Raw genomic sequence first — 144,179 nt, 5'->3', positions numbered from 1 at the left:
GTAAAGAGATAAAGGAGGGTCTTGGAGGAACTACAGAGAGGCGGGGACGCTTAGGGAGGGGATTCCGCAGCTTGGGGCCCCCGGGCGGGTGAAGGCCCGGCCGCCAATGGCGGAGCGCCGGGGAATCGGCGATTGCTCGAGAGTGCCGGAATCGAAGTGGGTGGGGGGGGGGGGGGGGGCAGAGATCTCGGAGGGTTGTGGGGCTGGAGGGAATTACAACAGGTAGGGAGGTGGACAGGGGGGAAGGGGGTGTTGCGAGGCCGTGGCGGGATTCGAGAGGTTTCAAATTGAGGCAGACCGGGAGCCAATGCAGATCAGCGGGTGCGTGGGGCGGGGGGGTGGGGGGGGGGGGGGGTGGTGGCGACAGGAGACAGGACCCTGCTGAAAGACCGACGCCAGCGGATCCAGTTGGATTAACTCGATGACAAGACGACCATCTTCATTTCTTTGTTCTTGTCTTCAGTTGTGGATTGCTCGATGCCGCCTTTGATTGACAATGGGGGCGTTGGATTCATTACTGAGGCGAATGTAACCACCTACAGATCGGAAATTCAGTACCAGTGCAATGAGCCCTATTACCAACTAGACTCGGACAAATACCGTGAGTAGATTATATGTAACAGAAGAATATGTGTCTTTGAAGAGGGAAGCAAATTTCTGAAAAACATTGGGTGCCATTGATATAATATTCACCCACGCTTAACGATTATAGTTTACTGTAGACGCACCGAATGGTTACAGTCCAGAGGGAGGCCATTCAACCCAGCTTGTCCATGTTGGCTCTATACAGGAACAACTCACTTCATCCCATCTACCACCTTTCCCTGCAAAGGACTGCAAACCTTCCCCCTTCAAACAATCATCCGATCCCCTTTTCCATAAGGGCCGGGCCCTCCATAACATCAGCTTCAGGGTCAAGCTCAAAATCTTCCCCAACGAGAGCTATCCCCGACAATGCTGCACGTCCGTGGGCCAGGCTGGGGCTGGTCCCTGTGGCGATGTGGTGGGTGAGCGGAGGTTTGATCACGTGGCGGTCACGATTGTGAGGGGCCTTCCGGCTTATCACCTTATGCGCACTGGAGAAGATCAGAACCATCCAGGACTCACCTCCTGACCCCCCCCGCCAAAGCCTGTCCACCATCTACACGGACACAAGTCAGGGGCAGCAGGGTAGCATGGTGGTTAGCATAAATGCTTCACAGCTCCAGGGTCCCAGGTTCGATTCCCGGCTGGGTCACTGTCTGTGTGGAGTCTGCACGTCCTCCCCGTGTGTGCGTGGGTTTCCTCCGGGTGCTCCGGTTTCCTCCCACAGTCCAAAGATATGCGGGTTAGGTGGATTGGCCATGCTAAATTGCCCGTAGTGTCCTAATTAAAGTAAGGTTAATGGGGGGGGTTGTTGGGTTACGGGTATAGGGTGGATACGTGGGTTTGAGTAGGGTGATCATGGCTCGGCGCAACATTGAGGGCCGAAGGGCCTGTTCTGTGCTGTACTGTTCTATGTTCTAGGAGTGTGATGGGGACTCTCCACTTGCCTGGATGAGCGCAGCTCCAACAACACTCAAGAAGCTCAACACCATCCAGGACAAAGCAGCCCCGCTTGATTGCTCCCCTTCCACAAACATTCACTCCCTCCCCCACCGACGCACAGTGGCAGCCGTGTGTACCGTCTACAAGATGCACCGCAGCAACTCACCAAGGCTCCTTAGGCAGCACCTTCCAAACCCACCACCTCTACCATCTAGAAAGACAAGGGCAGCAGATACCTGGGAACCCCACCCACCTGGAGGTTCCCCTCCCAGTCACTCACCGTCCCGACTGGGAAATGTATCGGCCGTTCCTTCACTGTCGCTGGGGGCAAAATCCTGCAACTCCCTCCCTAACAGCACAGTGGGAGTACCTACACCACATGGGACTGCAGCGGCTCAAGGAGGCGGCTCATCCACCACCTCCTCGAGGGGCAATTAGGGATGGGCAATAAATGCTGGGCCTCGCCAGCGATATCCACATCCTAAAAATAAATATAAAGAAAACAGACAGTTGGTATGAGAACTCCCAAATAACGCGTAAGATACATTGTGGAAATTAAACCAAAAATAGCAGATGTCTAGCAGAAGGTCACCATGAAGAGATCAGTCTTTGCGGGAGAGGCCATAGAATCCCTGCAGTGCAGAAGGAGGCCATTCAGCCCATTGAGTCTGCCCCCACCCTATCCCCAAGTGCATTGATTCTGGCCAATCCACCCTAACCTGCACGTCTTTGGGCTGTGGGAGGAAACCGGAGCACCCGGAGGAAACCCACGCACACACGGAGGAGAAGGTGCAGGCTCCACACGGGCAGTGAACCGAGGCCGGAATTCGGACCCCGGCTCCCTGGCGCCGTGAGGCAGCAGTGCTAACCCACTGTGCCGCCGCGACACCATCTCTGTTGGATTTTATACCGCAAATCCAACATTGGACTCACCAGTGCCAGTGCGGAGCTGGGAACGCTGCTTTGCTGCAACTGAGAGGCTGAGAAGTCTGTCATCAGCGAAACTGATGCGTCCGTGGGTGAGACTTCGCCTTGCCTTGGTGGGACATGCTCACATTTGTCTGCAGTGCCCTGCTGGCAACCTCCACCATCTGATTAGTAAGTTTGCAGACGACACAAAGGTTGGTGGAATTGCGGATAGCGATGAGGACTGCCAGAGGATGCAGCAGGATTTAGATCGTTTGGAGACTTGGGCGGAGAGATGGCAGATGGAGTTTAATCCGGACAAATATGAGGTGATGCATTTTGGAAGGTCTAATGCAGGTGGGGAATATACAGTGAATGGTAGAACCCTCAAGAGTATTGACAGCCAGAGAGATCTAGGCGTACAGGTCCACAGGTCACTGAAAGGGGCAACACAGGTGGAGAAGGTAGTCAAGAAGGCATTCGGCAAGCTTGCCTTCATCAGCCGGGGCATTGAGTGTAAGAATTGGCAAGTCATGTTGCAGCTGTATAGAACCTTAGTTAGGCCGCACTTGGAGTATAGTGTTCAATTCTGGTCGCCACACTACCAGAAGGATGTGGAGGCTTTAGAGAGGGTGCAGAGGAGATTTACCAGGATGTTGCCTGGTATGGAGGGCATTAGCTATGAGGAGCGGTTGAATAAACTCGGTTTGTTCTCACTGGAACGATGGAGGTTGAGGGGCGACCTGATAGAGGTCTACAAAATCATGAGGGGCATAGACAGAGTGGATAGTCAGAGGCTTTTCCCCAGGGTAGAGGGGTCAATTACTAGGGGGCATAGGTTTAAGGTGCGAGGGGCAAGGTTTAGAGGAGATGTACGAGGCAAGTTTGTTTACACAGAGGGTAGTGGGTGCCTGGAACTCGCTGCTGGAGGAGGGGGTGGGAGCGGGGACGATAGTGACATTTAAGGGGCATCTTGACAAATACATGAATAGGATGGGAATAGAGGGATACAGACCCCAGGAAGTGTAGAAGGGTTTAGGTTAACGGGCAGCATGGTCGGCACGGGCTTGGAGGGCCGAAGGGCCTGTTCCTGTGCTGTACTTTTCTTTGTTCTTTGTTCTTTTGGGCTGAGTTAACTGCTTGGGCCTGGGCAGTGCTATCGCTGTGCCACCTGGCCAACCTCATCAAGACCAAGGTTGTTACGAGTGCCAGGCAGGAGCCTGGAACACGGTCACTGGAATATTCCAAGAAAATGCAGAAGACGGAAGGCTCCACTGTGCGTGTTAAACTGAATCGGCGTCACGATTTATTGAATGTCTCGATTGACAAATGTGCTCTGTTCTCTTGGCAGGAAAACGTTCCTGCAGTGCTGATGGCGTGTGGGAGAGTTCTGGATCAGAACAAATTCTCCCAAAGTGCATTCCAGGTACGGGTTATTCAAAAGGCAGTCATTAATAATAACTGTGGCTTTGTGCACCAACCGTCGAATCTTGCTGAAAAGAGATGTGCTGTCGAAGCTTTTCGTCTCACACTCATCAGAGGCAAACAAAAGGGGCGACGTGCCATTGACTGGTGGCGGGATTCTCCGCTCCCGCCGCTTTGTCAACGGGATTCCCCACTGAAGCCACCCCACGCCGCCGGGAAATCCAGGAATTGTCCCGAATTTCACATCGGGACAAATGCAAGAGTACCAAATTTCAAATGCTCACGACAACTGGGACGGGGGGGGGGGGGGGGGGGGGGGGGGGGAACGAGGACGCTGATTAGTTGACTCTGACTGGCTGAGGTGTTGCCATGGGGAAACCGACGGGGGACCGATAGGCTCCCCAAGCTCCAGGGCGATTAAAAAAAAAACAGGCACTAGGCTTGAACATGTTGCTTTTGTTTGCAGAGAATGGGTTCCTGCTTACGAAAAGCTTTTGAAACATGACTTTTCCAGCAATTTTGATCAATGTCTTCCCTGGAACGTAGAAGGTGAGGGGATGATTTGATGAATGTTTCTGAGACAGCGGGAGAACGGATAGGCCAGATGGGGGAGTAGGATTTGATTTTGCTGGTTGGGGAATTCAGGAGTGGGAGTGATTGCCGAAAGATCGGAGTCAGACCTTTCAGGAATGGAATGAGGAAACACTTAGCCACATGGAAAGGACGAAAGTAGGATTGAAACTTCCTTCCGCAAAAAGGCAATTGATGCAAGATCAAATTTTGAAACTGAGGTAGTTAACCCACCTGCAGAGGCAGGTAAATGGAATTAGATCATAGGTCAGCCATGATCTTACTGGACGTGGGCAGAACAGGTTCGAGGGCCAAATGGTCTTCTCCTGCTCCTCTGCTTCTAGTTCAGGTGAGGTAACTTGTACAATCAGGTCAGCCAGGTTCTCATTGAATGACTGAGTAGGCTCGAGGGGCCGAGTGGCCTACTTATGTTCCCAATTCACAAGTTTGTCAGCATGATCTCTCGGTTGTGGCACAGTGCAGGGTCACTATTGTGGGGGGGGGGGGGGGGGAGAAATTTCTTTAAATACAAAACCTGGTTGGGTTGAATGACGGAACGGGCGCGATGGGCTGAATGGCCTCCCCTTGCCCTTCTGCTCCCTGTAGAAGGCACGTCGCTCCCCACTTGGGCATCAGGGACTTAACAGCTTGCTGGGGTTCCATTGAGCAGAGTTCTTACTGCACGCTCGCAGGCCATTCAGCCTTCGACTGAGTCTGCCAGCTCTCCGGGGGGGGGGGGGGGGAGCAAGTCGCCTCATGTCATCACCCCACCCCCCCCCCGCACCCGCCTAACCATCCCCTTCCCCCCCCCCCCCCCCCCCCCCGACTGAGCCTGCCCCCACCACCCTCTCGAGCAGCGCATTCCCGATCCTGAACCCTCCCGGGATGAGATCGTTACTCCTCCCCCCCCTCCAGCGCTTCTTGAGCCATAGAGTCATAGAGTCATAGACAATTAGATGTTTACAGCAGGGAAACAGGCCATTCGGCCCAGCTTGTCCATGCCGCCCAGATCTATCACTAAGCTAGCCCCAATTGCCCGCATTTGGCCCATATCCCTCTATACCCACCCTGCCCATGTAATTGTCTCACTGCTTTTTAAAGGACAAAATTGTACCCGACTCTACCACTGCCTCTGGCAGCTCGTTCCAGACGCTCACCACCCTCTGTGTGAAGAAATTTCCCCTCTGGTCTCTTTTGTATCTCTCCCCTCTCACCTTCAACCTTTGCCCTCTAGTTCTAGCTTCCTCTACCTTTGGGAAGAGATGTTGACTCTACCTTATCGATGCTCCTCATTATTTTATAGACCTCTATAAGATCACCCCTAAGCCTCCTACGCTCCAGGGAAAAAAGTCCCAGCCTATCCAGCCTTTCCTTATAACTCAGACCATCAAATCCTGGTAGCATCCTCGTAAATCTCTTCTGCACTCTTTCTAGTTTAACAATATCCTTTCTATAATAGGGTGACCAGATCTGAACACAGTATTCCATGTGTGGTCTGACCGATGTCTTGTACAACTTCAACAAGACGTCCCAACTCCTGTATTCAATATTCTGGCCGATAAAACCTCACCTTCTTCACCACCCTGTCCACCTGCCACTCCACCTTCAAGGAGTTATGAACCTGTACCCCGAGATCCCTTTGTTCTGTAACTCTGCCCAACTCCCTACCCATTAACTGAGCAGGTCCTGCCCTGATTTGATCGACCAAAATGCATCACCTCACATTTATCCAAATTAAACTCCATCTGCCATTGGCCCACTGGCCCAATTGGTCAAGATCCTGTTGCAATCTTAATAACCTTCAATGTCCACGATGCCTCCAATCATGCCTCCTACATTCTCATCCAAATCAGTAATATATATAACAAATAACAGTGACCCAGCACCGATCCCTGAGGCACGTCGCTGGTCACAAGCCTCCAGTTTGAAAAACCATCCTCCACAACCACCCTTTGGCTTCGGTCGCCAAGCCAATTCTGTGTCCAATTGGCTACCTCGCCCTGGATTCCATGAGCTTTAACCTTTTGCAACAACCTACCATGCGATACCTTGTCAAAGGCCTTGCTAAAGTCCATGTAGACAACATCGACCGCACTGCCCTCATCTACCTTCTTGGTTACCCCTTCAAAAAACTCAATCAAATTCGTGAGACATGACTTTCCCCTCACAAAGCCAGGCTGACTGTCCCTAATTAGCCCTTGCCTGTCTAAATGCCTGTAGATCCTGTCCCTCAGAATATCTTCTAACCACTTACATACTACAGAAGTAAGGCTCACTGGTCTGTAGTTCCCAGGCTTATCCCTACCGCTCTTCTTAAACACGGGCACAACATTTGCTACTCTCCAATCTTCAGGTACCTCTCCTGTGGCTGTCGATGATTCAAATATCTCAGCTAAGGGGCCAGCAATTTCCTCCCTCGCCTCCCACAGCGTCCTGGGATACATTTCATCCGGTCCTGGGGATTTATCTATCTCGATGCACTTTAATCCCTCCTTCTCTGTAATATGTACACACCTCAAGACATCACTTTTTATTTCCCCAATTTCCCTAAACATTCGAGGCCTTTCTCAACAGTAAGTACTGACGAGAAATATTCCTTTAGAACCTCTCCCATCCCTTGTGGGTCTGCACATAGATGACCCATAGGGCGCCCCCCCCCCCCCCCCCCCCCCACCCCCCCGGCCTCACCTCGACCCAATCTCTCCACCTTCCCTTCTCCAAGAAACATGGCCCCAGCTTTTCCAATCTATCCAATCCGCGTGCATTCGCCCAGGTTGGGGGTGGCGGGTGGTGGAGGTGGGGGGGTGGTGGGGAGAGATTTAATGGAGAGGATGTATCAGCAGCGGCTCTAACCTTTGCTCTCGTGTGTGTTACAGTGTGCGGGAAGCCGAGTAACCCCGTCACCTTCCAGGAGAGGATTCTCAAGGGCTCGGTGGCAGAGAGGGGCAACTTTCCCTGGCAGGTCCTCTTCCAGTTCCCGATCGGCGCGGGGGCACTTATTTCAGACCAGTGGGTCCTCACCGCCGCCCACGTCGTTCACGAGACATCCAGCTTGTCCATGTTGGCGGGCATCACGAATACCCGGCGCCTGGATCACGCGACGAGGCTGCTCCACAGCCAGGTGTTCATCCACCCCGGTTACAAGCAGCCCAATGCCGCAGGCGGTAGCTACGACAACGACATTGCCCTGGTCAGACTCCGATCCAAGGTCCGACTGGGCCCCGATCTCTCGCCCGTCTGCCTCCCCGCCGGGGGCCCCCAGCACGCGCTGCCCGTCAACAAGGTGGGACTGGTCTCCGGCTGGGGCATCACGGAGAACGACACGCTGCCCACCGACCTCCTGTTTGTGCGGCTGCCTGTGCGGGAGCTGGACGAGTGCCGCAACCGAAGCGCGGACCGCCGGATGCTCATCACCGACAATATGATCTGCGCCGGCGACGGGAGAGGGTCAGACAGCTGCCAGGGCGACAGCGGGGGGGCATTTGTGTTTGCCCTCCCCAGCCCCAGACAGAACGAGTTCTTTGTGGGCGGCATCGTCTCCTGGGGTATCAGATGCGGCACTTTTGGGTTCTACACAAAAGTGTCCAATTACCTGGACTGGATAGGAGACATCATGAGAAAGAATTAGCCTTTCAAACCGTGCATACCAACACACCCATTAAAAAGTGCCAAACGCCACCCAGTTTGAATGTCTGAATGTAAACGCGCGTTTTCCAGCTTGCGGGTTGTTGGGCCGGCGCGTTGCCGAAAGAAACGCACAGCCCGCCAAAGTTTTGCATCTCGCACTCAGCGGGGCAAATGCAAGAAAGCCAAATTTCAAGTGCTCACGGCAATTTGGGTAAAGGGTGCTGATTGGCTTGCAGGTCCATTCTAATTGGTCAAGGCGTTTCCATGGAGAATGTACCAGGGAACTAATGCCCCCCCCCCCCCCACCCCTCGCTTCATTCAAGAAAGGTTCAATGTCTGGACGTGTTCCTCTTTCTTGCAGATGGCAGGGTGTGTGTGTGTGTGTGTGTGTGTGGGGGGGGGGAGGGTCCCTCCTTATTTAAAAAAAAATCATATTTACCGGACGTGGCATCGTTAGTTTGCCCATCGCAGAGGGCCTTTCCGAGTCAACCATGTTGCCGGATCTGGAGTCACATGTGGGCCAGACCACAGAAGAATGGTAGATTTCCTTCCCAGAAGACACCAATGAACCAGATGGTTTTTTATGGCAATTGACAATCAGACTTTCAATTCCAGATTTTTTTTTTTTTTACTGAAAGCAAATTTCACTTCTGGCTATAGTGGGATTTGAACCCGGGTCCCCAGATCTTGCTCTGGGTCTCTGGAACAGTGATAATAGCCCCACAACACCAAACCCCCCGACATATCAATAGCATCCGACAGGCATAAATGAGCCGCTTGCGACTTAACTGCCTGTTTGTGTAATTCAGAGCGCACTTGGGATTGCTCAGGAGGTGCTGTCCAATTGCAGAATCGCATCTGACGTGAAGACTTTAGGTTCTGAGATTTGCAAACACCGGCCGGCGGGGCATGGGCGTCCTCTGGTGAACAACCAAGGGGATGTGTGGTTCGATATGGTCCACCAATCGCTGTGTCGTATGGCCCAAGTTCTGAGAAGCACGTTGGCACGGAGAAGCTTCAATAGTCTGTCTCGCTCTTCAGCAATAGCCCTCAAAATCATGAAAGTTAGCCAGGGCAAACGTTTTCAGTCAGAGAGCTCCGTTGTCCGACGTTTTTACAATTTATTGTCTTGCAAATGACAACGTCTCACACTCCCAACCCAAACTGTTGGCAATGCTCTCGCGCTACACCCCTCTACCGCACCAACCCACGTCTCGCTGGCTGATTCCCACATCAATAAAGGCTTTCTCTTCGATGGCCCCACTCCCGGACAGCCCAAAGGGCTCGACAGCCAATGAGGGTTTGTTTTTTTTTTGGCCGAGTGTGGTCGCTGTTCTAAGGTAAGGTAGGAGAAGAGATCGGCCATTTTGCCCACAGCAAAGCTCGCACAAACTGCAAAGATCCAACGCTCTAAAGAGTGTGAACCGTAATCCTCCGGGGGCGAGGGAGCGGGGTCAACGCGGTAGCGTGTGTGGGACGTGATTCAGCTACACGGCTGTGCCCGGCAAGGGGCCAGGCTCAACGGGTGAATCCCACGAGAGGCCCAAATGACGCTCCGCGCCAGGCCGATCGTGAGCAGCACGGCCGCACAGTGGTTAGCATAATTTCTTCACAGCTCCAGGTTCGATTCCCGGCTTGGGCCACTGTCTGTGCGGAGTCTGCACGTTCTCCCCTTGTGTGCGTGGGTTTCCTCCGGGTGCTCCGGTTTCCTCCCACAGTCCAAAGATGTGCGGGTTAGGTGGATTGGCCGTGATAAATTGTCCTTGGTGTCCAAAGTTGCCCTTAGTGTTGGGTGGGGTTACTGGGTTATGGGGATAGGGTGGAGGTGTTGACCTTGGGTGGGGTGCTCTTTCCAAGAGACGGTGCAGACTCGATGGGCCGAATGGCCTCCTTCTGCACTGTAAATTCGATGATGCACCTGTGGGGGCGAATTCCGCATTCTCACTCTCTCCGGACAAAGGTGTTCCTCCTGAATTCCGCAATTCAATCGCGAACAGCAGGATGGCACAGCGGTTAGCACGGCAACGGGCAGACCTGCTCCTTACTTTTGGGCTGGCGACCTCACAGGGCTTCTTGACGTTATGGATGAAAGGCGGGGCACCCTGCTTCGCTGAGGGGGGGGGGGGGGGGGGTCGGGGAACCAGCAGCGGGGTCAACAATGCCGCCTGGAAGTGGCTGGCAGTGCGGACAGAGTGACCAGGAGGACCGCCATCCACTGTAGGCAGGAGATCAACAACCTCCATCGAGCTGCAAGGGTACGTTACCACCTCTCTCTCCTGGCATCAGTCCTGCCTGGCACCCCTCAAATTCCAACCCCCCCCCCCCCCCCCTCCCCAATCCACTGGCTGCCACCTCGCACCCTCCCCACATTCCATCTTCCAACACGTTCCTCAGAACCCCCCTCACCCCAGCACCGGGCACCTTGGCATGCCGTCCGGGCACTCTGGCACTGCCAGTGGTCAGGCCCCGGGGGGGGGGGGGGTCTCGTCAATTAGAAGGGGTGGGGGAGTCAATAAAATAGGGGTGGGGGGGGGCTGAAAAGGGGGTTAGACGATTGGGTCTGCCAACCAAAATGCCGCCCTGTCCCGTGAGCAGCCATTCCCTCCGAGTGCGGTCCAGGCAGAGAGAAACCACCCCCCCCCCCCCCCCCCTCCCCCCCTCCCCGCCGAGACCAAAATAAATGGCGATGTGCCGTTAAATAGCCGGGGAGATGGTGAGGAATTTGTGATGTCGTGACTCGTGATCAAACATCCCTGGCCAGACTTAATCACACCTTTCCAAACGGATGAGCGGGTAAATCCTTGGAGAGCAAACTTTTGTGGGGGGGGGGGGGGGGGGGGGAGGAGTGGGGAGTGTGGCGCATTGGTCACCCCACCCCCGCCAGAGGGCTGGCCCGGGAACGGCTGGCCAAGTGGCCTCATTCATTTCAGTGATAGGCTGCCCCCAACAAGAGAGGGGCGAATAATCCTGGCATGCGACGGCGTTACCACGGCTGAATCCCCCCCCTCACCATTCGCACCCTGGGGGCTTCCATCGATCAGAAACTGAACTGGACCTAGCCATTTAAATACTGCCCCCCTGCCCCCCCACCCCCCAATAGCAAACTGGGGGCTGGGAATCCTGCGGCCAGTAACTCAACTTTGAACAAGCTTCCAACGTTCAATCAGGGTTTCTTTACAGATTGTTCCACAGTCTTTGGGGTTATGTTTGAGGTTCGGGTTAGGGGTCAGGGGTTAGGGTTCGGGGTCAGGGGTTAGGGTTCGGGGTCAGGGGTTAGGGTTCAGGGTCAGAGGTTAGGGTTAGATTGCACCCTCCCCCATGCCCCGTTCCTTCCTCACAACTGTGCAATTTCTCATCCTCCACTCAATCCTAAACCTCCCGAGCAAACTGACATTCAATCAATTTCCATTTACCTTTTTGGGTAAGGTGAGGGCAGTTGTTAGCACAATTGCTTCACAGCGCCGTAGTCCGTGGGTTCGATTCCCGGCTTGGGACACTGTCTGTCCGGAGATGTGCACGTCCTCCCCGTGTCTGCGTGGGTTTCCTCCGGGTGCTCCGGTTTCCTCCCGCAAGTCTAATGGGGCATTTATCATGGCCAATCCACCTAACCTGCACATCTTTGGACTGTGGGAGGAAACCGGAGCACCCGGAGGAAACCCACGCACACACGGGGAGGATGTGCAGACTCCGCACAGACAGTGACCCAAGCCGGGAATCGAACCTGGGACCCTGGAGCTGTGAAGCGATTGTGCTATCCACAGTGCTACCGTGCTACCCTAAACTTGTTTGTTGACTGAACGACGGGGAGGCTCCGAATCAACAGCCGTGCAATCCAAAAATATTTTGCCTGTTGATCTTAGTTGAAGATTAAACGCTGGCCCCTTGACCCCTGCAAACTGCTGTTTCCCGCTGATCGGCAGCTGAAACTGAAGACAAGCTCCCCTGTCGCCATGATCCTGAGATTGTTGCCGTGGTGGTGAGTGCGATGCGGGAACGCTGACCGTTCCCGGGAAGGTGGTGAAACCCTTCCCTTTAGAAGTGAGCGGGCCTACTTTGGGGATGAATCCTCGGTCCCCAGCAAGCCCCCTTGCTGGGGAAAAACGGCTCGTGCAATGATGCCGACACCAGCAAGATCAGAGGGCCTGACCATACTCTGTTGTGACTCAGCTGGGCTGGAGAGGCAATAATTAACCCGGGCGTCCCTGGGTCGTTAAAGCAACCGAGGTTATATTCTGTGGGTCTGCCCTGGTCGCTGCCCAGTCGTTTTGATGGAAAACCGTCCTGAACGGTATAAATTGAATTCCACGCCAAAGGGTGAAGTTCGAAACTAGGCCCCAAACCCTTTCTTGATTTGGCTGGCTCATTTACAGAATGCGGTGCGGCATTGTAACTAAAACAAAACATCAAAGGAAGCTTAACTAACTGAACCAAAATGTCAGCAGGTGTGGGGGAGGGGAGTTGTGTTGTCCACCTCAATTAATTAAATCTCTTTCTCTCTCCCCCCCCCCCCCCCCCCCCCCCCTCGTTCTACCCAGGGGTTTGCTCGTGTTGCGGGGTTTAATCGCCAGTGCAATGGCGGATTCAAACCACTCTGGTTTATTCGGTGAGATCTACCTGACTAATTACTACCACAAGGGAAGCTACACCTGGGACATCCACGTCCCACGAGGATTCGCTCTGAAACTCCATTTCCGGCATTTTGATTTGCTGCCGTCTTCGACGTGCAAACGGCACTATGTGGAGGTAGCGTAACATTCCATTATATTGAAATTCGTAGTTTAACGCCTCTGGACTGGTAACCTTGGAATGTCAACGCGTGAAGACCTGCCAACCACAAACCCACCCCCGCCTTCATCGAGACTACTGACGTCCCGCCTGCACCATATTGCCTCGGCCTCAGCTCTTCCACTGTGGAAGCCCTCATCCATCCTTTCGTGAGCTCCGTTTGGATTTTTCCAACCCCCCCGGGCTCCCCATCCATCCGCACGTCCAGGCCCTGAGCTTTTAACCCATCACCCGCCTGTGCACGACCCCTTCCCGGTCAAGCGGGATCTGGCTTTTAGAATCCTCCGCTTTCAAATCCCTCCACCACCCCCCCCAGCACCCCCACACCTCGCTGGCGCCATGGCCTTCTCTGGCCCCACAGCCCTCTGGGATTTTCGCGCTCCTCCCAACTCTGCGATCTTCATCATCCGCGATGTTAATCCCTTCATCATTGGTCGCTGGGTCTTCAGCAGCCCGAAGACGACCCCCCCTCTCCCCATCCCCCCCCCACCATTAAACGTAGAATTATTGATCATCGAGTGGTTGCAGCGCAAAGGCAAGCCATTCAGCCCATCATTTCCATGCAAGATTTTAGCTCCACTCTCTCGCCTTTACCACCTTGCCCGACAAATATTTTCTCCTCAAATAACTCCCTTTTCGAAAGCCCCAATTGAATCTTCCTCCACGGCAATCTCAGGCAGCGCATTCCGGGTCCTAACCACTCGCTACATAAAAAACGCGTTTCCTAATCCCCGCCCTGGTACTTTTCGCCCATCGCTTTAAATCTGTGTCCTCTGGTTGGTCATCCCCTGATCAAAGGGAGCCACTTCTCCCCGTCCACTCTGTACAGACCTCTCATGATATTGAACCATCTCAATCCAACCCCCTCCCAACCTTCTCCTCCCCCAGGTGAACAGTCCCAGCTTCTCTATCCACGGAACTGAAGTCTCCTCATCCCTGAAACCATTCACCTGAGTCTTTTCTGCACCCTCTTGGTGCCTTTGCTACGATCCCAGACCGTACCCCAACAGTGGCTCGGAGACTGGACAGAAACACCAATATTTTAGTTTAATTTTGTAAATCTTTGAGGAAAGGATTCCTTGCTCCAGGAGTGATCTCATCAAGTAATAGGGATATGGTTTATTCAAATAAACTTTATTAATAACACTCTATTACTAACTTTAACATCAGAAAGAGAGTAACTTATACTTTCCAGTGAAACAATGACTATGACAATGAAACACTTATTCTGAATTGGTATCTTTTATCGCCACTCAAGCAGAACCCATCTCTAGTCAAAAACCACTTTTAAATACAGTTAGCCAACCCAGGAATACTTGCCATAAACTTTATTACGAGCACAGTATTAACATATCTTTAGCATCACACAAGATAATAGCTGACAATTACCCCTTAAACAATCAATTGTTAAACAATAACCCTTTAAAAAATTTTTTAAAGTACCCAATTCAGCCTGACCAATCCACCCAACCCTACACATCTTTGAGTTGTGGGGGTGAGACCCAGGCACTCACAAGAGGAATGTGCAAACTCCATGTAGACAGTGACCCAGGGCCGGGATCGAACTCAGGTCCTCATGCCATGAGGCAGTAGTGCTAACCACTGTGCCACTGTGACATCCCTGATGTAATAACCCTTAACTACTATCTTTATTTCGACTCAGGGAACAGAACCATCTTAGAACTCAATCCACTTTTAAATACTGTTCGCACTCAGGAATACGTGCTGTGTAGAGTTGTCTTGAAACTTGACCTCGGTTCCCACCCCAATCTGAAACTGAAATGAAATGAAAATCGCTTATTGTCACGAGTAGGCTTCAATGAAGTTACTGTGAAAAGCCCCTAGTCGCCACATTCTGGCGCCTGTTCGGGGAGGCTGGTACGGGAATTGAACCATGCTGCTGGCCTGCCTTGGTCTGCTTTAAAAGCCAGCGATTTAGCCCAGTGTGCTAAATCAGCCGCTTAACCTCAACTGCTTCAGCCCTTGGCTCCTCCCATTTACTATGCCATCTTACTAACTGAACACAATGTCTCCAAGTAACGACTCCACGTGGAACCCTTTTAATATAAACAAAAATCCATTAGCCCAACCTTTTATGATGCTTTAATTGCGCCTCTAGCTCGGAAAAAGCCGAGCTGTCTTGCAAACCAGGATTTTTATAAACAATACCGCAGCGGTCAAACACGCAGAAAACCCGACTTTTAACCCTTACTGCACCAAATGGATATAATGCCCGATGGATAAATAACAGCTAAGTGCACATCTGACAGTTGGCGCATGTGACCAGGAAAAGTTGCAGGTCTTCATGTTGCTCAATTCAGGATGGTTTGCGTAGTGTTCACAAAGACCACACAATAGCTTGAACTTAAACAAAGCTATAAATTTATTAACACTACTAATTTGGATTTGACACACACTAAAGAATTCACAGTTGATTATTAACATTCAAACTACACTTATCTCCAGCCAATCTTAATACTGATGTAAACCATAGAACATAGAACAGTACAGCACAGAACAGGCCCTTCGGCCCTCGATGTTATGCTGAGTAATGATCACCCTACTCAAACCCACGTATCCACCCTATACCCGTAACCCAACAGCCCCCCCCCTTAACCTTACTCTTTAGGACACTACGGGCAATTTAGCATGGCCAATCCACCTAACCCGCACATCTTTGGACTGTGGGAGGAAACCGGAGCGCCCGGAGGAAACCCACGCACACACGGGGAGGACGTGCAGACTCCACACAGACAGTGACCCAGCTGGGAATCGAACCTGGGACCCTGGAGCTGTGAAGCATTTATGCTAACCACCATGCTACCGTGCTGCCCCATGATCTGCTCTATGATCTGCTCTCACTCACACTATTTGTCCTTCTGACTCCCTCTCGCTAACTCCTGCACACACTCTCCCACAAGGCTCAGCATCACTGCCTTATATAGTTGTAACTGTAGCTCCCTCTAGTGGCTACTCTAGGCACTTCATTAACCCTTGCGGTTCTTACAGTTATGATAACAGCACGATTGCGACTGCTTCCGATCCTCCCTTTTCTGTTCTTTTTCCATCTTTTTCTCATCAGGTCTTTGCTGACCGGCAACGACTGGGAACCTTGTGCGGGAACAGGACCTCGATCCGACTGCATCGGCCAAGCTCAAAGTTAACCGCGTCCGATGGGCACATTGTTAAACTGCGCGTCCGTTGCACTTCCGTGGGTCAGGACGGTCGACGGGGGTTTTCCCTGTATTATGAGGCTGTTGGTAAGGTGTATTCCATTGAGGTCAACGTTAACTTGGCTTTGAGGTGCGACTGAGTCAGGACTGTACCCCCTCCTGCTGAAGAGCGATGTGTGGGACCGCCTTCACCCCCATGGACCGCAGAGGTTCGGGATGTAACCAATCGGGTTGCATGGTGGCACAGTGGTGAGCACGGCTTCCTCACAGCGCCAGGGACCCGGGTTCGATTCCGACCTCGGGTGACTGTCTGTGCGGAGTCTGCACGTTCTCCCTGTGTCTGCGTGGGTTTCGGATGCTCCGGTTTCCTCCCACAGTCCAAAGATGCGCAGATTAGTGTGGATTGGCCGCGCAAAATTGCCCCTTAGTGTCCAAAGATGTGTAGGTTAACAGGGGTTACGGGGAAAGGATGGGGGAGTGGGTCCAGGTAGGGTGCTCTTTCGGAGGGTAGGTTGAGACTCGATGGGCCGGATGGCCTCCTTCTGCATTGTGGGGATTCCATGGAGCTCTCTGCGCTTCAGGGAAGACGTGAAATAATTGGGAGGGTGCAGGAAAGATATAGGAGAATAGGGGGTGAGGGACTTCAATTCTGGCGGTAGATTGGAGAATCTGGGGCTGCTCTGCTTGGAGGGGGGAGATTTGATCGAGGTATTCAAAATCGTGAGGGGTCTGAGGAGGGTCGAAATGCAGAACCCGTCCCCATTGGTGGAAGGATTGAGAAGGAGGGGGAACCAGATTTCAGGTGATTGGCTGAAGAGGCGAGAGAGACGTGAGGAGAAACCACCTCACCCAGCGAGGGGTTAGGGTCTGGATCGTTCTGCCTGAGGTGGAGGCAGCTTCAATCGAGGCTTTCCAGAGGAAATTAAGAGGCCTTGTGGCACAGTGGGTAGCGTCCATGAGCTCTGAGCCCGACGCAGCCGGTTCGAGTCCCACCCCAGGACTTGGTGGCCAAGGAAGGTGCACCCATAACGCGCCCAAGCCAGGTTGGGTGTGCCAACCTGCAAAATCCTTCCAAACTGGCCAATGACTGACGGTAAGAGCGGGAGAGATTCCTAATCAACCGCGCCCGATGTAAAATGGCACCACCCCGAGCTATAGACCAACAAACAGCTGCGGGAATTACCAGCGATGGAAAGAGGCGCACGTCCGCCTTCGTGCCCCAATAGGCCCGGGAAGCGAATTGGAATTGGGATTTCAAGAGGGAATCGGTTTGTAGTCTGATAAGGGGGCAGAATGGCGCTAGTGCCATTCGAGTCGCCAGCCTAGACGCGATGGGCCGAACGGCCTCCTTCTGTGCTCTGACCAGTGGGTGATTCTGGGAAATTGGATCAGTAACGGAGAAACGTGTCTCTCTCTCTTCTCCCCCTGACCAGACATCGACGAGTGTGGCCTGCGCTGGGACACGGAGACTGCATGCGGCCATTTTTGTCACAATTACATCGGAGGATATCAGTGCTACTGTCGCAAAGGCTACAGTGTCCAGAGAGACAACAGGACTTGCAAAGGTAACGTGGGCGCAGAGCAGAACCGCGCTCCCAGAGAGAGTGTCAAAGTAGGGCCTACTCGCCTCAGCAGAGATGTCTGTAAAGCAGGTTGGCAGAGTTTTAACGGAATCGGCTGAAGGCTTGGAGGAGGGATGGGTAGAAATCTTTCGCTCGAGGGGGGGCGTGAAGGGTCTGGGTCTCGATACCCCAAAAGGTGGGTGAGGCAGGAACGCCTAATTTTAAAAACAAAAAACAAGAGGTGCCGTAAACCACAGGGCTGCAGGCCAAGAGGCCAAGGCTAGGCCAGGTGGCTCCATTCCAGCCAGTATTTGCATCATGGGTTGAACGGCCCCCTTCTGCCCTGTCAATGTTTCTATTTTTCCAAGATATGTCAGCAATATGCTTAGCTGGTTTCAAATGAACTCATCAAGGACCAGCTCTAGCTGACTGAGGGTGAGATGCGGGACTATGAAGACTATGGCGTGGTATTGCCGGCTGGTTAGGCGAACCAGACTGAGGGCCATTTGTCAAATTTAGGTGCGATGAATTATGCTGACAGCCAATTTAAGATTGTCGCTCAGGCTCACAGTGTGACACATTTGCGTGTACTGGAAACTCCATATATTAGTGCACAGGGCCCTGATCTTTGCAGACAGAAAGGACATATACACACATTGCACCTGTTTCAGCTAAACAAAATAAGTGGACAGCCGTCCATGGGTTTGTTCCTCGGGGCAATACCTTGACCATTCAAGCTGCCCGGTTTATATTTCAAACAATACATGGTAGTCACCATCAATGGTTGTTTGTGGCAACGCCTCTACCAATTAGAGTCCACCTGGCAACCAGCCGGCGCACTCGTATCACACAGTGCAAATTGGCGTTCCCTTTACGTCTGCTGATCTTGTCCTGATGAGTGCAAGGTGAAAAACTTTGACCAAAGTGTCTCTTCCTGCGGCAACTTAAGGTTTGATGATTTTCCTTTGCAGTTACGGACTGCGGCACTCCCGAGGATCTTGAAAACGGCAGCTATGATTACGTCACCGCCCGCAACGTGACGCTACTCTCGTCGGTCATCGAATACAAGTGTGGCCCACCTTATTACGCCATGGCGGGGGATGGAGATGGTGAGCTTCGGGAAAACGTGAAGGAAATGGAGCGAGGGCAGCGGACAAGGCCCACATGAACACACTTCTCCTTCAGGCAGAGAGGGCTACAGGGGACATGATGTAGCATCGTTCATAACCCCCGGATGGTCCGTAGCCAATGGGGAGGGGGGGGGGGTACTTCTGAAGTGCTGTCGCAATTGTAGAAAAAGCAGAAGCCAATTTGCGCCCAGAAAGCTCCCACAGAGCGTGTTCATGCCCCAGACGCTGTTTGATGGGGAAAACGTTGGGCTGATCGGCAGGTGGAGGACTACCTGCTCTCCTTTGAGATGGGAATGTTTTCCCCTCCGCCCCAAAGGGCAGACGGAAGACCCGAACTGCGCCTCCGACAGCGCGGCACTCCCTCCGCACTGCGCTGGGAGTATCAGCCTGGACCCCGTGCTCGAGTCCCTGGGGTGGACGTCCGTACTCAGTCCTGGCTCCCACTCACCGCGCTATATTTTCTCGAAGAATCCTCCGTCCTAACGATCTCTCTTCATTCTCACCTTCACCTTCTTCAGGGCTGTTCACCTGCGGAGCCAGCGGCAAATGGACGAACACCAAAGTGGGGCAAATCCTCCCGTACTGCGAGCCAGGTGAGTGAATGTTATACCCCCCCCCCCCCCACCACCCCGTCTCTTTCTCCACAGGTTGAGGTAACAGAAGCAGTCGCGTGGATTGAAAAGGAATGTAGATTGGAGACTGCGAAACTGTCGGACGGCCCACTGCCCGTCACTCGCAAAAACAAAAAAAAAAGGCGATTTGCCTCCACCCCTCCCGCTCCCTCACCACCCCTTTATCACGTTTGATGCCTCTGACCCCCCCCCTCCCCATTTCTTTCTGGTTGGCAGTGTGCGGAAAGCCCGAGCGGCCTCCTTCGCTCACCCAGCGCATCCTGGGAGGCATTCCAGCGGAGGAAGGGAGCTTTCCCTGGCACGTCTACTTCGAGACAACGGTGTGCGGCGGGGCGCTCGTCGCGGATCAGTGGGTGCTGACCAGCGCCTCGTGCGTGGAGCACGAGAGGACGATGCGCATGTTCGCCGGCGGGTCGGACAGGAACGCTCTGGCGCGGTGGAGGCTGCTGGAGGCGGCCGAGGTGATCCCCCATCCGTCCTTCGCCCGGTTGCCGGGCGACAGGCCCCGCTCCCAGTTCGACAACGACATCGCCCTGATCAAGCTCCAGCGGAAGGTCAAGATGGGGCCCACCATCTCCCCCGTCTGCCTGCCGGCCAGGCACCCCGAATATAAGGTGGGGGCGGGGAAGGCGGGCTACGTGTCGGGTTTCGGCAGGACGGAGCACCTTGCCCAGAGCGACGTCTTGCGGTTCGCTTTGATCCCCGTGGCGGAAATGGCACGGTGCGGGAAGCACATTGACGCCGCCAGGGCCGACTTGCTGACGGGGAACATGCTGTGCGCCGGTACCGTGGGGATCGACGCTTGTGCTGGGGACGGGGGCGGCGCCTTCGTGTTCGAAGACCCCCTGAATTCCAGTGAGTATTACGTCGGCGGCATCGTGTCCTGGGGGGTGAGCTGCGGAGCCTACGGGATCTACACCAACGTCCTGAACTATGTCGAGTGGATTGAGAGCACCATGGGGGGGAAGCTACAAACTCCCCCAGCGAAATGAGGCCAATTCGTAATTCGGATGTCCCTTCTCAAATAAAAGTTTCATCACAACAACGCTTTCCCTTCTTTCTTCGTTTCCCCTGTCATGAAACATGGCTGGGGTGTGAAGCAAGTCAAAACAGTGAGAAACAACGGCAGTAGCTGGCGGGTATGTAGCTCTAACGAAGTACTAAAGTCTCACTGTGGAGTTGCAACAGGGCAGCACCGCAGAGAGCGGTATCCTGGCTGGAGCTCGGAATCGTAAATCCTGGAGAACTAATAGAGTCATAAATGTTTACAGCGTGGAAACAGGCCCTTCGGCCCAGCTGGTCCATGCCGCCCAGCTTCTATCACTAAGCTAGTCCCACTTGCCCGCATTTGGCCCACTGGTTTAGCTCACTCGGCTAAATCGCTGGCTTTGAAAGCAGACCAAGCAGGCCAGCAGCACGGTTCGATTCCCGTACCAGCCTCCCCGGACAGGCGCCGGAATGTGGCCACTAGGGGCTTTTCACAGTCACTTCATTTGAAGCCTACTCGTGACAATAAGCGATATTCATTTAATTTCATTTCCCTCTTATACCCACCCTGCCCATGTAACTGTCTAACTGCTTTTTAAAGGACTAAATTGTACCCGTCTCTACCACTGCCTCTGGCAGCTCATTCCAGACGCTCACCACCCTCTGTGTGAAGAAATTTCCCCTCTGGTCTCTTTTGTATCTCCCCCCTCTCACCTTCAACCTTTGCCCTCTAGTTCTAGCCTCATGTACCTTTGGGAAGAGATGTTGACTCTACATAATCGATGCTCCTCATTAATTTATAGACCTCTATAAGATCACCGCTCGGCCTCCTACGCTCCAGGGAAATAGTCCCAGCCTATCCAGCCTCTCCTTATAACTCAGACCATCAAGTCCTGGTAGCATCCTCGTAAATCTCTTCTGCACTCTTTCTAGTTTAACAATATCCTTCCTATAATAGGGTGACCAGAACTGAACACAGTATTCCATGTGAGGTCTTACCAATGTCTTGTACAACTTCAACAAGACGTCCCAACTCCTGTATTCAATATTCTGACCAATAAAACCTCACCTTCTTCACCACCCTGTCCACCTGGGACTCCACCTTCAAGGAGCTATGAACCTGTACCCCTCGATCTCTTTGTTCTGTAACTCTGCCCAACTCCCTACCATTAACTGAGTAGCTCCTGCCCTTGTTGTAAGCAAAACTGAACTTTATTTCCGAATTAGAACTGACTGCTAGCAGTAAATGGCTGAGACTTTTGAAGTCGGAAGGCAGTCAAATACAAACTGCTGAGTCCGTCCCAAGTCTGCGATAGTACAGAAAAGAAGGCGATTCTTATACATTATAGGATCAAGATAACATGAATACAACTTGGTCAGGAATTTGATCGAAAGTAAAACATAAGTAATAATCGTTACAATGGCATCACCTTGCTGACCTTTAGGGGACTGGAGTCTCATATCATTATCTTGTCTTTGTTTTAAGAACTGGACAAACTTGTTTACGAACAGGAAGAGACAGTTGTTCAGCTTGTTATGTATTGAGACTGCTTCTAGGTTCAAGCCTTATCTAGACTCTCAGAGTCACCCAGTTCCCAGGACAGGCTGTCTCTGTGTATTTTGTATCTGTGTCTTAGGTTAAATTCAATTGTACCAAGAAGACTTGACTAGTTTTCCCATCATGCCATTATTTGCTTCACACAATACCACACCCTGATTTGATCGATGCATCACCTCACATTTATCCAAATTAAACTTCATCTGCCATTCATCAGCCCACTGGCCCAATTGGTCAATATTCTGTTGCAATCATCTGTAACCTTCTTCACTGTCCACTATGCCACCAACCTTGGTGACTTGTTTTCAAAATCCCGCCATGGTGTCATTCGCTGTGTAACTCTGATATATGCAGCGACGACGCTAGTTTTGAATGTGCCGAACAGGTTTTAGTCACGATCCTCAGTTTACTTGTCTCTGAGTCCGCACCCAGGCTTAACCAGTCAAGCACAGTGAGCATCAGTAGTAAGCAGACTCACGCAATTGAAGATAGAACACCTGCACGTGGGGAAATTTAAACGCAGGCAGTTAAGCAAAGTCGTGTCAGAAACGGTGAGCGTAAATCTGACAGATTGTCACAAACCTGGTGGAGGTAACTCTGTTTCACCCTCCGTGCACAATGCTCGAAGTTTCCATGACATCTTTGAGAATGCAGCCCGCCACCATCTTCCCACGGGGTAGTTAGGAGTTGGCCATAAATGAGGGCCTGGCCAGCGGCGTTCAGCCTGTGTGGGTGGACAAAACGCGAACAGGTCCACCGTGCCGTTTGTATTCCACGTGAGCCTCCGTCCACCCGTAATTCAGCCAAACCCCATCTACTATCCCCTTCTCCCTTGTGTGTGCTTATCCGCCTTTTCCTCAAACGCCGTTCAGTCGCTTTTGTCATCTGCACTGTAGGCAGCACGGTAGCATAGTGGTTAGCACGAATGCTTCACAGCTCCAGGGTCCCAGGTTCGATTCCCGGCTGGGTCACTGTCTGTGCGGAGTCTGCACATCCTCCCCGTGTGTGCGTGGGTTTCCTCTGGGTGCTCCGGTTTCCTCCCACAGTCCAAAGATGTGCAGGTTAGGGTGGATTGGCCGTGATAAATTGCCCTTAGTGTCCAAAATTGCCCTTAGTGTTGGGTGGGGTTACTGGGTTATGGGGATAGGGTGGAGGTGTTGACCTTGGGTGCGGTGCTCTTTCCAAGAGCCGGGGAAGACTCGATGGGCTGAGTGGCCTCCTTCTGCACTGCAAATTCTATGATGCACCTGTGGGAGCGAATTCCGCATACTCACCCTCTCCGGACAAAGATGTTCCTCCTGAATTCCGCAATACAATCGCGAACAGCAGTCAACAATGCCACCAGGGTCAACAATGCCGCCTGGCAGTGGCTGGCAGTGCGGGCAGAGTGACCAGGAGGACCGCCGTCCACTGTAGGCAGGAGATCAACAACTTCCATCGAGCTGCAAGGGTACGTTACCACCTCTCTCTACTGGCATCAGTCCTGCCTGGCACCCCTCAAATTCCAACCTCCCCCCCCCCCCCTCCCCAATCCACTGGCTGACACCTCGCACCCTCCCCACATTCCATCTTCCAACACATTCCTCAGAACCCCCCTGGCAGCCACTGACACAACCTCTTGATGTCCGGGTGCGCTGACCCACACATGCCACCTGTTATAGACCCCCGCTGACCCACAATGCCCTCTCTTTGACCTGGAGGGGAAGATAGCCCATAATCAACAGGATGGGGCCAAGACGGGGGGGGGGTGGGGTCCCAGAGATTCGTGTTATCATCCCCCATGAGGTGTGGGCCCTGGAGATGGCCCCGAGGGGCGAGCAGTCGCCAATAGCAAGGTTGGCCTGCCCCCAGAGAAGGGATCCGCTGCTCCTTCACCCAGACCACTCGTCTCAAGTGAGTTGTTCATGTCAGACAAAATAATCATTCCCTCTCACTGACCATATGGCCCTTTTCCTGTTAGGTGGATTGATTACATAGAACATACAGTGCAGAAGGAGGCCATTCGGCCCATCGAGTCTGCACCAACCCACCCAAGCCCCCACCTCCACCCTATCCCCATAACCCCTCCTGAACACAATTGGACACTAAGGGCAATTTAGCGTGGCCAATCCACCTAACCTGCACGTCTTTGGACTGTGGGAGGAAACCGGAGCACCCGGAGGAAACCCACGCACACATGGGGGAGAACTTGCAGACTCCGCACAGACAGTGACCCAGCGGGGAATCGAACCTGGGACCCTGGCGCTGTGAAGCCGCAGTGCTATCCACTGTGCTACCGTGCTGCCCTGTTGGCCATGATATCATTGGCCGTGATAAAATTGCCCTTAGTGTCCAAAACGGTGAGGAGGGGTTACTGGGTTACGGGGATAGGGTGGAAGTGGGGGCTTAAGTGGGTCGGTGCAGACTCACTGGGCCAAATTGGCCTCCTTCTGCACTGTATGTCCTATGTTCTATGTACAGAGCATGGCCCAGTCACTGAGGAGCATCGCTGTAGACCACATGAGACAAGGAAGAGCGAGCACTGAGTGGGCGCTGGTGAGGTCACTATCCGTATCCGGGGGTACGTTCACCATTAAAACATGTCACACGTCATACAGGTGAAGCCTCTGTCACAATGGCGTCTGCCCCCACCCCCTGGCCCCGCCTCCCCCCACCCCAACCGGCACATTGGATCTAAAGCCCCCGATACAGACCACGTTCCGAGGGTGGGTGTGAGCGCGCTGTCAGCAGAAAGACAGGAGTCAGACTTTGGCAGGAACTGAGGAGCACCAGAGATTTCCTCGCAGCGAGCGGTCATCGCTCTCCGGCCTTGTAGAGTGGCCCGCTTGACGGAGCCGACACATTCCCATCACCCGGGAGGGATGTTACACAGACCCTTGGAGAGGGTGGGGGGGGGGGGGGGGGGGGGGAGCAGAATAGTCGGGGAGGGGTGGTTTGATGGGGGGGGGGGGGAGGGTCTCACAATCTGGTGAGCACCCCGCACAGTTTCTGAGGCCCGTCAGGTAGAGGCAGGAACATCCACGGGAGTCGGCAGTCGGAGGTCTGCTGGATCCCAGGAGTCAGATGGGCCCCAGTCAGATGTCCAGCCCCTGGGAGGGGAATGGGGAAGGAGGGCAAAGGGGCAGGGTGGGGATTGGGAGAGGGGGGGGGGGAGATGAGGGGAAGGGGGTATGGGGGAGAGAAATGGGCGGAGGGGGGATTGGGGAGGGAGGGAAATGAGGGGGATGGGGCGGGAAGGAGGTAAATGCGGGGCGGGGGTGTTGAGCTGACAAGACACAGCCTCGTCTTGGGACAATCTGGAGACGATGAGAGGCCTTCGTCCTACTCCCATGTCAGACTTCCGTGGCTGCCTGTCCTCCATCCTCCGACTCCTCCTCAGACTCGTCCTCCAGCCCCTCCTGGACCGCCTACCCAGATGAGGCTACATGTACCCTCCGCCTCGTCCTCCTCCTCCTCCTCCAGCATGCTGGAACCACACAGTCAGCAGGCTCAATGGCAGCACGGATGGCAGCGTGGGCCCCATTATCATAGAATCATAGAATTTACAGCGCAGAAGGAGGCCATTCAGCCCATCGAGTCTGCACCGGCTCTTGGAAAGAGCACCCTACCCAAGGTCAGCACCTCCACCCTATCCCCATAACCCAGTAACCCCACCCAACACTAAGGGCAATTTTGGACTCTAAGGGCAATTTAGCACGGCCAATCCACCCTAACCCGCACATCTTTGGACTGTGGGAGGAAACCGGAGCACCCGGAGGAAACCCACGCACACACGGGGAGGATGTGCAGACTCCGCACAGACAGTGACCCAGCCGGGAATCAAACCTGGGACCCTGGAGCTGTGAAGCGATTGTGCTATCCACAATGCTACCATGCTGCCCTATAACAGGTCTCCGCCTCGGGTCCCAGGCCTCTACATCGGTGTCATCCGCCGTCACCCTCAGCGGTGACCCATTATCCTCTCGAGCTAACCCTCCGAGGTGGCCCTCGAAGGCACCGGGAAACCCCGAGGATGTACCTGCCGTGCGCAATTCCCAGGGTAGCGGGCACGCACGCCCACGATACCCGAGGTGTTGGTCCCACACGATGTGAACATTCAAGGAGTGGAAAAAACCCCTTCCTGTGAATAGAGGTCAGGAAATCCGCCGTCCTTACTCAGTCTGGCCTACAGGTGACTCCAGCCCCACAGAAACGTGGCCTTCTGGCCTATCAAGCCACTCACTTCAATGGCAATTAGGGATAGTGTCATGAATCTGCTTGGAGATAGCGCAGACAAAGGGCCTCAATTGGTAGGCGTGTCTCCCGTTAACAAGTTTAAAAATAGTTTAAATAATACTCAAGTCTGAACATCTTATGGAGGAGGAACAGATTATCATAGAATTTACAGTGCAGAAGGAGGCCACTCGGCCCATTGAGTCTGCACCGGCCCTTGCAAAGAGCACCCTACCCAAGGTCAACACCTCCACCCTATCCCCATAACCCAGTAACCCCACCCAACACTAAGGGCAATTTTGGACACTAAGGGCAATTTATCACGGCCAATCCACCTAACCTGCACATCTTTGTGACTGGAAGGAAACCGGAGCACCCGGAGGAAACCCACGCACACACGGGGAGGACGTGCAGACTCCGCACAGACAGTGACCCAAGCCGGAATCGAACCCGGGACCCTGGAGCTGTGAAGCGATTGTGCTATCCACAATGCTACCGTGCTGCCCTTATATTATAGACAATTATAGACAATTCGGAAGGTTCCCGTGATATACGTATGTTAATGTATAGTTAAGGGGGCGGACAGCCCAGTTTCCAGGAGGCATAATCAAAGAAAAACAAAGGTTTAATTGTCCAGTCGCTGAGAAATGAATGAAATGAAAATGGCTTATTGTCACGAGTAGGCTTCAATGAAGTTACTGTGAAAAGCCCCTAGTCGCCACATTCCGGCACCTGTCCGGGGAGGCTGGTACGGGAATCGAACCATGCTGCTGGCCTGCTTTAAAAGCCAGCGATTTAGCGGAGTGAGCTAAACCAGCCCCTCCAGACGGGAGGCGGGTTACCATCTGACAGTCTCAGAAAGCAGCCAAGCCATTTTCCAGCCACCAAGCTTGAAGGCCAAGGTTACAGCAAACACGCTTCTCAGCCTTCGAGCCAAGGCAGTGCAGAAAACCTTCATTACGGCAGTTTTAAAATACCTTGGCTGGACCTGGAAAAAGACGGTTCCCGAATCTGAGTATTGTGTGGCAGCTACAGCTGGCTATTCAATTTGGATGCTGTTTGGGAAACTGGGCAAGTATTACAGAGTTCAGGTATCGTAGGTATATTTTGTAAACAGTGGGTATGTCCTATAGAAAATGTTCAAACATCTTAAATTGCATGAGAGCAGAGTAGAGTAGAGTGTGTATATGTCTCTTTTTTTTGCTTTAGTAAATAAGTTTTCAGACTTGTTCCACGATGAAAGGGCTATTTATTCTCACTGGTGTCTCATCACCCAAAACAAAACAGAACTATGCACCCCCAGGGTCCCAGGTTCGATTCCCGGCTTGGGTCACTGTCTGTGCGGAGTCTGCACGTTCTCCCCGTGTCTGCGTGGGTTTCCTCCGGGCGCTCCGGTTTCCTCCCACAGTCTAAAGATGTGCCGGGTTAGGTGGATTGGCTGCGCTAAATTGCCCCTTAGTGTCCAAGAAGGTTAAGTGGATAGGGTAGCGATGTGGGCTTGAGTCGGGTGCTCTTTGTAAGGGACGGTGCAGACTCGATGGCCTGAATGGCCTCCTTCTGCACTGTAAATTCTATGGATCTATTCTGTGAGCTGCAAGAGAATGTCAACAGCTCCATACCTCGCCCAAGCCGCACGCCATTTTGACTTGGGAATATAATGCCATTTGATTCAGCGTCACTCAGATACCTGGGGCGTCCTCCCTGAGCAATAGCCACAGGGACTGCGGTGGTTCGAGAATGCAGCACACCATCGTCCTCTCGCAAGCGACTTTGGGGGAGGGGGGGGGGGGGAAGTCGATGCTCACCGGCCTTGGATTGACGAGATAACAAATCTTGGCCTCCTCCTGTGCTGCGAACCCATATGCCTAACGCACTTGGAAACACATCACTCGCACCTTCGTGCCAGTTTGTACAATCCGTGTTCACTCGCCCCCATCAAAGGCCCAAACCTTTTTGGCAAGGGAGGCCTTTACGATAAGCTGACCCGGTTTTACTCATGCGTCTCTCTGCCTGACCTCTCCACAGTCATCAGTGCCACTTTAATTAATGGTGCAACTCTTTCTCTTAAATATGGAGAGTAGAAAAGGCAGGACAGAATTTAGTGACACCCAACGGTGTAACCTTGAAATCAAAAGGTCTGTCATGTGCTGCTGTATGTGTGGTTATTGGCAGAGGCCCCGTATTGCATTCTCTTGTTCAATGTTTAAATTAACGTCCTTCAGCATTTAATACTTCACCAACACCACTCCCCGCCGAACCTATTCAGCTGGGAGTTATGCGTCTGCCAAGGGGCCAGCGCTGTATATTTGAACAGTCAAAGTGAGGCCTGCTATGCTAGGAGGCCTGAGGAACGGTAGAACCCCAAAGCCAGGAAGACTCAGCCTCTGGAGGGCAGAGGAAGGAAGGAATGGGAACTTTACTCTGTTGCTCTGCCACTTCAATGAAATCGGGGTTGCGTGGTGTCCGTGGTCACAAGTTCGAACCTCACGCAAACCACGTGATGCCCAGGGATTGCAGGCACTTAAAGCTTGGACGAAGGCCCTTTGGCCCGTCACGTCTGTACTGGCCGTCAAGAAGCCACGCAGCCTAATCCCGCTTGCTGCCTCTTGGCCTGTACCCTTGTCGGTTAGAATGCTACAAGGGCCAATGCAAGTACCATTCAAATGTGGTGAGGGTTCCTCCCTCTGCCATCCTTTCCGATGGAGAATCGCAGAGTCCCCGCAGTGCAGAAGGAGTCCATTCGGCCCATCTAGTGTGCACCGACCCTCTGAAAGAGCACCGTGATGCACGATGAATTAGGCAAAGACGAGAGTTGGATGCAATCGAGGCTTTATTACACTAAGATGTGTGGCCTCCTACAGCAGCTGGCGAAGTGGCTGCTGTATGGGGAGCACACATATTTATACTCCGCCTACTGGGCGGAGCCAGCAGGCAGGGAACTACCCCCGTACCTGTAGTACAGGGACCTTACCACAAAACACCTACACCGACATCCTCTATATACAATGTATACATCAGTGGTGACTACCACACACCGTACCTAGGCCCACTCATCAGCCCTAGCCCCGTAACCCCACCTCACCTTTTGGACACTAAGGGACAATTTAGCGCGGCCAATCCACCCCTAACCTGCACATCTTTGGACTGTGGGTGGAAACCGGAGCACCCGGAGGAAACCCACGCACACACGGGGGAGGGAACGTGGCAAACTCCGCACGGACAGTCGCCCGAGGCTGGGAATCGAACCCGGGTCCCTGGCGCTGTGAGGCAACAGTGCTAACCACAGCGAGTGCCAGATTTCTTCATCCAGCCTCAAGGTCAAAACAAAATCACTTCAATTTCCCTTCAACCTTCCCACCCATTATTCTAAATCCATATCCCCTGGCTATTGGCTATTGAACTCTCACGCAAGCAGCTCAGGGATTTCCTTTAACTCTCTATCTAGACTCCTCAACATTCTATACAAAACTAGAAAGTGTTGGACTGATAGAAACCTACTTTTCTTATAGGTAATAAAAGTTTCAAGGAAGAAACTTTAGTGACAATATACTATTAAAAATCATATATTGTCCATGCCACGTTACCTCTTAAAACTTGACGGGCAGACATTTCGGTCGAATTAGATGAATTATAATTGTTTTAATACAAGCACAGTCAGAAAGGGGCAGCACGGTAGCACAAGTGGATAGCACTGTGGCTTCACAGCTCCAGGGTCCCAGGTTCGATTCCCCGCTGGGTCACTGTCTGTGCGGAATCTGCACGTCCTCCCCGTGTCTGCGTGGGTTTCCTCCGGGTGCTCCGGTTTCCTCCCACAGTCCAAAGGTGTGCAGGTTAGGGTGGATCGGCCGTGATAAATTGCCCCTTAGTGTCCAAAAACGGTAGGAGGGGGTTATGGGGATAGGGTGGGAGTGGCGGCTTAAGTGGGTCGGTGCCAACTTGATGGGCTGAATGGCCTCCTTCTGCCCTGTATGTTCAGTGTACTATGTAGAACCTTAATGATTATGATCTCCTTAAGAGACTGGGAGAGAACCTTTTCTCTCTCTCTCTGAATTCATCTTTAACCTAACCTTTGAAACCTATTCTTATGAGGGGCTGTTTAGCACACTGGGCTAGGTCGCTGGCTTTGAAAGCAGACCAAGCAGGACAGCAGCAAGGTTCGATTCCCGTAACAGCCTCCCTGAACAGGCCCCAGTCGCCACATTCCAGCACCTGTTCGGGGAGGTTGGTACGGGCCTGCTTGGTCTGCTTTCAAAGCCAGCGATTTAGCCCAGTGAGCTAAGCCAGCCCCTATCTGCTCCTAAATCTAAATCTGCTCCTTAGTGTAGTGACATCATTCCGAATGTGTCAATGGCCAGAACGGCATTGGGGCCTAACTCGTACACTTCCAGCATCGCCTCCCAGTTATTCAATCCTCTGTTTTGGCAAGTATCCCATTAGTTGAATGTGGTGAATCCTGGTCATTTGTGAGTTAAGGCCCGGGAGGATAAACTTACTGCGGTAACCACGGAAACCCATTCTCCATCCAAAGGGAATCCTTCAGGCGTATCTGCCGGGGTTGATTCCAATGTCTTCCTAAAGTAGCTACGAGGCCCGTAACTTCCTCGGGGTGGTAATCAATGGCCGCTCGCCACTCTGGAGCGACTTTGCTGCGCTCAAGTTCCGAAGGGCTTGCCTTGCCTGGCCTTCCTGACTCAGACCGGGTGAGGCTGAAGAAGCGAAGTAGGCCGGAGGCTTCAGCAGTGAAGGGCCAAAGGTGCGGAGTGAAGGAGGACACGCCCCCATTTTTACACGTTGGACGTTGGGAAGGGGGGGGGTGGTTCGTGTCGGGTGGACATGAGGGGGGGGGGTATGTTCAGAGAGTTGGAGGATCAGGTTGGACATTGGGAGGGGTCGGGACATAAACAGGGGGCCGGGTTGGATATGGGAGGTAAGTTTGGACATGGAGGGGGGGGGGGGTTCATTTCGGATTTTGGGGGTCTGGCAGACACAGGGGGTCGGGTCAAACATGGGGGTCAGTTCAGATCGGGGGGGGGCAAAATGGGTCGGACATGGGAGATTCAGGTTGGACATGAGGGGTCGGGTTTGACATGAGGCGGGGGGGGGGGGGGGTCATGTAGGAAATTGGAGGAGAACTTGGGGCTCACATTGGGGCGTTGGGTTGGACATGGGGGGCAGCAGTCGGACATTGGGGCGGGGTCAGGCAGACATTGAAGAGGCAGGTGAGACACAGGGGGGCTGGGTTGGATGTAGGGGGGCTGGTTCGGACATTGGGGAATCGAATCTGCATGGGGGGGGGGTCAGGTAGAATGTGGGGGGACAAGGAGGATTTTGGGGGTGGATCAGGCCAGATATGGGGGTGTCAATGTGGACATCAGGGGGTCAGGTATGAAATGGAGTGATCAGTTCGGATATCGGGGGTTGGGCCAGGCATGGGGGGGGGGTTCAATTCAGACATCGGAGAAGTTGGGGGGGGGGGGGTGAATCTGGAAAAATGCCGGGTAAACCCTTCCCTGGGAACGTCCGAGCAGAATACCTCAGAGCATCTTTGGGGTACGTCACCATGAGCCCTCCCTCCCAAAACCTGGCGTTGGGGCATCAGGAGACCCTATAGAATCGTTACAACACAGAAGGGCCATTCAGCCTATCATATCCATGCCTGCACTCCTGACAGGAAATTCATGAATCAACTCCCCTTTAATCTTTCTGCCAATCACTCGTAACATCTGTCCTCTCGTCCATCAGGAACCTCCTCTCCTCCATTCTCAGGGGATTAATAATAATAATAATCTTTAACGTCGCAAGTTGGCTTACATTAACACGGCAAATCCCCTCGTCGCCACATTCCGGCGTCTGCTCGGGTACGCAGAGGGAGAATTCAGAAGATCCAATTCACCCAACCCGCACATCTTTGGACTGCGGGAGGAAACCGGAGCACCCGGAGGAAACCCACGCAGAGACGGGGAGAACGTGCAGACTCCACACAGACAGTGACCCAGGCCGGGAATCGAACCTGGGATGCAACAGTGCTAACCACTACGCTCCTGTCTCGCCTATAACTGGATGGAATCATCTCCTGAACCTTCCTCCATCCTGCCATTGGTGCTCTGCAAGGAGTTCTAGAACATAGAATTCCTACAGTGCAAAAGGAGGCCATTCGGCCCATCGAGTCTGCACCATCCCGCCAAAAGAGCACCCAACCTTGGCCAACCCTCCCACCCTATCCCTGCAATCTCACCTAACCCGCACATCTTTGGACACTGGGGGGGGCAATTTATCATGGCCAATCCACCCTAACCTGCACATCTTTGGACTGTGGGAGGAAACCGGAGCACCCGGAGGAAACCCACGCAGACACAGGCGGAGAATGTGCAAACTCCGCACAGACAGTCACCCGAGGCCGGAATTGGTGACATGTCCCTGGCACTGGGGGGGGGGGGGGGGGGGGGGAGCAGCAGTGCTGACCAGCAATGCTTGACCAATCGGGGCAATCCATCCCCGTGGACTAGGTGCTATGTCTTTTCGTCCGACGTCATTTCGTCCAACGACACTTCGTCCACGTCTTTTTGTCCAACGTCTTTTTGTCCGCCCGTCTTTTGGTCCAACGTCATTTTGTCCGGTGATTTTTTTCGTCAAAGATTTTTTGTGACTTTTTACGTGTTTTTGCTGGATGATTTTTTTTGTCAAAGACTTTTTGTAACTTGACTTTTAGTAACTTGCTTAGTAGCACTCCACTCCACTTTAACTTTTGTACATGGAAATCTTCTCTAATGCACATAATATCCAATAAAGGATCTTTATTACCGGCCTCTTTCCTTTAACGAGCCTCGTTAAAGGATAGTTATTATCGTTCTCTCCCCTTTAACGAGCCTCATTAAAGGATAGTTATTATCGTTCTCTCCCCTTTAACGAGCCTCGTTAAAGGATAGATATTATCGGTCTCTTTCCTAATCCCGAATTCGCCCATCCCGAAATGGCAAAGTTCATTGTGTCAATGAAGAGTAAACGGAAGGTGGCTGATGGAAATAACTATATCTACGATTTTCATTCGAGCAGTGCAAACCTAGGAAAAGAATACTGGAGATGTGAGAAAAGAAGGCTGTGTTCAGTGCGGATTCACACGGTCACGGAAAACAATGAGCCTAAAATTATTTATTTCTCTAATGAGCACCTTCATCCAGCTGATGTCGATTCGTTAAATGCTAGAAAAGCAGTTGCAGAAATAAAGCATGAAGCAGTGGAAAACATAGCAGCAAGTTCGCGTAGCATTCTAGCGGCCAAGTTTACGCAGCTATCAGAAAATACCTGCTCTCAACTCCCAAGGCTGCCCGTCGTCTCAAGGACTATTCAAAGGTGCCGACAAAAAAATTCTGGATTTCCCGCTAATCCAGCGGCTAGACACGGTTTTGAAATACCTAACAAATATTGCAAGCTTGACAATGGCCAGCAGTTTCTGAGGTTCGATTCGGGCGTCGAGGATCAACAGCGCTTACTAGTATTCGCATCAGAAAGTGCTCTTCAGGATTTAGCATCATATCGTCATTGGGCATGTGATGGAACATTCAAGATTGTGCCACAACAGTGGTTTCAACTTTTCTGCATTCATGTACAAGTTAAAGGAAGCAGTTTTCCACGGGCCTTTGCATTACTGCCGAATAAAAGAAAGCAGACATACGAATTATTCTTTGACCAATTGAAAATTATGCAACCTAATGCAGATCCGATTGATATCATGGCAGATTTCGAAGTTGCAGTTCACAAGGCAATTAATTCATCATTCCTTAATGCATCTGTCGTGGCATGTTTGTTTCATTTGAGCCAATCTGTGTTTCGAAAAATTACCGATTTAGGCCTCAAAGAAAAATACAACACAGACTCTGAATTCTGTCTTAAAATTCGATGTTTTTCAGCATTAGCTTTCCTCCCCGTTGAAGATGTCGAAGAGGCTTATGAAGATTTGATAGACGATGAAGAAATACCTGCTGAATTCATCGTTTACTTCGACTTGACTTACATAGGCATTGTGAGAGGACGTGGTGCCAGACGAAGGAGAGAAACACCTACGTTCCCGACAGCTGTATGGAATGTTAATCAGCGTGTTCTACAAGATCTACCGAGAACAAATAATGCTGTTGAGGGGTTTCATTCTGCGATAAAGTGTTCGGCGGGTGGAGCTCATTTGAATATCTGGAGGTTAATCAAAACTCTGAAGGAAGAGGAAGGGTTCATAATAGGCAAAAAGGCTCAAATTCTTCGGGGGGATCAGGCGACTTCATGTACGCGATATAAGAAAATAACTGAACGCCTCAAAAGATTGGTCGTTGAATATGATCCCACAGCGAAAATTGATTTCTTGAGGAATGTTGCTCACAATTTACATCAATTTTAAGTAATTTCGGGAATTCATCAGTAGTAAACTTTTAGATCTTTTTAACTGCATTTTTAGATTTTTTAACTTTTTAACTGCATTTTTAAGCTTGCATTTTACTTGAATTTCATCAATTACTTGCATTTTAGCAATTAAATTCACTTGCTGTATTGTGCCTGCTTTCTATCAATTAAATGCTTTTATACGGAGTTGATTTGCAATTGGTTAATTGGACGAAGTGACGTTGGACCAAAAGACGGGCGGACAAAAAGACGTTGGACCAAAAGACGTGGACGAAGTGTCGTTGGACAAAATGACGTCGGACGAAAAGACGCGACACGGTCGACTAATGTGCAACAGAGCCAGGTATGAGGTGAAGAAAACGCTCGGGGTGGGAGGGGGAGGAGCTTTGGGAAACATAATCCCAAACTCACCTGTTCCTCGCAAACTTGCTCCACATTCCCTCCCCCCCCCCTCTTCCCTCTGTGCCAGGCGGCAGTCACAATGTGCCACGTTGCCGGATACACCTTGGCAAAGGAAGGAACATAGAAAGGTCCTTGATGATGCCATAAAGCTCACAACCGCTTCTTCATATCACAGAGATGATCAGAGATCAGTATAACACTTTTCATTGTGTTCTTCGGCTCTTTACGTAGAACGTTCTAATGGCTGACATGAACCCTTGTTGGGTCAAGTGTTGGCGAGGGGAGGGGGGGGGGTGGGGGGAGCAGACACTCCGATGACTGACGTGGCGTCCTTGAAGAAGAAACTCAAACAGGACAACCTACATTCTGGGACTTGAAGCAGGGCAGCACGGTGGCACAGTGGTTAGCACTGTGGCTTCACAGGGTCCCAGGTTCGATTCCCCGCTGGGTCACTGTCTGTGCGGAGTCTGCACGTCCTCCCCGTGTGTGTGTGGGTTTCCTCCGGGTGCTCCGGTTTCCTCCCACAGTCCAAAGATGTGCAGGTTAGGTAGATTGGCCGTGATAAATTGCCCTTAGTGACCAAAAAGGGTAGGAGGGGGTTATGGGGATAGGGTGGGAGTGAGGGCTTAAGTGGGTCGGTGCCAACTTGATGGGCTGAATGGCCTCCTTCTGTCCTGTATGTTCAGTGTACTATGTAGAACAGGGGTGGGCAAACTACGGCCCGCGGGCCGCATGCGGCCCGCCAAAGGTCTTTATGCGGCCCACCAAGTCATAAAAAAATTTAAAAAAAACATTTAAAAAAAAAAAATGGGGGGAGGGGGGGCTGTTGGGTTACTTACTGGTATAGGGTGGATACGTTGACTTGAGTAGGGTGATCATTGCTCGGTACAACATCGAGGGCCGAAGGGCCTGTTCTGTGCTGTACTGTTCTATGTTCTATATGAGGCGCCCAGAATCATAACCAGGTGAAGTAATTATTTTACTTAATATACTATGCGGCCCTTTAAAATTGTGAATTTCTGAATGTGGCCCTTGCACGGAAAAGTTTGCCCACCCCTGATGTAGAACCTTAATGATTATGATCTCCTTAAGAGACTGGGAGAGAACCTTTTCTCTCTCTCTCTCTGAATTCATCTTTAACCTAACCTTTGAAACCTATTCTTACGAGGGGCTGTTTAGCACACTGGGCTAAGTCGCTGGCTTTGAAAGCAGACCAAGCAGGACAGCAGCAAGGTTCGTACCAGCCTCCCCAAACAGGCGCTGGAATGTGGCGACTAGGGCAGCGTGGGTTTCCTCCGGGTGCTCCGGTTTCCTCCCACAGTCCAAAGACTTGCAGGTTAGGTGGATTGGCCGTGCTAAATTGCCCTAAGTGTCCAAAAAGGTTGGGGGGGGGGGTTATTGGGTTACGGGGATAGGGTGGATGTGAGGGCTTAATGTGGGTCGGTGCAGACTCGATGGGCCGAATGGCCTCCTTCTGCACTGTATGTTCTAAAAACAAAAATTAGTAGTTTTTTAAAAAACAATATTGAAGGGGACAATGGGGGTGATTGAGCGGCTACGCTGTGCCTGAAAGGTAGCATGCCACTGTGTAGTGAGGCCGATAAGAGGCCGAGACCCTGCTCCCGAGATCTAACGCCTTGCGAGACCACCTTTTGGCAAATCTGCACGGCAGAGAGAGACAGGTAGTCTCACCTTGGGATCCAACCCCTTTGCCCCGGACACCTCGGCCGGCCAGGTCTTGTGGGGAGTCTCCCAGGGGACTGGAGGCCCCCAGCTGCATGCCTTTGGGGCAGGGTGGTGTCCTGGTACTCCCACTTGGGCACCAGCCTGGCACAGCCAAGGTACCCAGGTGGCACTGCCAGCCGGCAATTGGTCTGTCCGCTTTTGGGGGGAAGGCGGCCTGGATGTTCAGGAGGAGCCTTAGTTTGGGTGGGGGAGGGTGCGGTGATATGATTTGCATAGCTGTCTGCCATTGGTGCAGAACACCGGCTTACCATTGGCCCTGGTCGGTCATGTGCCTCTCGACCGATTGGTTGAGACCAGTCATGTGACAGCTCTCCGATTGGTCGAGAGGCTGAGTTAACCACGCCTCCTTACCGAGGTATAAATAGTCGAAGCGCCCGGCGGTCGCCCATTTTATTGTAGACAACCGCAGGGCTAAGCTCTAGCTTATTAAAGCAACTCGTCTCTCGTGCAATTGATGGCTCATCAGAGGGTTAGGTCAGCAGGGAGCCTTCTTCCTTGAGCTGAGGGTTGGGGGGAGGGGTAGACATTGGGAGGAGCCTTTGGGCAGGGGCTGCCACGCTAGCAAGTAACGCTGGCTGGGGGTGGGTGTTGTGGGGAGGGGAGGTTATTATGACGTGGCAGGGGGTAAGAGATGACATGGTCATGGGCGGAGTAGGGGGGTTATCTGGGATGGGCTAGGTATAGGGTGGAATTAAGGGGACGGGAGTTAAGTGGGGAAGATGACGGACGCTGGAGGGGATCGGAGGCTCCGGTAAGGCCGGTAACGTCCGGGGACTGAATGGGCCGGTTAAAAGGTCGCGGGTCTTCGCGCGACTTAGGGGCTTGAAAGCGGGGGTGGTCTTTCTGCAGGAGACACAACTCCGTGTGAAGGACCAGGTTAGGTTAAGGAAGGGGTGGGTCGGGCAGGTTTTTCACTGGGGTTTGATTCGAAATCGAGGGGTGTGGCGATTTTAATGACCAAAAAAATGGGATTTGTGAGTGTGAGGGATCCGGGTGGGAGATATGTGATTGTGAGTGGGGTATTGGAAGGGGCACCGCTAGTGTTGGTAAATGTGTATGCCCCAAATTGGGATGATGTGGGTTTTATGAGGGGGTTGTTGGCAGCGATCCCGGATTTGGCCATGCACCAGTTGATCATGGGAGGAGATTTTAACTGTGTCCCAGAGCCGAGGGTGGATAGGTCGAGCCCCAGGTCGATGGGTTGGGTATGAGTGGTAAGGGAGCTGGGGGGGGGGGGGTTATGGAGAGGATGGGAATGGTGGACCCATGGCGTTTACAGAACCCAGGGGGAAGGGAGTATTCCTTCTTTTCACACGTCTGTAAGGTGTAATCGAGGATTGATTACTTTGTAGTGAGTGGGGAGATGTTGGTTGGGGTGGAGGGGGCAGAGTATGTGGGGGTAGTTATCTCGGACCATGCACCCCACCTGCTGGATATTCGGTTCAGGTGGGGACGAGGGCAGAGGCCGGGGTGGAGGTTTGACTCGGGGTTGTTGGCGGATGGAGGTTTTTGTGATAAGGTGCGGTTGGCGATTAAGGAGTTGGTGGAGGAGAATCAGAATGGGGGGGTGTCGACGGGCATTTTTTGGGAAGCACTGAAGGCAGTGGTCCGGGGGGGGGAAATGATTTAGTTTAAGGCTCGTGCGGGTAGGGAAAGGAGGGCGGAACATGACCGTCTGGTGAGTGAGATAGTGGAGGTGGACAGGGAGTATTCGAGGATTCCCACCGCGGAGGGATTGGCGAGGAGGAAAAAGTTGCAGAGGCAGTTTGACAGGCTGCCAACGGGGAGGGCGGTAGGGCAACTGCGTAGGGCAAGAGGGGTGCAGTATGGGTATGGGGAGAAGGCGAGCCGCATGCTGGCACACCAGCTGTAGAGGCGGGCCGCGTCCAGGGAAATATTGAAGATCCGGACTGGGGCTGGGATGTGGTGTCAGATCCAGGGAAGATAAATGAGGCATTTAGAGAGTATTACCGGGGACTTTATGAGGTAGACCCAGGAGGAGAGGAAGGGGACATGGGGCGGTTTCTGGACGAGCTGGAATTTCCCCAGGGGGAGGAAGCAAAGAGGCCGGCGTTGGAGGAGCCCCTGGGGCTGAGGGAGGTGCTGGATAGTATCAGGGGTATGAAGTCGGGGAAGGCCCCTGGGCCGGATGGGTATCCAGCGGAATTTTATAAGGAATTTGCGACGGACCTGCCAACACTTCTGTTGGGGGCGTTTAATGAAGCACGGGAGAAGATGGAGATGACGACACAGGCAGCAATCACACTAATCCCGAAAAAGGGGAAGGACCCAGTGGGTCGTATAGACCCATATCACTATTGAACACGGATGTGAAAGTCTTGGCTAAGTTGTTGGCGAGGAGGATGGAGGACTGTGTCCCGGGGCTGGTTGCAGAAGATCAAACAGGCTTTGTGAAGGGCAGGCAGCTCGTGAGTAATATAAGACGGCTGCTGAATGTGGTGATGAATCCGTCGGGGGCTCTGGTACTGAAGGTGGTGGTATCCGTGGACGCGGAGAAGGTATTTGATCGGGTGGAGTGGCGGTTCCAAGTTTTGGGTAGGTTTGGGTTTGGGCCGAGATTTGTGGCACGGGGGCGGTTGCTGTCTGTGGAGCCAAGAGCGAGGGTGAGGACGAATGATATAAGCTCACAAAGCTTTGACTTACACAGGGGTACGAGGCAGGGGTCCCCGCTGTCGCCGTTGCTGTTTGCGCTGACCGTAGAGCCATTGGCGATGGCTCTCAGGGGGTCGGCGGAGTGGTGGGGGATTATGAGGGGACAGAGGGAGCATCGGGTGTCGCTCTGTGCCGATGACCTCTTGCTGTATGTTTTGGATCCGTTGGAGAGTATGGGAAGGATTATGGGCCTGCTGAGGCGGTTTGGAGGGTTCTCGGGTTACAAACTCAATAGGGAAGAGCGAAATTTCCCGGTGAACGAGCTGGCACAGTGGGCTTTTTAGGGATAGGTTCAGGTAGGTTCAGATAGGTTGGCGGAGTGGACGAGGGATAGGTTCAGGTATTTGGGGATTCAGGTAGCGAGGGAATGGATGGGCTCCATAAGTGGAACTTAACTGGGCCCATAACTTTTCACAACATACATTAATGATATGGAAGAAGGAACTGAAGGCACTGTTGCTAAGTTTGCAGATGATACAAAGATCTGTAGAGGGACAGGTAGTATTGAGGAAGCAGGGGGGCTGCAGAAGGATTTGGACAGGATAGGGGAGTGGGCAAAGAAGTGGCAGATGGAATACAATGTGGAAAAGTGTGAGGTTATGCACTTTGGAAGGAGGAATGGAGGCAGAGACTATTTTCTAAATGGGGAAATGCTTCGGAAATCAGAAGCACAAAGGGACTGGGGAGTCCTTGTTCACGATTCTCTTAAGGTTAACGTGCAGGTTCAGTTGGCAGTTAGAAAGGCAAATGCAATGTTAGCATTCATGTCGAGAGAGCTAGAATACAAGAGCAGGGATGTACTTCTGAGGCTGTGTAAGGCTCTGGTCAGACCCCATTTGGAGTATTGTGAGCAGTTTAGGGCCCCGTATCTAAGGAAGGATGTGCTGGGGCCTTGGAAAGGGTCCAGAGGAGGTTCACAAGAATGATCCCTGGAATGAAGAGCTTGTCGTATGAGGAACGGTTGAGGACTCTGGGTCTGTACTCGTTGGAGTTTAGAAGGATGAGGGGGGGATCTTATTGAAACTTACAGGATACTGCGAGGCCTGGATAGAGTGGACGTGGAGAGGATGTTTCCATCTGTAGGAAAAACGAGAACCAGAGGCCACAATCGCAGACTAAAGGGACAATCCTTTAAAACAGAGATGAGGAGGAATTTCTTCAGCCAGAGGGTGGTGAATCTGTGGAACTCTTTGCTGCAGGAGGCTGTGGAGGCCAAATCACTGAGTGTCTTTAAAACAGAGATAGATAGGCTCTTGATTAATAAGGGGATCAGGGGTTATGGGAGAAGGCAGGAGAATGGGGATGAGAAAATATCAGCCATGATTGAATGGCTAAGCAGGCTCGATGGGCCGAGTGGCCTAATTCTGTTCCTATGTCCTATGGTCTTTTGGTTTTAACAAAGCTGGTGGAGAAGACAAGGGGGATCTTATGAGGTGGGAGACACTGCAGTTGACGTTGGTGGGGAGGGTCCAAGTCGTGACAATGAATATTCTGCCGAGGTACTTGTTTATTTTTCAGGCTCCCTGATCTTTATACCAAAGGCCTTTTTTCAGAAATTGGGTATGACTATTTTGGACTTTGTATGAGCAGGGGCAGAAGGGGGGGGGGTTGGCATTGCCGAATCTGCTTCATTATTATTGGGCAGCGAATGTGGACAAGGTGCGGCGATGGTGGGAAAGAGAAAGCGTAGAGTGGGTTAGGTTGGAGGAGGAATCTTGTAAGGGGTCTAGTTTGAGGGCTATGCTGACGGCAGCATTGCCAATGGCTCCGAGTAGGTATTCAGGGAGCCCAGTGGTGCAGTCCACAGTGAAGATATGGAATCAGCCGAGGAGGCATTTTAGGGTGGAAGGGATGTCAGTGCTAACGCCGCTGTGCGAGAATCATGGGTTTGAGCCGGGGGTGATGGATGGTGTACACAGGAGGTAGAGGGAAGTGGGGCTGGTCAAGGTGAGGGATCTGTATTTGGAGGGAGGGTTCGCCAGTCTGGAGGAGCTAAGGGAGAGGGTAGAGCTGCCGAGGGGGAGTGAGTTCAGGTATCTACAGGTTGGGACTTTGCACGAAAGGTCTGGAGGGGGTTCCCTCGGTTGCCGGATACACCCTGCTCGGGAGACTGCTGCTTCCGGATGTGGAAGGGGAGGGAGGAATTGGGGATATATATAAGTGGCTGGGGGATCAGGGAGGGGAGCGGGTGGTGAAGATCAAGGAGAAATGGGAAGCGGAGTTGGGAGGGGTGATCGATTGGGGAGTATGGAGTGAGGCACTGCGTAGGGTAAACGGGGCCTCCTCTTGTGCAAGGATGAGCCTGATACAGTTTAAGGTGGTGCACAGGGTGGATATGGCTCGGGCGAGAATGAGTGGGTTCTTTCAGGGGGTAGCTGATGAGTGTGAGAGGTGTGGGAGGGGCCAGCGAATCATGCACACATGTTTTGGGGTTGCGGAAAGTTGGGAAGATTCTGGGCGGGAGTGTTCGCGGTCTGAGCCAGGATAGTGGAGGAGGAGGTGGACCCGGACCCTTTGGTGGCGATATTTGGGGTTTCAGAGAAGCCGGAGCTCATGGAGAGGAGGAAGGCCGATGTCGTGGCCTTCGCCTCTCTGATTGCACTGCGGCGAAGTTTGCTGGAGTGGCGGCCGGCATTGCCACCGGGGGTAGCAGCATGGCTGGGTCACCTGTACGACTTCCTGCGGTTAGAGAAGATAAAGTATGAGTTAAGGGGCTCAGCGGGGGGGGATGTTTGTGACCCTGTTTGAGGAGCTGTTCGTCGTGGGGGGGCGGGGGGGGGGGGGGGAGGGGGTGAAAAAGGGGGAAAGTTTTACTGACTGTGTCGTTGATTGTTGGGAAGTATGTCTCCCGGGGTGTTTATTTGCTGTAACCTGTTTTGATACATGTTTGTAATAAAATATATTTTTAAAAAAATAGTGGGAGCTTTACTCTGTATCGAACCCCGTGCTGTACCTGTCCTGGGAGTGTTTGATGGGGACAGTGTAGTGGGAGCTTTACTCTGTATCTAACCCCGTGCTGTACCTGTCCTGGGAGTATTTGATGGGGACAGTGTAGAGGGAGCTTTACTCTGTATCTAACCCCGTGCTGTACCTGTCCTGGGAGTGTTTGATGGGGACAGTGTAGAGGGAGCTTTACTCTGTATCTAACCCCGTGCTGTACCTGTCCTGGGAGTGTTTGATGGGGACAGTGTAGAGGGAGCTTTACTCTGTATCTAACCCCGTGCTGTACCTGTCCTGGGAGTGTTTGATGGGGACAGTGTAGAGGGAGCTTTACTCTGTATCTAACCCCGTGCTGTACCAGTCCTGGGAGTGTTTGATGGGGACAGTGTAGAGGGAGCTTTACTCTGTATCTAACCCCGTGCTGTACCTGTCCTGGGAGTGTTTGATGGGGACAGTGTAGAGGGAGCTTTACTCTGTATCTAACCCCGTGCTGTACCTGTCCTGGGAGTGTTTGATGGGGACAGTGTAGAGGGAGCTTTACTCTGTATCTAACCCCGTGCTGTACCTGTCCTGGGAGTGTTTGATGGGGACAGTGTAGAGGGAGCTTTACTCTGTATCTAACCCCGTGCTGTACCTGTCCTGGGAGTGTTTGATGGGGACAGTGTAGAGGGAGCTTTACTCTGTATCTAACCCCGTGCTGTACCTGTCCTGGGAGTGTTTGATGGGGACAGTGTAGAGGGAGCTTTACTCTGTATCTAACCCCGTGCTGTACCTGTCCTGGGAGTGTTTGATGGGGACAGTGTAGAGGGAGCTTTACTCTGTATCTAACCCCGTGCTGGACCTGTCCTGGGAGTGTTTGATGGGGACAGTGTAGAGGGAGTTTTAGTCTGTATCTAACCCCGTGCTGTACCTGTCCTGGGAGTGTTTGATGGGGACAGTGTAGAGGGAGCTTTACTCTGTATCTAACCCCGTGCTGTACCTGTCCTGGGAGTGTTTAATGGGGACAGTGTAGAGGGAGCTTTACTCTGTATCTAACCCCGTGCTGTACCTGTCCTGGGAGTGTTTGATGGGGACAGTGTAGAGGGAGCTTTACTCTGTATCTAACCCCGTGCTGTCCCTGTCCTGGGAGTGTTTGATGGGGACAGTGTAGAGGGAGATTTACTCTGTGTGGTGAATTATATGCATCGTAATTCACACTGTATTGCCTTGCATGTATTGTGTCCTTGTGGGCTCTGTATGTGAGCCGTTGTGCGGCTCTGCCCATAGGGGGAGATGAGGAGTTTGTACTGGGCTCCACCCTTGGCTCCGCCCATGGCTCCGCCCATGGCCCCTCCCACTAACCGGAAGTATAAAGCACTGCAGCCGTAAGCCTGCTCTCAGTTCTTCTGGTCGCAGGCTGGCTTAGTTGTAAGACTATTAAAACCACAGTTTACTTCCAATCGCGTGTCTAGTGAATTGATGGTCACATCACTCAGTATCTAACTCCGTGCTGTACCTGTCCTGAGAGTATTTAAGCGGACAGTATGGTGAGTTATTTAGTCTGTATCTAACTCTGTGCTGTACCTTTCCCTGAGAGAGAGGCGGGGGGGGGGATTGAGAGACACCAGTCAGTGTACAGATATCTCCCTGAGAGAGAGAGGGGACTGAGAGACACCAGTCAGTGTACAGATATCTCCCTGAGAGAGAGGGGGGACTGAGAGACACCAGTCAGTGTACAGATATCTCCCTGAGAGAGAGGGGACTGAGGGACACCAGTCAGTGTACAGATATCTCCCTGAGAGAGAGGGGACTGAGGGACACCAGTCAGTGTACAGATATCTCCCTGAGAGAGAGAGGGGACTGAGAGACACCAGTCAGTGTACAGATATCTCCCTGAGAGAGAGAGGGGACTGAGAGACACCAGTCAGGGTACAGATATCTCCCTGAGAGAGGGGGGGGACTGAGTGACACCAGTTAGTGTACAGATATCACCCTGAGAGAGAGAGGGGACTGAGAGACACCAGTCAGTTTACAGATATCTCCCTGAGAGAGAGGGGACTGAGAGACTCGGTGTACAGATATCTCCCTGAGAGAGAGGGGACTGAGAGACACCAGTCAGTGTACAGATATCTCCCTGAGAGAGAGAGGGGACTGAGAGACACCAGTCAGTGTACAGATATCTCCCTGAGAGAGAGAGGGGACTGAGAGACACCAGTCAGTGTACAGATATCTCCCTGAGAGAGAGAGGGGACTGAGAGACACCAGTCAGTGTACAGATATCTCCCTGAGAGAGGGGCTAACAGACATCAGTCCGTGTAAAATAGTTGATGCTTTGAAGGTGCATTTTATGTTTGTTCAGAGCAGAACAGTAGGATTGGAAGGGACAATAAAGGAATGAGGAGATTGTGATTGCCGCTTTCACTGGAATAGCCATAGTCTTAAATAAGCATTGGCAAAGTATAGACGGAGTTGAGGAGATGCTACTGATGTGTTGGGTAAGCTGGGACTGCGAGGGCTGCGTTTACCATAGGAGTGAGAGAGACAGGCTTCCAACACTTGGAGATATGCAACTCGATTTTATTAAACTCTTAACTATCATACATACTTTAACTTTGAGCTGACACTATGCTGAGTTGACTGGAGACCTGAGGCTAACCTGACCAGACTAGCTTACTACCACATGGTGTGTGTTTGTGTTGCTGCTCACGGGCTCTGACTGTCTCAGAGGCTGCATCCCGAGAGAGCGGGAAAACTGGTGGCCTCTGGCTTTATAGTGGCCGTGTCCTGTCTGGTGATTGGCTGCTGTGTTCTGTGTGCTCACTGGCCATCCTGTGTGTCTGTGCACCACATCATATACTTGTGTGTATATTATGACAACTACTTCTCCCAAAGGGTTGTGAATCTGTGGAACTCACTGTCCCAGAGCGCGGTGGAGGCTGGGACAGTGAGTAAATGTAAAGAGGAGTTGGATAGATTTTTAATTCGCAATGGGTCAAAGGTTTATGGAGCGGGGCAGGATGGTGGAGTTAAGGCCCAGATGGAATCAGCCATGATCGAACGTCGGAGCCGACCCGAAGGGCCGAATGGCCTAATTCTGATCCTATATCTCCTGAACCCATGAACACTGGAGAAAAAGTGACAGGGAGATTCGGCCGTACCCTGGGCATGCTGGGATCTTAATAGGCGTGGAAGCGGACATCTTGGATGCATCGCTCGCACTCCTTCTGAACTCCTTGGATTCTGGAAAGGTTGCCGCGAATTGTAACTCTGCAAATGTATTAGTTCCGTTCGAGAAAGAAGGGAAGCAGAAAGCTGGGAATGGGAGACAAATTAACCCCACGAGTGGGATTTTCCCCACTCCCCCCCCCCCCCCTCCCCCGCAGCTCATTTTCCCGAGGTTGTACAAAGAGGACATTTGGAAATTCAGAATAAAATCGGGCAGAGTCAGGTTTATCCCAGTTCTTCAAGGCGTAACAAGCAGGATGGATGAAGCGGGGCCAGTAGATGTGTTTGGATTTCCAGGAGGCCTCCAGCCAAGCAACGGGTGAAAGGTTCCTGCGCACGGTGAGAGGTTAGGGAGCTCTGGGGGGTGATTTATTAACATGGCAGAGGGTTGGCCAACAAACCGGTGGTAGAGAGTCAGGATAGACATTTCGCCTCCAGGAAGGGCTCGCTATAATTGGTGGGACGCGGGAGCCTCAACTATTGACGATCTATATCGACAATCTGGAGGCAAGGCGCTTGCATTGTCTAATCTGCTGGCGATACAAATAAGGGGATGAATGGTCACGTCCTCCTTGAGGGCCAAGGACTGTGCTCTGTACGATTCCCCCATCACCTCAGTGTCCCAGGGTAATTGGGGGCAGGGTTTTCCCCTTTGTGGTAGTATGACTAGGGGTATTACGGTACCTGGGAGTGTGAGCTGCATTTGGTGCAGAGGACTCGCTGCTCATTGGCCCAGGTATCGTGTGCCTCTCAGCCCGATTGGTTGAGAGGAAGGTAGCTCCACCTACGAGGCGGGGTATAAGAACCCGTGTCCCCCGGCAGCCAGCCATTCTTCTGTACGTCTGCTGCCGGGCTCTCTTCGTGCTGATTAAAGCCTTTCGTTCGGGCTTCATCTACGTTCCGTGTCCATTGATTGCGCTTCACCCTTAACGATGGGGAACCTCTCAGTATGGAAACCCCGACCTGGGGGCAGGCCAGGGAGGGTGTCCCTTCGGGAAGAGGAGTTACAGCTTTGTGATTTTGTGTATACCGTAATAAACCTTTGTCCATTCCTGTCTTACTGTGAGCTCCTGCGTCTCTACGGTTGGATTCTACACTGGCGACGAGGGTGAAGTGGAGCCGCCACAGCCGTCGTGCGCTATCCGCCAATCCACTTCATCCAGGCCCAGGGAGGCCTCTTCTCCGAACGGTGAGATGCCACACATCGGAGAACCTGGTGCCGATGACGACGAGGGGGAACAGTATTTTTTCCCGCTCTGACGCAATTGGTGGGGTGAGCGACGAACCGTTATTCTCTGCGGCGCAGTGGGTGGCGTCCATGCCTCTAAGCCGGAAGCTCTGGGTTCGACCCCCGCCTGGGGGGGGCCGAGGAAGGAGCATCCGTGACGCGGTCGAACAGCGAGCGTGTCAAACCTGCGAGACCCTTCCAAACGCGCCAATGGCTGGCGGTAAGACCGGGAGAGACTCCTAGTCGGCCACGCTTGCTGCGGAGTGGCGCCCCCCCCCCCCCCTCAGGCTACAAGGCCCCTGGCAACGGACAGGGGAACTACTCCGGGAATTAGTCGCGATGGGAACAGACGAAAGCCTGCCTTAATGCATCACTGGGAGAGAATTAGAACCGAACGTGTGAGCAAGGTGCTGCCAAACCTCTCTGACCAACTCCAGCATCGCCAAGATTCATCCTCCTCGTCCCCGTAACCACGGAAACTGACGGCCCCGGCCTTGCACAGGGGGCCTCGTGACAGTACGTCCCCGGGCTCTGATTGGTCGGTCAGGGTTGGTCAATGGCTGGAATACTGGACTCAGGTGGCTCAGCGTTACAATTAAGGCCTTATCTTTTGGCTGACATTTCAGTGTCTGGTGATTAATCCTCGGTCACACTTGTCAGAAAGTCTGATGCATGGTGAGAACAGAACGTCACCTGTTCAAAGCGGTGCCAATGACTGATCAGCAGAACCCGAGAGACTGGACGGAAAAGGTATATAAACCCAGAGTGCTCAGTGAGTAAAATACCTCGCCTGGAGGTAAACAACTCATCGCCACCATGCAGTACCTGGGCTTGCTTCTTACTTACGGCCTGATGGAAGTGGTCCTGACAGGTATGGAGCAACGGGTTTTACCCCCCCCCCCCCCCCCCCCCCCCCCCCCACCCTCACTCGCTGATGTTGGACTGTTTTGTTAAAGAGGGCCATGCCTGCCTTTTTAGCCCCAGGGCTGAGCTCTGTCCGTCCAGTGTCGACCATGTGGGTGGCACGGCGACGCAGCGGTTAGCACGGCCCAAGGGCCATATTCCAACGGGGTCACGGGGAAAAGTATTGGGGGGTGGGGGGGGCGAGACAGGTGATGTTGGAAAGGCTTTGCGCCTTAACGCGCGGAGCATTGGCGATAAAGCGGATGCGCTCGTCGCGCAAGTAGACGCAAACGGGCGTGATGTAATCGGGGTGACGGAGACATGGATGCAGGGTGACCAGGGATGGGAACTGAATGTCCAGCAATATTCAGGAAGGACGGACAAAAAGGAAAAGGCGGCGGGACTGCATTGCTGGTTGAAGAGGAAATTAACACAGTCATGAGGAAGGCTATTCGCTCCGACAATGTGGGATCTGTATGGGTCGAGCTGAGAAACACCAAGGGGCAAAAGATACATAAGTGGGTGTCGTGTACAGACCCCCAAATTGTAGTGGTGATTTTGGGAAAGGCAATGAACAGGAAATTAGAGACGCGTGCAGTCTCTGATAGAGACGGACCGTCTGTAATTTTACGGGTGATTTGCCACAATGCCATAGAGGAGGAATTCCTGGAGTGTATACGGGGTGGTTTTCTTGACCAATATGTGGAGGAACCAACGAGAGAGCAGGCCATCCGAGAGAGGGTACTGTGCAATGAGAACGGAATCATTGGCAATCTAGTTCTGCGAGACCCTTGGGGGTGAGCAACTATAATATGATAGAATTCTTCATCAAGTAGGACAGTGAAGTAGAATTTACAGTACAGAGGGAGGCCATTCGGCCCATCGGGTCTGCACCGGCCCTTGGAAAGAGCACCCCACCTGAGCTCACACCTCCTCCCCATCCCTGTAACCCAACCTAACCCTTTTGGACACTTGGGGCAATTTAGCACGGCCAATCCACCTAACCCGCACATCTTTGGACTGTGGGAGGAAACCGGAGCACCCGGAGGAAACCCACACGGAGACGGGGAGCACGTGCAGACTCCGCAAAGACCGTGCCCCCAGCGGGGAATCGAACCCGGGTCCCTGGAGCTGTGATGCAACAGCGCTAACCACTGTGCTACCGTGCTGCCCAAATTTTGAGACTCGGGTCCCGAATCTTAATAAAGGAAACTACGATGATATGAGGTGTGAGCTAGCTTTGATCGATTGGAGAACGTTACTAATGGGGTGACAGTAGATGAGGCAATGGCAAACATTCAAGGAGGGCACGGGGGAACTATAATAATTATTTATTCCTGCCTGGCAGAGACGTGAAATAGGAAAGGTAGCCAATCCTGGCTTACAAGGGAAATTGGAGATAGTATTTGATCCAATGAAGAGTTGTACAAATTGGCCAAGAAAAAACACAGGTCTAGGGACTGGGAACAGTTTAGAATTCAGCAAAGAAGGACCAAGGAATTGACGAAGGAGTGGAAAATAGAGTTCAAGGGTAAACTTTCGGGGAACTTTAAAACCGACTGTAAAAGGTTTGTGAGGAGAAAAAGATTGGTGAAGAGGAATGTAGGTCCGTTATAGTCAGAAAAAGGGGAGAGTATAATTGGAGACAAAGAAAGGGCTGAGCAACGGAATACATACTTTGGACACAGATCAGATACCAGGGCCGGGATTCTCCCCTACCCGGCGGGGCGGGGGGTACCGGCGTGTTGGAGTGGCGTGAAACAATCCGTCGTCGGGCCGCCCCAAAGGCGCGGAAGTCTCCGCACCTTTAGGGGCCAAGCCCTAACGTTGAGGGGCTAGGCCCACGCCGGAGTGGTTGGCGCTCCGCTGGCTGGCGTGAACGGCCGGCGTAAGTCCGCGCATGCGCCGGAGCATCAGCGGCTGCTGATGTCATCCCCGCGCATGCGCAGGGGAGGGGGTCACTTCCACCTCCGCCATGCTGAAGGAAGAGCGTGCCCCCACTCCCACAGTCCAAAGATGTGCCGGTTCGGGTGGATTGGCCGTGATAAATGAGTGTGTGTGGGGAGTGTAATGTGTGTGTGCGGCTGGGATGAGTGTGTGTGGGGAGTGTAATGTGTGTGTGCGGCTGGGATGAGTGTGTGTGGGGAGTGTAATGTGTGTGTGGGGCTGGGATGAGTGTGTGTGGGGAGTGTAATGTGTGTGTGCGGCTGGGATGAGTGTGTGTGGGGAGTGTAATGTGTGTGTGCGGCTGGGATGAGTGTGTGTGGGGAGTGTAATGTGTGTGGGGCTGGGATGAGTGTGTGTGGGGAGTGTAATGTGTGTGCGCGGCTGGGATGAGTGTGTGTGGGGAGTGTAATGTGTGTGTGGGGCTGGGATGAGTGTGTGTGGGGAGTGTAATGTGTGTGTGGCTGGGATGAGTGTGTGTGGGGAGTGTAATGTGTGTGCGGCTGGGATGAGTGTGTGTGGGGAGTGTAATGTGTGTGTGCGGCTGGGATGAGTGTGTGTGGGGAGTGTGATGTGTGTGTGCGGCTGGGATGAGTGTGTGTGGGGAGTGTAATGTGTCTGTGCGGCTGGGATGAGTGTGTGTGGGGAGTGTAATGTGTGTGTGCGGCTGGGATGAGTGTGTGTGGGGAGTGTAATGTGTGTGTGGGGCTGGGATGAGTGTGTGTGGGGAGTGTAATGTGTGTGTGTGGCTGGGATGAGTGTGTGTGGGGAGTGTGATGTGTGTGTGCGGCTGGGATGAGTGTGTGTGGGGAGTGTAATGTGTGTGTGGGGCTGGGATGAGTGTGTGTGGGGAGTGTAATGTGTGTGTGGGGCTGGGATGAGTGTGTGTGGGGAGTGTAATGTGTGTGTGGGGCTGGGATGAGTGTGTGTGGGGAGTGTAATGTGTGTGTGGGGCTGGGTTGAGTGTGTGTGGGGAGTGTAATGTGTGTGTGCGGCTGGGATGAGTGTGTGTGGGGAGTGTAATGTGTGTGTGCGGCTGGGATGAGTGTGTGTGGGGTGTGTAATGTGTGTGTGTGGCTGGGATGAGTGTGTGTGGGGAGTGTAATGTGTGTGTGCGGCTGGGATGAGTGTGTGTGGGGAGTGTAATGTGTGTGTGTGGCTGGGATGAGTGTGTGTGGGGAGTGTAATGTGTGTGTGGGGCTGGGATGAGTGTGTGTGGGGAGTGTAATGTGTGTGTGTGGCTGGGATGAGTGTGTGTGGGGAGTGTAATGTGTGTGTGTGGCTGGGATGAGTGTGTGTGGGGAGTGTAATGTGTGTGTGGGGCTGGGTTGAGTGTCCGTTTTGTGACGCTCCGTCCCCTCCATTCGGGGCTGGGGGTACTGTGGGGGAATGGAGGTGGTCCGGAGCGTGCGCGCTGGCCGAAGGCGGGGTCTATTTAGCGGTATGTATGTAGCACGGTATGGCCGCTGCAGGTCTCCGGCCTGTGCCTGCGCGGCCACGGATCCGGCAATTCCCCAGGGCTTATCGGCCTTCTGGAGCCGGGTGCCCTCCTGCAAAACCCTCAGCAAAACGGCGAAATCGGCGGCCATTTTGGGCCAGATTTCCTGTTGTAAAACGCCACCGTCTCCACCCGGGGGTGGGGACAGAACCCCAGAATCGGAGGATCCAGACTCCGATTCTGCGGGGCCTCCGAAGATTCACTGCCTCCGATGGGCCGAGTTCCCGGCGCCGCTCGAAAGTCGTGAACCGGGCGTCCTGGCTGGTGTGCGAGAGGGAGGAGGTAGGAAATAGCGTGGAGCGACCGCGCGCTGCTGGCCCGGACACTGGCTGTGTTGGCTACGGCGGGAGGACCCCTACCAGGGCCGGGAAGGGGGGGGGAGGGGGGCAGGCCGAGTAGCTGGGATGGCCACTCAGGGGACTGGGGCAGTGGTCAGGAACCGAGCACCGTCACGGCGGCCATCTTGCTGCGCACGCACTGACCACCCACCTCGGCCCCCAACTCTACAGAGTGCCACCAGCTGTATAGGTGCCCCCCCCACCCCCCCTACAGAGTGCCACCAGCTGTATGGGTGTGCCCCCCCCCACCCCCGCACTGCAACACCCCACCCCCCTCCCAGCCCCCAAACACCCTGCCCAGCATTTGCAGTATCGCATTAAAAGTATCGTCCGGCATCTTTGACTCTGTCTATCTATGTGTTTGTGGAACCCACCTCATCATTCACCTGAGGAAGGAGCAGTGCTCCGAAAGCTAGTGATTCGAAACACACCTGTTGGGCTTTAACCTGGTGTTGTTAGACTTCTTACTATTTTAATCCCTGTCGTTGATGCATACTTGGCTGTGAGGGTGGGGGCATAAATATCCTTCCGGGAAACGGGTATGAATGTGAATGTTTATTTGATTTTTGAAAGATCGACACCAATTCCTGAAGTGTAAGACTGAGCGTTTGAGATACTGAATCGATTGTGTTGAAAGTGCGAATCTCCCCTTGATTCTGTGCAGACAATATTAATACAAATCTATTCCTCATCCACAGGGTACATTCCTTACTCCAGCCAAGGTCAGTATATTTATTCAAAGGGTTTATCACCACATTTTGCGATGTTATGATGTCGAGAAACGGCAATGTTGACACTCTCAAAGAGAACAAAGAACAAAGAAAATTACAGCACAGGAACAGGCCCTTCGGCCCTCCCAGCCTGCGCCGATCCAGATCCTTTATCTAAACCTGTCTCCTATTTTCCAAGGATCTACTTCCCTCTGTTCCCTGCCTGTTCGTATATCTGTCTAGATGCATCTTAAATGATGCTATCGTGCCCGCCTCTACCACCTCCGCTGGCAAAGCGTTCCAGGCACCCACCACCCTCTGCGTAAAAAACTTTCCACGCACATCTCCCTTAAACTTTCCCCCTCTCACTTTGAAATCGTGACCCCTTGTAATTGACACCCCCAATCTTGGAAAAAGCTTGTTACTGTCCACCCGGTCCACGGGGGAGAACGTGCAGACTCCGCACTGACAGAGACCCAAGCCGGGAGTCGAACCTGGCATTGTGAGGCAGCAGTGCTAACCCACTGTGTCCCCATGCCACTGTGATGCATCATTGAAATGAGTATGATGGGTAAAGTTTATTTGATGTTTGCATGATGTACACCAGCCCCTAAACCGTGTAATGCTGAATGTTTCAGAAACTAAACTGATTGTATTGAGAATGTGAATCCCTACTTGTTTCTCTGCAGTCAATATTCATACAAATCTCTTCCTCCCCGCAGGATATAAGCCTTACCAAGCTTATGGTAAATATATTTATTCACAGCATTATTTGCTGCATTTTGTCATGTTATAGTTGTTATGGGCCAGGGTTTAGAGAACCCCAAAGTGTATCATGGAGTTCCCCTGACCCAGAACTTTTTCCAGATTGTGGTATGGGGAGCACACGGCCCACTCTACAGGTGTGGTACAGCAGAAATGGAGAAGTAGTTTTAAAGCAAAACAATGTTTATTCCACGAACTCAAGTTAACCTTTTTAAAACATACAGTGACCATCTTAGCAACCATGAATTCAAATACAACCCCAAAGACTACAACACTAAGTAATGCTTACGCTGTCCTTTTAACATCCAGAAGAGTTTAAACAGAGCCTTTAAACAGAAGCACATCAGGTTAAAGTCCCTACTGAGAGCAGTTATTAGTTACAAATCACCAAAGGATCGATTTACAGTCTTTAGATTTCAGAGAGAGACTCTAATACACCTTCTGGCTGTGACTGCAGCGTTCCAGCTCTGAAAATGAAACTAAGGGGCAGCACGGTGGCCTAGTGGTTAGCACAACCGCCTCACGGCGCTGAGGTCCCAGGTTCGATCCCGGCTCTGGGTCACTGTCCGTGTGGAGTTTGCACATTCTCCCCGTGTCTGCGTGGGTTTCGCCCCCACAACCCAAAAATGTGCAGAGTAGGTGGATTGGCCGCGCTAAATTGCCCCTTAATTGGAAAAAATAATTGGCTAATCTAAATTTATAAAAAAAGAAAAAAAAAAAAAAGAAAATGAAACTAAAAGACTGTAAATCGATCCTTTGGTGATTTGTAACTAATAACTTGTGACAGTTAAACCCGAAAGTGACAGTTAAACCCGAAAGTGACAGTTAAACCCGAAAGTGACAGTTAAACCCGAAAGTGACAGTTAAACCCGAAAGTGACAGTTAAACCCGAAACACTTTGTGAGTGTTTCCCACCCTACCTCCTCCTCTAGCCAACCCCCCCACCCCACAGTGGTTGGGAAGCGGGAGCAGGAGCCTGTCGTGAAGGTGAGTGAGTGCCTTTAAATTTGCTTACCTTTCAGCGGGAGCAGGGTTTGAGGTAATATCAGGTAAGCTCTTCCTTTCTTTTTCTTTTTCTTGTTTTTTTTAAAATCTAGAGGTGATGTCAGGGAAGGCAGTACAATGCTCCTCCTGCAGAATGTTTGAGGTGAGGGACGCCGTCAGTGTCCCTGCTGATTTCATCTGTGGGAAGTGCATCCAACTCCAGCTCCTCAAAAACCGTGTTAGGGACCTGGAGCTTGAGCTGGATGAACTTCGGATCATTCGGGAGGCAGAGGGGGTCATAGACAGGAGCTTCAGGGAAGTAGTTACACCAAAGACTGGAGATAGATGGGTAACTGTAAGAGGGACTGGGAAGAAGCAGTCAGTGCAGGGACCCCCTGCGGTCGTTCCCCTGAGTAACAACTATACCGTTTTGGATACTCGTGGGGGGGACGACTTACCAGGGGTAAGCCATGGGGTACGGGCCTCTGGCACGGAGTCTGTCCCTGTTGCTCAGAAGGGAAGGGGGGAAAGGAGTAGAACATTAGTAATTGGGGACTCAATAGTCAGGGGCACAGATAGGAGATTTTGTGGGAGCGAGAGAGACTCACATTTGGTATGTTGCCTCCCAGGTGCAAGGGTACGTGATGTCTCGGATCGTGTTTTCCGGGTCCTTAAGGGGGAGGGGGAGCAGCCCTAAGTCGTAGTCCACATTGGCACTAACGACATAGGTAGGAAAGGGGACAAGGATGTCAGGCAGGCCTTTAGGGAGCTAGGATGGAAGCTCAGAGCGAGAACAAACAGAGTTGTTATCTCTGGGTTGTTGCCCGTGCCACGTGATAGTGAGATGAGGAATAGGGAGAGAGAGCAATTAAACACGTGGCTACAGGGATGGTGCAGGCGGGAGGGATTCAGATTTCTGGATAACTGGGGCTCTTTCTGGGGAAGGTGGGACCTCTATAGACAGGATGGTCTACATCTGAACCTGAGGGGCACCAATATCCTGGGGGGGAGATTTGTTAGTGCTCTTTGGGGGGGTTTAAACTAATTCAGCAGGGGCATGGGAACCTGGATTGTAGTTTTGGGGTACGGGAGATTGAGAGTATAGAGGTCAGGAGCACAGATTTGACTTCGCAGGAGGGTGCCAGTGTTCAGGTAGGTGGTTTGAAGTGTGTCTACTTCAATGCCAGGAGTATACGAAATAAGGTAGGGGAACTGGCAGCATGGGTTGGTACCTGGGACTTCGATGTTGTGGCCATTTCAGAGACATGGATAGAGCAGGGACAGGAATGGTTGTTGCAGGTTCCGGGGTTTAGGTGTTTTAGTAAGCTCAGAGAAGGGGGCAAAAGAGGGGGAGGTGTGGCGCTGCTAGTCAAGGACAGTATTACGGTGGTGGAAAGGATGCTAGATGGGGACTCTTCTTCTGAGGTAGTATGGGCTGAGGTTAGAAACAGGAAAGGAGAGGTCACCCTGTTGGGAGTTTTCTATAGGCCACCTAATAGTTCTAGGGATGTAGAGGAAAGGATGGCGAAGATGATTCTGGAAAAGAGCGAAAGTAACAGGGTAGTTGTTATGGGAGACTTTAACTTTCCAAATATTGACTGGAAAAGATATAGTTCGAGTACATTAGATGGGTCATTCTTTGTACAATGTGTGCAGGAGGGTTTCCTGACACAATATGTTGACAGGCCAACAAGAGGCGAGGCCACATTGGATTTGGTTTGGGTAATGAACCAGGCCAGGTGTTAGATCTGGAGGTAGGTGAGCACTTTGGAAACAGTGACCACAATTCGGTGACCTTTACATTAGTGATGGAAAGGGATAAGTATACCCCGCAGGGCAAGAGTTATAGCTGGGGGAAGGGCAATTATGATGCCATTAGACATGACTTAGGATGTGTTGGTTGGAGAAGTAGGCTGCAAGGGTTGGGCACACTGGATATGTGGAGCTTGTTCAAGGAACAGCTATTGCATGTTCTTGATAAGTACGTACCAGTCAGGCAGGGAGGAAGGGGTCGAGCGAGGGAACCGTGGTTTACCAAAGAAGTGGAATCTCTTGTTAAGAGGAAGAAGGAGGCCTATGTGAAGATGAGGCGTGAAGTTTCAGTTGGGGCACTTGATAGTTACAAGGAAGCGAGGAAGGATCTAAAGAGAGAGCTGAGACGAGCAAGGAGGGGACATGAGAAGTCTTTGGCAGGTAGGATCAAGGAAAACCCAAAAGCTTTCTATAGGTATGTCAGGAATAAAAGAATGACTAGGGTAAGAGTAGGGCCAGTCAAGGACAGTGGTGGGAAGTTGTGTGTGGAGGCTGAGGAGATAAGCGAGATACTAAATGAATACTTTTCGTCAGTATTCACTCAAGAAAAAGATAATATTGTGGAGGAGAATGCTGAGACCCAGGCTATTAGAATAGATGGCATTGAGGTGCGTAGGGAAGAAGTGTTGGCAATTCTGGACAAGGTGAAAATAGATAAGTACCCGGGGCCAGATGGGATTTATCCTAGGATTCTCTGGGAAGCCAGGGAAGAGATTGCTGAGCCTTTGGCTTTGATTTTTAGGTCATCATTGGCTACAGGAATAGTGCCAGAGGACTGGAGGATAGCAAATGTGGTCCCTTTGTTCAAGAAGGGGAGTAGAGATAACCCCGGTAACTATAGGCCGGTGAGCCTAACGTCTGTGGTGGGTAAAGTCTTGGAGAGGATTATAAAAGATACAATTTATAATCATCTAGATAGGAATAATATGATTAGGGACAGTCAGCATGGTTTTGTGAAGGGTAGGTCATGCCTCACAAACCTTATCGAGTTCTTTGAGAAGGTGACTGAACAGGTAGATGAGGGTAGAGCAGTTGATGTGGTGTATATGGATTTCAGTAAAGCGTTTGATAAGGTTCCCCACGGTCGTCTATTGCAGAAAATACGGAGGCTGGGGATTGAGGGTGATTTAGAGATGTGGATCAGAAATTGGCTAGTTGAAAGAAGACAGAGAGTGGTAGTTGATGGGAAATGTTCAGAATGGAGTTCAGTTACGAGTGGCGTACCACAAGGATCTGTTCTGGGGCCGTTGCTGTTTGTCATTTTATAAATGACCTAGAGGAGGGCGCAGAAGGATGGGTGAGTAAATTTGCAGACGACACTAAAGTCGGTGGAGTTGTAGACAGTGCGGAAGGATGTTGCAGGTTACAGAGGGACATAGATAAGCTGCAGAGCTGGGCTGAGAGGTGGCAAATGGAGTTTAATGTGGAGAAGTGTGAGGTGATTCACTTTGGAAAGAATAACAGAAATGCGGAATATTTGGCTAATGGTAAAATTCTTGGTAGTGTGGATGAGCAGAGGGATCTCGGTGTCCATGTACATAGATCCCTGAAAGTTGCCACCCAGGTTGATAGGGTTGTGAAGAAGGCCTATGGTGTGTTGGCCTTTATTGGTAGAGGGATTGAGTTCCGGAGCCATGAGGTCATGTTGCAGTTGTACAAAACTCTAGTACGGCCGCATTTGGAGTATTGCGTACAGTTCTGGTCGCCTCATTATAGGAAGGACGTGGAAGCTTTGGAACGGGTGCAGAGGAGATTTACCAGGATGTTGCCTGGTATGGAGGGAAAATCTTATGAGGAAAGGCTGATGGACTTGAGGTTGTTTTCGTTAGAGAGAAGAAGGTTAAGAGGTGACTTAATAGAGGCATACAAAATGATCAGAGGGTTAGATAGGGTGGACAGCGAGAGCCTTCTCCCGCGGATGGAGGTGGCTAGCACGAGGGGACATAGCCTTAAATTGAGGGGTAATAGATATAGGACAGAGGTCAGAGGTGGGTTTTTTACGCAAAGAGTGGTGAGGCCGTGGAATGCCCTACCTGCAACAGTAGTGAACTCGCCAACATTGAGGGCATTAAAAAATTTATTGGATAAGCATATGGATGATAAGGGCATAGTGTAGGTTAGATGGCCTTTAGATTTTTTCCATGTCGGTGCAACATCGAGGGCCGAAGGGCCTGTACTGCGCTGTATCGTTCTATGTTCTATGTTCTAAAACACACCCTGCAGCAAACAGCCTAAAACAAAAGTAAAAAGCTGACAGACAGCCCAGCTCCACTCACTCTCTGATATCACTGCAGTAATAAACAGCCATTTCTTAAAGGTACTCTCACGACAGATACTTATATACACAACCATTTATAAATACCCATTTCTTAAAGGTACCCTCACATGACAAGATGAGGGAACAAAATGTAATATCTCCAAATTTGTAGATGACACCAAGTTGGGTGGGAGGGTGAGCTGTGAGGAGGAGGCAGAGATGCTTCAGTGGGATTTGGACAGGCTGAGTGAGTGGGCGAATGAAAGGCAGATGCAGTATAATGTGGATAAATGTGAGGTTATACACTTTGGCAGCAAAATCAGGAAGCCGATTTTTAACTGAATGGCAATAAATCAGGAGAGGGGAGTGTGCAACGAGGCCTAGGTGTCTTCAGACATCCATCACTGAAGGTAAGCGTGGGGTAGAGAAGGAAGCAAAGAAGGCAAATAGTATGTTGGCCTTCATAGCGAGAGGATTCGAGTACAGGAGCAGGGATGTCTCGCTGCAATTATACAGGGCCTTGGTGAGGCCACACCTGGAGTATTGTGCGCAGTTTTGGTCTCCTTCTCTGAGGAAGGATGTTCTTGCTCTCGAGGGAGTGCAGCGAAGGTTTACCAGACTGATTCCTGGGATGGCGGGACTGATGTATGAGGAGAGATTGAGTTGGTTAGGATTATATTCACTGGAGTTCAGAAGAATGAGGGAGGATCTCATAGAAACCTATAAAATTCGAACAGGACTGGACAGGGTAGACGCAGGAAGGATGTTCCCGATGGTGGGGGTGTGTCCAGAACCAGGGGGCACAGTCTGAGGATACGGGGTAGACCATTTAGCACAGAGATGAGGAGACATTTCTTCACCCAGAGAGAGGGCGGCCTGTGGAATTTGTTACCACAGGAAGTGGTTGAGACCAAGGCAATGCATGTTTTCAAGAAGCAGTTAGATGTAGCACCTGGGACCAAAAGGGTCAAAGGTTGTGGGGAGAAAGCAGGATCAGGCCATTGAGTTGGATGATCAGCTACGATCAGAATGAATGGCGGGGCAGGCTCAAAGGGCCGAATGGCCTCCACCTTCTCCTATTTTCCATATTTCTCTGAACAGGAAACTTAATTTAACGTTGGAAAGACCGACATCAATGCCGAAACCGTGTAATATTGAGCGTTTCAGATACTGAACCAATTGTGTTGAGATTGTCATCCCCCACTTGATTCTCTGCAGTCAATACTAATACAAATCTATTCCTCCCCACAGGATATTGGCCTTACCGAGGTTATGGTAAATATGCTTTTCCAGGCCATTTATTATCACGTCCAGCCATGTTGCAATATCGAGAAGCTGTATTGCTGACTCTCAGGGACCCTGGTCAAAGTCCCCAAACTCGAATCCCTTTGGTGCCCCATCCCACGGCTCTTTGGTGTGACCCCTCCCGCATTCCAAAACAGTTAAAAGGGTAAATTTCCTCGGGGTGATATTGGCGACAGAATGACCGCCTCCCGCCGTGGCGGGGCACGGAATTCTCAAACTTGGGCCACTGTCACCAGCGAGACGTTTAGTCCCGTCTCTCTCAGAACTGCACGAGTGGTCTTCGCACAAGGGCTTGATGGGGCTTCAAAGAACAAAGAAAAGTACAGCACGGGAACAGGCCCATCGGCCCCTCCAAGCCTGTGCCGACCATGCTGCCTGCCTAAACCAAAATCTTCCACACTTCCTGGGTCCGCATCCCTCAATCCCATCCTATTCACGTATTTGTCAAGATGCCCCTTAAACATCACTATCGTCCCTGCTTCCACCCCCTCCTCCGGCAGTGAGTTCCAGGCACCCTCTGTGTAAAAAACTTGCCTCGTACATCTCTAAACCTTGCCCCTCGCAGCTTAAACCTATGCCCCCTAGTAATTGACCCCTCTACCCTGGGGAAAAGCCTCTGACTATTCACTCTGTCTATGCCCCTCATAATTTTGTAGACCTCTATCAGGTCGCCCGTCAATGTCTTTCGTTCCAGTGAGAACAAACCGAGTTTATTCAACCTTTCCTCATAGCTAATGCCCTCCATACCAGGCAACATCCTGGTAAATCTCTTCTGCACCCTCTCTAAAGCCTCCACATCCTTCTGGTAGTGTGGTGACCAGAATTGAACACGATACTCCAAGTGCGGCCTAACTAAGGTTCTGTACAGCTGCAACATGACTTGCCAATGCCCCGGCCAATGAAGGCAAGCATGCCGAATGCCTTCTTGACTACCTTCTCCACCTGTGTTGCCCCTTTCAGTGACCTGTGGACCTGTACACCTAGATCTCTTCAGTGACAGAGAGACTTGAGGAGCTGAGCTTGATCGCCTTAGAATTAAAAGTGTTCGACTTTGCCCAGCTGAGCAGGTTTATGAGGATTTGATTGTGTAAAGAACGGGAGATTGTTTCCACAGGCAGGAGGAACAATAACAACAGGAAGGAGGTTTCAGATCACTGAATAGCGATTCCAGACCTGATCCCAAAAGTGGCCACGATACTGGAAGGAAACCCCAATATTTTAGTTTATTTGAGATTGTGCAGAAAGAATGCCTCACTCCAGGATTGATTGCATGCAGAAATAGAGCCTGGTTATTTTTAAAACAAAACTTTATCACAACTACAATATCAAACTTTTTAACTCCAAACCCAAAAATAACAGATAACGGGCAACACGGTAGCATGGTGGTTAGCATAAATGCTTCACAGCTCCAGGGTCCCAGGTTCGATTCCCGGCTGGGTCACTGTCTGTGCGGAGTCTGCATGTCCTCCCCGTGTGTGCGTGGGTTTCCTCCGGGTGCTCCGGTTTCCTCCCACAGTCCAAAGATGTGTGGGTTAGGTGGATTGGCCATGCTAAATTGCCCGTAGTGTCCTAAAAAGTAAGGTTAGGGGGGGGGGGTTGTTGGGTTACGGGTATAGGGTGGATATGTGGGTTTCAGTAGGGTGATCATTGCTCGGCACAACATCGAGGGCCGAAGGGCCTGTACTGTTCTATGTTCTAATTTACACCTTAACCACTACTACTAAATATCCCGTTAAACAAGAAAAGAACCATACAGCTCCCATTCGAACTTGCTGATAGAACAGTTTCATAGAACATTCAGTGCAGAAGGAGGCCATTCGGCCCATCGAGTCTTCACCGACCCACTTTAAGCCCTCACTTCCACCCTATCCCCGTAACCCAATAACCCCTCCTAACCTTTTTGGACACTGAGGGAAATTTATCACAGCCAATCCACCTAACCTGCACATCTTTGGACTGTGGGAGGAAACCGGAGCACCCGGAGGAAACCCACGCAGACACGGGGAGAACGTGCAGACTCCGCACATTCAGTGACCCAAGCCAGGAATCGAACCTGGGACCCTGGAGCTGTGAATCATGGAATCATGGACTCAGTGTCCGGCAGATCAGAATCCAACTCCTCTCTCCAAAGGTTCCTCCACCAGCTACCGCTCTAACGCTCCATCCAGCAATGAGCTTACCTCCCCAAGCTGAAAAACAACAACAGGCTGCAAAGCACATTAACTCCCCATGGACGTCCCCAGGAAAACCACTCTGCATCAGCCCAGGCTGAAAAACCGCATCCCTTCAACAATTTCACCTGCTGGCTGCTAAAACAACTCGGGCCCTGCAGAACAGAATTCTTTTTGCACAAACGCATCCTAACAGGCTCTTAACCCTTAAATTGCCCACTATATTTACAACCCGATTTTACTCACGTGCTCCAATTGTTACGATTGGTAAGTGTCAGAGTGGGAGAATAGCAGAACCTCATCACAAATCACAACGCACGCACCACTGAGATTGTATAGCGCTTCTGAAAATGATCTGGCAAAGAAATGGTTTGATTTTGTGGCATGTGACAAAAGACTTCAATGACTGTTTGTTGGACAGGTACTTTCAGGAACAAGATGGACCAAGAAACACTTGGAGCAGAAATTCCTCAATGACTAGGGTCACTGCCTTGCCCTGAGGTGTGATCATTAACCAGACCGCAATGCAAATTGATCCAACTTGACATTTCGCCACGGCACAGTGGTCCGCATGATGGCTTCACAGCGCCAGGGTCCCGGGTTCGATTCCCAGCTTGGGTCACCGCCTGTGCGGAGTCTGCACGTTCTCCCCGTGTTGGCGTGGGTTTCCTCCGGGCGCTCCCGTTTCCTCCCACAATTCCCGAAAGACGTGCTGTTACATAATTTGGACATTCTGAATTCTCCCTCTGTGTACCCGAACAGCCGCTGGAATGTGGCGACTGGGGGATTTTCACAGTAACTTAATTGCGGCGTTAATGTAAGCCTACTTGTGACAATAAAGATTATTATCAAAAAGATTATTATTATAATCCTTATTTTGCAAAAAAAGGGATGAACAACTATTTTGCTGCCTGTCATTGGATCATGATCTTAATTATTTATATGATAGGGTGGGAATATGAATAATCTTTAATGAAATGCATCTGAATGCAAATGTATATTTAGTGTTTGAAAGATCTACACCAAACTCTGATATCTGTAATACTGAACGTTTCAAATTCGGAACTGATTGTGTTCAAAATGTGAATCCCTACTTGATTCTCTGCAGTCAATATTAATACAATTCTATTCCTCCCCGCAGGATATATCTCTTACAAAGGTAATGGTAAATATTCTTATTCAGAACGGTTATTATCATATCTGCCCATTTTGCAATATCGAGAAACTATAATGCTGACTCTCAGAGACCCTGGCTGCAATAGCCAAACCCGAATCCCTTTGCTGCCCCATTCCACTGCGCATTGGCTGCTCCTCCCGTATTCCAAAATGATTAAAGGTGTAAATTTCCCGGGCAGGACGGTGGCACGGTGGTTAGCACTGCTGCCTCATGGCGCCGAGGTCCGGGTTTCGATCCTGGATCTGGGTCACTGTCTGTGTGGAGTTTGCACATTCTCCCCGTGTCTGCGTGGGTCTTGCCCCCACAACCCAAAGATATGCCGGGTAGGGGGATTGGCCACGCTAAATTGCCCCTTCATTGGAAATGAATTGGGTACTCTAAAGTTAAAAAAAGAAAGGTGTACATTTCCTCGGGGCGAGATTGGAGACAGAATGAATCTTTTCCGACACACCTTCCACTTGTCACTGGCGAGACATCAAGCTCCCTCCTTCGAAAGCTTCGTTGGTGGAATTCAGGCCAAGGACTGGAGGGGGTAATCAGTGACAAAGAGGTTTGAGAAGCTGAGATTGGTCAATTTAGAATTAAGGATGTTCGGTGGGGTGGGGGGGGGGGGGGGTATTTAGCCCACCTGCGCAGATTTATGAGGATGTGATTGTGTGGAGAATGGAAAATTGCTTCCACCGATAGAAGGACTGACGACAACAGGGCGGAGATTTTAGATCATTGCTACCAATATCAGAGGGGGAGATAGCGAGCACCCCGTCACAAAGCAAATCCAAACAAAAGAGCTGAGATTGCACAGCGCCTCTGAAAATGATCTGACAGAGAAATGGTCTGATTTTGTGACATGCGACAAGACGTTTCAATGACTGTATGTTGGACCGGTACGTTCACAGAACAAGATGGGCAGAGAAACCACTTGGAGTAGAAATTCGTCAATGACTCGGCTCTGTGCCTTGCCCTGAGGTGTGATCATTAACCAGACCGCAATGCAAATTGATCCAACTTGACATTTCAGCAAAATGGAAAAATATCCTGCTTCCGTACCGTACAGGAGGGAACTTATTTTCCCAGTGAAGGATTCAACAGGTGCACAAAATAGTCGGCATGGGAATGTCGCATCCATGACCCATCTGCTGGTGTCAAACAAAGCCATTAAGGCAGAAAATGATCAATGCAGAAATGAAATGAATAGAATGGTAGGATTGAATTTGCAACGATTGAATTTAGTCCTTATTTTATGAAAAAAAGGGATGATTAACTATTTCACTCCCTGCTGATGGATCATGATAATTACTTATATGAGGGGTTGGGAATATGAATAATCTTCAATGAAATCAGTACGAATGTGAATTTTATTTAGTATTGGAAAGGTCGAAACCAAACCCTGTCTGTAATTGGGCAGCACGGTAGCACAGCGGTTCGCACTGTGGCTTCACAGCACCAGGGACCCAGGTTCGATTCCCCGCTGGGTCACTGTCTGTGCGGAGTCTGCACGTTCTTCCCGTGTGTGCGTGGGTTTCCACCGGGTGCTCCGGTTTCCTCCCACAGTCCAAAGACGTGCATGTTGGGTGGATTGGCCGTGCTAAATTGCCCCTCGTGTCCAAAAAGGTGGGGTGGGGTTATTGGGTTACAAGGATAGGGTGGAAGTGAGGGCTTAAGGGGGTCGGCGCAGACTCGATGGGCCGAATGGCCTCCTTCTGCACTGTATATTCTAGGTTCTCTGTGCACTGAGCGTTTCAGATGTTGAACAGATCATGTTGAAAATGTGAATCCCCACTTGATGCGGTGCGGTCAACATTAATGCAAATCTATTCCCCCCCGCAGGATATAATCCTTACAAGAGTTATGGTAAATATATTTATTCAGATAATTATACGCTGTCTTGCCATGAGATGTGATCATTAACCAGACCACAATGCAAATTGATCCAACCTGATATTTCAACAAAATGGTAATAATGATCGCCTACGAATTGTACGGGATTTAACCCAAATATAGATTTATTTGTATGAAGAATAAGAAATTATTTCCAAGAAAAGGTAGAGAGAGTGATCAGAAGACGGAGATTTCAGATCATTGATAATAATGTCAAGAGGGGGAGTGAAGGAGAACCTAGTCACAAACCCAAGCACGGTAGCATTGTGGATAGCGCAATCGCTTCACAGCTCCAGGGTCCCAGGTTCAATTCCGGCTTGGGTCACTGTCTGTGCGGAGTCTGCACATCCTCCCCGTGTGTGCGTGGGTTTCCTCCGGGTGCTCCGGTTTCCTCCCACAGTCCAAAGATGTGCAGGTTAGGGCGGATTGGCCGTGATAAATTGCCCCTTAGTGTCCAAAATTGCCCTTAGTGTTGGGTGGGGTTACTGGGTTATGGGGATAGGGTGGAGGTGTTGACCTTGGGTAGTGTGCTCTTTCCAAGAGCCGGTGCAGACTCGATGGGCTGAATGGCCTCCTTCTGCACTGTAAATTCTATGTAAATTATGTTATTTTTTTCTTTTTCTTAATATAAATTTAGAGTACCCAACTATTGATAACTTTTTCAAATTAAGGGGCAATTTAGCGTGGCCAATTCACCTACTCTTTTGGGTTGTGGGGGCGAAACCCACGCAGGCAGGGGGAGAATGTGCAAACTCCACGCAGGCAGTGACCCAACGCCGGGAATCGAACCCTGGTCCCAGGCACCGTGAGGCAGCAGTGCTAACCACTACGCCACCAGCTCTTGTGGTTTGATGTCTTATTCCAGAGATGCAAAGGTTTTTTTGGTGAAACACGTTAGCTATTTGTACAAGAAGGTGGAGAGGTGAATAATTTTCAACGTTGTAAGCACGGCAGGAATGTTTATTTAATGTTTGAAAGGTCGGCGCCTATCCCTAATCTGTGTAAGACTGAGCATGTCAGATACTGAATCGATTGTGTTGAAAATGCGAATCTCCACTTGTACAGACAATATTAATACTAATCTATTCCTCATCCACAGGGTACAATCATTACTCCAGCCATGGTAAGTATATTTATTCAGAAGGTTTATCACCACATTTGGCGACGTTATGATGTCGAGAAAGGACATTGTTGACACTCTCGGTCAAACTGTTCACAATACGCAAACCGGATTCATTCACTCCACTATCCCACTGCAGAATGGCCGATTCCCATAAGTTCCTCGAGGTGATATTGGCAACAAGATGGATTGATCTGATCGCCTCCCACTGATTCACAGCCCGACCTTCCCCAGCCTCGAACCTTGGGTGGGATTCCCCATTGCTTGACGCCAATATCTTAATCGGTGATCGGGCGGAGAATCCATTCCGATGTTTAGCGCAGCTGCGATGGCCGAGTGGTTAAGGCACTGGATTTGAAATCTAATGGGGTTCCCCGGGGCAGGTTCGAACCCTGCTCGCACCGACTGTGATTCACGATGTTTGTTCAACTCCTCACTTAAACCGCTGACTCGAGAATCAATCGGATTTTCGATTGGTTGTCTGTTAGTGGCAGCACGGTAGCATTGTGGATAGCAGAATCGCATTCACGGCTCCAGGGTCCCAGGTTCGATTCCCCGGCTTGGGTCACTGTCTGTGCGGAGTCTGCACATCCTCCCCGTGTGTGCGCGTGGGTTTCCTCCGGGTGCTCCGGTTTCCTCCCACAGTCCAAAAGATGTGCGGGTTAGGGTGGATTGGCCGTGCTAAATTGCCCCTTAGTGTCCAAAATTGCCCTTAGTGTTGGGTGGGGGTTACTGGGTTATGGGGATAGGGTGGAGGTGTTGACCTTGGGTAGGGTGCTCATTGCAAGAGCCGGTGCAGACTCGATGGGCTGAATGGCCTCCTTCTGCACTGTAAATTCTATGATTCTATCTATGTCCAAATCGGGACTGTGCCGGTTTGACGCAGTCAGCCATACTCCGCCCCTATGGGAGTGGCATAATCACGGCGGTGCCACACGCTACTTCAACCGCGTTGGCGCTAATCGGAAGACCCTCTCGCGATGCTCCGCCCCCGATGGACTGAGTTCCCGATGGCGTTGACTGTATCCAGCGCCGCGGCACTCGGCCAGAATCCGTACCACTGGCCTGGGTGGGGGGGGGTCTTCCGCGAGGCCTGGGGTGGCTGGTGGGGGGGGGGGGGGGCGTCCAGAGGGTAGTCAGGGGCTGGCCTGTGGGGTCATGGATGGGAAGTCGGGTCAGCGCACGCACCCCCTCCCCCTTAAGGATCCCAAAAACACGATCAGAGACATCACGAACCCTGGCACCTGGGAGGCAACACACCAACCGTGAGTCTCTTTCGTTGCCACAGAACCTCCTGTCTGTTCCTCTAACTATGGAGTCCCCAATGACAAGTGCTCTGTTCCTCTCCTCCCTTCCCTTCTGAGCAACAGGGACAGACTCTGTGCCAGAGACCTGTGCCCCATTGCTTACCCTTGGTAAGTCGTCCCCCCCAACAGTATCCAAAACGGTATACTTGTTATTGAGGGGAACAACCACAGGGGATCCCTGCACTGCCTGCCGGTTCCCTCTTGTTCCCCTGACGGTAACCCATCTACCTTCTTCTTTTACCTGAGGTGTACCTCCCTATAACTCCTCTCAATAACCTCCTCCGCCTCCCGAATTTTAATTGGCAGGTAGAGACAAATGGTGGAGAGGTGCAAAAGCACAAATGGATTGAGTATGATGATAAAGTTCATTTGATGTTTGAAAGACCTACATCAAACCAGAATCTGTGTAATACTGAATATTTCAGATATTGAGACAATCGTGTTAAAAATATGAATCTTAATTCACCGCCGTGAAGATTAATACAAATCTACTCCTTCCTCGCAGGATATAATCCGTACCAAGGTTATGGTAAATATATTTATTCAGAGAATTTGCTGTCACATTTTGCCATGTTGGAATCATGTTTCTAATTTGTTAGGGCAGCCCAGCGGCACAGTGGGTTAGCACTGCTGCCTCACGGCGCTGAGGACCTGACGAGCCATCAATTGCACGAGAGACGAGTTGCTATACAAAAGTTAGGCTTTAATAAGCTAGAACTTAGCCCTGCGGTTGTCTATAATAAAATGGACGACCGCCGGGAGTTCCGACTATTTATACCTCGGTATGGAGGCGTGGTTAACTCAGCCTCTGGACCAATCGGAGAGCCGTCACATGACTGGTCTCAACCAATCGGTCGAGAGGCACATGACCGATCAGGGCCAATGGTAAGCCGGTGTTCTGCACCAATGGCAGACAGCTATGCAAATCATATCACCACAGGACCCGGGTTCGAATCCCGGCCCTGGGTCACTGTCTGTGTGGAGTTTGCACGTTCTCCCCGTGTTTGCGTGGGTTTCGCCTTCACAACTCAAAGATGTTCAGGTTAGGTGGATTGGCCAGGCTAAATTGCCGCTTCATTGGAACAAAATAATTGGGTAATCTAAATTTTAAAAAAAAAGAGGGAAAAAAAACATGTTTTTAATTTGTTTAAGGGGTGTGGGCTTCGCTGGCTTGTCCAGCTTTTATCACCCTTCCCTGAGGCATCTGCTGCGGATCTGGAGTCACACGTAGGCCAGACCAGGTAGGGACAGCAGATTTCCCTACCTCGTGAACCAGATTTTTTTTGCGCTAATTGACAATGGTCAGCCTGAGAATTCTAATTCCAGATCTTTTACCATAGATCATTTACAGATCATTTACAGCTCAGAAGGAGGCCATTCGGCCCATCGAGTCTGCACCGGCTCCTGGAAAGAGCACCCTGCCCAAGGTCAACACCTCCACCCTATCCCCATAACCCAGTAACCCCACCCAACACTAAGGGCAATTTTGGACACTAAGGGGTAGTTTATCATGGCCAATCCACCCTAACCTGCACGTCTTTGGACTGTGGGAGGAAACCGGAGCACCCGGAGGAAACCCACGCAGACACGGGGAGGATGTGCAGACTCCGCACAGACTGCGACCCAGCCGGGAATCGAACCTGGGAGCCTGGCGCTGTGAAGCAACATTGCTAACTGCTGTGCTACCGTGCCGCCCGATCGGCAAAGAGGAATGTAAATGGGGGTGATTAAGGCTAAGAAGGTAGCTAATAGCGGCACAGAAAGAGATTAGATTGTGTTAATGGCAGAACACTGAGCTAAATCGCTGGCTTTGAAAGCAGACCAAGCAGGCCAGCAGCACGGTTCAATTCCCGTACCAGCCTCTCCGAACAGGCGCCGGAATGTGGCGACTAGGGGCTTTTCACAGTAACTTCATTGAAGCCTACTCGTGACAATAAGCAATTTTCATTTTTCATTTCAATTGCCTCCTTCTGCACTGTAGGAATTCTATTCTATAATCCTTATTCGTGTGTGAGTGTGGGGAGCTGAATAGACTTCAATGAAATGAGTACTTGTGCAATGTTGATTTAAAGATCTGCACCATTCTCTAATCCTTGTAAGACTATGGGCGCGATTCTCCCAAACCGGGAGAAATCGTAAGGCTGGCGTCAAATCCGGGCGGGTTTGACGCCAGCCCCCCCCCTTCCCGACCGGGAACCGATTCTGGTCCCCGGTCGGGGCTAGCATCCCGACGCCGTAAGCTCCGGCATCACGGGCTTAACGAATTTCGTTAAGCCCGCTTGCCCGAGTTAGCGCCGGCTGACGCGTCAGATGACGTCAGCCGCGCATGCGCGGATTGGAAGACTCCAACCCGCGCATGCGCGGATGACGTCATCGCGTATTTGCGCAAAACCCGTGCATGCGCGGGCCGGGATGCCCCTCAGCCGCCCCACGAATGGATACTGCGGGGCGGCAGAAGGACAAATAGTGCGCGGGCATCGGGCCTGCTGCCCGCGATCGGTGCCCACCGATCGCGGGCCCATGGCACCCTTGGCACGGCCGTGGTACTGCCGTGCCAATCGGTGCCATGGTTATAAAAAGCGAGTTGTTCCCGCCGTTTTTACGAACGGCCAGACCAGGTGTGTTTGCCGTTCGTAAAAACAGCCATAAACGGCTGGGAACTCGGCCCATCTATCAGGTGTGAATCGCTGCCGGCCGTAAAAAAACGGCGGCAGCGATTCGTGTCGGGAGTCGGGCGTGGGGGGTGGGGGGAGAATAGCGGGAGGGCGTCGGAACAGCGTGGCCGTAAAATTTTACGCGCCACGCTATTCTCCGCACCGTCGGGAGTGCGGAGAATCGCGCCCTGAATGTTTCAGGCACTGAATCGACAATGTTGAAAATGTGAATCTCCACTTGATTCTGTGCAGAGAATATTAACACACAACCTATTCTTGTTTGCACTAGAGTGCTGAACTTGTGGCATTTGAGTGGACAGTGAGAGTTTGGTGACTGAGGGAGTATAAGGGTTCATTTTTATTTAAAGTCTAGTATTTATTTTATTTAGTTAATTAACTTAAAAGTTGCTGTTTGGTCTATAAGAAGGTGAATATTTGAATCAGCTTTAAACAAGGTTCTAACCTTGGACTTACTTGCAGCTGGAGCTTGTTAATTAGTTAATTGCATTAGGCCACTTTTCAGAGGCTAGAGGCACAGCATAAATAGGAGCTAGTTACAGTGCAGACTTTGTTTGAACTAGAGTGCTGAACTTGTGGCATTTGAGTGCTACAGTGAGAGTTTGGTGACTGAGGGAGTTAGGTGAGGAGGGAGTAAGGTGCTCCTGACATTTCATTTCCTATATTTATCAAAGAGCGTGAAGGGAGCCAGGAGTTTAGAGTACAGCTGACTGGGAGCAGAGGGCAGAGGTCCAGTTGGTCTACAGGGCAGCTAATTCTGTAAAGTAAGAGGGGATGGAGGCTAGGGCAGTTGCATGCTCCTCCTGTAGGATGTGGGTGGTGAGGGATACCACTGGTGTCCCCGCTGACTATACCTGCGGGAAGTGCACCCAGCTCCAGCTCCTCAGAGACCGTGTTAAGGTACTGGAGCTGGAGCTGGATGAACTTCGGATCATCCGGGAGGCAGAGGGGGTTATCGAGAAGAGTTACAGGGAGGTAGCCACACCAAAGGTACTGGACAAGAGTAGCTGGGTTACAGTCAGGGGAAAGAAAACTAACAGGCAGACAGTGCAGGGATCCCTCGTGGCCGTTCCCCTTCAAAACAAGTATACCGTTTTGGATGCTGTTGGGGGGGATGACCTACTGGGGGAAGGCCCCATCGGCCAGGTCTCTGGCACTGAGTCTGCCTCTGGGGCTCAGAAGGGAAGGGGGGAGCATGGAAAAGCAATAGGAATAGGAGATTCAATGGTTAGGGGAATAGATAGGAGATTCTGTGGTCACGAGCAAGACTCCCGAAAGGTATGTTGCCTCCCGGGTGCCAGGGCCAGGGATGTCTCGAATCGTGTCTTCAGGATCCTGAAGGGGGAGGGTGAGCAGCCAGAAGTCGTGGTGCACATTGGTACCAACGACGTAGGTAGGAAAAAGGGTGTGGAAGTAATAAACAAGTTTAGGAAGTTAGGCTGGAAGTTAAAGACCAGGACAGACAGAGTTGTCATCTCTGGTTTGTTGCCGGTGCCACGTGATAGCGAGGCTAGGAATAGGGAGAGAGTGCAGTTGAACACGTGGCTGCAGGAATGGTGTAGGAGGGAGGGCTTCAGGTATTTGGATAATTGCAGCGCATTCTGGGGAAGGTGGGACCTGTACAAGCAGGACGGGTTGCATCTGAACCAGAGGGGCACCAATATCCTGGGGGGAGGTTTTCTAGTACTCTTCGGGAGGGTTTAAACTAATTTGGCAGGGGAATGGGAACCGGATTTGTAGTCCAGCAACTAAGGAAGCCGATATTCAGGACGCCAAAGCACATAGTGATGCAGTGGGGAAGGTAACACTGACAAAGGAGAGGCAAGGAGATGGGTTGAAGTGTGTATACTTTAATGCAAGAAGCATCAGGAATAAGGTTGGTGAACTTAAGGCATGGATCGGTACTTGGGACTACGATGTGGTGGCCATCACGGAAACTTGGATAGAAGAGGGGCAGAAATGGTTGTTGGAGGTCCCTGGTTATAGGTGTTTCAACAAGATTAGGGAGGATGGTAAAAGAGGTGGGGGGGAGGCATTGTTAATTAGAGATAGTATAACAGCTGCAGAAAGGCAGTTCGAGGGGGATCTGCCTACTGAGGTAATATGGGTTGAAGTCAGAAATAGGAAAGGAGCAGTCACCTTGTTGGGAGTTTTCTATAGGCCCCCCAATAGCAGCAGAGATGTGGAGGAACAGATTGGGAAACAGATAGAACATAGAACATAGAACGATACAGCGCAGTACAGGCCCTTCGGCCCTCGATGTTGCACCGACATGGAAAAAATCTAAAGGCCATCTAACCTACACTATGCCCTTATCATCCATATGCTTATCCAATAAATTTTTAAATGCCCTCAATGTTGGCGTGTTCACTACTGTTGCAGGTAGGGCATTCCACGGCCTCACCACTCTTTGCGTAAAAAACCCACCTCTGACCTCTGTCCTATATCTATTACCCCTCAATTTAAGGCTATGTCCCCTCGTGCTAGCCACCTCCATCCGCGGGGGAAGGCTCTCGCTGTCCACCCTATCTAACCCTCTGATCATTTTGTATGCCTCTATTAAGTCACCTCTTAACCTTCTTCTCTCTAACGAAAACAACCTCAAGTCCATCAGCCTTTCCTCATAAGATTTTCCCTCCATACCAGGCAACATCCTGGTAAATCTCCTCTGCACCCGTTCCAAAGCTTCCACGTCCTTCCTATAATGAGGCGACCAGAACTGTACGCAATACTCCAAATGCGGCCGTACTAGAGTTTTGTACAACTGCAACATGACCTCATGGCTCCGGAACTCAATCCCTCTACCAATAAAGGCCAACACACCATAGGCCTTCTTCACAACCCTATCAACCTGGGTGGCAACTTTCAAGGATCTATGTACATGGACACCGAGATCCCTCTGCTCATCCACACTACCAAGAATTTTACCATTAGCCAAATATTCCGCATTTCTGTTATTCTTTCCAAAGTGAATCACCTCACACTTCTCCACATTAAACTCCATTTGCCACCTCTCAGTCCAGCTCTGCAGCTTATCTATGTCCCTCTGTAACCTGCAACATCCTTCCGCACTGTCTACAACTCCACCGACTTTAGTGTTGTCTGCAAATTTACTCACCCATCCTTCTGCGCCCTCCTCTAGGTCATTTATAAAAATGACAAACAGCAACGGCCCCAGAACAGATCCTTGTGGTACGCCACTCATAACTGAACTCCATTCTGAACATTTCCCATCAACTACCACTCTCTGTCTTCTTTCAACTAGCCAATTTCTGATCCACATCTCTACATCACCCTCAATCCCCAGCCTCCGTATTTTCTGCAATAGCCGACCGTGGGGAACCTTATCAAACGCTTTACTGAAATCCATATACACCACATCAACTGCTCTACCCTCGTCTACCTGTTCAGTCACCTTCTCAAAGAACTCGATAAGGTTTGTGAGGCATGACCTACCCTTCACAAAACCATGCTGACTGTCCCTAATCATATTATTCCTATCTAGATGATTATAAATCGTATCTTTTATAATCCTCTCCAAGACTTTACCCACCACAGACGTTAGGCTCACTGGCCTATAGTTACCGGGGTTATCTCTACTCCCCTTCTTGAACAAAGGGACCACATTTGCTATCCTCCAGTCCTCTGGCACTATTCCTGTAGCCAATGATGACCTAAAAATCAAAGCCAAAGGCTCAGCAATCTCTTCCCTGGCTTCCCAGAGAATCCTTGGATAAATCCCATCCGGTCCCGGGGACTTATCTATTTTCACCTTGTCCAGAATTGCCAACACTTCTTCCCTACGCACCTCAATGCCATCTATTCTAATAGCCTGGGTCTCAGCATTCTCCTCCACAATATTATCTTTTTCTTGAGTGAATACTGACGAAAAGTATTCATTTAGTATCTCGCTTATCTCCTCAGCCTCCACACACAACTTCCCACCACTGTCCTTGACTGGCCCTACTCTTACCCTAGTCATTCTTTTATTCCTGACATACCTATAGAAAGCTTTTGGGTTTTCCTTGATCCTACCTGCCAAAGACTTCTCATGTCCCCTCCTTGCTCGTCTCAGCTCTCTCTTTAGATCCTTCCTCGCTTCCTTGTAACTATCAAGCGCCCCAACTGAAACTTCATGCCTCATCTTCACATAGGCCTCCTTCTTCCTCTTAACAAGAGATTCCACTTCTTTGGTAAACCACGGTTCCCTCGCCCGACCCCTTCCTCCCTGCCTGACTGGTACGTACTTATCAAGAACATGCAATAGCTGTTCCTTGAACAAGCTCCACATATCCAGTGTGCCCAACCCTTGCAGCCTACTTCTCCAACCAACACATCCTAAGTCATGTCTAATGGCATCATAATTGCCCTTCCCCCAGCTATAACTCTTGCCCTGCGGGGTATACTTATCCCTTTCCATCACTAACGTAAAGGTCACCGAATTGTGGTCACTGTTTCCAAAGTGCTCACCTACCTCCAGATCTAACACCTGGCCTGGTTCATTACCCAAAACCAAATCCAATGTGGCCTCGCCTCTTGTTGGCCTGTCAACATATTGTGTCAGGAAACCCTCCTGCACACATTGTACAAAGAATGACCCATCTAATGTACTCGAACTATATCTTTTCCAGTCAATATTTGGAAAGTTAAAGTCTCCCATAACAACTACCCTGTTACTTTCGCTCTTTTCCAGAATCATCTTCGCCATCCTTTCCTCTACATCCCTAGAACTATTAGGTGGCCTATAGAAAACTCCCAACAGGGTGACCTCTCCTTTCCTGTTTCTAACCTCAGCCCATACTACCTCAGAAGAAGAGTCCCCATCTAGCATTCTTTCCGCCACCGTAATACTGTCCTTGACTAGCAGCGCCACACCTCCCCCTCTTTTGCCCCCTTCTCTGAGCTTACTAAAACACCTAAACCCCGGAACCTGCAACAACCATTCCTGTCCCTGCTCTATCCATGTCTCTGAAATGGCCACAACATCGAAGTCCCAGGTACCAACCCATGCTGCCAGTTCCCCTACCTTATTTCGTATACTCCTGGCATTGAAGTAGACACACTTCAAACCACCTACCTGAACACTGGCACCCTCCTGCGAAGTCAAATCTGTGCTCCTGACCTCTATACTCTCAATCTCCCGTACCCCAAAACTACAATCCAGGTTCCCATGCCCCTGCTGAATTAGTTTAAACCCTCCCAAAGAGCACTAACAAATCTCCCCCCCAGGATATTGGTGCCCCTCAGGTTCAGATGTAGACCATCCTGTCTATAGAGGTCTCACCTTCCCCAGAAAGAGCCCCAGTTATCCAGAAATCTGAATCCCTCCTGCCTGCACCATCCCTGTAGCCACGTGTTTAATTGCTCTCTCTCCCTATTCCTCATCTCACTATCACGTGGCACGGGCAACAACCCAGAGATAACAACTCTGTTTGTTCTCGCTCTGAGCTTCCATCCTAGCTCCCTAAAGGCCTGCCTGACATCCTTGTCCCCTTTCCTACCTATGTCGTTAGTGCCAATGTGGACTACGACTTGGGGCTGCTCCCCCTACCCCTTAAGGACCCGGAAAACACGATCCGAGACATCACGTACCCTTGCACCTGGGAGGCAACATACCAAACATGAGTCTCTCTCGCTCCCACAAAATCTCCTATCTGTGCCCCTGACTATTGAGTCCCCAATTATTAATGTTCTACTCCTTTGGCCCCTTCCCTTCTGAGCAACAGGGACAGACTCCGTGCCAGAGGCCCGTACCCCATGGCTTACCCCTGGTAAGTCGTCCCCCCCACAAGTATCCAAAATGGTATACTTGTTACTCAGGGGAACGACCGCAGGGGGTCCCTGCACTGACTGCTTCTTCCCAGTCCCTCTTACAGTTACCCATCTATCTCCAGTCTTTGGTGTAACTACTTCCCTGAAGCTCCTATCTATGACCCCCTCTGCCTCCCAAATGATCCGAAGTTCATCCAGCTCAAGCTCCAGGTCCCTAACACGGTTTTTGAGGAGCTGGAGTTGGGTGCACTTCCCACAGATGAAATCAGCAGGGACACTGACGGCGTCCCTCACCTCAAACATTCTGCAGGAGGAGCATTGTACTGCCTTCCCTGACATCACCTCTAGATTTAAAAAAAAAACAAAAAAAAGAAAAAGAAAGGAAGAAAGATTTTGGAAAGATGCAGAAGTCACAGGTTAGTAGTCATGGGTGACTTCAACTTCCCAAACATTGAGTGGAAACTCCTTAGATCAAATAGTTTGGATGGGGTAGTGTTTGTGCAGTGTGTCCAGGAAGCTTTTCTAACACAGTATGTAGATTGTCCGACCAGAGGGGAGGCCATATTGGATTTAGTACTTGGTGATGAACCAGGGCAGGTGATAGATTTGTTAGTGGGGGAGCATTTTGGAGGTAGTGACCACAATTCTGTGACTTTCACTTTAGTAATGGAGAGGGATAGGTGCGTGCAACAGGGCAAGGTTTATAATTGGGGGAAGGGTAAATGCAATGTTGTCAGACAAGAATTGAAGTGTAGAAGTTGGGAACATCGGCTGTCAGGGAAGGACACAAGTGAAATGTGGAACTTGTTCAAGGAACAGGTACTGCGTGTCTTTGATATGTATGTCCCTGTCAGGCAGGGAAGAGATGGTCGAGTGAGGGAACCTTGGTTGACAAGAGAGGTTGAATGTCTTGTTAAGAGGAAGAAGGAGACTTATGTAAGGCTGAAGAAACAAGGCTCAGACAGGGCGCTGGAGGGATACAAGATAGCCAGGAGGGAACTGAAGAAAGGGATTAGGAGAGCTAAGAGAGGGCATGAAAAATCTTTGGCAGGTAGGATCAAGGATAGCCCCAAGGCCTTTTACACATATGTGAGAAATATGAGAATGACTAGAGCGAGGGTAGGTCCGATCAAGGACAGTAGCGGGAGATTGTGTATTGAGTCTGAAGAGATAGGAGAGGTCTTGAACGAGTACTTTGCTTCAGTATTTACAAACGAGAGGGGCCATATTGTTGGAGAGGACAGTGTGAAACAGACTGATAAGCTCGAGGAGATACTTGTCAGGAAGGAAGATGTGTTGCGCGTTTTGAAAAACATGAGGATAGACAAGTCCCCCGGGCCTGACGGGATATATCCAAGGATTCTATGGGAAGCAAGAAATGAAATTGCAGAGCCGTTGGCAATGATCTTTTCGTCCTCGCTGTCAACAGGGGTGGTACCAGAGGATTGGAGAGTGGCGAATGTCGTGCCCCTGTTTAAAAAAGGGAATAGGGATAACCCTGGGAATTACAGGCCAGTTAGTCTAACTTTTGTGGAAGGCAAAGTAATGGAAAGGGTACTGAGGGATAGGATTTCTGAGCATCTGGAAAGGCACTGCTTGATTAGGGATAGTCAGCACGGATTTGTTTGGGGTAGGTCTTGCCTTACAAGTCTTATTGACTTCTTTGAGGAGGTGACCAAGTATGTGGATGAAGGTAAAGCAGTGGATGTAGTGTACATGGATTTTAGTAAGGCATTTGATAAGGTTCCCCGTTGTAGGCTTGTGCAGAAAGTAAGGAGGCATGGGATAGTGGGAAATTTGGCCAGTTGGATAACAAACTGGCTAACCGATAGAAGACAGAGAGTGGTGGTGGATGGCAAATATTCAACCTGGAGCCCAGTTATCAGTGGTGTACCGCAGGGATCAGTTCTGGGTCCTCTGCTGTTTGTGATTTTCATTAACGATTTGGATGAGGGAGTTGAAGGGGGGGGTCAGTAAATTTGCAGATGATACGAAGATTGGTGGAGTTGTGGATAGTGAGGAGGGCTGTTGTCGGCTTCAAAGAGACATAGATAGAATGCAGAGCTGGGCTGAGAAGTGGCAGATGGAGTTTAACCCTGACAAGTGTGAGGTTGTCCATTTTGGAAGGACAAATATGAATGTGGAATACAGGGTTAACGGTAGCGTTCTTGGCAATGTGGAGGAGCAGAGAGATCTTGGGGTCTATGTTCATAGATCTTTGAAAGTTGCCACTCAAGTGGATAGAGCTGTGAAGAAGGCCTATGGTGTGCTAGCGTTCATTAGCAGAGGGATTGAATTTAAGAGCCGTGAGGTGATGATGCAGCTGTACAAAACCTTGGCCAGGCCACATTTGGAGTACTGTGTGCAGTTCTGGTCGCCTCATTTTAGGAAGGATGTGGAAGCTTTGGAAAAGGTGCAAGGAGATTTACCAGGATGTTGCCTGGAATGGAGAGTAGGTCATACGAGGAAAGGTTGAGGGTGCTAGGCCTTTTCTCATTAGAACGGAGAAGGATGAGGGGCGACTTGATAGAGGTTTATAAGATGATCAGGGGAATAGATAGAGTAGACAGTCAGAGACTTTTTCCCCGGGTGGAACACACCATTACAAGAGGACATAAATTTAAGATAAATGGTGGAAGATATAGAGGGGATGTCAGAGGTAGGTTCTTTACCCAGAGAGTAGTGGGGGCATGGATTGCACTGCCTGTGGAAGTAGTTGAGTCGGAAACGTTAGGGACCTTCAAGCAGCTATTGGATAGGTACATGGATTAGGGTAGAATAATGGAGTGTAGGTTAACTTCTTAAGGGCAGCACGGTAGCATTGTGGATAGCACAATTGCTTCACAGCTCCAGGGTCCCAAGTTCGATTTTGACTTGGGTCACTGTCTATGTGGAGTCTGCACATCCTCCCCATGACTGCGTGGGTTTCCTCCGGGTACTCCGGTTTCCTCCCACAGTCCAAAGATGTGCAGGTTGGGTGGTTTGGCCATGAAAAATTGTCCAAAATTCTATGATTAACCTAGGACAAAAGTTCGGCGGAAGATCGTGGGCCGAAGGGCCTGTTCTGTGCTGTATTTCTCTATCTCTTCCTCACAGGATATCTTTCACCTAAACAGTACGGTAACTACATTCATTCAGGCAATTTATTGCCCATTTTGACGTGTTATAATATCGAAAAAGAATAAACGTCAGGTAAAGCCGTATGGTACGGGGCGGCAGGTATGGGCAGCACAGTGGTTAGCACTGTTGCATTGCAGTGCCAGGCCCCGGGATTGATTCCCGGCTTGGGTCACTGTCTGTGCGGAGTCTGCACCTCCCGTGTGTGCGTGGGTTTCCTCCGGGTGCTCTGGTTTCCTCCCAAAAGATGTGCTTGTTGGGTGAATTGGCAGTTCTGAATTCTCCCTCCGTGTACCCGAACAGGCGCCGGAATGTGGCGACGAGGGGATTTTCACAGTCACTTCATGTCGGTGTTAATGCAAGCCTACTTGTGACAGTCAACACGTTTTTAAAAAGCCGCCATAGTCCCCAGATGACCGTGGCTGATTTCTCCTTTGAGGGGGGGGGGGGGGGGGCGGGGGGAGAGCTGACTGGTGCCGATTTAACCCGGGGGGGTCACCACACCTCAGGCGAGGGGCAAGGGTGAGAAGGCGGGGCCTTCATGAATAACCTCAGCCGGCACGGGAATTGAACCCACGCTGCAGACCTCGCTCTGCATCACGAACCAGCCGTCAAGCCGACTGAGCTAATAATGTTGACGCTCTCAGTGAAAGGTGACGATAACCAAACCCGGAAAACCCAATGCCCCGTCTCGCTGCTCAATGGTTGCTTCTCACGTGCTTTGCATGGTGTGTGTTTCCTGGGGGTGACGTTGGCGACAGAATGAATTCATCTGACGTCTCCCAGTATCAAACCCTCTCACTGGCGACATAGAACATACAGTGCAGAAGGAGGCCATTCGGCCCATCGAGTCTGCACTGATCCACTTAAGCCCTCACTTCCACCTTATCCCCCTAACCCAATAAACCCCCCCACTAACCTTTTTTGGACACTAAGGGCAATTTAGCATGGCCAATCCACCTAACCTGTACGCCTTTGGACTGTGGGAGGAAACCGGAGCACCCGGAGGAAACCCACGCAGATGCGGGGAGAACGTGCAGTTGGATTGATTGTTGTCGGACACATGTGACACAATTGTTTCAAATAACAGTTTGCTTTAAAGAGCAGACAGAGAAAAATGCCAAAATATCTGTGGGGGGGGGGGGGAGATGAACAACCTTCAGTGAAACGAGTATGAATGTGAATGTTTATTTAATGTTTGAAAGATCGAAACCAATTCCTAAAGTCTATTACTGAGCGTTTGAGATACTGAATCGATTGTGTTGAAAGTGCGAATCTCCACTTGATTCTGTACAGATAATATTAATGCAAATCTATTCCTCATCCACAGGGTACATTCCTTCCTACAGCAAAGGTCAGTATATTTATTCAGAGGGTTTATCACCACATTCTGCTATGTTATGATGTCGAGAAAGGACAATGTTGACATTCTGTGTAAAATGGTTCGCAAATGCGGGTTAGGTGGATTGGCCATGCTAAATTGCCCGTAGTGTAAGGTTAATGGGGGGATTGTTGGGTTACGGGTATACGGGTTACGTGGGTTTAAGTGGGGTGATCATTGCTCGGCACAACATCAAGGGCCGAAGGGCCTGTTCTGTGCTGTACTGTTCTATGTTCTATGTTCTATGCCCAATCATTCACTTTGCTACAAAACCTTTAAACATGAATAAAGGCCTTAAAGATCCAGTCAAATAATCCATGACCCAACCACCCTCGCCAACCTGGCGGGTTATAGTCGTGAAATTGACTGCCAATTTCTTGAATTTGAGCAGCCTGTTTCTTAATATGGTCGGCCAGGTTAGTGATATTTTCAGAGCCATCTGGAATGTAAGTACAGCACTCTTGGCCTACGATAGCGCACGTTCCTCCCTGCGAGGCTAACAGATAATCCAAAGCCAGTCGATTTTGTAATGCCACGGTCCGGACAGCCACTAGCTCAGCTGAGACCTCGGCCTGTGCCTGTCGAGTGTCCCTGGCTTCTGTTGCCGTTACATTTGCCAGATGTTCCAATGCTGAGGCCATGTAGATCAGTTCGTTCATGCCTTGCCCCTTCCATTTTAGAAATTGTTCTTTTTGCTCGCGAGGGGGAGTGTGTAAGGGTGGGTAGGTGACACATTTGGGATACGACATATCCCAAAAAGCAGGATCCTGTCCAATCAATGGGGAGCCACGGATATGCTTTAGTGCCGCATATGAAATAGGTTCCATTGTAGGCTGTAAAATCATCAGCTGATGTCATCCAGGGGATTGTATTGGTAGGTTGCATCTACTTTGCCCCATTAACTTTCCTTTCCCTGATTTATTAAAACATATGGAACCTTGAACATTATACGAGTGGACAGTGAGGGAGGGTGGAGTCAGGACATGATTATAGGTAGGTTGATACGAAGCTGAAAATTTAGTCATGTCATAGCCAGCATATTTTCATATTCCCCCTATCTCCCCTGATGCCTGTTTGATTCTGTCGTAAAATCCATTCAACTGTTTCTGTGGTATGAAAGGGGAGGGATTGGAGAGGTATTCCTTCCCTCGAATGGACGGGGATATGGGTACAAACCCAACACTTGCTTATATTCAATTTTTCAGCGTAAAGATATGACATATGTAAATAGGTATTGGAAGGCAGGTCTCGTTTAGTTCGTTTTTTTTTTACTACCGAGTGGCCATTAAGGCTAAATAGTCCAGAAAGTCCCAAAGTTATACTGAAGATCTTCATCCTGTGTTCTCGTCTGGGTTGGAGACTATCTTCTTGCAATCGGATAGATGTATCCAACTGGCATGTCCTTCAAGTTTGACCGAAGTTGGCGTCGTCAGTAGTACGAGGAAGGGTCCGCTCCAGCGTTGTCCTAGTTTCTTTCTGTCCCAGTTTTTCTACCAACACGAGGTCTCCGGGTTTGACTGCTGGATATCGAGGGACGGCTGTCCCTGTTGTTACTGGGAGATGTGCCTGTTTTACCTGTGAGTGAAGAAACTTCAAAGAAAGTGTTAATTGCTTCAAATAGTTCTGCATTTGTTCCCCCATCACATGGAGGTCTACTCCCTCTAGGGGCTTTCCATGGGCATTCCAGGGAGTCCTCATTGGCCGACCATAGACTATCTCTGCAGCTGACAGTCCGGTCCGCGAATGGGGAGTCACTCGCATGTGAAACAGTGCCAAGGGTTATACTTTTAGCCAATTTAACCCAGTTTCTTCAGTTAATTTAGATAATTTTTCTTTTTAAGTCCCGTTGGCTCTTTCCAGAATTCCTGCTGCCTGCGGGTGATACGCGCAGTGCAGTTGCTGTTTAATTACAAGGGCTTTGCACAATTCAGTATTGATCCGAGCTACAAAATGTGGTCCATTGTCTGAGCTCACCATTTTGGGTACCCCAAAACAAGGAATGACTTCCGTTAACAACAACTTCACTACTGTATGTGTCGTACAATTAGTGGTGGGGAAGGCTTCAATCCATTTACTAAACACATCGATTATTACTAAATATTTATAGCACTGTGCTTTTGGCAATTCGATAAAATCAAGCTGTATACAAGCAAAAGGATCATCTGGCAAGGGGTGGTTCCCGGAGGGCTTTTAATACCTTTACCCTTATTATGTTTCATGCAAATGACGCATCGATCCAGCCGCGTTTGCGCTGCTGTATTCAAATCTGGGTGCCACCAAGTTTTTAGGAGTAGCTGTACCACTCCCTCCTTGCCAAGATGGGTAAGAATGCAAATAATCAACAAGTACCGGCAATAAAGAATTCGGAATACAAACTTGACCAACTGGAGTCAGCCAGAGGTCTCGTGTCAAGGAGTGCAAACACCTCATTGACGTCCATAGTGTTCGCTCAGAATCAGAGGCGTCCCTCTGTAAATTTTGAACTTCAGCTATCTCTGGCATGCCCTTCGTCCTCAATGCAGGTACCTGGTTTAGAGCCTGATTAGCCCCACTGGGAACAATTAAAGAGGTTGATGAAGCTGCAGTTTTAGCAGCTGAATCAGCATGGGCATTTCCTAATTGAACAGGAGTGGCCACCTTTGTGTGCGCAATGCATTTAATAACTGCCAATGGACGGGGAAGCTGAATAGCATCGAGGAGATTTTTAACCCAAAGAGCATTTTGAATGGGAGTTCCCACAGAGGTGAGAAAACCTCGCTGTTGCCAGAGGCGGCCGAAATCATGGGGTCACGCCAAAGGCATACCTAGAATCAGTGTAAACATTAGTACTTTTGTCTGTGGCCAAAATACATGCTGGAGTAAGGGCGAATAGCTCGGCTTTTTGTGCAGAGACAGGGGTCCGGAAGGCTGCTGCTTCCTGCACGTCAGTGTCTGTTACCACAGCACATCCCGACTGTCGGACGCCAAATGGGGAAATGGAAGAACTGCCATCAACATAAAAAATTAGATCTGGATTATCAATAGGCCTGTCTGTTAAATCCGGGCGAGGTGCGGTAAGGAAGTGATTCCGAAGCAAACAATCGTGTGGTGGGTCTTCAAGGTTATCGGGGGGGCTGCTCGAGGAACACAGCAGGATGAACAATAATGAAAAGAGAGGTCGGGGTTTTGCAATAGTGAAACCTCATAGCGGCTCAATCGCGCTTGAGTCAGATGCTGGGTTTGCCGAGACGTTAGGAGAGCCACGATAGAGTGTGAAGTATGCACTTGTACTGGTTGGTGAAGGGTTAGATTAGAGGCTGCCTGGACTAACAAATGGACAGCCGTAAGAATTTGAGTGCAGGGAGGTAGACCGCAAGCTACAGGATCTAATTTGGTAGAATAGTAGGCGACCGGGCGACGCCGATCACCGTGTTCTTGTGTAAGAACACCAGTGGCACATTCATCAAGAACATTAACGTACAGCTGAAAAGGTCTGTCATACATAGGTCATCCTAGTGCTGGGGCGGTAGCCAGGGCGTTTTTCAGAGTAATAAAAGATTGCTTTGCTGAATCAGGTAGTTCAATCTTAAGAGGAGCATGTTGAGAGGAGTACGGAGTTAATTCTTTAGTATGTACAGTAACATTCGGAATCCATTGTCTGCAAAAGTTCACTAATCCTAAAAAGGCTCGCACCTGCTTGGGCGATGTAGGAAATGGGGTCTGCAGTATAGGAGTAATGCGTTCATGAGTCAGGGAGCGATCAGTAGCACTTATTAGGACACCCAAAAATTTGACTTGTCGTTGGCCTTTATGAACTTTAGTGGGCGGGATCACATATCCCCATGAATGGAGACGGATGAGCAGGTAATGGAGACTGGTTAGCGATGAAATCAGGGCTGGCAAGGAGTAAGTCATCAACTTATTGAATGATGGTGGAGCCACCAGGAGGCGCTAATGTCACTAACTGGGAGTGCAATGCCTGTGAGAAAAGGGTTGGACTTCCATTAAGGAAAGGATCAGCTTGTCCTCTTAGTGCCGCTGCCAGAAATCCCAAGGACTTGGCATGGTAGCCTTCGTTAACAGAAAGGGTCACGTGGGGTGACACAAGTCTCGACTGACGCCATAGGCTGTGGGGTAAAGGACATGAGTCGGACATATTTCAGTCAATTTTCAATATTTGCTATTTAACCAGTTTTCTGGAAAGAGACATTACTGGATGTTTATTATTTCTTTTTATTTCAAATGAACTGAACCACCGCCGAGTCTATCTGGACGGCCTGAAACGATCTGAAGTTATTTTAGACAAGAATCCATTGTTAAGTTCCTAACCGTAATCTTGTATTGACTTTGCTCCCCTTTTTTTCATTTTGGGAGATTTGTTATCCTCAGATATTCCTGAACAAAAACTAATGGAGTGTTTTAGCAACTTTCTAATCAAGGTGGATAGCCTAACTTGACCTGTCAATTCTATTCCCAATTTTAATTCTTTATCCTGCCAGCTGGCTAACAAGGAGGCATCCTTCAATTTTGGACAATATTCCCTCCATAGAGCAACTAACGTTTTAGCAGCTGACGCCCTATTATTTTCCCAAATCACTTGTTGAGCTTCTATTACTGTTGATAGGTCTTTAGTTGTTCACACAGCGTTTGCAGTACGCTGCCATTTTAAAAAGTTGTATCTAAAGTTTTACCCATTGCACACTTTGTCTGATGCCAGATGGTCCTTCCGATTACAATTTTAACAATTGATTAAGGAAATTACGTGTGTGATGTTTTATGTCAGGGTCCGCACGCTTTTTGCCCTGTTTATGTGTTATTAAGCAGAGTTATCCGCATCTGCAGGAGATTATAATTTAAATCATGGAGTAATCGCGCTCCATACAAACCAATTAACAGCTCGAAGGTGATACCGTAAAGATTCTATGTCACCCGCCTTACAAAGTTAACGGGAACCTTTTATCGCGAAGGTTTCAGGTAATAACAAGGACCATGTTGGCATCGATATCTCTTTACCTCTTTCAAATAATCACAGCTTGAAATATAATTTTTAAAGTCAAAGTCTGCAAAATGAAATATGAATTCTTTCCCTCTCTCTCTTATCTATCTCTCTCCCTCTCTACATAACTCTGTCTGTCTTTGGAACTCTTGTTGCTCTTTCTCTTTATCTGCCTACCTCTCCATTTCTGCCTCTCCCTGACTCGCTCTCTTTCGCTATCTCTAACAGTTCCTGTCTCTTGTCGCTGGCTCTCTCTCTCTCCTTCAATCTCTTCCTCTGTCTCTCTTTCTCTCTCTTGGATTCAGCCCTTGTCCTTGCGGACAAACTTTGAACAAAAACATTTTTCATTCTCTTTCGAAAACTTTATCTGTGTTATTCCATTTAAGTCAATTTGCACTGATTAATTTTAGAGGCATTAGCTATTCTTTGAGAAGTATTTTTTCTTTGTCAATTCAGAAAAGACCAACTGTCTGCTGAAATGGTTAATGTTTCCTACAGAATCTAAGGGGCGGAGAACTTGGCGTGATGCCATTTACGTCTTTCATATTTCATATGAAAAACTTATTCATATTTCAATTACTCTTATTCGTAAAGTTACTTTCTTTTAAACTGATATAGTGTGAACTGAACAACTTTGGAAAAGCTTGGGAACATTTGCAAGAGGAAATATGAATGTTTTGCCATTAGTTTAAAAACAATTTGAGTACGCATTTTGTTGTCCTTCAGAAGAACCACTTCTGAATTAGGGCAGCACGGTAGCATGGTGGTTAGCATAAATGCTTCACAGCTCCAGGGTCCTAGGTTCGATTCCCGGCTGGGTCACTGTCTGTGCGGAGTCTGCACTTCCCTCCCCGTGTGTGCGTGGGTTTCCTCCGGGTGCTCCGGTTTCCTCCCACAGTCCAAAGATGTGCGTGTTAGGTGGATTGGCCATGCTAAATTGCCCGTAGTGTCCTAAAAAGTAAGGTTAAGGGGGGGGGGGTTGTTGGGTTACGGGTGTAGGGTGGATATGTGGGTTTGAGAAGGGTGATCATTGCTCGGCACAACATCGAGGGCCGAAGGGCCTGTTCTGTGCTGTAATGTTCTCTGTTCTCTCTCTCTCTCTGTTATCATAATAAGGCCAGTACAACATTCCAAGCAGTAGTTAGTTTACATTATCTGATGTACTAAATTTCGTTCAAAAGCAATGTTAAACTTTAGTCATTATTCCCAGCATGCTTCTAAATTGGTAACTTATTAACTTCACTTCTATAATTTCCTTATTGTGGATCTTTTAATCAACACCTTTTAGTCAATTATCATGTTTTCCATAGAGAAGGGTTGTTCGATATTTACGGCTTGCGTCTGTGACCGAGTGCGTGTTGCTAAGGGGGACACGTTAGCAGGAGTTTCATTGGTAATGGGATCAGAAGTGGGAGTCAGGACTTGGGAAAGTGGAATTGTAGGATCGGGGAGCGCAAAATGAGGGTGGGGTCCAGGGTTCAAATCCTCCTTCTCTTCAGTATCGCCTGAATATGGGAACATCGGCATGCCAGAGCAACTGGGAGGATCCTCCTTTCCTATAATCTGATTGGCCAGTCCTACTTTTCTGCTAACAGGAGATTTGTTATTGCCGAATTGCTTTTTATCATTTTGACTGTTTTCTATCCCAAAGCTCACATTACAATTTTAAAGTCTCCCAATCTTTCGCTTTACCATTCACACACTCATTAATCCCTTTTTTGCGGGTGTTATCTCTCAAACTCATTAATAGTGATTGTTCGTTGCGTTAAGTGGACTGTTTTTTTCCACTGTAAAATTAAACAATTTGAAACCGGCATTTTTTTTTTCCAGATTGCTTTTTATTCTGCATCAATGCTATTGTCAAAGTTCCAAGATCCCTGTGTAACCTAGTGGCCAGATATTGTTACCTAATTTATTGTTTAAAGCAACGCTGCAGACAATCTTTGAATATTACGTTCTTGAGAAGGGGTTTCTAAACACATGAAAAATAGAGGGGAATTGCCGCTAGTTTTATCTAAAGTTTTGTTGCATAATGTCAGTAAAATGTGCCCCTGGCAAAAAAAAATGCTCAAACAAAATTTCTGGTACCAAATCAAATTGGAGGGTCCTTGACCCCAAAAAATTACTGACAGCCTGTATAAATCTGATGCGGATGAAAAACGAGATCAACAAGGTCCCTGACCTGCGGCTAATTACACAAAACAAATGTACTCACAGTCAAATTTAGATTCGAGAACCGTCACCTGTTTAGTTACTTCCGACAGGGATGAGGGGTCGCAGCACAGATCCGAGAGAGAGAGAGACCAAGGTCAATCTTACCTTGTGCCGGCGTCTGTCTCTTTACTCCGGTCATGGTTTTTATCACTTTTTCTCAGTCCCTCATGGAAGCTCACTTCAGGATATTGGATTTTTTCACGCAGCGCCAAATGTCGTATTCAATATTTTCCCCGCTTCCGGACTGTGATAGAGAAATACAAACAGCATTCATTAGGTAAGCAAAACTGAACTTTATTTCCGAATTAGAACTGACTGCTAGCAGTAATGGCTGAGACTTGAAGTCGGAAGGCAGTCAAATACAAACTGCTGAGTCCGTCTCAAGTCTGCGATATTACAGAAGAATAAGGCGATTTTTATACATTATAGGATCAAGATAACATGAATACAGCTTGGTCAGGAATTTGATCGAAAGTAAAACATAAGTAATAATCCATACAATGGCGTCTCCTTGTTGACCTTTAGAGGACTCGGGTCTCATGTCACTATCTTGTCTTTGTTTTAAGCGATGGAAAAATTTGTTTAAGTACAGGAAGAGACAGTTTTTTAGCTTATCGTATATATTTAGACTCCTCTGGTCTCATGACGAACGGGTCTTATCTGAGTGTTAGAGTCAGTCAGTTCTCAGGTCAAGTTGACCTCGGCTGTTTGTATCTGTGCCTTAGGTTATGTGAACTCAGTTTAAATTCAATTGTACCAAGAAGACTTGACTAGTTTTCCCATCATGCCATTATTTGCTTCACACAATACCACACCTTGATGCATCTGCACATTCGATTGATGTAGCTGGATTCATTTTGCATGGTGTACGTTTCCTGGGGGTGACGTTGGCGACAGAATGAATTCATCTTACGTCTCCCAGTATCAAACCCTCTCACTGGTGACATAGAACATACAGTGCAGAAGGAGGCCATTTGGCCCATCGAGTCTGCACTTATCCACTTAAGCCCTCACTTCCACCTTATCCCCCTAACCCAATAAACCCCCCTAACCTTTTTTGGACACTAAGGACAATTTATCATGGCCAATCCACCTAAGCTGTACGCCTTTGGACTGTGGGAGGAAACCGTAGCACCCGGAGGAAACCCACGCAGATGCGGGGAGAACGTGCAGTTGGATTGATTGTTGTCGGACACATGTGACACAATTGTTTCAAATAACAGTTTGCTTTAAAGAGCAGACAGAAAAAAATGCCAAAATATCTGTGGGGGGGGGGGGGGGGGGTGGGGGTGGGGGGGGGGGGGGGGGGTGGGGGGGGGGTGGGGTGGGGGGGGGGGGGATGAACAACCTTCAGTGAAACGAGTATGAATGTGAATGTTTATTTAATGTTTGAAAGATCGAAACCAATTCCTAAAGTCTATTACTGAGCGTTTGAGATACTGAATCGATTGTGTTGAAAGTGCGAATCTCCACTTGATTCTGTACAGATAATATTAATGCAAATCTATTCCTCATCCACAGGGTACATTCCTTCCTACAGCAAAGGTCAGTATATTTATTCAGAGGGTTTATCACCACATTTTGCTATGTTATGATGTCGAGAAAGGACAATGTTGACATTCTGTGTAAAATGGTTCGCAATGCCCAATCATTCACTTTGCTACAAAATCTTTAAACATGCTGTTCTCCCTCGGGGTGATATTGGCGATGGAATGGATTGATCTGAGCCCCTCCCGCCGTTTCGCAGCACCACATTCTCCAGCCTTGAACCTTGGGCGCGATTCTCCGTTCCATGATACACTTTGGGGTTCTCTAAACTCTGGCCCATAACACTATGGGGAAAGATTATTGCAGCCCTGGATAGATGACTCTGATCAATCGGTTCCTTTGATGTTAAAGAAAATTTTTATTTAATCACAGAATTAATCACATTAGAAACAAATAAAAACTTTACGGTTAACAGTTATGGCAGTTCTTTAGTAAAAGAAGAAATCTTATCTTCGTAAATCTGCCTCTATATTCCAATTAAGCAGACCAATATATATTAACGACCACTCATAAATAAAGTTAACAACCAGGTTTTTGCTTGCTTTTCTCTGGTGATGTATTGGCTGTACATGCGGAGGCATTTTCATTGAATCATAAAGTCCCTACCGTGCAGAAGGAGGCCATTCGGCCCATCATGTCTGCACCGATTCTCTGAAAGAACACCCGACCTAAGCCCACTGCCCCACATTATCCCCCTACCCTCACCTAACCTGTACATATTTGTACACTATGGGGACATTAGATAAGTCCCCTGGGCCTGACAGGGTATACCCGAGGTTACTACGGGAAGCGAGGGAGGAGATTGCTGCGCTATTGGCGATGATCATTGCATCCTCACTCTCCGCTGGAGTAGTACCGGATGATTGGAGGAAGGCGAATGTTGCCCCACTGTTCAAGAAAGGGAATAGGGAAATCCCGGGGAATTACAGACCCACCAGTCTTACGTCTGTGGTGAGCAAAATATTGGAAAGGCTTCTCAGAGATAGGATTCATGATTATTTAGAAAAACATAGTTTGATTAAAGACAATCAGCATGGCGTTGTGAGGGGCAGGTTATGCCTCACAAGCTTCATTGAATTCTTTGAGGATGTGAAGAGACACACTGATGAAGTTCAGGCAGTGGATGTAGTGTATATGGATTTCAGTAAGACATTTGATAAGGTTCCCCATGGTAGGCTCATTCAAAAAGTTAGGGAGCATGGGATACAGGGAAATTTGGCTGCCTGGATACAGAATTGGCTGGCCGAAAGAAGACAGCGAATGGTAGTTGATGGAAAGTATTCCGCCTGGAGGTGGGTGACCAGTGGTGTCCCGCAGGGATCTGTTCTGGGACCTCTGCTCTTTGTGGTTTTTGTAAATGACTTGGATGAGGAAGTGGAAGGATGTGTTGGTAAGTTTGCCGATGACACGAAGGTTGGTGGTGTTGTAGATCGTGTCGAGGGCTGTTGCAGGTCACAACAGGATATTGACAGGATGCAGAGCTGGGCTGAGATGCAGAGCTGGGGGGGGGGGGGGGTGGTGGTGGGATGAACAACCTTCAGTGAAACGAGTATGAATGTGAATGTTTATTTAATGTTTGAAAGATTGAAACCAATTCCTAAAGTCTATGACTGAGCGTTTGAGATACTGAATCGATTGTGTTGAAAGTGCGAATCTCCACTTGATTCTGTACAGATAATATTAATGCAAATCTATTCCTCATCCACAGGGTACATTCCTTCCTACAGCAAAGGTCAGTATATTTATTCAGAGGGTTTATCACCACATTCTGCTATGTTATGATGTCGAGAAAGGACAATGTTGACATTCTGTGTAAAATGGTTCGCAATGCCCAATCATTCACTTTGCTACAAAACCTTTAAACATGCTGTTCTCCCTCGGGGTGATATTGGCGATGGAATGGATTGATCTGAGCCCCTCCCGCCGTTTCGCAGCACCACATTCTCCAGCCTTGTACCTTGGGCGCGATTCTCCGTTCCCCACGCCGGGTGGGAGAATCACTGGAGGGCCGGGCGAATCACGGCACGCCGCCCTGGCACCCCCTGCGATTCTCCCATCCCCCCCCCAAAATGGCGTGTCGTGGAATCGCCACTCGCCGTTTTTCACGGCGACCGGCAATTCTCCGGCCCGGATGGGCCGAGCGGCCTGCCGTTCCCGACCTGTTCACGCCGGCGCCAACCACACCTGGTCGCTGCCGGCGTGAACATAGCACGAAAGGTAAGTTTGGGGCCTGTGGGGGGGCGGAGAGAAGAACGAGCACCACGGGTGTGCTCGGGAGCTGACTGGCCCACGATCGGTGCCCGCCGATCGTCGGGCCGGCGTCTCTAAGAGACGCACTCTTCCCCCTCCGCTGCCCCGCAAGATCAAGCCGCCATGTCTTGCGGGGCAGCGGAGGGGAAGATGGCAACCGCGCTTGCGCGGGTTTGAGCCGTCAGCCGCCGTGACGTCAGCCGCGCATGCGCGGGTTGGAGCCGGCCAACCTGCGCATGTGCGGCTGACGTCACTTAGGCACCGCCGTCGCGTGATTTTCGGCGTGCCGCTTTGACACAAGCGTCAAGGCCCAGAGGCCGAGTTTCTCACAACGCCGCTCCTAGCCCCAGCGGGGGTGGGAGGGGGGGGTGAATAGGGTGCGAGGAGCGGCCTCCGACGCCGTCATGAAACTCGGCCGAGTTCACGACGGCTTTCGCGATGCCGCGTGGCATCGGAGAATCGCGCCCCTTGTCTCTGGGGAGGCATTTCGACATTTCCCTCTCCCAGAAGCTGCGATGTTAGCACAAGGACTCCGTAACGGAGACTGGAGAGGCCGAGACGTGTCAGGGTTGAAGAAAGATTGAACAATGGGAGGTATGACCCACTGGTACAGGTTGAAAAGGGGCTGATTGGGCAATGAAGGAAGAGCTGATGGTAATTGGCAGGTAGGTCAGCAACTAGCGGTCACATGGTTTTCGTTTTCTTTATTTGTCCACGGGATGTGGCTGTCGTTTGGCCAGGCCAACATTTGATGCCCATCCCTGAGGACATTGAAGTGTCAACCACATTGCTGTGGGGTCTGTAGTCACATGAAGGCCAGGCCGGGTAAGGACGGCTGATTTCCTTCCCTAAAGGACATCAGCGAAGCAGATGGGTTTTTACAACAATCGCCAATGGGTTGATTGACATGGTCACCATCAGACGTTCAATTTGACGTGATGATGATAAATTTGAGTATGATGATAAAGTTAATTTGATGTTTGGAAGATCTACACTGAACCGGAATCTGTGCAATACTGAACGTTTCAAATACTGAGACAACTGTGCTGAAAATGTGAATCTCCATTTGATTCACCGCGGACAATATTAATACAAATCTATTCCACCCTCACAGGATACCCTCCATCCAAGGTTTCTGGTAAATATAGTTATTCAGAGTTTTTACTGTCACAATTTGTCATGTTATCAAAAAAGCAGCAACGCTCAGTAAACCCGCTGAGGTTGTGCAGCAGTGTGAGGTTTGCAATGGGAAAAAGGATTTGATTTTGCGACCGGGGGAAGGGGGAGGGGGGTCAAGATCCCACAGGTACCTAATGGGTAGGACACATTCAGGGATCGTGTGAACAAACGAGCCATTTGGATCGGGAATTCCCGAGCAGCTCAATTCACAGAACTGCCCTGAGACGTGATCATTGACCAGACCACTACATGGATGCACGGAACTTGATGCGTCTGCATATTGGATTGATGTTGCCGTCTCCTTGTCAGACACAAATGACGTAACTGTTTTGAAATAACGGTTTGCATCAGATCACTTAAGGAGGAATGCCAAAATGTCTGAACTTCAATGTACCCAATTCTATTTACCCAAAACACCAAACTATAAAACATATAGGGCGGGATTCTGCAATAATGGGGCTAAGTTGGCTAGAAAGCCGGTGCCATCCACTCCGGCGACAACAGCCTCCGAAAGTGAGGAATTCTCACCTTTCTTGGGGACTAGGTTGATGCTGGAGTGGTTCCCCCCAGCTCCAGCTGGCGCAGAAGGCCCGGCACGTGTTCACGCATGCGCGGATCGACCGGACTAATCTCGCGCATGCGCGGACCGTCCGGCGTATTTCCACGCATGCGCAGACTGGTCGGCGTATTTCCGCGCATGCGCAGGGGTTCCCTTCTCCATGCCCCCCCCCCACCCCCCCCCCCCCCCCCGGGCAATATGGCAGTGCCCTACAGGGGCCCGGCGAGGAGGAAAGAAGTCCCCCCACGGAACCAGCCCGCCCGCAGATCGGTAGGCCCCGATCGTGGGCCCCGCGCGCCCCCCCCCACCCCACTCCCTCCCAGGACCGCCCCGCGCACACTTCCCTGCCAGGTCCCACCGCGTGGGAGGTGAGTAATTCACGCCGGCGGGATTGGGAAGAACTTTACACCCACTCAGCCCGTCGGGCACGGAGAATCACCGGGGGGGGGGGGGGGGGGGGGGGCGCTGTCAACGGCCCCCGACCAGTGTGGCAGGTATCCCCGCCGGCCCCGGAAAATGGTGCCAGAGAATAGGGCAGCCGGCGTCGGGGCGGTGTGGCGGGAGGCGCAGGGTCGGAGAATCCCACCCATAAAACGTGGCAACGAAGCCGGCGGGTAGCGCCAAAATAATTCTGTTTCAGGAGAGGGATGCGGGAATACATTTGTGAAAATTGGAATGAATAATTATTTTGTTCCCCGTTATTGGTGCAAGAGGTTAGTTATTAACTGTGAGGGGGGGGGGGGAGATGTGTTAGCTTGAGTGAAATGAGTAAGTATAGGAATGTTTATTTAATATTTGAAAGATCTGCACCAATCCCGAACCCATGTAATCCTGAGCGTTTCCGATACTGAACCGATTGTGTTGAAAATGTGAATCTCCCCTTGATCGAAGCAGATGGGTTTTTACAACAATCGCCAATGGGTCGATTGACATGGTCACCATCAGACGTTCAATTCTAGATTTTTATTGAATTGAAATTGCACCATCTGCTCTGGCGGGATTTGAACCCATGTCCCAGGGATTTACCCTGGGCCTCTGGATTACTAGTTCAGCGACAATACCGCTACGCCACTGCCTCCCCGGAATGGTGGAGAGATTAATTAGCATCATTGAAATGAGTATGATGATAAAGTTAATTTGATGTTTGGAAGATCTACACTGAACCTGAATCTGTGCAATACTGAACGTTTCAAATACTGAGACAACTGTGTTGAAAAATGTGGATCTCCATTTGATTCACCGCGGACAATATTAATACAAATCTATTCCACCCTCACAGGCTACCCTCCATCCAAGATTTCTGGTAAATATAGTTATTCAGAATCTTTACTGTCACAATTTGTCATGTTATCAAAAAAGCAGCAACGCTCAGTAAATCCGCTGAGGTTTTACAGCAGCATGAAGTTTGGAATTAGTGAAAGGATTTGATTTTGCGACCGGGGGGAGGGGTGTCAAGATCCCACAGGTACCTAATGGGAAGGACACAATCAGGGATTGAGCAAACAAACCATTTGGATCGAGAATCCCTGAGCATCTCAACTCACTGTCCTGCCCTGAGATGTGATCATTGACCAGACCGCGACACGACTTCACGCAACTTTTTGCGTCTGCACATTGGATTGATTGTTGCCGCCTCCTTGTCAGACACGAATGACATAACTGTAGCACAGTGGTTAGCACAATTGCTTCACAGCTCCAGGGTCCCAGGTTCAATTCCCGGCTGGTTCACTGTCTGTCTGTGCGGAGTCTGCACATTCCGCCCGTGTGTGCGTGGGTTTCCTCCGGGTGCTCCGGTTTCCTCCCACAGTCCAAAGATGTGCGGGTTAGGGTGGGTTGGCCGTGATAAATTGTCCCTTAGTGTCCAAAATTGCCCTTAGTGTTGGTTGAGTGGGGTTACTGGGTTATGGGGATAGGGTGGAGGTGTGGGCTTGGGTGGGGCGCTCTTTCCAAGAGCCGGTGCACTCGATGGGCCAAATGGCCTCCTTCTGCACTGTAAATTCTGTGATTCTAAAATAACAGCCTGCATCAAATAACGTACAGAGGAATGCCAAAATATCTGAACATAAATGTACCCAATGCTTTTTACCCCCAAACCAAACTATAAAACATATAATACATGGAAACGAAATGGCCGAGAAGGGGCAAATTAATTTTGTTTCTGAAGATGGATGCCGAGAAACGTTTCTGAAAAATGGAATGAATAATTATTTAATTCCCCGCTGTTGGTGCAAGAGGTTAGTTATTTACCTGTGAGGGTGGGGAGATGAGTAAGCTTGAGTGAAATGAGTAAGTATGGGGATGTTTATTTAATATTTGAAAGATCTGCACCAATCCCGAACCCGTGTAATCCTGAGCGTTTCCGATACTGAATCGATTGTGTTGAATATGTGAATCTCCACTTGATCCTCTGCAGACAGTATTAATACAAATCTATTCCTCACCCACAGAATATGTTCCTCAGCACGAATATGGTAAATATATTAATCACCACATTTTATAATTTTATAATGCTGTTAGTGTCCCAAACGAGAGCACAAAGCGAATCATAAAGTCCCTACCGTGCAGAAGGAGGCCATTCGGCCCATCATGTCTGCACCGATTCTCTGAAAGAACACCCGACCTAAGCCCACTGCCCCACATTATCCCCCTACCCTCACCTAACCTGTACATATTTGTACACTATGGGGACATTAGATAAGTCCCCTGGGCCTGACAGGGTATACCCGAGGTTACTACGGGAAGCGAGGGAGGAGATTGCTGCGCTATTGGCGATGATCATTGCATCCTCACTCTCTGCTGGAGTAGTACCGGATGATTGGAGGAAGGCGAATGTTGCCCCACTGTTCAAGAAAGGGAATAGGGAAATCCCGGGGAATTACAGACCCACCAGTCTTACGTCTGTGGTGAGCAAAATATTGGAAAGGCTTCTCAGAGATAGGATTCATGATTATTTAGAAAAACATAGTTTGATTAAAGACAATCAGCATGGCGTTGTGAGGGGCAGGTTATGCCTCACAAGCTTCATTGAATTCTTTGAGGATGTGAAGAGACACACTGATGAAGTTCAGCCAGTGGATGTGGTGTATATGGATTTCAGTAAGACATTTGATAAGGTTCCCCATGGTAGGCTCATTCAAAAAGTTAGGGAGCATGGGATAAAGGGAAATTTGGCTGTCTGGATACAGAATTGGCTGGCTGAAAGAAGACAGCGAGTGGTAGTTGATGGAAAGTATTCCAACTGGAGGTGGGTGACCAGTGGTGTCCCGCAGGGATCTGTTCTGGGACCTCTGCTCTTTGTGGTTTTTGTAAATGACTTGGATGAGGAAGTGGAAGGGTGTGTTAGTAAGTTTGCCGATGACACGAAGGTTGGTGGAGTTGTAGATCGTGTCGAGGGCCGTTGCAGGTCACAACAGGATATTGACAGGATGCAGAGCTGGGCTGAGAAGTGGCAGATGGAGTTCTACCTTGATAAATGTGAAGTGATTCATTTGGCAGGTCGAATTTCAATGCTGAATACAGGGTTAAAGGCAGGATTCTTGGAAGTGTGGAGGGACAGCGGGATCTTGGGGTCCACGTGCATAGATCCCTCAAAGTTGCCATCCAGGTTGATCGGGTTGTTAAGAAGGCATATGGTGTGTTGGCTTTCATTAACAGGGGGATTGAGTTTAAGAGCCATGTGGTTTTGCTGCAGCTTTATAAAACCCTAGTTGGACCACACATGGAATATTGTGTCCAGTTCTGGTCGCCTCATTATAGGAAGGACGTGGATGCTTTGGAGAGGGTACAGAGGAGATTTGCCAGGATGCTGCCTGGACTGGAGGGCATATCTTATGAAGAAAGGTTGAGGGAGCTAGGGCTTTTCTCACTGGAGTTAAGAGGAAGAGAGTTGACTTGATAGAGGTGCACAAGGTGATGAGAGGCATGGATAGAGTGGATAGCCAGAGACTTTTCCCCAGGGCGGAAATGGCTGACATGAGGAGGCATAGTTTTACGGTAATTGGAGGAAGGTATTGGGGAGATGTCGGAAGTTGATTCTTTACACAGAGAGTGGTGGGTGTGTGGAATACATTGCCAGTGGAGGTGGCGGAGTCAGAGTCATTAGGGACATTTACGCAGCTCTTGGATATGGACAGCAGTAAATTGAAGAGGTGCAGGTTAGGTTGATCTTAGATTAGGATAAATGGTCAGCACAACATCGTGGGCCGAAGGGCCTGTACATAGAACTGAACTGTTCCATGTTCTGTAAATGCACGGAACTCGATGCGTCTCCACATTGGATTGACTGTTGCTGCCTTTGTCAGACACAAATCACGTATGTTTTAAAATAACATTTTGCATCAAGTAACTTACAGAGGAATGCCACAATATCTGAACTTAAATGTACCCAATGCTTTTTACCCCCAAACCAATCTATAAATCATATAATACATGGAAACGAAGCGGACGAGAAGGGCCAAATTAATTTTGTTTCTGAAGATGGATGCCGAAATACGTTTCTGAAAAATGGAATGAATAATTATTTAATTCCCCACTGTTGGTGCAAGAGGTTAGTTATTTACCCGTGAGGGTGGGGAGATGAGTAAGCTTGAGTGAAATGAGTAAGTATGGGGATGTTTATTTAATATTTGAAAGATCAGCACCAATCCCTAATCCGTGTAATTCTGAGCGTTTCCGATACTGAATCGATAGTGTTGAAAGTATGAATCTCCACTTGATCCTCTGCAGACAGTATTAATACAAATCTATTCCTCACCCACAGAATATGTTCCTCTCCATGAATATGGTAAATATATTAATCACCATGTTTTATAATTTTATAATGATGTTAGTGTCCCAAATGAAAGCGCAACTATTTTCAATTTGTAACACTACTGTCATGTGAGAGTACCTTTAAAAAATGAGTGTTTTTTTATCGAATAACTGTCGTGGGCGAACCTTTGAGAAATGGGTGTTTATTACTGCAGTGATGTCAGAGAGTGGGTGGAGCTGGGCTGTCTGTCTGCTTTACTTTCGTTTTTGATTGGCTGCTATAGAGTGAGGTTTTAGTTTCATTTTCAGAGAGAAGAGCTGCAGTGAAAGCCCGCAGATGTGCATGGATCTCTCTACAAGCTAAAGAGTGTTCATTTGGGTGATTTCAATGGGATAACTGCTCTCATTAGAGAATTTAAACCTGATCCCTGTGTTCGAAGGATGTTGGATGTCTTCTGGATGTTGTTTGGGAAGTTATTAAGGATTACTTAGTGTTGTATTCTTTGTGGGTTGTATTTGAATTGATGGTTGCTAAGATGTTCACTGTATGTTTTAAAAAGGTTAACTTGAGTTCATAGAATAAACATTGTTTTGCTTTAACAAATACTGTTAGATGTCTGCTGCGCCGTGCCTGTAGAGTGGGCCGTGTGCTCCCCATACCACAATCTATGAAAAGTTGTGGGTCGGGTGAACTCCATGATACACTTTGGAGTTCTCGAAACTCTGGCCCATAACAAATTGGGGGCTCGTTCCAGATAAATGTCTATCTATTGGATTGGCTAAGTGAACTTAAAGACAGTGAGGGGTGAGCATATTGCGGTTGCTTTTCAGGTGTGGTATTCTAGTTTAAGTGGGGGTTGATCTTAGATTAGAATAAATGGTCAGCACAACATCGTGGGCCGAACGGCCTGTACATAGAACTGTACTGTTCCATGTTCTATGTTCTATAAATGCATGGAACAGTTCTTAAGTAAAAGAAGAATTCTTATCCTCGTAAATCTGCCACTATATTCAAATTAAGCCGACCAATATATATTAACAACCACTCATAAATAACCACTCTGCACATTGGATTGACTGTTGCCGCCTCCTTGTCAGACACAAATGATATAACTGTTTTAAAATAACAGTCTGCATCAAATAACTTGCAGAGGAATGCCAAAATATCTGAACATAAATGTACCCAATGCTTTTTAGCCCCAAACCAAACTATAAAACATATAATACATGGAAACTGGAGATGGATGCCGAAATACGTTTCTGAAAAATGGAATGAATAATTATTTAATTCCCCACTGTTGGTGCAAGAGGTTAGTTATTTACCCGTGAGGGTGGGGAGATGAGTAAGCTTGAGTGAAATGAGTAAGTATGGGGATGTTTATTTAATATTTGAAAGATCAGCACCAATCCCTAATCCGTGTAATCCTGAGCATTTCCGATACTGAACCGATTGTGTTGAAAGTGTGAATCTCCACTTGATCCTCTGCAGACAGTATTAATACAAATCTATTCCTCACCCACAGAATATGTTCCTCACCATGAATATGGTAAATATATTAATCACCATGTTTTATAATTTTATAATGATGTTAGTGTCCCAAACAAGAGCGCAACTATTTTCAATTTGTAACACTACTGTCATGTGAGAGTACCTTTAAGAAATGAGTGTTTTTTTTTTATCGAATAACTGTCGTGGGTGAACCTTTGAGAAATGGGTGTTTATTACTGCAGTGATGTCAGAGAGTGGGTGGAGCTGGGCTGTCTGTCTGCTTTACTTTCGTTTTTGATTGGCTGCTAGAGAGTGAGGTTTTAGTTTCATTTTCAGAGGGAAGAGCTGCAGTGAAAGCCCGCAGATGTGCATGGATCTCTCCACAAGCTAAATAGCGATGATTTGGGTGATTTCAAAGGGATAACTGCTCTCATTAGAGAATTTAAACCTGATCCCTGTGTTCGAAGGATGTTGGGTGTCTTCTGGATGTTGTTTGGGAAGTTATTAAGGATTAATTAGTGTTGTATTCTTTGGGGGTTGTATTTGAATTGATGGTTGCGAAGATGTTCACTGTATGTTTTAAAAAGGTTAACTTGAGTTCATAGAATAAACATTGTTTTGCTTTAACAAATACTGTTAGATGTCTGCTGTGCCACACCTGTAGAGTGGCCTGTGTGCTCCCCATACCACAAACTATTAAAAGTTGATTCCGAAATACATTTCTGAAAAATTGAATGAATAATTATTTAATTGCCCACTGTTGGAGCAAGATGTTAGTTATTTACTTGTGAGGGTGGGGAGATGAGTGAGCTTGAGTGAAATGAGTAAGTATGGGAATGTTTATTTAATATTTGAAAGATCTGCACCAATCCCGAACCCGTGTAATCCTGAGCGTTTCCGATACTGAACCAATTGTGTTGAAAACGTGAATCTCCACTTGATTCTCTGCAGAGAGTATTAATACAAATCTATTCCTCACCCACAGAATATATTCCTCATGGCGCTTATGGTAAATATATTCATCACCACATTTTGACGTGTTACAATGCTGTCACTGTTCGGATCCCAAACAACAACCCAATTATTTTCCACTTGTAAGGCTACTAGGAAAGATAATTGCAGCCCAAGAGAGATGATTCTGACCAAGAGGTTCATTTGATGTTAAAGAAAAATCACAGAACTAGTCCCATCAGCAACAAATAAAAACTTTGTGGTTAACAGTTACAACAGTTCTTAAGTAAAAGAAGAATTCTTATCTTCGTAAATCTGCCACTATATTCCAATTAAGCAAACCAATATATATTAACAACCACTCATAAATAACCACTCTGCACATTGGATTGACTGTTGCCGCCTCCTTGTCAGACACAAATGATATAACTGTTTTAAAATAACAGTCTGCATCAAGTAACTTACAGAGGAATGCCAAAATATCTGAACATAAATGTACCCAATGCTTTTTAGCCCCAAACCAAACTATAAAACATATAATACATGGAAACTGAAGATGGATGACGAAATACGTTTCTGAAAAATGGAATGAATAATTATTTAATTCCCCACTGTTGGTGCAAGAGGTTAGTTATTTACCTGTGAGGGTGGGGAGATGAGTAAGCTTGAGTGAAATGAGTAAGTATGGGGATGTTTATTTAATATTTGAAAGATCGGCACCAATCCCTAATCCGTGTAATTCTGAGCGTTTCCGATACTGAACCGATTGTGTTGAAAGTGTGAATCTCCACTTGATCCTCTGCAGACAGTATTAATACAAATCTATTCCTCACCCACAGAATATGTTCCTCACCATGAATATGGTAAATATATTAATCACCATGTTTTATAATTTTATAATGATGTTAGTGTCCCAAACGAGAGGGCAACTATTTTCAATTTGTAACACTACTGTCATGTGAGAGTACCTTTAAGAAATGAGTGTTTTTTTTATCGAATAACTGTCGTGGGTGAACCTTTGAGAAATGGGTGTTTATTACTGCAGTGATGTCAGAGAGTGGGTGGAGCTGGGCTGTCTGTCTGCTTTACTTTCTTTTTTGATTGTCTGCTAGAGAGTGAGGTTTTAGTCTCATTATCAGGGAGAAGAGCTGCAGTGAAAGCCCGCAGATGTGCATAGATCTCTCTACAAGCTAAATAGCGATGATTTGGGTGATTTCACAGGGATAACTGCTCTCATTAGAGAATTTAAACCTGATCCCTGTGTTAGAAGGATGTTGGGTGTCTTCTGGATGTTGTTTGGGAAATTATTAAGGATTACTTAGTATTGTATTCTTTGGGGGTTGTATTTGAATTGATGGTTGTGAAGATGTTCACTGTATGTTTTAAAAAGGTTAACTTGAGTTCATAGAATAAACATTGTTTTGCTTTAACAAATACTGTTAGATGTCTGCTGTGCCGCACCTGTAGAGTGGCCTGTGTGCTCCCCATACCACAATCTATTAAAAGTTGATACCAAAATACATTTCTGAAAAATTGAATGAATAATTATTTAATTGCCCACTGTTGGAGCAAGAGGCTAGTTATTTCCCTGTGAGGGTGGGGAGATGAGTAAGCTTGAGTGAAATGAGTGAGTATGGGAATGTTTATTTAATATTTGAAAGATCTGCACCAATCCCGAACCCGTGTAATCCTGAGCGTTTCCGATACTGAACCAATTGTGTTGAAAACGTGAATCTCCACTTGATTCTCTGCAGACAGTATTAATACAAATCTATTCCTCACCCACAGAATATATTCCTCATGACGTTTATGGTAAATATATTCATCACTACATTTTGACGTGTTACAATGCTATCACTGTTCGGATCCCAAACAACAACCCAATTATTTTCCACTTGTAAGACTGCTAGGAAAGATAATTGCAGCCCAAGAGAGATGATTCTGACCAATAGACTCATTTGATGTTAAAGAAAAATCACAGAATTCGTCCCATCAGCAACAAATAAAAACTTGTTAACAGTTACAACAGTTCTTAAGTAAAAGAAGAATTCTTATCTTCGTAAATCTGCCACTGTATTCCAATTAAGCAAACCAATATATATTAACAACCATTGATAAATAAAGTTAACAACCAGGTTTTTACTTGCTTTTCACTGGTAATGTATTGGCTGTACATTACAAGTTATTTTTATGAAATCATAAAATCCGTACCGTGCAGAAGGAGACCATTCAGCCCATCAAGTCTGCATGAAATGAGAACCCTACCTGAACCCAATCACCTGCTCCATCCCCGTCCCCCCACCTAACCTGCGAATCTTTGGACACTGAGGGGAAATTTATCATGGCCAATCCACCTAACCTGTACACCTTTGGATTGTGGGAGGAAACTGGAGCACCCGGAGCAAACCCACGCAGACACGGGGAGAACGTGCAAACTACACACAGACAGTGACCCGAGGCTGGATTTGAATCTGTGTCCCTGGTGCTGTGAGGCAGCGGTGCTTACCACTGTGCCACCGTGCTGCGTTGAAATGTTACTGTTTATTCATCTCTCTTCTTAGTTACCAAAGATGTGCAGGTTAGCAGGTTTGGCCACGTTAAACGTCCCCTTCATGTACAAAAGGCTGGGTGGGTGTTCCTGGGTTACGGGGATTGGCTGTGTCTAGCTAGGGTGCTCTTTCAGAGGGTTGGTGCAGACTCGATGGGCCGAATGGTCTCCTTCTGCACTGTAGGGATTCTATCGCTCTTTGATTCATTCACTTCTCAAAATGCAAGGCAGACCCTGTCGTCTTAAACAGCCTGAATGAGCCGATGGTGTTGATAATAAGGATTACTGTTGTAATCCCCATGAGGAACACGGGGAACGATTATTGCTCCTGCTTTGGGATTCATGGAATAAGAGCTGCCGAGGCAGGGGGAGGAGTCCAACCACCTGGAGCTGGTTAAGACAGGCCCAACTCAAGGCCTGATCCTCCCAGCGAGGCCTGCACTGGGAGTGAGAAGCCTGGGGGCTTCAATATTTGAACAACCTCACCTTCATTACCGGTCGCTTCCTTCCGAGTTATTAGAATTCCCAATTCGTCCTCCGCAGGCATTGTTCATTAATAAAATCCGTTTGTTCCACAGGAAAAGACCATCACGATGACAAAGGTATTTATCTTTAATTTCCGGGAGCTGTTAATCCACAAGGAATAAAGAGAGATTGAGCAAGAGGATATGGTGATGATAGCCAAACGCAAATTCCTTCGCAGCCCCGTTATCCTGCACATTGATACCGACACCCTGGTTACAAATCATTTGTGGTCAATGTCCGAATCTCCGAATTATATTAAAGGAATAATTCCACAGGAACATTTACTCACAGAGGGATCTGGGCGTACAGGTGCATAATCTCTTGAAAGCGGCAGTGCATCCACTACCACTTGCTGCCTTCTTTTGTAATTCTGTCTCCAGACTGTCACATTTCCCTGTATCCCATGCCCCCTAACTTTCTGAATGAGCCTACCATGGGGAACCTTATCAAATGCCTTGCTTGAATCCATATACACCACATCCACTGCCCGACCTTCATCAAGGTGTCTCGACATATCTTCAAAGAATTCAATGAGGCTTGTGAGGCTTGTGAGGGGCTGGTTTAGCTCACTCAGCTAAATCGCTGGCTTTTAAAGCAGACCAAGCAGGCCAGCAGCACGGTTCGATTCTCGTACCAGCCTCCCCGGACAGGCGCCGGAATGTGGCGACTAGGGGCTTTTCACAGTAACTTAATTGAAGCCTACTCGTGACAATCAGCGATTTTCATTTCATTTCATTTTCAATATTCATGTCGGATAGCCTGCTTTATATCACAAGAACACTTCATAGAACCATAGAAACCACGGTGCAGAATGAGACCACCCAGCCCAATGAGTCCGCACCGGCCCCTGGAGAGTGCACCCCACCCTATCCCCGTAACACAGTAACCCCACCCATCCTTTTTTGGACACGAAGAGCATTTTTTCATGGCCCGTCCACCTAACCTGCACATCTCTGGACTGTGGGAGGAAACCAGGGCACCCGGAGGAAACCCACGCACACACGGGGAGAGAACGTGCAGACTCCGCACAGGCAGTGACCCAACTGGATTGTGGGGGTGAGACCCACGCAAATACGGTGAGAATGTGCAAACTCCATGCAATGTTCTTGTCGGATGGCACGATTCATATTACAAGAACACTCGTAGTTAAAACTATAAACAATTTATGAACGTTAATTGTGGGTAAACTATGTAGAAAACAACAGGTGTATGACAGTATGATCATGCACAAGCAACCTCCTTTCCATCTCCCTCCAGCCAGTCTGAGGTCACCTGACTCCCACAAATACCACCACTCCACAAGATCGAAGGCCTTCTCCGCGTCCATGGAGACCACCACCTCCTCGGGGGGGGGGGGGGGGGGCATCATTATCACATTTAGAAACCTCCTGATATTAGTCACCAGATGCCTCCCCTTCACAAACCCGGTCTGGTCCTCCCCTATCAGCCCTGGTACACAGTCCTCAATTCTCAAGGCCAATGTCTTGGCCAACAGCTTTCATCCACATTTAACAGTGAGATTGGTCTGTACGACTCACACTACTCCGGATCCTTATCCCGCTTCAAAGTCCAGGAGATCGAGGCCAGCAAAAGCGTCGGGAGGAGAACACCCACCCCCCCCCCCCCGCCCGCCCCGGCTCCCTCACCTCGTTAAGCGCCCTCACCAACAAGGCCACAAGGGCCGCCGAAAACTTTTGTTTCGAGGCATTGGGGTTCCTGGGTTACGGGGATTGGATGTGTCTAGCTGGGTTGCTCTTTCAGTGGGTCGGTGCAGACTTGATGGGCCGAATAGTCTCCTTCTGCACTGTAGGGATTCTATCGCTCTTTGATTCATTCTCTTCTTAAAAAGCAAAGCAGACCCTGTCGTCTTAAACAGCCTGACTGAGCCGATGGTGTAGAAAATGTGGATTCCTGTTGTAACCCCCATGAGGAACACGGGGAAACAATTATCATTATTTTTTTAAAATAAATTTAGAGTAATTTTTTCCAATGAAGGGGCAATTTAGCGTGGTCAATCCACGTAGCCTGCACATTACGGGCAGCACGGTAGCATTGTGGATAGCAAAATTGCTTCACAGCTCCAGGGTCCCAGGTTTGATTCCCGGCTGGGTCACTGTCTGTGCGGAGTCTGCACATCCTCCCCGTGTCTGCGTGGGTTTCCTCCGGGTGCTCCGGTTTCCTTCCACAGTCCAAAGATGTGCAGGTTAGGGTGGATTGGCCGTGATAAATTGCCCTTAGTGTTCAAAATTGCCCTTGGTGTTGGGTGGGGTTACTGGGTTATGGGGATAGGGTGGAGGTGTTGACCTTGGGTAGGGTGCTCTTTCCAGGAGCCGGTGCAGACTCGATGGGCCGAATGGCCTCCTTCTGCACTGTAAATGCGATGATAATTTTTGGGGTGTGGGGGCGAAACCCACGCAGACACGGGGAGAATGTGCAAACTCCACACGGACAGTGATCCAGAGCCGGGATCGAACCTGGGACCTCGGCGCCGTGAGGCAGCAGGGCTAACCCACTGCGCCACCGTGCTGGCCAGGGAAACAATTACTGATCTTGCTTTGGGATTCATGGAATAAGAGCTGCCGAGGTAGGGGGAGGAGTCCAAACACCTGGAGCTGGTTAAGGCAGGCCCAACTCAAGGCCTGATCCTCCCAGCGAGGCCTGCACTGGGAGTGAGATGCCTGGGAGCTTCAATATTTGAATAACCTCACCTTCATTACCGATCGCTTCCTTCCGAGTTATTAGAATTCCTAATTCATTCTCCGCAGACATTGTTCATTATAAAATCCGTTTATTCCACAGGAAAAGACCATCACGATGATAAAGGTATTTATCTTTAATTTCCGGGAGCTGTTAATCAACAAGGAATAAAGAGAGATTGAGCAAGAGGATACGGTGATGGTAGCCAAATGCAAATTCCTTCGCAGGCACAGGAGAACGTGCAGACTCCGCACAGACAGTGACCCAGCGGGGAATCTAAGCTGGGACCCTGGCGCTGTGAAGCAACCGTGCTAACCACTGTGCTACCGTGCTGACTAGATTGGGGTTCCTGGGTTACGGGGATTGGCTGTGTCTAGCTGGGGTGCTCTTTCAGAGGGTCGGTGCAGACTTGATGGGCCGAATGGTCTCCTTCTGCACTGTAGGGATTCTATCGCTCTTTGATTCATTCTCTTCTCAAAAAGCAAAGCAGACCCTGTCGTCTTAAACAGCCTGAATGAGCCGATGGTGTCGAAAATGTGGATTCCTGTTGTAACCCCCATGAGGAACACGGGGAAACGATTATTGATCCTGCTTTGCGATTCATGGAATAAGAGCTGCCGAGGTAGGGGGAGGAGTCTAACCACCTGGAGCTGGTTAAGACAGGCCCAACTCAAGGCCTGATCCTCCCAGCGAGGCCTGCACTGGGAGTGAGAAGCCTGGGGGCTTCAATATTTGAATAACCTCACCTTCATTACCGATCGCTTCCTTCCGAGTTATTAGAATTCCTAATTCATTCTCCGCAGACATTGTTCATTAATAAAATCCGTTTATTCCACAGGAAAAGACCATCACGATGACAAAGGTATTTATCTTTAATTTTCGGGAGCTGTTTTTTTTAAAATTTAGATTATCCAATTATTTCTTCCAATTAAGGGGGCAATTTAGTGTGACCAATCCACCTACTCTGCACATTTTTGGGTTGTGGGGGCGAAACCCACGCAGACATGGGGAGAATGTGCAAACTCCACACGGACAGTGACCCAGAGCCGGGATCGAACCTGGGACCTCAGCGCCGTGAGGCAGCTGTGCTAACCACTAGGCCACCGTGCTGCCCTATTTTCGGGAGCTGTTAATCCACAAGGAATAAAGAGAGATTGAGCAAGAGGATATGGTGATGGTAGCCAAATGCAAATTCCTTCGCAGACACGGGGGAGCGTGCAGACTCCGCACAGACAGTGACCCAAGCCGGGAATCTAAGCTGGGACCCTGGTGCTGTGAAGCAACCGTGCTAACCACTGTGCTACCGTGCTGACTAGATGGGGGTTCCTGGGTTACGGGGATTGGCTGTGTCTAGCTGTGGTGCTCTTTCAGAGGGTCGGTGCAGACTCGATGGGCCGAATGGTCTCCTTCTGCACTGTAGGGATTCTGTGATTCTTTGATTCATTCTCTTCTCAAAAAGCAAAGCAGACCCTGTCGTCTTAAACAGCCTGACTGAGCCGATGGTGTCGAAAATGTGGATTCCTGTTGTAACCCCCATGAGGAAAACGGAGAAACGATTATTGATCCTGCTTTGGGATTCATGGAATAAGAGCTGCCGAGGTAGGGGGAGGGGTCCAACCAGCTGCAGCTGGTTAAGACAGGCCCAACTCAAGGCCTGATCCTCCCAGTGAGGCCTGCACTGGGAGTGAGAAGCCTGGGGGCTTCAATATTTGAATAACCTCACCTTCATTACCGATCGCTTCCTTCCGAGTTATTAGAATTCCTAATTCATTCTCCGCAGACATTGTTCATTAATAAAATCCGTTTATTCCACAGGAAAAGACCATCACGATGACAAAGGTATTTATCTTAAATTTTTGGGATCTGTTAATTGAGTAAGAGGATATGGTGATGATAGCCAAATGCAAATTCCTTCGCAGCTTCTGTGGCTATGACTCATCTTTCATTCTCTCACCCTGCAGTATCAATAGCGCCCACTTGCTCTGCCTTTTACCTTTGACAAAGGATCATCTGGACCCGAAACGTCAGCTCTTTTCTCTCCTTACAGAAGCTGCCAGACCTGCTGAGATTCTCCAGCATTTTCTCTTTTGGTTTCATATTCCAGCATCCGCAGTAATTTTCTTTTACCCGATGAATCCAAGACCTCAGATACAATACAGATTGTGACGGAATAAACTGTGTTCTTCACCACCACACTCAGGTCACAAGCACCATAATATTTAAACCAGCACAGCTTTGGACTGTGGGAGGAAACCGGAGCACCCGGAGGAAACCCGCGCAGACACGGGGAGAACGTGCAGACTCCGCACAGTGACCCAAGCCGGGAATCGAACCTGGGACCCTGGCGCTGTGAAGCAACTGTGCTAACTACTGTGCTACCGTGCTGACTAGATGGGGGTTCCTGGGTTACGGGGATTGGCTGTGTCTAGCTGGGGTGCTCTTTCAGAGGGTCGGTGCAGACTTGATGGGCCGAATGGTCTCCTTCTGCACTGTAGGGATTCTGTGGTTCTTTGATTCATTCTCTTCTCAAAAAGCAAAGCAGACCCTGTCGTCTTAAACAGCCTGACTGAGCCGATGGTGTCGAAAATGTGGATTCCTGTTGTAACCCCCATGAGGAACACGGGGAAACGATTATTGATCCTGCTTTGGGATTCATGGAATAAGAGCTGCCGAGGTAGGGGGAGGAGTCCAACCACCTGGAGCTGGTTAAGACAGGCCCAACTCAAGGCCTGATCCTCCCAGCGAGGCCTGCACTGGGAGTGAGAAGCCTGGGGGCTTCAATATTTGAATAACCTCACCTTCATTACCGATCGCTTCCTTCCGAGTTATTAGAATTCCTAATTCATTCTCCGCAGACATTGTTCATTAATAAAATCCGTTTATTCCACAGGAAAAGACCATCACGATGACAAAGGTATTTATCTTTAATTTTCGGGAGCTGTTTTTTTTTAAAAAAAAATTTAGATTATCCAATTATTTCTTCCAATTAAGGGGGCAATTTAGCGTGGCCAATCCACCTACTCTGCACATTTTTGGGTTGTGGGGGCGAAACCCACGCAGACACGGGGAGAATGTGCAAACTCCACACGGACAGTGACCCAGAGCCGGGATCGAACCTGGGACCTCAGCGCCGTGAGGCAGCTGTGCTAACCACTAGGCCACCGTGCTGCCCTATTTTTGGGAGCTGTTAATCCACAAGGAATAAAGAGAGATTGAGCAAGAGGATATGGTGATGGTAGCCAAATGCAAATTCCTTCGCAGACACGGGGGAGCGTGCAGACTCCGCACAGACAGTGACCCAGCGGGGAATCTAAGCTGGGACCCTGGTGCTGTGAAGCAACCGTGCTAACCACTGTCCTACCATGCTGACTCAATGGGGGTTCCTGGGTTACGGGGATTGGCTGTGTCTAGCTGGGTTGCTCTTTCAGAGGGTCGGTGCAGACTCGATGGGCCGAATGGTCTCCTTCTACACTGTAGGGAATCTGTGGTTCTTTGATTCATTCTCTTCTCAAAAGGCAAGGCAGACCCTGTTATCTTAAACAGCCTGACTGAGCCAATGGTGTCGAAAATGTGGATTCCTGTTGTAACCCCCATGAGGAAAACGGAGAAACAATTATTGATCCTGCTTTGGGATTCATGGAATAAGAGCTGCCGAGGTAGGGGGAGGGGTCCAACCACCTGGAGCTGGTTAAGACAGGCCCAACTCAAGGCCTGATCCTCCCAGCGAGGCCTGTACTGGGAGTGAGAAGCCTGGGGGCTTCAATATTTGAATAACCTCACCTTCATTACCGATCGCTTCCTTCCGAGTTATTAGAATTCCCAATTCATCCTCCGCAGACATTGTTCATTAATAACATCCGTTTCTTCCACAGGAAAAGACCATGACGATGACAAAGGTATTTATCTTTCATTTCCTGGAGCTGTTAACCCACAAGGAATAAAGAGAGATTGAAATGAAAATGAAATGAAAATCGCTTATTGTCACGAGTAGACTTCAATGAAGTTACTGTGAAAAGCCCCTAGTCGCCACATTCCGGCGCCTGTCCGGGGAGGCTGGTACGGGACTCGAACCGTGCTGCTGGCCTGCTTGGTCTGCTTTCAAAGCCAGTGATTTAGCCCAGTGAGCTAAACCAGCAAGAGGATATGGTGATGGTAGCCAATGCAAATTACTTCGCAGACACGGGGAGAGCGTGCAGACTCCGCACAGACAGTGACCCAGCGGGGAATCTAAGCTGGGACCCTGGAGCTGTGAAGCAACCGTGCTAACCACTGTGCTACCGTGCTGACTAGATGGGGTTCCTGGGTTACGGGGATTCGCTGTGTCTAGCTGTGGTGCTCTTTCAGAGGGTCGGTGCAGACTCGATGGGCCGAATGGTCTCCTTCTGCACTGTAGGGATTCTGTGGTTCTTTGATTCATTCTCTTCTCAAAAAGCAAGGCAGACCCTGTCGCCTTAAACAGCCTGACTGAGCCAATGGTGTCGAAAATGTGGATTCCTGTTGTAATCCCCATGAGGAACACAGGGAAACAACTATTGATCCTGCTTTGGGATTCATGGAATAGCAGCTGCCTAGGTAGGGGGAGGGGTCCAACCACCTGGAGCTGGTTAAGACAGGCCCAACTCAAGGCCTAATCCTCCCAGCGAGGCCTGCACTGGGAGTGAGAAGCCTGGGGGCTTCAATATTTGAATAACCTCACCTTCATTACCGATCGCTTCCTTCCGAGTTATTAGAATTCCCAATTCATCCTCCGCAGACATTGTTCATTAATAACATCCGTTTATTCCACAGGAAAAGACCATGACGATGATAAAGGTATTTATCTTTCATTTCCTGGAGCTGTTAACCCACAAGGAATAAAGAGAGATTGAAATGAAAATGAAATGAAAATGGCTTATTGTCACGAGTAGGACTTCAATGAAGTTACTGTGAAAAGCCCCTAGTCGCCACATTCCGGCGCCTGTCCGGGGAGGCTGGTACGGGACTCGAACCGTGCTGCTGGCCTGCTTGGTCTGCTTTCAAAGCCAGTGATTTAGCCCAGTGAGCTAAACCAGCAAGAGGATATGGTGATGATAGCCAAATGCAAATTACTTCGCAGACACGGGGAGAGCGTGCAGACTCCGCACAGACAGTGACCCAGCGGGGAATCTAAGCTGGGACCCTGGTGCTGTGAAGCAACCGTGCTAACCACTGTGCTACCGTGCTGACTAGATGGGGGTTCCTGGGTTACGGGGATTGGCTGTGTCTAGCTGGGTTGCTCTTTCAGAGGGTCGGTGCAGACTCGATGGGCCGAATGGTCTCCTTCTGCACTGTAGGGATTCTATCGCTCTTTGATTCATTCTCTTCCCAAAAAGCAAAGCAGACCCTGTCGCCTTAAACAGCCTGACTGAGCCAATGGTGTTGAAAATGTGGATTCCTGTTGTAATCCCCATGAGGAAAACGGAGAAACAATTATTGATCCTGCTTTGGGATTCATGGAATAGCAGCTGCCTAGGTAGGGGGAGGGGTCCAACCACCTGGAGCTGGTTAAGACAGGCCCAACTCAAGGCCTGATCCTTCCAGCGGGGCCTGTACTGGGAGTGAGAAGCCTGGGGGCTTCAATATTTGAACAACCTCACCTTCATTACCGATCGCTTCCTTCCGAGTTATTAGAATTCCTAATTCATTCTCCGCAGGCATTGTTCATTAATAACATCCGTTTCTTCCACAGGAAAAGACCATGATGATGATAAAGGTATTTATCTTTCATTTCCTGGAGCTGTTAACCCACAAGGAATAAAGAGAGATTGAAATGAAATGAAATGAAAATGGCTTATTGTCACGAGTAGACTTCAATGAAGTTACTGTGAAAAAGCTCCTAGTCGCCACATTCCGTTGCCTGTCCGGGGAGGCTGGTACGGGACTCGAAACGTGCTGCTGGCCTGCTTGGTCTGCTTTCAAAGCCAGTGATTTAGCCCAGTGAGCTAATCCAGCAAGAGGATATGGTGATGATAGCCAAATGCAAATTACTTCGCAGGACACGGGGAGAGCGTGCAGACTCCGCACAGACAGTGACCCAGCGGGGAATCTAAGCTGGGACCCTGGAGCTGTGAAGCAACTGTGCTAACCACAGTGCTACCGTGCTGACTAGATGGGGGTTCCTGGGTTACGGGGATTGGCTGTGTCTAGCTAGGGTGCTCTTTCAGAGGGTCGGTGCAGACTCGATGGGCCGAATGGTCTCCTTCTGCACTGTAGGGATTCTGTGGTTCTTTGATTCATTCTCTTCTCAAAAAGCAAGGCAGACCCTGTCGTCTTAAACAGCCTGAATGAGCCGATGGTGTTGAAAATGTGGATTTCTGTTTTAACCCCCATGAGGAAAACGGAGAAACAATTATTTATTTATTTTTTTATAAATTTAGAGTACCCAATTAATTCTTTCCAATTAAGGGGCAATTTAGTGTGGTCAATCCACCTAGCCTGTCCGTCTCTGGGTTGTGGGGGTGAAACCCACGCAGACACGGGGAGAATGTACAAATTCCACACGGACAGTGACCCAGAGCCGGGATCAAACCTGGGACCTCGGCGCCGTGAGGCAGCAGGGCTAACCCACTGGGCCACCATGCTGCCCGGGGAAACAATTACTGATCCTGCTTCGGGATTCATGGAATACCAGCTGCCTAGGTAGGGGGAAGAGTCCAACCAGCTGGAGCTGGTTAAGACAGGCCCAACTCAAGGCCTGATCCTCCCAGTGAGGCCTGCACTGGGAGTGAGAAGCCCGTGAGCTTCAATATTTGAATAACAGTGTTACAGGTAGGTAGCCACACCCAAGGTACTGGACAAGAGGAGCTGGGTTACAGTCAGGGGAAAGAAAACGAACAGGCAGACAGTGCAGGGATCCCTCGTGGCCGTTCCCCTTCAAAACAAGTATACCGTTTTGGATGCTGTTGGGGGGGATGACCTACCGGGGGAAGGCCCCATCGGCCAGGTCTCTGGCACTGAGTCTGCCTCTGGGGCTCAGAAGGGAAGGGGGAGAATAGAAAAGCAATAGTAATAGGAGATTGAATGGTTAGGGGAATAGATGGGAGATTCTGTGGTCGCGGGCGAGACTCCCGGAAGGTATGTTGCCTCCCGGGTGCCAGGGATGTCTCGCAGCTGTCTTCAGGATCCTGAAGGGGGAGGGCGAGCAGCCAGAAGTCATGGTGCACATTGGTACCAACGACATAGGTAGGAAAATGGGTGTGGAGGTAATAAACAAGTTTAGGGAGTTAGGCTGGAAGTTAAAGGCCAGGACAGACAGAGTTGTCATCTCTGGTTTGTTGCCGGTGCCACGTGATAGCGAGGCTATGAATAGGGAGAGAGTGCAGTTGAACACGTGGCTGCAGGAATGGTGAAGGAGGGAGGGCTTCAGGTATTTGGATAATTGGAGCGCATTCTGGGGAAGGTGGGACCTGTATAAGCAGGACGGGTTGCATCTGAACCAGAGGGGCACCAATATCCTGGGAGGGAGGTTTTCTAGTACTCTTCGGGAGGGTTTAAACTAATTTGGCAGGGGAATGGGAACCGGATCTGCAGTCCAGCAACTAAGGAAGCCGATATTCAGGACGCCAAAGCGTGTAGTGAGGCAGTGGGGAAGGTAACACTGGCAAAGGAGAGTACTTGCAGGCAAGGAGATGGGTTGAAGTGTGTATACTTCAATGCAAGAAGCATCAGGAATAAGGTGGGTGAACTTAAGGCATGGATCGGTACTTGGGACTACGATGTGGTGGCCATCACGGAAACCTGGATAGAAGAGGGGCAGAAATGGTTGTTGGAGGTCCCTGGTTATAGATGTTTCAACAAGATTAGGGAGGATGGTAAAAGAGGTGGGGGGAGGGGGTGGGGGGGGGGTGGCATTGTTAATTAGAGATAGTATAACAGCTGCAGAAAGGCAGTTCGAGGAGGATCTGCCTACTGAGGTAGTATGGGTTGAAGTCAGAAATAGGAAAGGAGCAGTCACCTTGTTGGGAGTTTTCTATAGGCCCCCCAATAGCAGCAGAGATGTGGAGGAACAGATTGGGAAACAGATTTTGGAAAGGTGCAGAAGTCACAGGGTAGTAGTCATGGGTGACTTCAACTTCCCAAACATTGAGTGGAAACTCTTTAGATCAAATAGTTTGGATGGGGTAGTGTTTGTGCAGTGTGTCCAGGAAGCTTTTCTAACACAGTATGTAGATTGTCCGACCAGAGGGGAGGCCATATTGGATTTGGTACTTGGTAATGAACCAGGGCAGGTGATAGATTTGTTAGTGGGGGAGCATTTTGGAGGTAGTGACCACAATTCTGTGACTTTCGCTTTAGTAATGGAGAGGGATAGGTGCGTGCAACAGGGCAAGGTTTACAATTGGGGGAAGGGTAACTACAATGCCGTCAGACAAGAATTGAATTGGATAAGTTGGGAACATAGACTGTCAGGGAAGGACACAAGTGAAATGTGGAACTTGTTCAAGGAACAGGTACTGCGTGTCTTTGATATGTATGTCCCTGTCAGGCAGGGACGAGATGGTCAACTGAGGGAACCATGGTTGACAAGAGAGGTTGAATGCCTTGTTAAGAGGAAGAAGGAGACTTATGTAAGGCTGAGGAAACAAGGTTCAGACAGGGTGCTGGAAGGATACAAGATAGCCAGGAGGGAACTGAAGAAAGGGATTAGGAGAGCTAAGAGAGGGCATGAAAAATCTTTGGCGGGTAGGATCAAGGAAAACCCCAAGGCCTTTTACACATATGTGAGAAATATGAGAATGACTAGAGCGAGGGTAGGTCCGATCAAGGACAGTAGCGGGAGATTGTGTATTGAGTCTGAAGAGATAGGAGAGGTCTTGAACGAGTACTTTTCTTCAGTATTTACAAACGAGAGGGGCCATATTGCTGGAGAGGACATTGTGAAACAGACTGGTAAGCTCGAGGAGATACTTGTCAGGAAGGAAGATGTGTTGCGCGTTTTGAAAAACTTGAGGATAGACAAGTCCCCCGGGCCTGACGGGATATATCCAAGGATTCTATGGGAAGCAAGAGATGAAATTGCAGAGCCGTTGGCAATGATCTTTTCGTCCTCGCTGTCAACAGGGATGGTACCAGAGGATTGGAGAGTGGCGAATGTCGTGCCCCTGTTCAAAAAAGGGAATAGGGATAACCCTGGGAATTACAGGCCAGTTAGTCTTACTTCAGTGGTAGGCAAAGTAATGGAAAGGGTACTGAGGGATAGGGTTTCTGAGCATCTGGAAAGGCATTGCTTGATTAGTGATTGCCAGCACAGATTTGTGAGGGGTAGGTCTTTTTTTTAAAATAATTTTTATTGGAATTTTTTGAAAAATATATATCAACAAAACAATAATAACAATAACAATAATAGTAATAAACACTCCCCGGCACCTGTAACAACGCATATAACAAACCCCCCACCCCCCAACCCCAATAAACAACAAAATAAATTAACAATAAGCAAATTAACTTAAACACTATCCCCCTAACCCCCCCGCCCCCTCTCCCCCCCCCCCCCCGGTGAGGGGTAGGTCTCGCCTCACAAGTCTTATTGACTTCTTTGAGGAGGTGACCAAACACGTGGATGAAGGTAAAGCAGTGGATGTAGTGTACATGGATTTTAGTAAGGCATTTGATAAGGTTCCCCATGGTAGGCTTATGCAGAAAGTAAGGAGGCATGGGATAGTGGGAAATTTGGCCAGTTGGATAACAAACTGGCTAACCGATAGAAGACAGAGAGTGGTGGTGGATGGCAAATATTCAGCCTGGAGCCCAGTTACCAGTGGCATACCGCAGGGATCAGTTCTGGGTCCTCTGCTGTTTGTGATTTTCATTAATGACTTGGATGAGGGAGGTGAAGGGTGGGTCAGTAAGTTTGCAGATGATACGAAGATTGGTGGAGTTGTGGATAGTGAGGAGGGCTGTTGTCGGCTGCAAAGAGACATAGATAGGATGCAGAGCTGGGCTGAGAAGTGGCAGATGAAGTTTAACCCTGACAAGTGTGAGGTTGTCCATTTTGGAAGGACAAATATGAATGTGGAATACAGGGTTAACGGTAGGGTTCTTGGTAATGTAGAGGAACAGTGAGATCTTGGGGTCTATTTTCATAGATCTTTGAAAGTTGCCACTCAAGTGGATAGAGCTGTGAAGAAGGCCTATGGTGTGCTAGCGTTCATTAGCAGAGGGATTGAATTTAAGAGCCGTGAGGTGATGATGCAGCTGTACAAAACCTTGGTAAGGCCACATTTGGAGTACTGTGTGCAGTTCTGGTCACCTCATTTTAGGAAGGATGTGGAAGCTTTGGGAAAGGTGCAAAGGAGATTTACCAGGATGTTGCCTGGAATGGAGAGTTGGTCTTACGAGGAAAGGTTGAGGGTGCTAGGCCTTTTCTCATTAGAACGGAGAAGGATGAGGGGCGACTTGATAGAGGTTTATAAGATGATCAGGGGAATAGATAGAGACTTTTTCCCCGGGTGGAACAAACCATTACAAGGGAACATAAATTTAAGGTGAATGGTGGAAGATATAGAGGGGATGTCAGAGAGTAGTGGGGGCATGGAATGCACTGCCTGTGGAAGTAGTTGAGTTGGAAACATTAGGGACCTTCAAGCGGCTATTGGATTGGTACATGGATTATGGTAGGATAATGGAGTGTAGATTAATTTGTTCTTAAGGGCAGCACGGTAGCATTGTGGATAGCACAATTGCTTCACAGCTCCAGGGTCCCAGGTTCGATTCCGGCTTGGGTCACTGTCTGTGTGGAGTCTGCACGTCCTCCCCGTGTGTGCGTGGGTTTCCTCCGGGTGCTCCGGTTTCCTCCCACAATCCAAGGATGTGCAGGTTGGGTGGATTGGCCATGATAAATTGCCCTTAGGGTCCAAAATTCTATGATTAATCGAGGAAAAAAGTTCGGCACAACATCGTGGGCCGAAGGGCCTGTTCTGTGCTGTATTGTTCTAACTTAGCCTTCATTACCGATCGCTTCCTTCTGAGTTATTAGAATTCCCAATTCATTCTCCGCAGGCATTGTTCATTAATAAAATCCGTTTCTTCCACAGGAAAAGACCATCATGATGATAAAGGTATTTATCATTAATTTTTGGGATCTGTTAATCCACAAGGAATAAAGAGACATTGAGCAAGAGGATATGGTGATGATAGCCAAACGCAAATACCTTCGCAGCCTGGGCCCCTGGCGCTGTGAAGCAACCGTGCTAACCACTGTGCTACCGTGCTGACTAGATGGGGGTTCCTGGGTTACGGGGATTGGATGTGTCTAGCTGTGGCGCTCTTTCAGAGGGTCGGTGCAGACTCGATGGGCCGAATGGTCTCCTTCTGCACTGTAGGGATTCTGTGGTTCTGTGATTCATTCTCTTCTCAAAAAGCAAAGCAGACCCTGTCGTCTTAAACAGCCTGACTGAGCCAATGGTGTCGGAAATGTGGATTCCTGTTGTAACCCCCATGAGGAACACGGGGAATCAACTATTGATCCTGCTTTGGGATTCATGGAATAAGAGCTGCCGAGGTAGGGGGAGGAGTCCAACCACCTGCAGCTGGTTAAGACAGGCCCAACTCAAGGCCTGATCCTCCCAGCGAGGCCTGCACTGGGAGTGAGAAGCCTGGGGGCTTCAATATTTGAATAACCTCACCTTCATTACCGATCGCTTCCTTCCGGGTTATTAGAATTCCTAATTCATTCTCCGCAGACGTTAATAAATTTATTCATGAATAAAATCCGTTTATTCCACAGGAAAAGACCATAACGATGACAAAGGTATTTATCTTTAATTTTCAGGAGCTGTTAATCCACAAGGAATAAAGAGAGATTGAGCAAGTTGATATGGTGATGATAGCCAAACGCAAATACCTTCGCAGCTTCTGTGGCTGTGACTCATCTTTTATTCTCTCACCCTGCAGTATCAATAGCGCCCACTTTCTCTGCCCTTTACCGTTGACAAAGTGTCATCTGGACTCGAAACGTCAGCTCTTTTCTCTCCTTACAGAAGCTGCCAGACCTGCTGAGATTCTCCAGCATTTTCTCTTTTGGTTTCATATTCCGGCATCCGCAGTAATTTGCTTTTACCCGGTGAATCCAAGACCTCAGATACAATACAGAATGGGACGTAATAAACTGTGTTCTTCACCACCGCACTCAGGTCACAAGCATCAGAACATTTAAACCCGCACAGTTTGTACTGTGGGAGGAAACCGGAGCACCCGGAGGAAACCCACGCACACACGGGGAGAACATAGAACATAGAACGATACAGCGCAGTACAGGCCCTTCGGCCCACGATGTTGCACCGACATGGGAAGTCAAAAATTAAAGGCCATCTAACCTACACTATGCCATTATCATCCATATGCTTATCCAATAAACTTTTAAATGCCCTCAATGTTGGCGAGTTCACTACTGTTGCAGGTAGGGCATTCCACGGCCTCACCACTCTTTGCGTAAAAAACCCACCTCTGACCTCTGTCCTATATCTATTACCCCTCAATTTAAGGCTATGTCCCCTCGTGCTAGCCACCTCCATCCGCGGGAGAAGGCTCTCACTGTCCACCCTATCTAACCCTCTGATCATTTTGTATGCCTCGATTAAGTCACCTCTTAACCTTCTTCTCTCTAACGAAAACAACCTCAAGTCCATCAGCCTTTCCTCATAAGATTTTCCCTCCATACCAGGCAACATCCTGGTAAATCTCCTCTGCACCCGTTCCAAAGCTTCCACGTCCTTCCTATAATGAGGCGACCAGAACTGTACGCAATACTCCAAATGCGGCCGTACCAGAGTTTTGTGCAGCTGCAACATGACCTCATGGCTCCGGAACTCAATCCCTCTACCAATAAAGGCCAACACACCACAGGCCTTCTTCACAACCCTATCAACCTGGGTGGCAACTTTCAGGGATCTATGTACATGGACACCGAGATCCCTCTGCTCATCCACACTACCAAGAATTTTACCATTAGCCAAATATTCCGCATTCCTGTTATTCTTTCCAAAGTGAATCACCTCACACTTCTCCACATTAAACTCCATTTGCCACCTCTCAGCCTAGCTCTGCAGCTTATCTGTGTCCCTCTGTAACCTGCAACATCCTTCTGCACTGTCTACAACTCCACCGACTTTAGTGTCGTCTGCAAATTTACTCACCCAACCTTCTGCACCCTCCTCTAGGTCATTTATAAAAATGACAAACAGCAACGGCCCCAGAACAGATCCTTGTGGTACGCCACTCGTAACTGAACTCCATTCTGAACACTTCCCATCAACCACCACCCTCTGTCTTCTTTCAACTAGCCAATTTCTGATCCACATCTCTAAATCACCCTCAATCACCAGCCTCTGTATTTTCTGCAATAGCCAACCGTGGGGAACCTTATCAAACGCTTTACTGAAATCCATATACACCACATCAACTGCTCTACCCTCATCTACCTGTTCAGTCACCTTCTCAAAGAACTCGATAAGGTTTGTGAGGCATGACCTACCCTTCACAAAATCATGCTGACTATCCCTAATCATATTATTCCTATCCAGATGATTATAAATCGTATCTCTTATAATCCTCTCCAAGACTTTACCCACAACAGACGTAAGGCTCACCGGCCTATAGTTACCGGGGTTATCTCTACTCCCCTTCTTGAACAAAGGGACCACATTTGCTATCCTCGAACGTGCAGAGTCCGCACAGTGACCCAAGCCGGGAATCGAACCTGGGACCCTGGGGCTGTGAAACAACCGTGCTAACCACTGTGCTACCGTGCTCACTAGATGGGGGTACCTGGGTTACGGGGATTGGCTGTGTATAGCTGGGGTGCTCTTTCAGAGGGTCGGTGCTGACTCGATGGGCCGAATGGTCTCCTTCTGCACTGTAGGGATTCTATCGCTCTTTGATTCATTCTCTTCTCAAAAACCAAAGCAGACCCTGTCGTCTTAAACAGCCTGACTGAGCCAATGGTGTCGGAAATGTGGATTCCTGTTGTAACCCCCATGAGGAACACGGGGAACGATTATTGATCCTGCTTTGGGATTCATGGAATAAGAGCTGCCGAGGTAGGGGGAGGAGTCCAACCACCTGGAGCTGGTTAAGACAGGCCCAACTCAAGGCCTGATCCTCCCAGCGAGGCCTGCACTGGGAGTGAGATGCCTGGGGGCTTCAATATTTGAATAACCTCACCTTCATTACCGATCGCTTCCTTCCGAGTTATTAGAATTCCTAATTCATTCTCCGCAGACATTGTTCAATAATAAAATCCGTTTATTCCACAGGAAAAGACCATCACGATGACAAAGGTATTTATCTTTAATTTCCGGGAGCTGTTAATCCACAAGGAATAAAGAGAGATTGAGCAAGAGGATATGGTGATGATAGCCAAACGCAAATTCCTTCGCAGACACGTTATTCTGCACATTGATACCGACAACCTGGTTACAAATAATTTGTGGTCAATGTCCGAATCTCCGAATTATATTAAAGGAATAATCCCACAGGAACATTCACACACAGAGGGATCTGGGCGTACAGGCTACAGCCTTCCGGTCTCAACATCAAATCCAACAACTTCCGATGATCAGCTCTACCCCACCTCGACCCATTTCTTTTCACTCCATTTCATTTTAACTGTCTTTTATCTTTTATTTCTTTCTAGTCTTCCTTTATATATTTCCCCCCCCCACTCTTTCCCCCTATTTTATCCCCCCTTTCCTTACCTTTTCTCCTCTTTGCTTCCCCCTCCCTCCTTCTTCTCATTTGACCTCACTCCCACCCATGTCCCCCCTGCCCCCACATCTCCATCTGTCACAGCTTGCCCTCTGATTTTAGATTCTCTGCTGTTCGACCTTTCACACCGTTGATTCTCTCCGGGGACTGCCATTATCGCTCTTTCCCCTCGGTTTCTCTGGCTATTCGCACTCTTTTCCCTGTGCTTCGGTGGCTAAGACTCATCTTTCATTCTCTCACCCGACAGTGGTAATATCTTCCACATTCAACCACCTGGAGCTGGTAAAGACAGGCCCAACTCAAGGCCTGATCCTCCCAGTGAGGCCTGTACTGGGAGTGAGAAGCCTGTGAGCCAAAATATTTGAATCACCTCACCTTCATTACCGATCGCTTCCTTCCGAGTTATTAGAATTCCCAATTCGTTCTCCGCAGACATTAATAAATTCATTCATTAATAAAATCCGTTTATTCCACAGGAAAAGACCATCACGATGACAAAGGTACTTATCTTTAATTTTCGGGAGCTGTTAATCCACAAGGAATAAAGAGAGATTGAGCAAGAGGATTTGGTGATGATAGCCAAACGCAAATTCCTTTGCAGCTTCTGTGGCTGTGACTCATCTTTTATTCTCTCACCCTGCAGTATAAATATCTCCCACTTTCTCTGCCTTTTACCTTTGACAAAGGGTCATCTGGACTCGAAACGTCAGCTCTTTTCTCTCCTTACAGAAGCTGCCAGACCTGCTGAGATTTTCCAGCATTTTCTCTTTTGGTTTCATATTCCAGTATCCGCAGTAATTTGCTTTTACCCGGTGACTCCAAGACCTCAGATACAATACAGAATGGGACGTAATAAACTGTGTTCTTCACCACCGCACTCAGGTCACAAGCATCAGAACATTTAAACCCGCACAGCTTTGGACTGTGGGAAGAAACCGGAGCACCCGGAGGAAACCCGCGCAGACACGGGGAGAACGTGCAGACTCCGCACAGTGACCCAAGCCAGGAATCAAACCTGGGACCCTGGCGCTGTGAAGCAACCGTGCTAACCACTGTGCTACCGTGCTCACTAGATGGGGGTTCCTGTGTTATGGGGATTGGCTGGGTTGCTCCTTCAGAGGGTCAGTGCAGACTTGATGGGCCGAATGGTCTCCTTCTGCACTGTAGGGATTCTGTGGTTCTGTGATTCATTCTCTTCTCAAAAAGCAAAGCAGACGCTGTCATCTTACCCAGCCTGAATGAGCCGATTGTGTCGGAAATGTGGATTCCTGTTGTAACCCCCATGAGGAACACGAGGAAACGATTATTGATCCTGCTTTGGGATTCATGGAATAAGAGCTGCCGAGGTCGGGGGAGGAGTCCAACCACCTGGAGCTGGTTAAGACAGGCCCAACTCAAGGCCTGATCCTCCCAGCGAGGCCTGCACTGGGAGTGAGATGCCTGGGGGCTTCAATATTTGAATAACCTTCATTACCGATCGCTTCCTTCCGAGTTATTAGAATTCCCAATTCATTCTCCGCAGACATTGTTCATTAATAAAATCCGTTTGTTCCACAGGAAAAGACCATCACGATGACAAAGGTATTTATCTTTAATTTTCGGGAGCTGTTAATCCACAAGGAATAAAGAGAGATTGAGCAAGAGGATATGGTGATGATAGCCAAACGCAAATTCCTTCGCAGACACGTTATCCTGCACATTGATACTGACACCCTGGTTACAAATAATTTGTGGTCAATGTCCGAATCTCCGAATTATATTAAAGGAATAATCCCACAGGAACATTCACACACAGAGGGATCTGGGCGTATAGGCTATAGCCTTCCGGTCTCAACATCAAATCCAACAACTTCCGATGATGAGCTCTACCCCACCTCGACCCATTTCTTTTCACTCCATTTCATTTTAACTGTCTTTTATCTTTTATTTATGTCCAATCTTTCTTTATATATTTCCCCCCACTCTTTCCCCCTATTTTATCCCCCTTTTCCTTACCTTTTCTCCTCTTTGCTTCCCCCTCCCTCCTTCTTCTCATTTGACCTCACTCCCACCCGTGTCCCCCCTGCCCCCACATCTCCATCTGTCACAGCTTGCCCTCTGACTTTAGTTTCTCTGCTGTTCGACCTTTCACACCGTTGATTGTCTCCGGGGACTGCCATTATCGCTCTTTCCCCTTGGTTTCTCTGGGTAGTCGCACTCTTTTCCCTGTGCTTCTGTGGCTAAGACTCATCTTTCATTCTCTCACCCGACAGTGGTAATATCTTCCACATTTAACCACCTGGAGCTGGTTAAGACAGGCCCAACTCAAGGCCTGATCCTCCCAGCGAGGCCTGTACTGGGAGTGAGAAGCCTGTGAGCCAAAATATTTGAATAACCTCACCTTCATTACCGATCGCTTCCTTCTGGGTTATTAGAATTCCCAATTCATTCTCCGCAGACATTGTTCATGAATAAAATCCGTTTATTCCACAGGAAAAGACCATCACGATGATAAAGGTATTTATCTTTAATTTCCGGGAGCTGTTAATCCACAAGGAATAAAGAGAGATTGAGCAAGAGGATATGGTGATGATAGCCAAACGCATATTCCTTCGCAGCCCCGTTATCCTGCACATTGATACTGACAGCACGGTAGCATTGTGGATAGCACAATGGCTTCACAGCTCCAGGGTCCCAGGTTCGATTCCCGGCTTGGGTCACTGACTGTGCGGAGTCTGCACATCCTCCCCGTGTGTGCGTGGGTTTCCTCCGGGTGCTCCGGCTTCCTCCCACAGTCCAAAAATGTGCGGGTTAGGTGGATTGGCCGTGCTAAATTGCCCTTACTGTCCAAAATTACCCTTAGTGTTGGGTGGGGTTACTGGGTTATGGGGATAGGGTGGAGGTGTTGACCTTGGGTGGGGTGCTCTTTCCAAGAGCCGGTGCAGGCTCGATGGACCGAATGGCCTCCTTCTGCATTGTAAATTCTATGATCTATGACACCCTGGTTACAAATAATTTGTGGTCAATGTCCCGAATTTCCGAATTATATTAAAGGAATAATCCCACAGGAACATTCACACACAGAGGGATCTGGGCGTACAGGCTACAGCCTTCCGGTCTCAACATCAAATCCAACAACTTCCGATGATCAGCTCTACCCCACCTCGACCCATTTCTTTTCACTCCATTTCATTTTAACTGTCTTTTATCTTTTATTTCTTTCTAGTCTTCCTTTATATATTTCCCCCCCATCTCTTTCCCCCTATTTTATCCCCCCTTTCCTTACCTTTTCTTCTCTTTGCTTCCCCCTCCCTCCTTCTTCTCATTTGACCTCACTCCCACCCATGTCCCCCCTGCCCCCACATCTCCATCTGTCACAGCTTGCCCTCTGATTTTAGTTTCTCTGCTGTTTGACCTTTCACACCGTTGATTCTCTCCGGGGACTGCCATTATCGCTCTTTCCCCTCGGTTTCTCTGGGTATTCGCACTCTTTTCCCTGTGCTTCTGTGGCTAAGACTCATCTTTCATTCTCTCACCCGACAGTGGTAATATCTTCCACATTCAACCACCTGGAGCTGGTTAAGACAGGCCCAACTCAAGGCCTGATCCTCCCAGCGAGGCCTGTACTGGGAGTGAGAAGCCTGTGAGCCAAAATATTTGAATAACCTCACCTTCATTACCGATCGCTTCCTTCCGAGTTATTAGAATTTCCAATTCGTTCTCCGCAGACATTAATAAATTTATTCATTAATAAAATCCGTTTATTCCACAGGAAAAGACCATCACGATGACAAAGGTATTTATCTTTAATTTTCGGGAGCTGTTAATCCACAAGGAATAAAGAGACATTGAGTAAGAGGATATGGTGATGATAACCAAACGCAAATTCCTTCGCAGCTTCTGTGGCTGTGACTCATCTTTTATTCTCTCACCCTGCAGTATCAATAGCGCCCACTTTCTCTGCCGTTTACCTTTGACAAAGGGTCATCTGGACTCGAAACGTCAGCTCTTTTCTCTCCTTACAGAAGCTGCCAGACCTGCTGAGATTCTCCAGCATTTTCTCTTTTGGTTTCATATTCCAGCATCCGCAGTAATTTGCTTTTACCCGGTGACTCCAAGCCCTCAGATACAATACAGAATGGGACGTAATAAACTGTGTTCTTCACCACCACACTCAGGTCACAAGCACCAGAACATTTAAACCCGCACGTCTTTGGACTGTGGGAGGAAACCGAGCACCCGGAGGAAACCCACGCAGACACGGGGAGAACGTGCAGTCTCCGCACAGACAGTGACCCAGCGGGGAATCGAACCTGGGACCCTGGCGCTGTGAAGCAACTGTGCTAACCACTGTGCTACCATGCTCACTAGATGGCGGCTCCTGTGTTATGGGGATTGGCTGGGTTGCTCTTTCAGAGGGTCAGTGCAGACTTGATGGGCCGAATGGTCTCCTTCTGCACTGTAGGGATTCTGTGGTTCTTTGATTCATTCTCTTCTCAAAAAGCAAAGCAGACCCTGTCGTCTTAAACAGCCTGACTGAGCCAATGGTGTCGGAAATGTGGATTCCTGTTGTAATCCCCATGAGGAACAGGGGGAAACGATTATTGATCCTGCTTTGGGATTCATGGAATAAGAGCTGCCGTGGTAGGGGGAGGAGTCTAACCACCTGGAGCTGGTTAAGACAGGCCCAACTCAAGGCCTGATCCTCCCAGCGAGGCCTGCACTGGGAGTGAGAAGCCTGGGGGCTTCAATATTTGAATAACCTCACCTTCATTACCGATTGCTTCCTTCCGGGTTATTAGAATTCCCAATTCGTTCTCCGCAGACATTAATAAATTTATTCATTAATAAAATCCGTTTATTCCACAGGAAAAGACCATCACGATGACAAAGGTATTTATCTTTAATTTCCGGGAGCTGTTAATCCACAAGGAATAAAGAGAGATTGAGCAAGAGGATATGGTGATGATAGCCAAACGCAAATTCCTTCGCAGCCCCGTTATCCTGCACATTGATACTGACAGCACGGTAGCATTGTGGATAGCACAATAGCTTCACAGCTCCAGGGTCCTAGGTTCGATTCCCGGCTTGGGTCACTGTCTGTGCGGAGTCTGCGCGTTCTCCCCGTGTGTGCGTGGGTTTCCTCTGGGTGCTCCGGTTTCCTCCCACAGTCCAAAGATGTGCAGGTTAGGGTGGATTGGCCATGATAAATTGCCCTTAGTGTCCAAAATTGCCCTTAGTGTTGGGTGGGGGTTACTGGGTTATGGGGATAGGGTGGAGGTGTTGACCTTGGGTGGGGTGCTTGTTCCAAGAGCCGGTGCATGCTCGATGGGCCGAATGGCCTCCTTCTGCACTGTAAATTCTATGATCTATGACACCCTGGTTACAAATAATTTGTGGTCAATGTCCCGAATCTCTGAATTATATTAAAGGAATAATCCCACAGGAACATTCACACACAGAGGGATCTGGGTGTACAGGCTACAGCCTTCCGGTCTCAACATCGAATCCAACAACTTCCGATGATCAGCTCTACCCCACCTCGACCCATTTGTTTTTACTCCATTTCATTTTAACTGTCTTTTATCTTTTATTTCTTTCTAGTCTTCCTTTATATATTTCCCCCCCATCTCTTTCCCCCTATTTTATCCCCCCTTTCCTTACCTTTTCTCCTCTTTGCTTCCCCCTCCCTCCTTCTTCTCATTTGACCTCACTACCACCCATGTCCCCCCTGCCCCCACATCTCCATCTGTCACAGCTTGCCCTCTGATTTTAGTTTCTCCGCTGTTTGGCTTTTCACACCGTTGATTCTCTCCGGGGACTGCCATTATCGCTCTTTCCCCTCGGTTTCTCTGGCTATTCGCACTCTTTTCCCTGTGCTTCTGTGGCTAAGACTCATCTTTCATTCTCTCACCCTGCAGTATCAATAGCGCCCACTTTCTCTGCCCTTTACCTTTGTCATCTGGACTCGAAACGTCAGCTCTTTTCTCTCCTTACAGATGCTGCCAGACCTGCTGAGATTCTCCAGCATTTTCTCTTTTGGTTTCATATTCCAGCATCCGCAGTAATTTGCTTTTATCCGGTGAATCCAAGACCTCAGATACAATACAGAATGGGATGTAATAAACTGTGTTCTTCACCACCACACTCAGGTCACAAGCACCAGAACATTTAAACCCGCACAGCTTTGGACTGTGGGAGGAAACCGGAGCACCCGGAGGAAACCCGCGCAGACACGGGGAGAACGTGCAGACTCCGCACAGTGACCCAAGCCGGGAATCAAACCTGGGACCCTGGCGCTGTGAAGCAACCGTGCTAACCACTGTGCTACCGTGCTCACTAGATGGGGGTTCCTGTGTTATGGGGATTGGCTGGGTTGCTCCTTCAGAGGGTCAGTGCAGACTTGATGGGCCGAATGGTCTCCTTCTGCACTGTAGGGATTCTGTGGTTCTGTGATTCATTCTCTTCTCAAAAAGCAAAGCAGACCCTGTCGTCTTAAACAGCCTGAATGAGCCTATTGTGTTGGAAATGTGGATTCCTGTTGTAACCCCATGAGGAACACAGGGAATCAACTATTGATCCTGCTTTGGGATTCATGGAATAAGAGCTGCCGAGGTAGGGGGAGGAGTCCAACCAGCTGGAGCTGGTTAAGACAGGCCCAACTCAAGGCCTAATCCTCCCAGCGAGGCCTGCACTGGGAGTGAGAAGCCCGTGAGCTTCAATATTTGAATAACCTCACCTTCATTACCGATTGCTTCCTTCCGAGTTACTAGAATTCCCAATTCATTCTCCGCAGGCATTGTTCATTAATAAAATCCGTTTGTTCCACAGGAAAAGACCATCACAATGCCAAAGGTATTTATCTTTAATTTCCGGACACTGTTAATCCACAAGGAATAAAGAGAGATTGAGCAAGTGGATACAGGTGACAAGCACCACAACATTTAATGCTGAAACCACTATCATCTCTCATAGATATTTTGTGTTGTCTTCTAATTGGCTGATTTTTAAGATATTTTAAATTAGTCATGCTGATTAAATTGGCTGTGTCACCAGTGTCTAACTTCAATTGGTCACTGTACCATTCACTTCAAGTGTGAGCAGCCATTTTTGTCCCCATAAACCCCATTTATTTTCAACGGAGTATCAGTTTGGATTTTTTTAATCGCTGGAGAATTGTTTGATGTCTACAAAAAATTCTCTGTTATTACCCCAACAAACAATAACGTTTCTTCACTGGAGACTGTGTCTTCCACTGTGCTGCCTGGTGTGGCCCTGAGCTTCGAGTAACAATTCTGAGCAAAATGATCTTTGTTCCCTTTGCATCTGGAACAAAACGTGCCAAACGCTGGAGACTGCCTTAATTTGTGCCTTTGACCGAATCTTTGACACAGAAATACTTTGTCCTGATCTTTACCCTGTTTGTTGGTGTGCGAGGAGCTGCAGGAACCTTCCTGCCTTTTTTTTCGGAAGTTTCCCGCCCTTTTTGGAATAAGGACGGCGACCGCTGTGCTTTCCTCCAAGAAGACGCCGCCATTGCTGGGAAACATTTCGGAATGCTGTGCTGCTCGCTCGTGAGCCAGCAAAATCTGAACTGTGTGTTCCAAAGACATCCCCGATTCCCTCAGCTACCGTTCCCTCAGCTTATTTTCATTCACACCAAACACAGTCTGGTCCCCAATCATGGAATATCCCACCGTGGAAAATTACTGGTGTTCACTTTTCACTTCAGATCAGTGATGAAATGATCTGTGGACTCTTCTGTCTTCTGTAAGAATGATCTAAACACAAGGCGTTGATAAATTCCATTCATTCTGGGAATGCAATGTGCATCAATGTTTGAATTACTTCATTAAAACTTTTACTATTTTCACCATTTGCAAATTTAAACATATTTAAACGCAGCAATTGCTTTGGGCCCTGTGCTGTTAGGAGCATCGCTACCATACGCAAATCTTAATGATCTGACTAGTGCAGTCAGAAACAGATTAAGTTGTTTAAACACACGGCAGTTGCTGTCTACATTCTCGGGGCTGGTTTAGCTCACTGGGCTAAATCGCTGGCTTTTAAAGCAGACCAAGGCAGGCCAGCAGCACGGTTCGATTCCCGTACCAGCCTCCCCGGACAGGCGCCGGAATGTGGCGACTAGGGGCTTTTCCCAGTAACTTCATTGAAGCCTACTCGTGACCATAAGCCATTTTCATTTTCATTTCATTTCATTTTCATTACCATCATATCTGAGTGTCATTGGTGGCTTCAACGACTCCATGTTGGGAATAATAACAATAATAATCTTTTCATTGTCACAAGTCGGCTTACATTAACACTGCAGTGAAGTTACTGTGAAAAGCCCCCAGTCGCCACATTCCGGAGCCTCTTCGGGTACACCGCGGGAGAATTCAGAATTCTCGGCTGGTACGGGAATTGAACCCGCGCTGCTGGCCTTGTTCTGCGTCACAAACCAGCTGTCTAGCCCACTGAGCTACACCAGCTCTAATTCTGGCAGTCTTCAAAATGTTTACATTTCTGTGGACCGTGTGGCAGGCTGATAGATTTTTCTAAGTGTTTAATACTACCCAGACCTGGTACCATGTAATGGTCTTGTCGAATGGCCTGATTTATATTACAAGAACACTTGTGGCTAAAGCTATAAATGATTTATTAACATTAACTGCAAGGGGGACAAATACAAAACAACCAATGAATAACAGTATGATCATGCACAAGCAACCTCTCTCCAGCTCCCTCCAGCCAGTCTGAGGTCATATGACTCTAACATTCACTTATATATTAGTGAGACTCCTAGTGGTCAGTCGGTGAATTACAACACAACCATGATATCACTAGAAGCCACACAAACAGTGACCTGGGGCTGGAATCGAACTTGGGTCCTCAGCAGTGTGGGCCAGCAATGCTAGCCACTGCACCACCATGCCACCCTGAAGGTGGTAGTGAGCTGCCTTCTTGAACCCGCTGCAGCCTTTGTGGTGTAGGTACACCCACAGTGCTGTTAGAGCGGGAGTTACAGGATTTTGACCCAGCAGCAATGAACGGCCGATATATTTCCAAGTCGGGACGGTGAGTGACTGGGAGGGGAACCTCCAGGTGGTGGGGTTCCCAGGTATCTGCTGCCCTTGTCCTTCTAGATGGTAGAGGCCGTGGGTTTGGAAGTTGCTGCCTAAGGAGCCTTGGTGAGTTCCTGCAGTGCATCTTGTAGACGGTACACACGGCTGCCCCTGTGCGTCGGTGGTTGCAGGAGCTTGGGAGAGAGAATACCCAGGTGGGAGAGGTGTTTGGTTAGACTGCCCACTTTCCCAAGGCAGCGGGAGGTGTAGACAGAGTCAATGGATGGAGGGCTGTTGTAGGCTGCGAAGAGACATTGATAGGATGCAGAGCTGGGCTGAAAAATTGGCAGATTGAGTTTAACCCTGATAAGTGCCAGGTGATTCATTTTGGAAAAATTTGAATGTGGATTACAGGGTCAACAGCAGGGTTCTGAGGAATGTGGAGGAACAGAGAGATCTTGGGGTTCATGTCCACAGATCTCTGAAGGTTGCCACTCAAGTGGATCGAGCCGTGAAGAAGGCCTACAGTGTGTTAGCGTTTATTAACAGGGGTTTGAGTTTAAGCCGTGGGGTTATGCTGCAACTGTACAGGACCCTGGTGAGACCACATTTGGAGTATTGTGTGCAGTTTTGGTCACCTCACTATAGGAAGGATGTGGAAGCATTGGAAACAGTGCAAAGGAGATTTACCAGGATGCTGCCTGGTTTGGAGGGTAGGTCTTATGAGGAAAGGTTGAGGGAGCGAGGGCTTTTCTCTTTGGAGCAGAGGAGGATGAGGCGACTTAATAGAGGTTTATAAGGTGATGAGGAGGATAGATAGAGTGGACATTCAGAGACTATTTCCTCGGGTGGATGTAGCAAGGGGGCATAACTATAAGATTCAGGGTGGGAGATATAGGAGGGATGTCCGAGGTAGGTTCTTTACTCCGAGAGTGGTTAGGGTGTGGAATGGACTACCTGCTGTGATAGTGGGAATCGGACACTTTAGGAACTTTCAAGCGGTTATTGGATAGGCACATGGAGCACACCAGGATGACAGGGAGTGGGATAGCTTGATCTTGGTTTCGGACAATGCTCGGCACAGCATCGAGGGCCGAAGGGCCTGTTCTGTGCCGCACTGTTCTATGTTCTATGTAGTCCATTGGTGAAAATATTAATGGGGTCAATTTCTCATTGTACTACTTACCCAAAGCGTATGCCACCTCATTCGATCATAGGGTCATAATATTTACAGTGCAGAAGGAGGCCATTCGGCCCATCGAGTCTGCAACGGCCCCTGGAGAGTTCACCCCACCCTATCGCCGTAACACAGTAACCCCCACCTAACCTTTTTTGGACACTAAGGGGCAATTTATCATGGCCAATCCACCCTAACCTGCACATCTTTGGACTGTGGTAGGAAACCGGAGCACCCGGAGGAAACCCACGCACACACGGGGGAGAACGTGCAGACTCCGCACAAGACAGTGACCCAGCGGGGAATCGAACACGGGACCCTGGAGCTGTGCTTACCACATTTGATGCAATGTCAAAAAAAAAACCCTGGAATCAATGAAAACATAAATCGGGCGGGAACAGAAGGAGGGTGTGATTCAATCTTTAATTTGTGAAGAAGAAGGGGAATAAATATGTGGCTCAGGTTTGGGTGGAGGAAAGGTAGGTATTCACGTGAGAAGGGAAGGGTGGTGAAGCAAATGAGCGGGCAAGAATAAACAACGACACCGGGAAACGTGGAAAACAGTCATTGATCTCATTGTCTGGGATTCTCTGCGGCTGAACGCTCCTTCTAACTTTTTTACGGGATGTGGCCGTTGCTGACCCATTCCCAGGTGGTGGGTGAGCCGCCATCTTGAATCTGCTGCAGTCCCCGAGGTGTAGGTACACCCACAGTGCTGTTAGGGAGGGAATTCCAGGATTATTCTGCCATTGGGAATGGGATGATTCTGTTCAACGATCTGTAGGCGGCCGTGTCAAGTTGCCTGTTGGGCACATCTTCAGTGAAGAGAATTAAGTTGCCGTCACACGAGCGCCCACATTATTTATCTGCCCACATTCTCCGCGAACAGTGGTGGAACCTTATGAAGCTCCAATTTGAAGCCGCCTTATCCTTTTCTTTGGGGTGATCCATTTGGGACAATCTGAGATGTCGAAGGAAATTTGACGGAGCTTCGGGGTCGAGACTGAAGACCGCCGTGTACCTCTCCAGGTTTATTGGCGCACACGTGCCAGGGCAGGGGGCCTGGTTGGGAGGGCAAGGGCGGCTCCACGGAGAGCGGGCCGCCACCCTGAATAGGCGTCCCGGCCCGCATCTGAAATTAACTCTCGTGCACCACCCCGCGGACACGGGAGGGACCGCCCCACACCACCCCCCCCCCCCACCCTATACCATCCCACAATCATCACCCCCCTCCACACCCAGGAATTGGAGAAATCGCTCCCCTCCTCCCCCACCCCCATGACAAACATCACCCATCACCCTCCCCTCTCCCGGTCATCGCTCTCTCCCCCGAGACATTGGGCAATCCCTCCGCCCCCCCCCCCCCCCCCCCCCCCCCAGGGCAAGCATCACCCTCCCCTCTCACGGACATCGCTCTCTCCCCCGAGACATTGGGCAATCCCTCCGCCCCTCCCCCAGCAGGACAAGCATCACCCTCCCCTCTCACGGACATCGCTCTCTCCCCATGGGCATCGGTGCGCGCTCCCAACTCCCCCCCCCCCCCCCACCCCGTGCAAGGAGAGGACGCCCAATGAGGCTCGGCGTATGGCCAGCCCCTGGCGTTTGCCAAGGTGGCACTGCCAGGGTGACACCTCCAGGGAGACACTGCCCATGTGGCAGTGCCAGTGGTGGGTGCCTGGGCGCTGAACGGGCATATCCGTCACCGCCCGGGGGCTTAACCTACATGTGCATGTCCCCCCGCCCCCCGCCCGGCGTGGTCACCCCGACAGCTTTATGTTTATGGAAACCAGCAGTGATTCGCGGCAGCTGGGTGGGGCGGCGTATTGATGTCCGTGAAGGTGCTCATTTAGTGCGGATACGGCCTTTACCCCCACTCACGGTGATAACGGCAGGAGTGGGCTCATGGGCCCCTCGAACCTGCACCGCTCCTCAATACGATCGCGTCTAATCTGACTGCGGCTTCAACTCCGAGCCCCCCCCGTCTATCCCCCCCCATAACCCGGGACTCCCTTGTCGATCAAGAATCCACCCAGCTCAACCTGAAAGATATTCAATGACCCAGCTCCCCGCACACACTGCTCTCTGCGGTAGAGAGTTCCAGAGACTCCTGGCTCTCTGAGAGAAAGGATTCCTCCTCATCTCCGTCTGAAACGGAAAACTCCTCATTTGTAAACCGTGTTCCCCCGGTTCCAGCCTCTCCTGTACAGGGGTACATCCTTCCCGCACCTGTTCCTGTCACGTCCTCCTCAATAAGACTTTTTACTCTTCTGCATTCCAATGGGGACAAGCCCAAACTGTCCAACCTTTCTTCGCAGGTAACCCCCTCAACCTGGGGATTAGCCAAGCGAATCTGCTCTGAGCCTTCTGTTTACCGGGCAGCACGGTAGCATAGTGGTTAGCACAATTGATTCACAGCTCCAGGGTCCCAGGTTCGATTCCCGGCTTGGGTCACTTTCTGTGCGGAGTCTGCACGTCCTCCCCGTGTGTGCGTGGGTTTCCTCCGGGTGCTCCGGTTTCCTCCCACAAGTCCAGAGATTAGAATTAGAATTAGAACAGTACAGCACAGAACAGGCCCTTCGGCCCTCGATGTTGTGCCGAGCAATGATCACCCTACTCAAGCCCACGTATCCACCCTATGCCAGTAACCCAACAACCCCCATTAACCTTATTTTTTAGGACACTACGGGCAATTTAGCCTGGCCAATCCACCTAACCCGCACATCTTTGGACTGTGGGAGGAAACCGGAGCACCCGGAGGAAACCCACGCACACACGGGGAGGACGTGCAGACTCCGCACAGACAGTGACCCAGCCGGGAATCGAACCTGGGACCCTGGAGCTGTGAAGCATTTATGCTAACCACCATGCTACCGTGCTGCCCCATTTTTTTTTAAGAAAATGTTAGATGTGCAGGTTAGGGTGGATTGGCCGTGATAAATTGCCCCTTAGTGTCCAAAATTGCCCTCAGTGTTGGGCGGGGGTTATTGGGCTATGGGGATAGGGTGGAGGTGTTGACCTTGGGTGGGGTGCTGTTTCCAAGAGCCGGTGCAGACTCGATGGGCCGAATGGCCTCCCTCTGCACTGTAAATTCTATGAACCAACTCAGTCCTCCGATACGGGCACTCGAGGCGCCCATTGTACGTCCCTTGACGCCGTTAGGAAGGTGGTGGTGGTGGGCCACCCCCTGGGAAGGTTTGTGACCCCTCCACCCCCGGCAGTGGGGGGTCAGGCCCTGGCTCCTGAAAGCTGGCGGAATTCCGAGAAAGCGATTCCTGGCTAAAGTCACCGGGTTAGGCTTTGACGCGATGGGTGAAGTTCGAATCCGGGGTCTTGGAACGCAGTTAGTCGCGAATGCTGCTGTCCCGGTACTTGAACCGCATCTCTCCTGTCCTGCCTCCCACAGGAAAACATTGTCGAACCGACAAGGAATGCGCCAAGGGCGAGAAATGCTGTCTCAAACAATGTGTTCCCCAATATCTGCAAATTCTCCAGTGAGCGGCCATCGTCCTGGTAAGTGGATTTCGCCACAGGCTTGGCGACATTATTTATTTCCCCAGAAAGCCAGGCCTTCGACGATACGCCACCAACCGCAACTTGCACAGCGCCCTCCGCGGAGCAGAACATTCCCCCCACTGCCTCATGGGAAAGGGTGTCCAGTAGAATGGTCGCCGTGACAACTGTCGCTGACTGAGAAGGGAACCTGTCGTCCATAAGACCATAAGACATAGGAGCAGAATTAGGCCACTCGGCCCATCAAGTCTGCTCCGCCATTTAATCATGGCTGATATTTCTCTCATCCCCATTCCCCTGCCTTCTCCCCGTAACCCCTGATCCCCTGATTAATCAAGAACCTATCTATCTCCGTCTTAAAGACACTCGGTGATTTGGCTTCCACAGCCTTCTGCGGCAACGAGTTCCACAGATTCACCACCCTCTGGCTGAAGAAATTCCTCCTCATCTGTTTTAAAGGATCGTCCCTTCAGTCTGAGGCTGTGGCCTCTGGTTCTAGGTTTTCCTACAAGTGGAAACATCCTCTCCACGTCCACTCTATCCAGGCCTCGCAGTATCCTGTAAGTTCCAATAAGATCCGTCCCTCATCCTTCTAAACTCCAACGAGTACAGACCCAGAGTCTTCAACTGTTCCTCATTCAACAAGCTCTTCATTCCAGGGATCATTCTTGTGAATCTCCTCTGGACCCTTTCCAAGGCCCAGCACATCCTTCCTTAGATACGGGGCCCAAACTGCTCACAATACTCCAAATGGGGTCTGACCAGAGCCTTATACAGCCTCAGAAGTACATCCCTGCTCTTGTATTCTAGCCCTCTTGACATGAATGCTAACATTGCATTTGCCTTCCTAACTGTCGACTGAACCTGCACATTAACCTTAAGAGAATCGTGAACAAGGACTCCCAAGTCCCTTTGTGCTTCTGATTGCCTCAGTATTTTCCCCATTTAGAAAATTGTCTATGCCTCCATTTCTCCTTCCAAAGTTCATAACCTCACACTTTACCACATTGTATTCCATCTGCCACTTCATTGCCCACTCTCCTAGCCTGTCCAAATCCTTCTGCAGCCCCCTTGCTTCCTCAATACTACCTGTCCCTCTACAGATCTTTGTACCATCTGCAAACTTAGCAACAGTGCCTTCAGTTCCTTCTTCCAGATCATTGATGTATATTGTGAGAAGTTGTGGTCCCAGCACAGACCCCCTCAGGCACACCACTAGTCACCGGCTGCCTTCCTGAAAAAGACCCCTTTACCCCCACCACCTGCCTTCTGCCAGTCAGCCAATCCTCTATCCATGCCAGGATCTTACCCTGAACACCGTGGGCTCTTAATTTATTGAACAGCCTCCTATGCGGCACCTTGTCAAAGGCCTTCTGGAAATCTAAATAAATCACGTCCACTGGTTCTCCTTTGTCTAACTTCTTTTTTTTTTAAATAATTTTTATTGAAAGAATTTTTTACATGAAGATATTTACCCCAACTAACTATAAAATATTACAAAATATTCCCTCTTAACAAATATCCCCCCCCCGCCCGAACTCGCGCGCGCGTTGTCCCTCCCCCCCTCCCCCCTCCCCCAAAAACAAACAAAGCAACAATCAACATCAAACATGAACTGCGAGCAAATTTGCCCGCGTTTCAACCGTAAATAACCCACCACAACCGTTGTTGCCACCCCCCCCCCCCCCCCCCCCCCTCCCCTCCCCCCCGGGTTGCTGCTGCTGCGACCTCTGTACCCTATCTCTGAGCCAAAAAGTCGAGGAAAGGCTGCCACCGCCTGAAGAACCCTTGTACCGACCCTCTCAGGGCGAATTTGACCCTTTCCAACTGAATAAAGCTTGCCATGTCATTAATCCAAGTTTCCACGCTTGGAGGCCTCGCGTCCTTCCACTGTATTAGTATCCTTCTTCGAGCAACTAGGGACACAAAGGCCAGTACTCCGGCCTCTCTCGCCTCCTGTACCCCCGGCTCCACCCCAACCCCAAAGATCGCAAGTCCCCATCCTGGTTTGACCCTGGATCCCACCACCCTCGACACCGTCCTTGCCACCCCCTTCCAGAACTCCTCCAGTGCCGGACATGCCCAAAACATATGGACATGGTTCGCTGGGCTTCCCGAACACCTGACACATCTGTCCTCACCCCCAAAGAACCGACTCATCCTTGTCCCCGTCATATGGGCTCTATGTAGCACCTTAAATTGAATTAGGCTAAGTTTTGTCTAACTTCTTTGTTACCTCCTTAAAGAGCTCTAACAGATTTGTTAGACACGACCTCCCTTTGACAAAGCCGTGCTGACTCAGTCCTATTTTACCATGCACTTCCAAGTGCTTCGCGATCTCATCTTTAATAACAGACTCTAAAATCTTACCAATGACCGAAGTCAGGCTAACCGGCCTATAATTTCCCATCTTCTGCCTCCCTCCCTTCTTAAACAGGGGTGTTACATTAGCCACTTTCCAGTCCTCTGGGACCCTTCCTGCCTCCAGTGATTCCTGAAAGATCATCACCAATGCCTCCACAACCTCCTCAGCTATCTCTTTTAGAACCCTGGGATGTAGACCATCCGGTCCAGGTGATTTATCCACCTTCAGACCTTTCAGTTTCCCCTGAACCTTCTCCTTAGTGATGGTCACTGCACTCACCTCTGCCCCCTGATTCTCCTGGAGCTCTGGCATCCCACTGGTATCTTCCACCGTGAAGACTGATGCAAAGTAACTACTCAGTTCCTCTGCCATTTCTTTGTTTCCTATTATTACTTCTCCAGCCACATTTTCCAGTGATCCAAAGTCTATTTTTGCCTCTCTCTTACCTTTTATATATTGAAAAAAATCTCTTCCTATCTTCCTTTATATTACTAGCTAGCTTGCACTCGTACTTCATCTTCTCCCCCCTTATTGCTTTTTTTAGTTGTCCTTTGCTCACTTTTAAAGGCTTCCCAATCCTCTGGTTTCCCACTAATCCTCGCCACTTTGTATACTTTTTCTTTTGCTTTTATGCTGACCTTGACTTCCCTCGTCAGCCATGGATTCCTTGTCCTGCCCTTAGCCTGTTTCCTCCTCCTTGGGATGAATTTCTGCTGTGCCTCCCTAATAACCCCCAGAAACTCCTGCCATTGCTGTTCCACTGTCTTCCCTGCTCGGCTCCTTCTCCAATCAACTCTGGCCAGCTCCTCCCTCATGTCTTTGTAGTTCCCCTTATTTAATTGCAATACTGTTACATCTGACTCCAGCTTCTCCCTCTCAAACTGCAGGGTAAATTCGATCATATTGTGGTCACTGCTCCCTAAGGGTTCCTTCACCTTAAGTTCCCTAATCAGGTCTGCCTCATTACACATCACTAAATCCAGAATTACCTGTTCCCTAGTCGGCTCTATCATAAAGGAAGATGGTTGTGGTGGTCGGAGGTCAATCATCTCACCTCCAGGACATCACTGCAGGAGTTCCCCAGGGTCGTGTCCTCAACCCAACCATCTTCAGCTGCTTCATCAATGACCTCCCTTCCATCAGAAGGTCAGAGGTCAGGATGTTCGCGGATGACTGCACAATGTTCAGCACCATTCGCTGCTCCTCAGATACTGAAGCAGTCCCTGTCCAGTTGCAGAAAGACTGGTTTAGCACAGTGGGCTAAACGGCTGGCTTGTAATGCAGAACAAGGCCAGCAGCGCGGGTTCAATTCCCGTCCCAGCCTCACCGAACAGGCGCCGGAATGTGGCGACTAGGGGCTTTTCACAGTAACTTCATTGAAGCCGACTTGTGACAGTAAGTGATTATTATTATGATCATTACATGGACAATATCCAGGCTTGAGCTGACAAGTGACTACTAACATTCCCGCCACACAACTGCCACATAACCTCCAACAAGAGAATCTCCCCTCAACATTCAGTGGTATTAACATCGCTGAATCCCCCACTATCAACATTGTGGGGGTTGCCATTGATCAGAAACTAAACTGGACCCAACCATATAAATACTGTGGTACTGGGGCAGGTCAGAGGCTGAGATTTCTCCTGACCCCCCCCCCCCCCCCCCCCCCCCCCACCCAAAGCCTGTCCACCATCTACAAGGCCCAAGTCAGGAGTGTGATGGAATACTCTCCACTTGCCTGGATGAGCGCAGCTCCAACAACACTCAAGAAGCTCCACACCATCCAGGATAAAGCAGCCCCGCTTGATTGGCTCCCCATCCACAAACATTCATTCCCTCCCCCACCGACGCACAGTGGCAGCCGTGTGTACCGTCTACAAGATGCCCCGCAGCAACTCACCAAGGCTCCTTAGGCAGCACCTTCCAAACCCACGGCCTCTACCATCTAGAAGGACAAGAGCAGCAGATACCTGGGAACCCCACCACCTGGAGGTTCCCCTCCCAGCCCCTCCCCACCCCGACTGGGAAATATATCGGCCGTTCCTTCACTGTCGCTGGGGCGAAATCCTGGAACTCCCTCCCTAACAGCACAGTGGGTGTACCTACACCACATGGACTGTCGTGATTCATGATGGCGGCTCCCCCACCACCTTCTCAAGGGGTAATTAGGGGTGGGCGATAAATGCTGGGCCTGAGCCAGCGACGCCCATACCCTGTGACAGAGTAAATAAAAACAGAAGCAGTATTAACAATTATTTCCCGATTTTCAGGAAAGACTTTCCGGATTGGATCCCGGACGGACGTAATTGTCGATCGATTCTGCTCTTAATCTGCCTTGTGTGAAATCAGTAGCTGTTTAGAAAGGGACATCTCTTCACTGTTGGATCGGCAGCAACGGGGGAGGGGGGGGGGAGGGGGAGGGGACCAACAGATGCTCCGGTGACCCCACAACCCTCCACCGCAGACCACCCCGCTGGGTGGTGAGCGTCACGAGAGCCACAAGTGACCCCGCCGCTCGGGAGAGAGGACTTCCTGGTTCCGGCTGCAGATCCTTGATTGACAATGATTGTGTATCTGTTAGGCAACATCCTTGTCTTGGAGACTTGACACCGCCACTTAGATTCCTGCATGAGGAAAATTCACCCTTCAAAGAGGTCTCCTGACAAGGCTGGAAGAGGTCGCGGTCTTGACCATCCCCTCCGTCAGTAAATGTTAGATGATGTTGGGGTTTATCGCCAATGGGCTGAGATGTCCCAGAGTCGGAATGGTCAATTGGCCGAAGATCACGTGCTTTTCCCTGCGGATGTGCGGAGTTGAACTCCATGGCTGTCAGCTGGGTTTGGGAGGGTGAGATTGGACTCCAGTTGGTTGCTGCGTCAATGGCGGACAATGTAGTTGCTCCTTGCAACTTGATTAAAGAATTATCCATCACCAGTGACATGTCGGTGATTTTTAGAGTCCGTTTCGTTGCTCCACTCTCACGCTCGTGTTGTACCACGATCATTCAATCTCAAAAACTGTTTTGCCATCTTAGCTATGTCACCCAACATGGTGCTCATCTTAAATGGCCCCTTGGATCAAGTGGTTTGCCAGGGCCATTTCAGGGTCAAGCACATTGCTGTGGATCTGGAGTCAGATGTAGGCCAGACAGGTTAAGGATGGTAGATTTTGCCTGAAAGAGCAGTAGTCAACCGGATGGAAGTGTACCACAATTGATGATAGATAGCTTCCATAGAATCATCCAATCTCGACAGTGCAGTTGGCGGCCATTTTGCCCATCGAGTCTGCACCAACCGTCCGAAAGAGGCCTCTACCTAGGCCCACTCCCCCACCCCATCCCCGTAACCCTGTAACCCCACTTATCCTTGGGACACTGAGGGGCAATTTAGCACGGCCAATCCACCCTAACCTGCACATCTTTGGACATGTGGGAGGAAGCCGGAGCACCCGGAGGAAACCCACGCACACACGGGGGGGGAGAACGTGCAGACTCCGCACAGTCACCTGAGGCCGGAATTGAACCCGGGTCCCTGGCATTGTGAGGCAGCGGTGCTAACCCACTGTGTCACCCTTTGTGGTCACCGGGGCTGACACTTAGAACAGCAAGATTTTTTTTTTATAACTGAATTAAAAATTCCCTCAGCTGCCCTGTGTTGGAACCAACAATTCTACGGACACAAGCTTGTAGGATTAGAATAGCGGTTTTAATATACTTACAACAGAGCCAGCCTGTTAGCCGTTGAACTTTTGGTGAACTGGCCGGCTGACCCTGTGGCACTGATCTTTATACAGCAGCTCCCGGGGGAGGAGTCCTGGGCGGAGCCAAGGGAGAAGATCCGTACAACTCTCAAACATTCCCAGAGCTACTCCCCCTGCAGGTCAGGTAGTGCAACTGCACTTACAATATAGACACATGTATACACAGGTTATAATCCGGTGTGAATCACATTCACACTCTGCAGAGCTTTGAACCTGTGTCCCCGAGAGATAGGCCTGGGTCTCTGGGAGTAATAGCCCAGTGACACCATGCAAGAGCCTCTCGCCGACCTTGAGCCAAACGCAATATCAAATGGGATAAGACAGTCAGGACGGTAGCACAGTGATTAGCACTGTTGCTTCACAGCAGCCGAGACCCGGGTTCGATTCCCGGCTCGGGTCATCGTCTGCGCGGGGTCTGCACGTCCTCCCCCGTGTCTGCGTGGGTTTCCTCCGGGGGCTCCGGTTTCCTCCCACAAGACGTGCTGGTTAGGTGAATTGTACATTCTGAATTCTCCCTCTGTGTTACCCGAACAGACGCCGGAATGTGGTGACTAGGGGCTTTTCACAGTAACTTCATCGCAGCGTTAATGTACGCCTACTTGTGACACCAATAAAGATTATTATTATTAAGGTGATAATCCTGGGGAAGACACAGAGATGCCGGATTGAGGTGCCAAGTGTCTGACTTAATTCATTTTTACTGGGTCTTGACTGCAGTTATTGACCCTCGAGACGGCCTTCGAGAAGCTGCTCAGTCGCTCGTGGTGTAGGCACACCCACCGTGCTGTTAGGGAGGGAGTTCCGGGATTAGTTTCTGCGACAGTGGAAGTGAAGCGGTCAAACGGGCGGTGATCAGCGGCAGCTGGCTTCAAGCCAAACAGCTCCCTCTATTGGTCAGGTCGCCACGTTTCAGCAGTGCCTCCGGACCACTGGGCAAAGTGACTGAATCACGTCCAGTAAAATCCAGAGCAAACCGGTTTCTCATCGACTTGGCCATAGCACCCATCAGAAGCGGCAGTCTGGAAAATCATTCACCTTCCGCTCCGTCATCACTCAGGAACAGGAGTAGGCCGTTCAATCCACAACATCAGTCCGCCATTTAATTAGACCCTGGCTGATCTGTACGTCATCACTATTTACCCAACTTTGTTCCCTCAACACCCACCACGGCAATAATCTACCAAATTCACGGTTGGAAACATAAACCAATCCGCAGCGTTTAAAGCCATTTGGGAAAACAGGTATGGGTTAGATACAGAGTAAAGCTCCCTCTACACTGTCCCCATCAAACACTCCCAGGACAGGTACAGCACGGGGTTAGATACAGAGTAAAGCTCCCTCTACACTGTCCCCATCAAACACTCCCAGGACAGGTACAGCACGGGGTTAGATACAGAGTAAAGCTCCCTCTACACTGTCCCCATCAAACACTCCCAGGACAGGTACTGCACGGGGTTAGATACAGAATAAAGCTCCCTCTACACTGTCCCCATCAAACACTCCCAGGACAGGTACAGCACAGGGTTAGATACAGAGTAAAGCTCCCTCTACACTGTCCCCATCAAACACTCCCAGGACAGGTACTGCACGGGGTTGGATACAGAGTAAAGCTCCCTCTACACTGTCCCCATCAAACACTCCCAGGACAGGTACAGCACGGGGTTAGATACAGAGTAAAGCTCCCTCTACACTGTCCCCATCAAACACTCCCAGGACAGGTACAGCACGGGGTTAGATACAGAGTAAAGCTCCCTCTACACTGTCCCCATCAAACACTCCCAGGACAGGTACAGCACGGGGTTAGATACAAAGAAAAGCTCCCTCTACACTGTCCCCATCAATCACTCCCAGGACAGGTACAGCACAGGGTTAGATACAGAGTAAAGCTCCCTCTACACTGTCCCCATCAATCACTCCCAGGACAGGTACAGCACAGGGCTAGATACAGAGTAAAGCTCCCTCTACACTGTCCCCGTCAAACACTCCCAGGACAGGTACAGCACGGGGTTAGATACAGAGTAAAGCTCCCTCTACACTGTCCCCATCAAACACTCCCAGGACAGGTACAGCACGGGGTTAGATACAGAGTAAAGCTCCCTCTGCACTGTCCCCATCAAACACTCCCAGGACAGGGACAGCACGGGGTTAGATACAGAGTAAAGCTCCCTCTACACTGTCTGCATCAAACACTCCCAGGACAGGTACAGCACGGGTTCAGATACAGAGTGAAGCTCCCTCTACACTATCCCCATCAAACACTCCCAGGACAGGTACAGCACGGGGTTAGATACAGAGTAAAGCTCCCTCTACACTGTCCCCATCAAACACTCCCAGGACAGGTACAGCACGGGGTCAGATACAGAGTAAAGCTCCCTCTACACTGTCCCCATCAAACACTCCCAGGACAGGTACAGCACGGGGTTAGATACAGAGTAAAGCTCCCTCTACACTGTCCCCATCAAACACTCCCAGGACAGGTACAGCACGGGGTTAGATACAGAGTAAAGCTCCCTCTACACTGTCCCCATCAAACACTCCCAGGACAGGTACAGCACGGGGTTAGATACAAAGAAAAGCTCCCTCTACACTGTCCCCATCAATCACTCCCAGGACAGGTACAGCACAGGGTTAGATACAGAGTAAAGCTCCCTCTACACTGTCCCCATCAATCACTCCCAGGACAGGTACAGCACAGGGCTAGATACAGAGTAAAGCTCCCTCTACACTGTCCCCGTCAAACACTCCCAGGACAGGTACAGCACGGGGTTAGATACAGAGTAAAGCTCCCTCTACACTGTCCCCATCAAACACTCCCAGGACAGGTACAGCACGGGGTTAGATACAGAGTAAAGCTCCCTCTACACTGTCCCCATCAAACTCTCCCAGGACAGGTACAGCACGGGGTTATATACAGAGTAAAGCTCCCTCTACACTGTCCCCATCAAACACTCCAAGGACAGGTACAGCACGGGGTTAGATACAGAGTAAAGCTCCCTCTACACTGTCCCCATCAAACACTCCCAGGACAGGTACAGCACGGGGTTAGATACAGAGTAAAGCTCCCTCTACACTGTCCCCATCAAACACTCCCAGGACAGGTACAGCACGGGGTTAGATACAGAGTAAAGCTCCCTCTACACTGTCCCCATCAAACACTCCCAGGACAGGTACAGCACGGGGTTAGACACAGAGTAAAGCTCCCTCTACACTGTCCCCATCAAACACTCCCAGGACAGGTACAGCACGGGGTTAGATACAGAGTAAAGCTCCCTCTACACTGTCCCCATCAAACACTCCCAGGACAGGTACAGCATGGGGTTAGATACAGAGTAAAGCTCCCTCTACGCTGTCCCCATCAAACACTCCCAGGACAGGTACAGCACGGGGTTAGATACAGAGTAAAGCTCCCTCTCCACTGTCCCCATCAAACACTCCCAGGACAGGTACAGCACGGGGTTAGATACAGAGTAAAGCTCCCTCTACACTGTCCCCATCAATCTCTCCCAGGACAGGTACAGCACGGGGTTATATACAGAGTAAAGCTCCCTCTACACTGTCCCCATCAAACACTCCAAGGACAGGTACAGCACGGGGTTAGATACAGAGTAAAGCTCCCTCTACACTGTCCCCATCAAACACTCCCAGGACAGGTACAGCACGGGGTTAGATACAGAGTAAAGCTCCCTCTACACTGTCCCCATCAAACACTCCCAGGACAGGTACAGCACGGGGTTAGATACAGAGTAAAGCTCCCTCTACACTGTCCCCATCAAACACTCCCAGGACAGGTACAGCACGGGGTTAGACACAGAGTAAAGCTCCCTCTACACTGTCCCCATCAAACACTCCCAGGACAGGTACAGCACGGGGTTAGATACAGAGTAAAGCTCTCTCTACACTGTCCCCATCAAACACTCCCAGGACAGGTACAGCACGGGGTTAGATACAGAGTAAAGCTCCCTCTACGCTGTCCCCATCAAACACTCCCAGGACAGGTACAGCACGGGGTTAGATACAGAGTAAAGCTCCCTCTACACTGTCCCCATCAAACACTCCCAGGACAGGTACAGCACGGGGTTAGATACAGAGTAAAGCTCCCTCTACACTGTCCCCATCAAACACTCCCAGGA

General features: G+C 49.6%; 1 protein-coding gene, 1 long non-coding RNA gene and 1 other non-coding gene across 3 annotated transcripts in view; all 3 read left to right on the top strand.

The window, feature by feature from the left end:
- The window catches only part of LOC119958319 (complement C1s subcomponent-like), a 27,404-nt gene extending 7,022 nt beyond the window's left edge, over positions 1–20,382 (top strand). The window contains exons 5-15 of the mRNA XM_038786757.1: positions 464–601; positions 3,785–3,859; positions 7,305–8,055; positions 8,146–8,266; positions 11,916–12,031; positions 12,591–12,798; positions 15,923–16,100; positions 17,447–17,578; positions 18,547–18,684; positions 19,224–19,298; positions 19,554–20,382. Coding sequence (XP_038642685.1) covers positions 478–601; positions 3,785–3,859; positions 7,305–8,055; positions 8,146–8,266; positions 11,916–12,031; positions 12,591–12,798; positions 15,923–16,100; positions 17,447–17,578; positions 18,547–18,684; positions 19,224–19,298; positions 19,554–20,329 — 2,694 coding nt within the window. The 5' untranslated portion in view covers positions 464–477 and the 3' untranslated portion in view covers positions 20,330–20,382. The remainder of the gene's footprint in view (positions 1–463; positions 602–3,784; positions 3,860–7,304; positions 8,056–8,145; positions 8,267–11,915; positions 12,032–12,590; positions 12,799–15,922; positions 16,101–17,446; positions 17,579–18,546; positions 18,685–19,223; positions 19,299–19,553) is intronic.
- A 45,477-nt stretch (positions 20,383–65,859) lies between these two features.
- On the top strand, positions 65,860–65,941 carry trnas-uga. The gene has a single exon. It is a non-coding gene; the product is annotated as a tRNA-Ser (tRNA).
- A 1,407-nt stretch (positions 65,942–67,348) lies between these two features.
- LOC119958436 lies at positions 67,349–94,979 on the top strand. The gene is made up of 7 exons (XR_005459024.1): positions 67,349–67,373; positions 79,736–79,759; positions 88,497–88,520; positions 90,232–90,255; positions 91,888–91,911; positions 93,791–93,814; positions 94,959–94,979. It is a non-coding gene; the product is annotated as an uncharacterized LOC119958436 (long non-coding RNA).
- The last annotated feature ends 49,200 nt before the right edge of the window (positions 94,980–144,179 follow it).

Source organism: Scyliorhinus canicula, chromosome 29, assembly GCF_902713615.1.
Source record: "Scyliorhinus canicula chromosome 29, sScyCan1.1, whole genome shotgun sequence".
Taxonomy (NCBI): domain Eukaryota; kingdom Metazoa; phylum Chordata; class Chondrichthyes; order Carcharhiniformes; family Scyliorhinidae; genus Scyliorhinus; species Scyliorhinus canicula.
Note: the sequence above shows the minus strand (reverse complement) of the source record. Positions and strands in the feature narration are given on the sequence as shown.